Source organism: Apodemus sylvaticus, chromosome 1 (genome assembly GCF_947179515.1).
Source record: "Apodemus sylvaticus chromosome 1, mApoSyl1.1, whole genome shotgun sequence".
Taxonomy (NCBI): domain Eukaryota; kingdom Metazoa; phylum Chordata; class Mammalia; order Rodentia; family Muridae; genus Apodemus; species Apodemus sylvaticus.
Window position 1 is genome coordinate 22151133 of NC_067472.1, and position 144179 is coordinate 22295311.

Genomic DNA, 144179 nt, shown 5'->3' on the forward strand with positions numbered 1-144179 from the left:
AGCCCCTTTGTTCTGTGGAGACTCCATGACTGAGCATATTAGAATGATAGGGTGCTGAGGAGAAAGTGGGTGGGCAGGTGTGGGAGCTCCCTGATAGAGAGAGGGGAGGGAGAGATGGGGTGTTTATGGAGGGGTAACTGAAAAGGGGATAACATTTGAAATGTGAATAAATAAAATAACTAATGAGAATTAAAACAAAAATAAAGTAAATTTAAAAATAAGATAAATAAATCCCATGTTTGGTTATCTTTGGAGCTTTTATAAAACATGTTTTAGTAAAAAAAATAGTTAACTATACAAAATATAAATATTTTAGTGAATTTTATTAATAAATTATGTTTTCTACTGAACATAATATTTGTGTAATGCATAGCATGTGTGAACATGTGTGTGTGTGTGTGTGTGTGTGTGGGTGGGTGGGTGTGTGATCATATTAATACAAATATGGATCCACATGTTAGCCCTAATACAGGGACTTTTTAGATACCAACCTGGGACTGGAGAGATGAATTACTAGTTAAGAGCACTGCCTGTACTTCTAAAACACACATGGTGGCTGAAATCTGATGCTCTCTTCTGTTATGTAGACATATATGCTATCAAAACATTTATATAGAAAAATAAACTAATAAAATAAGATAAAATTACCAGACATAAAAACAGCAGAAGTTAGACTAAGTGGCTTCATTTCAGATATATCAGATAACAAGAAGAGCACTGCGTGATGCCACTTTTCATTTAGTAACTTTTCATGCATTGGCAAGGAAACATAGAAACCAGAAATCAGAAGTTGATGTTTCCTGGATCTCCTATTTTTCTGGGGAGAGAAGAGAGGCACTTGAAGCATATATTTAGCAGCAGGAATGAAAAATGAGTGCTCAGGTTTAAGTTGAAAAAACTAAAAGGTGCTGCCAGAAGATCACCATCCTCACAGGGCCTTCCCTACTCTTTCCATTCCCTCAGGCAGACATCCTCTGACCAACCAAAGCAACACCATGCCTGCCAGAAGACAAGGTAGGTTGCAATCCTTTAGAACTTCCACTCTCTTGGTGCTCCAACATATACACTATTCCCAATTCTCATCTGTTTTGTATTACTATATCTCAGCTTTCAACTCAGGCAGAGATTCACTGTTAGACCAGAGGTCATATGGGCCACCAAAATAACAAGTAGGCCACTCAACCACAGACTTCCTACCTTTTCTCTGTCTCTCCCTGAAAAACTACCCCCAATCCCCTGCCTTTCTCACTGCCATGTACCAACCTCCAACTCAGTGGAAGAATGGTTGTTGGATCAGAGGCTATGCAGGCCCACAGAACTCCAGCTCAAAACTCTGGATGAGATGCCTTGCTCAAGCACAGAATACATAAGCCAGGAGAATAGAAAGAAATCACAAACCAAGAAACAATAGGTCAGAAGCTGGAAATAAACCAGATGCCCCTCAATAGAGGAATGGATACAGAAAATGTGGTTTATTAAAATAACGACTTCATGAAATTAGTAAGGAAATGGATGTAACTAAAAAATATCCTGAGTAAGGTAAACCAGACACAAAAGAACACACATGATTGATTCACTTATTGATAAGTGAATATTAGCCAAATGGCTCAGAATACACAACTCACGAAGTGAAGCCCAAGAAGAAGGAAGACCAAATTGTGGTTGCTTCGGTCCTACTCAGAAAAGAGAAGAAAATTATCACTGGGAGGTAGAGAGGAGGGGAGCTGGGAAGGAGAGAGAAAGGAGGGGGAAGGGGGACAATCTCAGATGTGAAAGGAAACAGGAAGAAGTACAGAGGGTCAGGAAATTGAATGGAGGTACACATCAGTAGGGGATGGGGAAACCACTAGAAAGTCCCAGATATCATGGACCCAAGAGGTTTCCAGGACCCGACAGGGATTACATAAGCCAAAATACCCGACAAAGGAGAGACAGAACCTGTAGGAATAGGGCAAACTACTTGTCTCAAAAAATGGTATTTCAGAATTGCTCCTGTCAAAAGGAAATGCAGGGACAAAGAGTGGAGCAGAGACTGAAGGAAAAGCCATCCAAAGACTGCCCCACCTAGATATCCATTCCATTTGCAGGCACTATTGCTGATACCAAGAAGCACTTAATGATGAAATCCTGCTATAGCTGTCTTCTGACCAATTCAGAATCAAATCAGATGCACACAGCCAAATATCAGACTGATATTGGGAACGCCAGTAGAGAAGTCAGGGGAAGAATTGAAGGAGCTGAAGAGGTTTGCAAATAGACCCCCTCACAAAGCTCTCAGGGACTAAACCACCAAGCAAAGAGTACACGTGGAGGAACCCATGCTCCATCTACATATGTAGGATAGCATAGAGTTGCCTTATCTGGCATCAATGGAAGGGGAGATGTTTGGTCCTATGGAGGCTTGATGACTCCGTGTAAGAAAATGCTATGACACTGAGACAGGAGTAGGTGAGTGGGTGGGGGAGTACTTTCATAGAAGCAGGGGAAAGAGGGGAGATAGGGGGTTTGTGGAAGAAAGACTGGAAAGGGGAATAGCATTTAAAATGAAAATAAATAAAGCAGCCAATTGAAAAAAGAAACAAAACAGGCAACCAACAAAGTAAAAAACAAAACAAAACAAAACAAAAAAAACAAAAACAAAACCCAGAAATCTGCTCCTAGACCCATAATCATCCCAAACCCAGATGCCTCTGTGACAAGTTAAAAAAAACAAACAACAACTGGGGCAATATGTCACCATTAGAGCCAGGTACTTTTATTACAGCAAACCCTGCATATTCCAACACAGTTGAAGCACAAGAAAATGAACTTAAAACTTTAGAGGGTTGATAGATGTCCTAACGGATGATATTAATAAATCCCTTAAAGAACTCAGAGAATACAAACAAAAAGGGGGAAATGAGTAAATCCATTGCAGAAAGATAAGTAAAAACAAACAGTTGGAAAAAAATGAATATAGGCCTTCTGAGTTCCATTTGTGCCACAGTGTTGACCCTGTGCCACAGTCCTCCATAGCCAAATCATACCCAGAGAAAGCTGGTCTCCCAGGCATACCGACACACCTAATATCACAGGTTAATAGCCTCACAGGAGGGACAAGCTCCATCAGAGACAGAAAGTCCACCAAACACCAGAGAGATGGTAAGGACAAGCACAAGAACATTAGCAACAGAAACCAAGGCAACACTGCAACGTCAGAACACTGTCCTTTCACCACAGCAAGCCCTGGATACACAACACACAGAAAAATCAAGATTTTATTTAAAGTCCCAGCTCATGAAGATGATAGAGGACTTTAAGAAGGACAGAAATTATTCCCTTAAAGAAATACATGAGAACACATGTAAACAGGTAGAAGCCCTTATAGAATTACAGGAAAGCACAACCAAATAGGAGAAGGAATTGAACAAAACCATCCAGGATCTATAAAAGGAGGAAGAAACAATAAAGAAATCACAGAGATCCAGGGATGGTTCACTATAAGGAAATCCATCCATGTAATCTACTACATAAACATATAGAAAGAAAAAACACATGATTACCTCATTATATGCTGCAAAAGCACTTGGCAAAATTCAATATAACTTCACGTTAAAAGTCTTGGAAAGATCAGGAATTCAAGTCCCATATCTAAACATAGTAAAAGCAACATACAGCAAACCAATAGCCAACATCAAACTAAATGGAGAGAACTTGAAGCAATCCCACTAAAATCAGGGACTAGACAAGGCAAACCTCTCTTTCCCTGCCTATTCAATATAGTACTTGAAGTTCTAAATACAACAATTCGACAACAAAAGGAGGTCAAAGGGATATGAACTGGAAAGGAAGAAGTCAGACTATCACTATTTGCAAATTATATGATATTATACTTAAGTGACTCCAAAAACTCCACCAGAGAAATCCTATATCTGATAAGCAACTTCAGCAAAGTGGCTGTTTATAAATTTAACTCAAATAAATCAGTAGTCTTCCTCTACTCAAAGGGTAAAGAGGCTGAGAAAGAAATTTGGGGAATGACACCCTTCACAATAGTCACAAATAATATTACATACTCTGGTGTGACTCTAACCAAGCAAGTGAAAGATCTGTATGACAAAAATTTCAAGCCTCTGAAGAAAGAAATTGAAGATCTCAGAAGATGGAAAGACCTCCCATGCTCATAGATTGGCAGGATTACTATAGTAAAAATGGCCATCTTGCTGAAAGTAATCTACAGATTCAATGCAATACTCACCAAAATTCCAACTCAATATTTCATAGAGCTAGAAAGAGCAATCTGCAAATTCACTTGGATTAACAAAAAACCCAGGATAGCAAAACTATTCTCCACAACAATGGATCTCCTGAGGGAAATCACCATCCCTGACCTTAAGCTCTATTACAGAACAATAGTGATAAAAACTGTTTGGTATTGGTACAGAGACAGGCAGGAAGATCAGTGAATTAGAAGTGAAGACCATAAATGAACCCACACACCTACAGTCACTTGATATTTGACAAAGGAGCTAAAAATATCCAGTGGAAAAAAGACATTTTTAACAAATGGTGCTGGATCAACTGGAGGTCAGCATGCAGAAAAATGCAAATTGACCCATTCTTAAGCTCAAGTCCAAATGGATCAAGGACCTACACATAAAACCAGATACACTGAAGCTTATAGAGGAGAAAGTGGGGAAGAACCTTGAACAAATGGGCATAGGGAAATTTTTCCTGAATAGAACACCAATGGCTTGTGCTCTAAGAACAAGAATTGACAAATAGGCTGTTATAAAACTGCAAAGCTGAGGGCATGCCAACAGTGGGGCACCTGGGACAGAATTCTTCCCACTACCATTTGTACCAGGGGGCAAGGAGACTCCACAACTTTCTGTGCACATCCAGCCAGGAAAGAGTGATCTCTCAGCAGCACTTTCACTTCTGAGCACCTAGGTAAGATCTCCACCTTCTCTTTGGAGGAGAACAGATAGAAGCACACAGGGAATATGAACAGTGGAAGAGCTGAGATGGAAGTCTTCCTGCCACCATTAATTTACATCAGGGGGCCAAGCAACTCCACAGCTTTCTGTGAACATCCAACCAGGACAGAGGTCTTCAGGCTGCCATTTGCACCAGGGAGCCAGGCAGCTCCACAGACTTCTATGCATAGAACCTGACAGAAGAGAATTGGTCTCCCACGAGTATGGACATAGGCTTACAGACCCACAGGAAGGACAAGCTCCAGCCAGAGACATCAAGACCAACTAGCACCAGAAATAACCAGATGGAGAAAAGCAAGCATAAGAACCCTACCAACAGAAACCAAGGCTACTTGGCAACATCAGAACCAAGTTCCTCCAACACAGCAAGTCCCAGATACCCCACCACCCAGGAGAAACCAGAGTTGGATTTAAAATCGTCTCTCATGATGCTGATAGAGTGCTTCAAGTATGACTTAATAACTCCCTTAAAGATATACAGGAGATCATCGGTCAACAGGTAAAAGCCCTTAAAGAGGAAATGCAAAAATCCCTTAAAGAACTACAGGAAAGCAAAAACAATCAAGTGAAGGAACTGAAAAAAAAATCTAGGATCTAAGAGTGGAAGTAGAAATAATAAAGAAATCATAGACATCTTTGGAGATAGAAAGCCTTGGAAAGAATCCAGGAGTCATAGATGCAAGCATCAACAATGGACTAGAAGAGATAGAAGAAAGAACCTCAGAGGTTGAAGATACCATAGAAAATATTGGCACAACAGTCAAAGAAAATGCAAAATTCATAAAGCATGCAACTCAAAACATCCAGGAAATCCAGGACAAAATGAGAAAACCAAACATAAGGATTATAGGTATAGAAAAGAGTGAAGATTTCCAACTTAAAGGGCCAGTAAATGTCTTCAACAAAATTATAGAAGAAAACTTCTCAAACTTAAAGAAAGAGATGCTTATGAACATACAATAAGCCTACAGAACTAAAAATAGATTAGACAAGAAAAGAAAATCCTACTATCACACAATAATTAAAACATCAAATACACGAAATAGAAAAAGAGTATTAAAAACAGTAAGGAGAAAAAGGTCAAGTAATATATAAAGGCAGGCTATCAGAATTACGCCAGACTTCTCACTAGAGACAATGAAGCCTAGAAGATCCTAGGCAGATCTCATACAGACCCTAAGAGAACACAAATGTCAGCCCAGATTTCTATGCCCAGCAAAACTCTCAATCACCATAGATGGAGAAACCAAGATATTTCATGATAAAACCAAATTTACACAATATCTGTCCACAAATCCAGCCCTACAAAGGATAATAAATGGAAACCACCAACACAAGGTGGGAAACTACACCCTAGAAAAAGCAAGAAAGTAATCTTCTTCTAACAAACCCAAAAGAAGATACCCATGCAAACATAAAAATAACATCAAAAATAATAGGAAGCAGAAGTCACTTAATATCTCTTAACATCAATGGACTCAATTCCCTAATAAAAAGACATAGACTAACAGAAATACTTTAAAAACCTTCAATTCTATCAGAAAGTGTTTGTAATTCCTCAATTAATTTAGTAAATTTTTATGTCTGTTTTACGTCCATTTTCATGATAATCTTCAATTTAACATGTTTTCTATATGTTTCTTCTATTTTATCAGAAATGATTTCCATGTAAATCGCTGATTTTATCACAAAATGTTTTTAATTCCACATTCAATTAATTTAGAAATGTTTTTATATCTACCATTTAATCTGTCTAAACTTCCATGAAATAGTCAATTTTAAGATGTTTGTCCAGATATTTCTTGAACATTATCAGAAATATTTTCCATGTAAATCTTCAATTTTACCTGAAAATGTTTACAGTTCCACTTTCAATCAACTTAGAATTAATTATACCTACCATTTTATCTGTATAATTTCCATAATAAACTTCAATTTTTTGTTTATGTATTTATTTATTTTCTATATTCTTTGTTTACATTCCAAATGCTTTCCCTGTTCTTGGTTCTCCCTTCCCCATATATCCCATAAGCCCTCATCTCTCCACCCATTCCCCAATCACCCCTTCCCATTTCTCTGTCCTGATAATCTTCTACAATGCTAGATCAAGCCTTTCCAGGACCAGGGCCCTCTCCTTCCTTCTTCTTGGGAATCATTTGATATGCTAATTGTGTCTTTAATATTCAGAGCTTCTGGGCTAATTAATATCCACTTATCAGTGATTGCATTCCATGTGTATTCTTTTGTGAATAGGTTTCCTCACTTAGGATGATATTTTCCAGTTCCAACCATTTGCCTAAAATTTTCATGAATTCATTGTTTTTGATTGCTGACTAGTATTCCATTGTGTAAATATACCACATTTTCTGTATCCATTCCTCCATTGAGGGACATCTGGGTTCTTTTGAGCTTCTGGCTATTATAAATAAGGCTGCTATGAACATAGTGGAGCATGTGTCCTTATTGCATGCCAGGGAATCCTCTGGGTATATGCCCAGGAGTGGTATAGCAGGGTACTCCAGAAGTGTTATGCCCAGTTTTATGAGGAAATTCCAGATTGATTTTCAGAGTGCTTGTACCATCTTGCTATCCCACCAGCAGTGGAGAAATGTCTACAAGATAGATAAACACTTAGCCAGACTAACCAAAGGGCACAGAAGCAGTATCCAGATTAACAAAATTAGAAATGAAAAGGGAGATATAACAACAGAAACTGAGGAAATTCAAAAAATCATCAGATCCTACTTTAAAAAAACCTATATTCAATACAACTGGAGAATCTGGAGGAAATGAACAATTTCTTAGACAGATACCAAACATGAAAATTAAATCAGAATCAAATAGATCATCTAAACAGTCCCATAACCCCTAAAGAAAGAAAAGGGGTCATAGAAAGTCTCCCAACCAAAAAAAGCATGGGACCAGATGGTTTTAGTGCAGATTTTACCAGACCTTCAAAGAAGACCTAATACCAATACTCTTCAAACTATTCCACAAAGAAATAAACAGAAGGAACACTACCTAACTCGTTCTACAAAGCTACAATGATGCTGATACCAAAACCAAACAAAGATCCAACAAAGAAAGAGAACTTCAGGCCAATTTCCCTTATGAATATTGATGTAAAAATACTAAATAAATTTCTTGCCAACCAAATCCAAGAACATATCAAAACGATCATCCACCATGATCAAGTAGGCTTCATTCCAGGGATGCAGGAATGGTTCAATATATGGAAATCCATCAATGCAATCCACTACATAAACAAACTCAAAGAAAAAAACACATGGTCATTTCATTAGATACTGAAATACATTTGACAAAATTCAGCATCCTTTCCTGCTAAAAGTCTTGGAAAGAACAGGAATTCAAGGCCCATACCTAAACATAGTTAAAGGAATATACAGCAAACCAGTCGCCAACATCAAACTAAATGGAGAGAAACTTGAAGCAATCCCACTAAAATCAGGGATATATCTCCATATCTTTTCAATATAATACTTGCAGTTCTAGCTAGAGCAATTAGACAACAAAACGAGATCAGAGGGATACAAATTTGAAAGGAAGAGGTCAAACTATCACTATTTGCAGATGATATTATAGTCTATTTAAGTGACCCAAAAAACTTCACCAGAGAACTCCTACAGCTGATAAACAACTTCAGCAGAGTGGCTGGTTATAAAATCAACTCAAGCAAATCAGAAGCCTTCCTTTACTCAAAGGATAAGCAGACTGAGAAAGAAGTTAGGGAAATGATACCCTTTAGAATAGCCACAAACAATATAAAGTATTTTGGTGTGACTCTAACCAAACAAATGAAAGATCTGTATAACAAAAACTTCAGGTCTCTGAAGAAGAAAATCAAAGAAGACCTCAGAAAATGGAAAAATCTTCCATGCTCTTGGATTGGCAAGATTAATATAGTTATAATGGCCATCTTGCCAAAAGCAATCTACAGATTCAATGCAATCCCCATCAAAATCCCAACTCAGTTCTTCATAGAGTTCGAAAGAGCAATTCTCAAATTCATCTGGAATAACAAAAAACTGAGGATAGCTAAATCTATTCTCAACAATAAAAGACCTTCTGTGGGAATCAGTATCCCAGACCTCAAGTAATACTATAGAGCAATAGTGTTAAAAACTGAGTGGTATTGGTACCGTGACAGGCAAGTGGACCAATGGAATAGGATTGAAGACCCAGAAATGAACACACACACTTATGATCACTTAAGCCTCGACAAAGGAATGGAAAACATCCAGTGGAAAGAAGAGCCATTTCAACAAATGGTGCTGGTTCAATTGGAGGTCAGCATGCAAAAGACTGTGAATTGATCCATTCTTATCTCCTAGTACTAAGCTCAACTCCAAGTGTATCAAGGACCTCCACATAAAATCAGACACACTGAAACTAATAGAAAAGAAACTGGGGAAGACCCTTGAGGACATGGGCCCAGGGGAAAAGTTCCAGAACAGAGAACACCAATAGCTTATGCTCTAGAATCAAGAATTAACAAATTGGATCATAAAATTATAAAGTTTCTGTAAGGAAAAGGACACTGTCAAAAGGACAAAACAGCAACCAACAAAATGGGAAAAGATCTTCACCAACCCTACATCCAACAGAGGGCTAATATCCAATATATACAAAGAACTCAAGCAGTTAGACCTCAGAGAACCAAATTACCCTATTAAAAAATGGGGCACAGAGCTAAACAAAGAATTTTCACCTGAAGAAATTCGGATGGCTGAAAAGCACCTTAAGAAATGTTCAAATCATTAGTCATTAGAGAAATGCAAATCAAAACAACCCTGAGATTTCACCTCAAAGCAGTCAGAATGGCTAAGGTTAAAAACTCAGGAGACAGCAGATGTTGGGGAGGATGTGGATAATCTTCAATTTTAACATTTTTTTCTATGTATTTCAATTTTATCAGAAATATTTTCCATGTAAATCTACAACTTTTTGAGAAAATGTTTATAATTCCACTTTAAATCAACTTAGAAATACTTTTATGCCTACCATCATTATATATATATATATATATATATATATATATATATAAATAACCTTTAATTTTAATATTTTTCTACATTTTTCTACAATTTTATCAGAAATATTTTCCACATTATACTTCAATTCTATTATAAAATGTTTCTATTTCATTTTTCATTTAATTTAGCAATGTTTTTATGTCTATCACTTTACTCTTTAATTTTTATGAAAATTATCAATTTTAATGTGTTTTCCTATATATCTCTTCTATTTTATCAGAAATATTTTCCACAAAAATCTTCAATTTTATCATAATATAGTTTACTTACTTTTTCAACAAAAGACCATGCTTTTCCAAAAAAGCTGCAAAGCTTCTGTAAGGCAAAGGACAATGTTAATAGGACAAAACAACAACCAACAGATTGTGAAAAGATTTTTAACAATCCTATATCTGATTGAGGGCTAATATCCAATGTATACAAAGGACTCCAGAAGTTAGACTCCAGAGAGTCAAATAACCCTATTAAAAATGAGATAAAGAGCTAAACAGGGAATTCTCAACTGAGGAAACCCAAATGCTTCTGAAGCACCTAAAGAAATGTTCAGCATCCTTAGTTTTCAGGGAAATGTAAATCAAAACAACCTTGAGATTCCACTTCACACCAGTCAGAATGGCTAAGATCAAAAACTCAGAGAACAGATGCCTGTGAAGATGTGGAGAAAGAGGAACACTTCTCCATTGCTGGTGGGATTGCAAACTGATAAAAAACACTCTGGAAATCAATTTGGCGGATCCTCAGAAATTTAGACATAATACTACCCGAGGACCCAGATATACCACTCCTGGGCATGTAGGCAGAAGATGCTACAACATGTGATAAAGACACATACTCCAGTATGATCACAGCAGTCTCATTTATAATAGCCAGAAGCTGGAAAGAATCCAGATGTCCTTAATCTGAGGAATGGATATAGAAATTGTAGTACATATACACAGTAGAGTACTATTCAGCTATTAAAAACAATGAATTCATAAAATTCTTAGGCAAATGCATGGAAAAAGAAAGTGTCATCCTAAGTGAGGTAACCCAATCACAAAAGAACATACATTGCATGCACTCACTGCTAAGTGGATGTTAGCCCAAAAGCTCAAAATAAACAAACTACAATTCACAGACCACAGGAAGCTCAAGAAGAAGGAAGGCTGATGTGGGGTTGCTTTGGTTCCTCCGAGAAAGGGAACATAATACTCACAGGAGCAACTATGGAGACAAAGTGTGGGGCAGTTACTGAAGAAAAGGGCACCCAGAGACTGCCCTACCTGGAGATTCATCCAATAAACAGTCACCAAACCCTGACACTGTTATGGACATAAATAAGTGCATACCAAAAGGAGCCTGTTATGGTTGTCTCTGAAGGGGTCCTGCCAATGCTTTGCAGATATAGATGCAGATGCTAGCAGCCAACCATTGGACTGAGTGTGGGGTCCCCAATAGAGGAGTTGGAGGAGGGATTGGAGGAGCTGAAGGGGTTTGCAGCCCCATGGGAAGACCAACAATGTTGGCCACCCAGATGCTCAGGGCTCCCAGGGACTAAACAATCAACCAAGGGATGCACATGTTTCCAGCCAAAGGCGTGACAGAGGAATGCATTGTCAGGTATCATTGGGTGGAGAGGTCATTGGTCCTATGAAAGCTCAATAGATGCCCCAGCATAGGAAAATCAAGGAGATGTTGGTGGGAGTGGGCCAGGTGGAGGGGCATATATTTGGAGGTAGTGGTTGTGAGGAGGGGTTGGGGTTTTCAGGGAGTGGGGAAACCAGGAAAGGTTTCAGCATTTGAAATGTAAATGAAGAATATATTCAATTAAAAAAAGAAAAGAAAAAGAAAAAAAGAAAAGGAAAAGAAAGGAAAAAAGAAGAGTAGAGAAGAGAAGAGAAGAAAAGGAAAAGGAAAGGAAAGGAAAGAAAAGAAAAGAAATGAAATGAAAAGAAAAGAAATGAAATGAAATGAAAGCAGGGAAAAGTGAAGAACACTTGGGAACAGGGGAAAATTCCTGGACCAGAATACCAATAGCTTATGCTTTAAGATCATGAATTGACAATTGGGACCTCAGAAAATTACAAAGCTTCTTTAAGGCAAAGAACACTGTCAATTTGACAAAACAGCAACCAACATACTTGGAACAGATCTTTACCAACCCTACATTAGATAGGGGGCTAACATTCAATATATACAAAGAACTCAAGAAGTTAGACTCCAGAGAACAAAAAAGCTCTATTTAAAAATGGGGTACAGAGCTAAGCAAAGAATTCTCAACTGAAAAATATAAAATGGCTGAGAAGCACCTAAAAATGTTAAACATCCAAAGTGATCAGAGAAATTCAAATAAAAACAACCCTGAGATTCCACTTCACCACAGTTAGAATGGCTAAGATCAAAAACTCAGGGAACAGCATGTGCTGGTGAGAATGTGGAGAAAGAGGAACACTCCTCCACTGATGGTAGGATTGCAAGCTGGTAAAACGACTCTGGAAATCAGTTTGGCAGTTCCTCAGAAAACTGAATGTATTACTACCTGAGGACTCAGCTATACCTCTCCTGGGCATATACCCAGAAGATTCTCCTACATGTAATAAGGACACCTGCTCCATTATGTTCATAGCAGCCTTATTCATAATAGCCAGAAGCTGGAAAGAGCCCAGATGTTCCTCAACAGAGGAATGGATACAGAAAATGTGGTACATTTTCACAATGGAACAGTACTCAGCTATTAAAAACAGTGCATTCATGAAATTCTGAGGCGAATGGATAGAACTAGAAAATATCATTCTGAATGAGGTAACCCAATCACAAAATAAAACATATGGTTTGTACTCACTAATAAGTGGATATTAGACCAGAAGCCTGGAATACTAAAGATACAATATGCAGTCCAAATGAAGTTCAAGAAGATGGAAGAACAAAGTATAGATACTTTGGTCCTTCTTAGAAGGAGGAACAAAATACCCATGGGAGGAGATACAGAGACAAAGTGTGGAGCAGAGACTGAAGGAAAGACCTTCCTGAGACTGTCCCACCTGGGGATCCATCCCATATAGAGAGTCACCAAACCCAGACACTGTTGTGTATGCCAACAATTGCTTGCTGACAGAAGCCTGATATAGCTGTCTCCTGAGAGGCTCTACCAGTACCTAACAAATACAGAAGTGATTGCTCTAAGCCAAACATTGAACTGAGCACAAGGTCTCCAATGGAGGAGCTAGAGAAGGACTGAAGAGCCTTCTAGCCCCATAGGAGGAATAACAGCTCCCATGAACTAAACTACCAACCAAAGAGTACACATAGAGGGACCGATGGCTCCAGCTGCATATTTTTCAGAGGATGGCCTTGTTGGACACCAAAGGGAGGAAAGGTCCTTGGTCCTGAGAATGTTCCATGCCCAAGTATAGTGCCAGCACAGGGAAGCTGGAGTGGGGAGATGGGGGAAAGGATAGGGAGTATTCAGAAAGGAAACCAGGAAAGAGGATTACATTTGAAATGTAAATAAAGGAAATATAATAAAAAAAAAGAAATCCAGAAAAAATGCTATCCTAATCAATATTAAAAACGAAAAAAAAAAAGGTTTTGTTGTTGTTGAAAGAAACCTTGGGTACTACCCCCAATCTACATACCTATTCTTCCCTGTGATGTGTCTTAATTATCTTTCTCTATAGAGTGCTTCTGGTCATTACTCATCTGTTTCAAATACAAATACTACTGATAACTATAATTAACACTCAGTAATAGAGCTTCCTACTATCCTTCCCTTCATCTTCATTTTATGTGTTGAGGAAGGGGAAAATAGTGTGTTCAATACTAGGTGCATGTTTGAAAAAAAGTCATATCCATATAGAGGTTAGAAGTAAAGCTTGGGTGCTGTTTCTCAAGAAACAGCTATCTCTTTTCTGAGATAGTTTATCTCCTTGGCATAGCAATTAAGCTAGTATTGGTGATCAGGAAGCTCAAGGAATCTTCCGGTGTCTGCCCCTTAAGCCCTGGTATAACATCCAATATGTATTCTACTATGCCCAGACTTTGAGACATACACTCCAGATGAAATTTGGGTTTTCAGGGTTGAATGACAAGGACAACATGGGGTGCCAAGGCTTTCTTCCTAGTATTCCTACTTTAAATTCTCTGTTCTCGTTATATGGAACAGCATGATATATTGAGAAACTATAGTGTTTTGTTTCTAGCCTGAATTACAGTGAAACTCCAAGTAATTGTACATCAATTAAAAGATCTTATTATTTAAAACATACAGGAGATAAATTACCATGAATTATAATAATAACATGGTGCTTCAACTAAACCACAGTAACAGCTCAAACTTTGATACACATAGCCACTAGGGTTGGGAACAGAGTTACACAGAATAGGGAAATATGGATATATGTGTACAGTGATGCCAGAAACTACAAAATGTAATATTGGTATTTCTTGAATCTTGTGTTATTTGGGAGTTACTTGAAGAAAGAAAGGAACACACATCAGGAGCTAGGCAATTTGATCTCCTTATAGAGGAATGAAGCAGAGCTAATAAGATGGTAGCACAGAGGCAGTTCCTTGAATACTGGAGTTGCATCGATGTCCTTTGGGTGAACCAGAGACTTTAGCTTAAACTTCTGTAAAATTGTGGACAGGAATAAAAATAGCTCCATGTGGGCCTGGCCCTCTCCTACACACATCTGTTTTCCTGGGTAGGAAATGTCAAAGAAGATAATTATTCCTTGTACATAAATGTTAGCCTGACATTAACTGTACTGGTGCAAATACAAGGGAATAATGGGTATGTGGTCAGACATATGGATGGGAGAAGGGACAACTTTTAGACAAATAGACAAAGAGGGTCATATTTCCAACTCACATATGGCATTAAGGAATATATGCTTCAAAAATACATGTCATCTAGATGTGTTTGCTCACACCTGTGTTCAAAGCACCGGAAAGGTTGTGGAGTTGGATTATTAATGTTTAGTAAAGATCGTAAGTCTAAGAAACAGACTTTTGTTTCTAGGTAGCACATATATTGCATATATGCATCCAATATCCATTACTAATAACCTAAATTTGGAAGGGGTACCCTGAGGACACTGCAAAGAATAATGGCATGTCTACAATATCTTCATCTTCCCAAGGCTATTTGGAAATTTCTGAACAGAGACATGTCCTGTTCCATGGTTTAGGCAGTTCTGTGAAATGATACGCAGTTTTCTTTGGATATTTTTTGTGACCTATGCCATTTGAGGAAGCTAGACATCTTTTATATGAATGCTGCACTGCTTTGTTCAAAATGTGATGTATGAAAGAGCAAGGTATGACCTTCTTCCCAAAAACCCTCTGGCCCTAGGATACATGATGATCTTGCATCCATTAGTCCAACTGCATTAACATGAAATATTCACTCATCTATGTCCCAAACATACTTCAAGCCACCTGGTGCCTTTCTGTGTCTTTGAATACATAGCTGCATAGTTGAATTAAGCCTGAAGGTTAGTAAGAGCAAAGAGATGAATTTAAATTATGAATAAATCTCTATTTTCATGGGTAATGAGTAAAGTATAAGTGAATTTTTGTTTGTAGGATGGTATCTTTGGTATCTATGTGATGTACCTAAAGGAAGGAAACAAATTCCCTTCACTCTAGGTTTCTCAGTTTCTGAACAATGGATGAAAAAGTAAATGTCTCATTTTCATAGTCAGACAGAGAGGGTGCTCCTCATAAAGGAGAGTGCATGGACAATTCAAGTTATGTGCCTGATCATGCACAAACTGCAAATCTATCAGCCTCTGTGGAGTCACTTTGTAAATCCCCACAGATCTGCATGCCACTGAAACCATGGTAATACATTTCTATTACCTGCTGAGAAAGGCATGAAATAGTCATTTTCCTTAAAGTTTCCATTCCCATCTAGAAAGTGGCCAGGGTCAAATATCTCTAGGTTGGGGAATTCCTTGCTTTCCTTCAGCACTGATGAGAGTGATGTTATTACTTTTGTCCCCTGCAATGATACACAGAAGAGTAACAAACAAGCAAGTTACAAAGAAATCATGGCATGTAAGGAAAATGGGAAATGACATAATTCAATCTTCTGCTCCATGGATATGATTAAGTATAAAGAATATCAGAAACATTTCTGACCACCAGAGCCTGGGAAGAGTGTGAGGATAGTGACAGTGATGTTATTAAAATGCCTTTAGTCTAACTTTAGGTTAGGACTTGATTACTGAATTCATCATCTGTAGGAGAATTTTAATCCAGCAACATGGTTTCTCTGGCAAGAGATCATGTACAAACACCTTCTAGGTCTGTGTGATCTAGCTGGAATACAGATATACCTTTAATCCGACAGAATGGAAGCAAGTAATCTTCTAGTTTAAGGTCAGTATTATATAGAGCAAGTCTCTGGTAAAGAAAATCTTAAGACCAGGCATGGTGGTACATGCCTTTAATACAAGTAATCAGGAGACAGAAGCATACAGATCTCTGAGTTCTAATCTGTCAGTTTGGTTGAGTCAGTGAGTTGAAAGACAGTACAGTGGAGGGGAGTTGGTGGTAGATCTTTTTGTGGAGTTCAGGAAAGTTTTTACAGGGTCAGATTTACAGAGAGAGGTTAAAGACAGAACAAGTTAAACACAGGTAAAGTCACAATGAGTCAGAGAATATGAAAGAGCCAGATTGGAACAGATTGCCAGAGTTAGTTTGAGGCCAAGCAGAGCAGATCAGTGAGAATCTGAGAGGATTCAGATTAAATCAGTCATCTTGAAGAGAAGTTTGGGTCAGAAGAACTGAGTTGAAACAGCCAGTTAGAGTTCAAAAAGAGATAAAAAGGGTGAGCTTATTCTAAAGTAAGCCTAGATGACAATTATATCAAGTGAATAAAAATTATGCTTACAAAGATCATTATCAAAATCATTAACCATCACAACCAAGCAGGTTTAATTCCTGAGATGCTGGGATGGCTGTACCCATAAGCTGATAATACTTCTTCTCATGTACATGACGAAAAAAAATTATACTCAATAATGTCACTCATTTCAACGATATAAATGCTACACGTTTTGTCTTACTTGAGAGCCTTAGCTTAAATCATTTGTTGTTGTTGTTGTTGTTGTTGTTTTGTGTGTGTGTGTGTGTGTGTGTGTGTGTGTTTGACTTATGGTATATGTGGAAGTAAGGTAGCTAAATGAAGAGCATTGTCAGTGGAGGATACATAGAGGTAGTATAATAGAGGTGAAATGAAAGTAGAAAGGGTAACAATACTGGGTGCAGGATTCAAGTGGGTAGTGAAGTGATATGAATGGGAAAGTGGACAGCAATACAAAGGCTTAAACAAAATTCAAAGAACATAAGATGTTATGTGGAAACTTGTGTAGGATTCTTACACAAGTATTTCATAGTTCAAGCAAAAATAGATAATAAATGGGGATAATAGAACATGTGTGGTATCAAAGAAGAGCTAGAATAAGAATATACTAGAAGTGAAAGGTTTATGCATGCATAAAAAATAAGGGGACAGAAGAAGTAAGGGGTAATGTTCAATAATATCCCCAATTCTCAGGGATCATCATGAAAGAGTGGGCAGAAAGAATGTAAGAATCAAAGGGAAAGTACTGTGAAATGGTGTTCTCTAGATATGATATAGCGGTTACATACTTCAACTCACAACTTTACACAAGGTCAAAACAAAATTAAAGCAACCATAATTTTTATCATGGATCATAGATGGGCTCTTGAGAATCTAATCCTAAAGGGTAATATATTTTAGGTGTGTGGAAATCTGTAGGTTACCCATACTCCAATGTGAGTGAACCACATCTATGTGCTTTGAGGCAATGCTATCTAGACTCAGTGAGTTACATAAATAAATGTAAGATGTGAAACTGGGAAGGAGAAGTGATTGGGGTGTCCTGAAAAGTAGTTGAAAGTGAGCAGTGAGAATTTAATATAATCAAGGTACATTGTACACATGAATGAATTTTTTAAATTTAAAATCTACAAAGAACAAAACTTCTTAAAATATAACACACAAGTCATGAACAATGTTTGTCCAAGCAAACCTAAATGTCTGCATCTGCTTATAATGCTTATAATGTGTATACTCACTGATGAAAGTATAATAAATCAATATATAGAATCATAAAAAGATGAATGCAGAAAATACAAATCTGAAAAGAACGTGCATGTTTTCATGATCAACTTCATATCAAAGTAAAAGGCCAGGGAAATGTTTCTAATCTGATCAATAATTCTTTCCAAATCCTATTAAGATCTCAGTGTTGACAAGCAAATTTTAAAGTTACAATCCCTTGTATATCATACTAAGTGAGATAACCCAGACTCAAAAGGTGAATCATGGTATGCACTCACTAATAAGTGGATATTAACCTAGAAAACTGGAATACCCAAAACATAATCCACACATCAAATGAGGTACAAGAAGAAAGGAGGAGTGGCCCCTGGTTCTGGAAAGACTCAGTGAAACAGTATTCAGCAAAACCAGAACGGGGAAGTGGGAAGGGGTGGGTGGGAGGACAGGGGAAGAGAAGGGGGTTTGCGGGACTTTTGGGGAGTGGGGGGGCTAGAAAAGGGGAAATCATTTGAAATGTAAATAAATTATATCGAATAAAAAAAAATTCAAAAAAAAAAAAAAAAGAAAGAAATGAAACAAGTTGGTGCCCATTGCAATCAGTTCTGTTCAGTTCTATCCTGGAATTATTCAAGTCATAAAATGACATTAAGAACACAGAATTTGGAAAGTGTATACAAAAACACTAATCCAGAAAATACCTCGAAAGTCCACATACATTTTAGAGGCAAATCTTTACCAGGAAGCGTAGAGTCCAGCTCATACATTCTAACAGCAGGTTCCCTGGAAGGAGAGATGGGTATAGGATCGGTGGCAAGAGAAAACATATGGAGAGACACAAAAACACGTGGCTTCTGGTTCAAGTCTCCATCTTTAATGTCTCTCTCCCAAGATACAAAGGCAGGCCAAGCCCTTCCCCTGAAGGCTGGAAAAGGGTTCTTCTTGTTCTTCAATAAAGCGTGAGGTCAGGTTGCTGGCTGCTATTCTTGAGAGCAGTGGGCAGGGGGAGGTCACAATTCCTCCGTTTTTATTAATTTTAAGAAAAACCAGTGGATAAATATATTCGTCAAAAGACGATGGGCATTGACCAGTGAAGGAAAGCATTGGTCTCGACCCCCTTAAATATCAATTGACGTCCTTTTCAAGGGAGGGGAAATAGACTACCTTATTATTTTAAAGGACAGTCTCTCAACATTGACCCCTATGCAGCCAGGCTTACTTTCAGGGAAACTCAGAAGCAGGACATTTCCTTTTTCCGTTGCAGTGCCTCACCTCGCACTTCATAACTGGTGCCTATGTTTCTTTAATTAACAAACATGCATAGATCTGAGTTCTATGCAGCTCCATTTGTGGAGATTCACTGGTAAAGTAAATGTCTTATGAATATGAGCTGGCTGGCTTTTATAGCAGCCCACCTTCGAGTCCTGGAAGCCATTGCTATAGCAGCCTACCTTCGAGTGATGTATCTGAAAGATATCTGTTTGAAACACAAAATAAGAGATTAAAAGGGAAAACTGTTTGAACTGTTTCTCTGGAAGGCCCATGGTATTTAATTTGGTTGTAAATTAGTAGCTCAGGAATAAAACCTGGCTTGCAAATTAATGGCTAGAGGAAAAGCAGCCTACATTCCCAATATGGGAGAAGCAGCTTTAAGATCATTATTGAATTAGTCATACTTAGAGCTGATTCAGGGTCTCTATTTACCTACCATATCAATCTTTTTGGCAGCCATCGGACTCCATCTTCTTTTTGAAAGAAAATATAAATAGAACATCTTCTCCATATAAAAACAGGGTCTGGACCATTCCATGTATTAGTTAAAGTGTCCCGCCATTTAACCATGACATAAGAATTAGAAGTGGCAAGTTGCCAATGGGCTTTGGGTAATCTAAAAGGGTATACTTTCCACCTTCTTTGTTTTAAAAGGTCAATTTTTAAGAGTGTGATGTGCACACTCAACAATTCTTTGACCCGTTGGGTTATCAGAAACTCTAGTTTTATGTGTAAAACCAAATTCTTTACAAAATGAAATAAAGTTATTGCCAGTTTAGTCTGGCCCTATTGTCTGTAATGATTTTGGGTAATCCCATGGTATAAAAAGCGTGTGAACAATGATTGATTACATTTAGATGCTTTTCCCAAATGTAGAGAAGGGAAAAGAAATCTTGAACAGGTATCAATGCAAATGTATAAATTTTAATTTTTTAATTTTTCATAGTGAGTTACAATCATTTGTCAAAAATGATTGGGCATAAGGCCACGTGGATCAACCCCTAAATGGGGAGCTGGAGATTAGGAAAGGCAGTTAGGGCATTGTTTTACAATAGTGAAAACAAAGTTCCTGATGGCATATTAAAATTTAACATGTCATAGGTTTCCAATAAAAGGACAAATTCTGCAATATACAAGCTAAGTGTAAAAGGATTAAAAGTATTATTTATAGGTTGAAAAACATTTAATACCATTGTCAGCTCTGCTAACTGAGCTGAGCCCAAGTGTTTCTATAACCACCTGTTGATTATAAATAAGATATCTAGCTCTTCCTTCAGAAGAGCCATCTATGAAAATCAAAAGAGTACTATTATGCAGAGGCTGTAAAGATCATATTAGGAAATACAACCTCATACATATCTAAAAAACATTATTAATCTATCTTGAGGACAATAGCCATGCCAATAAGTGAATTCTTCCATCTCATCTAGGCACCGGCATACCTAGTGATAGAATGCCATATATATTTAGCAATGATTTCCTTGGCATCCAAATTTTAAAAATTTCTTAAAAATAAATATGCCTTAAAAATATATATGCATAATTTAAATTATATGCATGGGGATATCATTTCCCCTCTCTTTTCCTTTTTTAAGAAGATATTGTTTTGTTTTTAAAAAATGTTTTATATTACCACGTCTGTGAGGATAATAAAGAATCAAATTGTCAAAGATATCTCAAATGAATAACCCTTATTTATTAAATGGCCAGTTCCAATGTTTGTTCCAATTCAAGTTGGAACACCAAGCATATACCATAACATAGGCAATAACTATGTAATTATAGAAAATAAACATAGCATTCTCAGTTGCCTTTTGCTAGAGCAGTTGCAATTAGAATGCTCAAAAATGAATCATAGTTATATGCACATATTTTGATTTTCTAAATTAAAAACGAGTATCATTTATCTGTAAAAGTTAGTTAAGTCCTCTAGAATCAACACAATTCTGTGGTAGAAGTAGAAATTGAGGATATCAAGAACAAATCTTTATAATTTGATGTGCAAAAAATATAAAATTATTTTTTAAGTCATTACCCTTTTGATGATATAAATAATAAATATGCTTGTACATCCGAATGTTTCTATATAGCCTGTTTGGGATACAAATTTTATGTGCCCTACCCCAAGGGGTCATGTCCAGGCACCTTTTTAAAGATTTAATTATAAATAAGTATATTGTAGTTGTCTTCAGACACGCCAGAAGAAGGTGTTAGATCTCACCACAGGTGGTTGTGAGCCACCATGTGGTTGCTGGGATTCGAGTTCTCATGCTATATGAATGAGGGCCTAGCCTTTAGCGGCTGAGCCATCTCTCCAGGCTTATAAGCATAAAATACAAGAGTCCAGTTCTCAGCACCCATAGCTGTCTCTCCAGCCTTTGGGTTAGCTTTTAAATATCTAAAGGATATTTAGAGAACATATCCTTTGAAATTTGAATTATATTTGTATAAACAACTGTAAAAATTAAGAATTAGCAGTATTAAAAATCAATTTTTAAGCAATTGTAAACCATGGGATATACATATATATATATATATATATATATATATATATATATACTATTATTAAAAGATTGATTTTTTAACATCTTAAAAATAGCTGCTATAGCACCCAAGTGCTAAAGCAGGGAAAACTTAAAGGAATAAACATGTGATCTAATTATATAAACTTTATTCCCATAGTTGATATAATCTTTATGGGATGTATGCATAGAAATATAAAGCAAATTGTATCAACTTATTTTTTGGATAACAATTATTAATTTTGCCTAAAAAGGCTCTCCATATAATAGATCAACCATTAATAATAATTAGTTTGATTGCTGCTCAAAGTAAAGAACAGATGTTTTATTAGCCTCTTAAAACATTTTTTTTTAAATATCTCTATAACATTTTAACAACATATCAATATCTTTATTGAAGGATGTAGAAAACTTTATTTCAAAAGCAAAAATGTGATTCTATATTAATGTTACTCTTGTCAAGGAATGGCAATGAACATATATTATAAACAGCTAATTACAGCAGTGTTTATCTGTAAAATTATCTATCTTTTGTCAGTTGACTTATATCTGCCTTGAAAACAGAGGTTTAAGTTTTCCTGTGGCAGAAATGTCTTAGCCTATTAACTTATTTTAATAACCTTTAAAAATTATGTATTTAAAAATAAAATACCCATAAGAAAAGGCCTGTTTCTCTATAAACATTTTTATAAACAAATATTTTATTTATTTATTTATTTATTTATTTTTAATATAGAATAGTTTATTCAGGGTGTGGAGAAGGGAGTTAAGGGGGTAGTAGAGGCAGAGAGAGACAGAGAGAAGGAGAGAGTAGAGAAGCAGAGGCTGGGCATGACCATGTGGAGAGAGGGGGGAGGGGAGGAGAGCCCAAGAGGGGGTGACAGAGAAGCAGAGACTGAGAGAATAAGAGATGCAAGCAACAAATATTTTTATAAAACAAAAGAAATTTCTATAAATAAAATATATTAAAAAATCTAAGATCCCAGCTTCCTGTACTGAAGCAGAGACAAAAAACTCCTCACATAAGGCAAGGCTATATTTGAATTGTATTTTGAATCATATCTGTATGAATCCGCCAAAATATTTTCTTGGCCAGAATCTAAGCCAGTTCTAAGTCAGCTCATCCACCTGCAGAGGCAGAAAACCTAGGCCTGGGAGCACACCTGGTGAGAGAGCACTGAGGCAGAAGAGACAGCCCCCCCTCTGCCCCCACCCACTGGAAGGCAGGAGTGAGGAGGGCACACATCTGCGCCATGCTGGTCAGAAGCAGCAGGTTAGCAGCATGCCCAAGCCTAGCATTGAAACGGATCCAGACATCAGGCCACCATACTCTCTCCCTCTAAGCATTTGAGCTCCCTCCAAGCCCCGGCAGCACATGGCTCCCCCTCCCCCTCCCCCCATCAAAGCCGAGTAACTGTGATGCTCACGCTTTGCCTCCAGATGCTCACCCTGGCCACCTGCCCTTGGCCTGCGGATTTCCAGGCTCCCTTCAGCTGGGGCCGCCATCAGCTTGCACCCCACACTGTGCTGTGCCAAATCAAAGAGACCCGGGTCCACATGTCAGGGACTCAGCTCCGGCCACTTCCCTGCTCATTCGAGTGAAAGCTCAAACTTAGCGGGTTGCCACGTGTTCTAAATGGCTGTGACTCCAAGCCATCAGCCAAAACCAGCCTCTATATGTATAACTCCATAGTCAAGACATAAAACTTTATACCATTAAGACCAATTAAAAACAAGAACAAAGCGATTACACAAATCTTATAAGTTAAACCAAAGTTTTCCCAAACTGGAGGCTAGTGGCCCTTTAAGAAAAAAAAAAAAAGTTGAGCATGCTGAGCACGGTTTTAAATTAGCCTGCGGCCTGCTCAAGAGGCTCCAGAAGACGAAATTTTCATTGATTTTATTTTTTCAACATGAAACAAACAAACAGTCATTCACACAAAACATGGACAAATAAACATACACGTGGACAATCGGTGCACCAAAGACATAGAAATTGAAGCGCATTGCATTGCAGTGTAATTAAATCCATTTTCCTTCTCTTCCTCTTCCTTCATGTTTTTAGAAATTTTTTGTTTGTTTTTTGTTTTTTACTCTTTTTATTTTGTTTTATATAATTTATGCCCTATTTCTCTTGCTTGATGTAGTTCTTATACTGTGGACAAATGCCTAACTAAATTAATTCCTTGTTCCATATCATTGTCACACCCTAGCTGATCTTAGTGCCGGGCCTGCACTAAATCAGTTTAGCCTGTATCTGTATGCACTCCTTTAGCAACAGCCATTAGAAATAAATGACATTGTTAGCGCTAAATTAATATCCTGTTGCTTACCATGCTGGATACATAAACTTTTTTTTCCTTTTTCCATGGAGCTCCAATCAGACAGCATACCTCATTCTGACTCTCCATTTCCAGTTATAATCCATGTTGGGTGCTATATGTAGAGTCCAGCTCATACATTCTAACACCAGGTTCCCTGGAAGGAGAGATGGGTATAGGAACAGGGGCAAGAGAAAACACATGGAGAGACACAAAAACACATGGCTTCTGGTTCAAGTCTCCATCTTTAATGCCTCTCTCCCAAGATACAAAGGCAGGCCAAGCCCCTCCCCTGAAGGCTGAAAAATGGGTTCTTCTTGTTCTTCAATGAGGCGCGCGAGGTCAGGTTGCTGGCTGCTATTCTTGAGAGCAGTGGGCAGGGGGAGGTCACAAGGAAGTATCAAAATTCACATGCTTTGTTAAAATCAAATAAAATGGGAGAACCAATTGTTTTCATAGTCCAGGTTATAAGAAGGTCATAGGAACTAGAAAAAAACATAGTAAGAAAACATTGTTATTTAAGAACACTCTAAGAGACTATTTCTAAGTTACAATGCTAGAATGAATACATCAAAAAAGAAAACAAAACAAAGCACAAAAATTAAGAGTCTGAGCTTAGTTTTGAATTGAAGGACTCAGCATGCAGGCTTTCTCTAGTTAACTCCAGATTTAGTTTCAAAATTATAGACATTCCAGAAAAGTGTGCTGGAAAATTGATAAAATGTTGCAACCTCTACACAGAAATACCTAATGTTTGCCAATCACTATTAGGAAGGCTGGACAATGTAAGAGTGTCACTATCATGTCCCTGTATGCTATAGAGCTGGCCTCCCCATCGTGAAGCATCATAAACCACCTGTAGCATAATGTGACTCAAAGGACTGGAGGACAGAACACAGAGGTAAAACAGAGGGGGAAAAGCTTACCTTGGGTATTAGGTAGTTCCTGAACTTAATGTCACAGGTCACTGCATGTGGCAGGTTGGTAGGGAGAAGGTCAATGAATCTCTGGACGTCATGATTCATGGCGTTTGTGTAGGACATGCAGCTCCTGTCCTGCATGCAAGTGCTGCAATGTTTGCTGATCATATGATGAATCTCTTCCTGGACTTTAGCTGGTTGGTTATAGTAAAAAGCAGGGAAATGGGAAAGAAGTAAAATGCTTATCACACTACCTGCTGCACAAAAATGTGCCTCAATAGCACTATAAATGCATTTTATATCCAGGAGTACATTAAGACATGCAAAGATGCTACCTGTAGATTCATACCACTATCTTACAAAATAACTGCTGTGATAAATCAGTATGTGCTTGTTATAATAGCAAATAAAATAGGATTAAATACATATTTCACATAGCATAACAACACAATTAACCATCATGTCACAGTCTGCTGGAAGACAACCTAGAAATAAAACATTAAATTGTTGTAAAAATAAAATCTTTTCTTAAAAATCTTCTGTGTGTCTGTGTGTGTGTGTGTGTGTGTGTGTGTGTAGAATTTGATGAGTATGGTGCTCAAAACAGGCCAAGTCCAAAGCTAACATTTGCTTCTGAAATATAACAATATTTGTAAGGAAAAAATGTTCCCTATATACCCATGTGCATTAAATATCTATTATTTTATCTTAGGAAAAATGAAAATGTGAATTACAGTTACATGTATATCCTAAAAGATATCTAAATATAGATCAGACACACACACACACACACACACACACACACACACACACACACACACACACTTCTTGTTACTTCATTATCAATGTGCTAGATCTCAGGGTATAGTTATTCAAGTTTTCATTGTAAAATTCATTGAAGGTATATGTTATTTTGACTAATGTGTTTTCTATTTAGCCTGTAATCTTACATTTCATGAGTTATAATTCCTTCTAAGTATTTTAATTCATAGATCTTAGAATAAAATCTCAGTTAAGGTGGGCTTCACACCACATATTACTTTTCATTTGTCCCTCAGTCTCTGTTCATGAATGCAGTATTAACATCGTAAAACCAGAATTTGGAGCTTTATAGGTCTTGAGTTCAGAAACCTATCCTATAATTTAATCCTCCTATGTGTATTGTTCAGATTCTTAGAGCCCATGACTTCCTTGACTCTGCTTCAGAGAAATAGATAAAAAATATTCTCAAGTGTTTTATGAAGAAAGTCAAGAGTTGATACAACACTGGGGTCCAGGCCTACATTTTTGCTTAACAGTCTCAGGGCAATTATTTACATGTAACTCAGAGGGCTCCCTAAAGGATCATATGCTTGTATACAGTCCTAGTATTCTGATATTCCATGACTGTTTCTTGGGTTAAGGGTTTAATTCTCTTCACTCTGTAGAATACTTGTAACTTTCTATTATGATGATAACATGTAGATATTTTTATAGCTGCTAACTTATCTAAAAGATAGATCTTGCCACTGAAATGCATTAGCAAATTGGAGAAAAGTGCTCTTATCCTCACAATTCTAGGACTGGAACATAATCACTCTTCCCCTTCCATCCCTATAGACTGTACTTTCTCTGTCAACTACTTGGTTTTTTTATTGGATATTTTATATATTTACATTTTAAATGTTACCCTCTTTCCCAATCCCCCCCTCTGGAAAGCACATAATCCCACCTCCCTGCCCATGCTTCAGTGAGGGTGCTCCCAATCACACACCCACTCCAACTCCCAATCCTGGCATTCTCCTACACTATGGCTTTGAACCTTCACAGGACTAAGAGCCTCTCCTCCCATTGATTCCTGACAAGTCTATCCTCTACTACATATACTGCTAGAGCCATGCATCCCTCCACATGTACTCTTTGGTCGGCTTAGTACCTGGGAGCTCTGGGGGTCTGGTTGGTTGATATTGTTGTTCTTCCTATGGGTTGAAAACCCCTTGAGCTCCTTCAGTCTTTTCTCTAACTCCTCCATTGATGAACCTATGCTCACTCCAATGGTTGGCTGTGAGCATATACAGACTATCTTTTGTTTTGTTTTGTTTTTTTGCTTTGTTTTGTTTTTGGATTTGGTTTTTTTCTGTGGCAGGGTTTCTTTGTATAGCCCTGGCTGTCCTGGAACTCACTCTATACAGAGTATCTTACACATATTTTTAAAAGAGTAATTCTATAGGAGAGTTTGAGGTCATGGATGGTGATTCCCTCAGAAGTTGTTGTTTTTGTTTTTGTTTTTGTTTTATTGTTGAGAATTGTTTTTGCTATCTTGAGTTTTTTGTTATTCCAGATGAATTTGAGAATTGCTCTTTCTCTGTTATAAATTGAGTTGGAATTTTGCATATCCATGAGCATGGAAGATCTTTCCATCTTCTGAAGGAGAGGCAATTCAGAGATGGCTCATCCTTAAGATCTGTCCCATCTGCAGAAAACAAACCCAGACACTATAGCTGGTGCTGAGAATTGTTCCCACACAGGAGTCTTGTATGCAGATACTCACAGCCAACCATCAAACTAAGCCTAGGGACTCCAATAAAAGAGCAAGGGAAAGGAGTGAAGGAGCTTAAGAGCATTGCAACCCCATAGGAAGAACAATATCAACTAAGAGAACTCATCAGAGTTCCCAGTGACTGAACCACCCAAAAAGAATACATAGATGGCTCCAGCTACATATGCAGCAGAGGATTGCCTTATCTAACATCAATCTGAGGGGAAACTCTTGGTCCTGTGGAAGCTTGTTGCCCCAGATACAGTTATTATAGAAGGGGGATGCAAGAGTGGGTGTGTGGGTGGGGGATTACCCTCTTAGAAGCAAAGCAGAGAGAGGATAGAATGAGAGGTTTGCAGAGGGGAGACAGGAAAGAAGGGCAAAAAGGATATTTGAAATGTCAATAAATAAAATAACCAATTGATAAAAAATAAATAAAAATTATTCTGTCTTCTTCCATGGGGAAAACTCAGTCACCGTAGGACTGTAGGTGTTGCTACTTTGTTTCCAACCCAATTCCCCAGTAAAAGAAAGCTCAAGTCAATCAGTTAACAAAACAAGCTACAAGCCTAGATTGGGCGACCTCCCACTACACTACTCTGTTTCCATCTATATTATCCCATATACCTTATGGTTTCTTCAGGCCACTCTCCCTCTGCCGCCTGTCCACCTCTCTCATAGACCCTTCCCCTCCTGTTTATTTCCCTTGCTCCTTCCCTCAACTCTCAGCTTCTCCCACTTCCTCCTGCCCAATCATTGGCTCAAGCCTTTATTTGAAAAGTTAAGGTGGGAGGGAAGGTTAACAAGGCAACTCCTCATCTGCAGCCCCTCTGAGGAGTGGAATTAGCATTAAAATACAAGCCCAGGGCTATCCACAACAGTAGGAAGGGGGCCCAGGTAATAAGAAGCTCCTTTTATAACCTTATATTGATTACTTACTGATTCCAACTGAGTTTCATGCTGAGACTGTAGAAATACAGCTTACATGTGTTGGGGTTTTGTCTAAACTCCAACCCACACCTACCTGGCAATAGCCAGGTATGCACCGCCCCAGAGATCTGGCCCACTATAAGAGGGGCTACTTGCTCCTCCTCTCTCTTTTTGTTCTCTGCTCTCCCACACTCTCTCACCTTTCTGCCCCTGGGGCTCTTCCCCCTCCACATGGTCATGGCTGGCCTCCTCTCTCTCTCTCTCTCTCTCTCTCTCTCTCTCTCTCTCTCTCTCTCTCTCTCTCTCTTTCTCTGTCTCTCTTTCTCCCACTAACTCCCATCCCCTATTCTGAATAAACTCTATTCTATACCATGTCTGTGTGTGTGTGGTCCCTCAGGGGCAGAGGTGCCCAGGCAAAGGCCCTCCTGGACACCTTCCCCCATGCCCCCTAGCCACACTCACCTAACCCCATATACTCCCCGCTTTTAAGCCCTTTCATCCTGGTGCTTTAAGTCCTTCACTTGGTGCGTTTGGCCGGGAATGAGAAACACCATGGGATATTAAGCCTCTTCCACCAATGGGTAAGTCTTACACCCCCACTGGTCAAGCAATAGTCTCTGCACTTCCCGCGTTTCCCCGCAGGACTGCCGCTGTTCTGTCCCCCCTTCCTGGAGGAACTCATAGGCAGTGGTGGCAATGCCCTGCGTGGTGAGTGCCACTGGGCTCGGCTATCTAATTCACCCCTTATTGTCTTATTGCTAGGATACAAAACAAGTTAAACCACAGCCTCACAGAGGTCGCGCGCGTGCGGGCGCACATCACTGCTGGATAGCAGCATTTATTCTACTGGTTCCCCTTGTTTCCCGTGCTGGCTTGGCTGCCCTTAGGGCTCATGGCGCGCTGGCCACAGTTGCGGTTGCTCCCAGGTGCCTCACGCAACTGATACTTTCCTGTTCTCCACCGCCAAGCCCTGGCCTTGGCTGCGGTTGCCAGAGCGGCTGCCGAAGCCCATGCCAGACCCCCTCCCTCACCAGAACTGCTGCCGAAGCCGCTGCCGCCTCTGCCACCGCTTCTGTGCCAGCTCCGCCCCTCCTGCGCAGTTGCTAAGATATGAAACAAGCTACTTCCCAGCCACTGCAGGCTACCTAACTTCCGACTTCCACTGCTGACAGGAAGTTCCACCCTGCGCATGCGCGATCACTAACTTTCCCTGCTACAGCTTTTCTCGCTGACAGTCTGTACCATCAGAACCACCGCAGGTTCTAGTAGCACAACTGTTACCCATGGTGTGGTCTCTCCAGACTCTCAGAATCCGGCTGTGCTCCATCCCTGCCGAGCGATGCTGCCTCCCCACTGCAGCAAGCCTGCACTCCTTTCCTGTTGCTGCGCCCCACCCCCCCACCACCATACTGTCCTGCTCTGCTGGCTACAGCGCAGATTTCTAGGGCCTTTACCTGCAAAAGCCTAGCCACAGCCCACTCCCAGCTCCACACTGGCTGCTAGGATGCTCCATCAATTCTACTACCCGATTCTCTCACAGCTCTATGGCTTCTCCCTACCACCCTGTCTTCCCTCTTCTTCACTGCACGGTCTCCTTCCCACCACTCTCAACGTCCTCTACTGTTAATACAGCAGGCCATGACTGGTCTTCCAGCCACGCACAGGCAGGAGAAACAAGGTTGGGGAACCGGGTCCCACAGCCAAGTGGTCCACACTGGCTTCCACAAGTATGTATGCTACCTGTCAGGTTCTTCCCTCTACCAGATTAGAAATTTAAATAAACATTAACCACAATAGTAAATAACCCTTAGCTTTCAAATGAAGTCTGGCCAACCTCTTTTGGAATGAAGGGTTTTCTCTCATGCCTAGCCCACACTCCTGCTTAGGACTTCTAGACCCACCCTCGAGTGTATCCTAATCCGGAAGTGATCCTGAGTATCCCTTTGGCTTTTACAGCTGTCCTCGAAAATCCTGGTCCAGGTGGGACACTTCCTCCGGCTTTTAAAGCTCCGGCTTTTCTAAACTCGGCTCCTAAGGGTCCTCACGATGGTCTGGGCTCTTTGGTTTAGCTTCCTTTCCGTTGTTTCTGCACTCTTCAGGATGCTAAGTTTGCAGAACAACTCCCTCCCCTACCCAGTGGGTGCTACTTGTCTTCAACTGTATACTTTTAAATTTAACAGTCTGGTAAACGATAAAGAATCTAAACCTCACCTATTCTGTGTTCCCACACCCTTAACTCGTTTTCTCCTATAGCCTGCATGCTCAAGTTGATGTTAACAAGCCTAAATCTGCCTAGACAAACTCATTTTCTGTCACCACAATTTTATCCATTGCTGCCAGCTTTCTTACTCTGATCCTAGCATCTTTACTAACCAAGGCAATATACTTTCCTCTACCTATGCAACCTGTCAAAGCCACTTAAGATTTCCATTCCTAGTCTCTTTTTAACTATTGCTCTCCTATCTTGCACTCAATCTTGTCAGAAGTTTGTTAGTAGATTTAAGACAGACAGAATTCCCAAAGGCCTGACAGCTTCTCCCAGGAGGTCTCAGAAGAAAGATGGACACCGCCACAGGATGCTGCCTGAAAGAGTGCAGTGGAAAAAACCGGATACCTTGAGTCAAATGACTTAGCTAAACAAAAGTAAGCCATTTCTCATGTCATGGGTATCCATTCCACAGAGAAAAAGCCGTACATCTTCTGTGCTTGAAAGCCAGACTGACAGCCAAAGCCTCCATGGAGACCAGAGACCACAAAGAACTGCTGGCTACTGGAATCTGTCATTCTTTAATAATATAACTGCTAAGTTATTGTTTATTCCTCAGATTTCTGACTACATTGACAGCTAGACAGTTATCTCCTTACCTAAACTCTGGTTCCATTGAATGCTTCATATTTCCTCTTCTTGCTCTGTCACTGTCCCAACCTTCAATTCTATTCCTTCTGATCCACAAAGGCTCATCTTAAAGTCTGTTCATGTGGTTAACTCATGTTAAATCTACTGCTCATGGACCAAGTAGTCTCCATCCAGATAAGTACATCTGCCCAATTTCCCACTTTACTACCTTTCCAAAGGGTGGGATTCCTCTGGGTTTCAATTGTACATCTTAAGAAAATTTTCCTTTCTCCCAAATGTACTTAGTCTTATTCCCTAACTATACTAATGTGTTCCAACATCTTGTTAAATCCAGGCCCTTGCCATATCCAGGACAGCTCTGGAGAAGCAACCTTCATATGCTCTAATCTCCTCTCAGCTTCTCCAAACGCAGACAGCTTCTACTGGACCTGTTCTCCTGACCTATCTTCAAATGGCTCTACAAACCCTGGACAGCAAAGAAGTAGCCAGTCCTCCTGAGACTGGACAATCACCCCCCATACCCCTTTCTCTAGGTTCCCCAGAGACACGCCGCCCCAATGTCAGCATGAAGCAGCCAGATCTCAACAACGACCCTATTCCTGCTTCGCCGTATTCACCATCACTTCTTTTCTTTTTTCTTTTTCTTTTATTAATTAACCAAACATTGGGGAATGTTGGGGTTTTGTCTAAGCTCCACCCCACACCTACCTGGCAATAGCCAGGTATGCCCCGCCTCAGATATCTGGCCCACTATAAGAGGGGCTACCTGCTCCTCCTCTCTCTTTTTGCTCTCTGCTTTCCCACACTCTCTCACCTCTCTGCCCCTGGGGCTCTTCCCCCCTCCACGTGGTCATGGCCGGCCTCCACTCGCTCACTCTCTCTATTCTCTCTCTCTCTCTCTCTCTCTCTCTCTCTCTCTCTCTCTCTCTCTCTCTCTCTGTACCTCTCTCTCTACCACTAACTCCCATCCCCTATTCTGAATAAACTCTATTCTATACCATGTCTGTGTGTGTGTGGTCCCTCAGGGGCAGAGGTGCCCAGGCAAGGGCCCGCCTGGACACCTTCCCCCACACCGCCTAGCCACACTCACCTAACCCTGTATACTCCCCCCTTTTAAGCCCTTTCATCCTGGTGCTGAAAGTCCTTTCAACATGTTCATCTAGCATCTATTTTACAGTGTCATTTCACTGCCCTATTTTTCCTCATGCCTCATTACACCATTGTATTTCAGTATTTTTGTGAACCCCTCTTGGTGGTTTGTCTTTTTCCTTTTCTCCTACCTTTTAATTACTAATTCTCATTCATGTTTATGCTAGAGTCACTTCTATGTGTATTATGCACAAGTGAATGGTGAATTTAATATATGTTGAAACATTGATTGTATTTAAAAGGAACTTTCAGGTTGACACATTTAGATGCTCTCCAGGAGGAACACACACACCTGAAGAGGAAACAGAGGTGACCACCTCTGCTTTGGAAAAAATTAAAACAGTTCTCATGAGTGCTGTATTTATTCTGGGGCCAATAATATAAGAACAAAGTCTGTACCACTTTGTTATTTTTTTGATGCTATCTCCAGATGTTCTCTTAATGAAAGCATTAAAACTGCATATGTACCAAGTATGCATATGTAATATTTGAAGCTATCTGATCACATAAGTGTCATAGGAAAACTTTTGTTTTGGGCAGTAATACATTGTATCTTAACTGTTAAGTGAACAAATATCCATAAACATAATAAATAATTTAATAAGTACTGTAAATATGAAAAAATAAAAGTATATTTTTACAATAATGTTATTTTTAAAAGAAAAGGCTGTTGGTACAAGTAGAAAAAGGGGGTTCAATAGGAATTGCATGGAAATGGACTTTTGAAATAATGACATTCCCTTTTCTACAACTTCTGCCTACATAGAAATAACTTTCTAATGAATTGACTTATTTTCACTCCTTCTTAGATTGAACCTTAACTCAGACAGGCCAGGAAATACTAGGACTCATGCTTATGCTCCAGTGAGGTAAGTTTTTGCCTCTGTACATCAGAATTAGATTTATCAGGGGAAAAAGGAAGTGCAAGAATTTGCCTGCTCTAAAAACGTAACTTGGGAACTAAATATACAGGTAAAACAAGCCAAAGAAGGCTGGCCATAACTGTCACAGATTATCTCCCAAGGAACCAAGACATTGATCAGCATGTGTTCGCTTTTCCTACATCTACAGTTCCTTCATTCCATTCATTCACCCTAATCTCTATGACCAGTAGCATAGAAGGTTAAGGACATCGTCTGTACAATATCATACAGGACACTAATAATGCCTTCCTAGATTCCTATGAGAATTCTGTGGTTCACCTTATCTGTCCTTATCTGTGACTTCTGGATACTTCATCAGGAGCAAGAGGCCATATCTCAAAGTGCTAGTTGTCTCTGTCCCAGCAAAAAACAATATCAGCCACAGTGATTGATAAGTTTTCAAGTGTAAATTCTGAGTGATGATTGTGACTTTCCTAAGAATTGTGTGATGAAACATCTGAAAAATTGTTTACTAGCACCTATGATAACAATGACTATACAATATCATATCATTTTCTTTTGCTGCCAAAAAAGAACTTGAAAGCATAGTTCTAGAAGAAATTAACACAGAAAGAACTGCATAGACTGATACAGAGGATCTAAATTTCATTTCTACACACGCATTTTTTTTTTTTGGCTTGGATTCATGGATACTCTGCACCTAATGTGTACAATGCAGGACTTTCATATCTTAAAAGATGAAAACAAGTTTTTTTTTTATCATTCATTAGAAACAAAGGTCTGTATGCTAAATACAGTGAGAAAAAAATCAAAGGCATTTGACTAACAATTGGGCGTTCTCTACTTTACTATGACTGGACTAAAGTCAAGTCTGGTTACACTAGAGTTAAATAAACCTGTTCTTTCTTTAAGAGATTCATACTAGACTTGAATCAAAATATATACATTGTGTTAGACATTACAAGCTTATATTTCAAACTTGTTATTCATTTCTTTGTCCAAAATTTTCATGGACTCAACATTGCTCCAGTCTTACAATAAGGTTGAATATGTAAAAATGATAAAATATAAATATCTACACAGGAAAAATATGATGATGTCTAATTGTGTACATGAAGGAAATTCCCAGGAATAAAGAAAATTCTTTTTAAAACAGAAAAAAACAAGATACTTCTCAAAATACCTGCAGTAAAACCAATGTTACACACTACCAGTAATTAAGGAAATTGCACAATAAGAAAATGACATGTTAAATAATAAAAATCCCATTTAAGAATAAACTAAAAGAGTTTCTTTTATGAATGAGGGTGTCCTTGCATTTGGAGCATAGATGTTCAGAATTGAGAGTTCTTCTTGGTGGATTTTTCCCTTGACCAGTAAGAAGTGTCCTTCCATGTCTCTTTTGATGACTTGGGGTTGAAAGTCAATTTTATCTGATATTAGAATGGCTACTCTGGCTTATTTTCTAAAATCATTTCCTTGCAAGTTTCTTGTCCAGCCTTTTACTCTGAGGTAGTGTTTGTCCTGGTCATATACCCAGAGGATTCCCTGGCATGCAATAAGGACACATGCTCCACTATGTTCATAGCAGCCTTATTTATAATAGCCAGAAGCTGGAAAGAACCCAGATGCCCCTCCATGGAAGAATGGATTCAGAAAATGTGATATATTTACACAATGAAATACTACTCAGCAATTAAAAACAACGAATTTATGAAATTCTTGGGCAAATGGTTGGATCTGGAAATATCATACTAAGTGAAGTAACCCAATCACAAAAGAACACACATGAAATGCAGTCAATGATAAGTGGATATTAGCTCACTGGGATATGTCTGAATACCCAAGACATAATTCACAGATCAAATCATTCCCAAGAAGAAGGAAGGAGAGGGCCCTGGTCCTGGAAAGGCTCGATGCACATTGTAGGGGATTACCAAGACAGAGAAGTAGGAGAGGTTGATTGGAGAACAGGTGAAGGGAAGAGGGCTTGTGGGACTTATGGGGGACAGCGGAACCGGAAAGGGAAACCCATTTGGAATGTAAACAAAGAATATAGAAAATAATACTAATAAAAAGGAGCTGATTACTTAAAAAAAATAAACTAAAACATAAACACAAAATAACATATTTTTATATTAAGTCCCTTTTATTTTTGAAAATGTTTAATACACAAAATGAAAATTATAAATTGAATGCTTTGTTTGCACAATATTTTAAATACATCATAAATGAAAATCACACAATGGGGTGGATTTGGAGAAACAGTGAAAGACAGAGAAAACAATGCTTATTGGATACAATAGCTTGCACTCTATGACATGATTGGTGTCAGTTTCCATCTCTCCTGCCCTTTGTATTGTCTTTTTCCTCAGTTATATGGCTTTTTAATATGAATATTGTACAGAGCCATATTGGGGCAGTCATGCACATGGTCAGAGCTTGACTTTGGTCAAGGTTAACTTCTCCCAGATAGCCAGGATCCTGATCCACCTAGGGTGGAGTGCTCAAAGTAAAGGTTAAGTTCATTGTTCCTCCAGGTCTAGGAATTCCTGAATTAAGCAGGTGACCCACCCAGCTGCCGGAGCAGTCAAGACGAGAACCTCCAAGAGAAGCTAGACAACTTCCACCGGAACTCAGCCCAGAGTCTGGGGGGAAGGGTTTACCCAAACTGTTAAAAGGTCTGGCGACATTAAAGTTTCGGGCTTTGATCAGTGAATATTGTCTTAGCCATACTTCTTTTCGCCCCTTCCCTTCCCTATTTATCCCTCAGCTTCTGTTCCAGAAACCCACTTCATAATAGCTGCAGGCAGCTATGGAACCCAACAGAGTGGCTCCCGGACGCGGGGCTGGCTGGATTCCAGAAGATTACCTGAGGTGACCCTGTCTTGGCGAAGCTTCACGGAAAACGGAAAAACGAAAAGATAGTATGCTGCATGGTAAGTTATAGGATACGGACTAAGTGAGGCAGTATGGACCCAGTGCTGTACTCGCTTAGGGGGTAGACAGTGGAATATGGGGAAGGAATTTGGTAGGCATTTGTCCAAAGCTCGTAAGAGCTGATTTAGGTGAAAAAGAAAGGGGTTTTAAAAATAGGCATATGTCCACAGCCTCTAAGAGCTGTTTAAAGAGGAAAATGGATGCAATTGCTTAACAAGCGCGCTTATCTTTCTGTGTATCTTTCTGTGTTTGTCCCGGTGCACCGACTGTTTGTCTATGTGTATGTTTATGTCCTCTCTGTGTTTTTGTGTGAATGACTGTTTCATGTTAAAAAGAAAAATTGGTAAGGATTTCATCTGCTGGCAACCTCTTGAGCCAGCTGCAGTTTGTGTGGGGACTGATTTAAAGCCGCGCCACAGCAGCGCAGCTCACTCACCCAAAAGGCAAGCATGGCTGGGGAAAAAGCCGCTTTTAAAAGCCCAGAAGCCTCAAGATTTGGGAAAACTTTTGTTTGGCTTGTGAAATTCATGTAGTCACTTTATACTTGTTTCTAATTGGTTTTAATGGTATAAGGCTTTACATTTCTTGACTAAAGAGTTATAAATTAATTGGTTATTATGTAAAAGGTATAGTGTTATTAAGAAAAGGTTAGTTTAAAACTGGTGATTCGGTGTTGGAGCCATCTCAACTAGCTACACGTGGCCTAACGCAACTCATGCTTTGTTCTTGTTTATAATTGGATTTAAAGGTATATTTTCCATGTCTTGACTATAGAGTATTGGCTTAAGTCACTGGACATGATTTAAAAGGTATAATGTTATTAACAAAAAGTTAGGTTAAAGCTGGTAGTTTAGGGTAGTCGCCATTTTTAAACAACACGTGGCATGACGCAATCCAGGAAATACAAGCCTTTAAGATGCTCCTAAATTGGCATGGTGTTTCATGTGAATCTTGGCCTGGAGATTGGACTCAATGAAGATTAAGATTTAAAATAATGTCTCTTTAATAAGTTACACTGTCATACACTTGAACATAAGAACTGGCAGACAAACCTTGTGCTGTAAATATGTGTTTGCCATTGCTTTTAAAGAAAATAGATTGTTTAAAATTGGGATTTGCTTCCAAAATTGCAATTGTGCTCTAATATTGCAAGAAAACATTGAGTTACAATAAAAATCAGTGTGTCATTGGCTGCAGTTTTCAGTTTGCAGGCTCATAATTCTTAACATTTTGTAATTAAGATAATTTTGAGAGTGATACAGCTATGGGTTTTAGAGGCCCATTGCCACTTTTCCACAAGTTTATAGGCTACAATGGTAGGAGCAAAATTTAACCCTCCAAGATTAAAAAGGGGATCTCTGTGGAAATGTATTTGATATCAAGTAGGTTCCTTTGACCATGGAATTACAGGTTTCTTTTGTTTAATCCTCAAAACGTCCTTGCAGGACTGGTAGGTTTGGGTCTGGTCTTAGATAAAAGGCTCAGATCTAGTCCTTGCCAAGGACTAAAGGTGGATCCTAGGGCAGATAAAAAAATTTACATTTGAGTTAATGCAAAGCTTAGAGCTGCCTCAGGGGAAGCTAGTGAGGAAGCTTTGAGAAATTGTTTCTGCCTTACAGGCCCCACCTAGGGAGTGTTTGGCTTTAAAAAAAAGTTTTGTCTCTGTTTCAATACTAGAAGTTAGGATCTTAAAATTTTCAGTGTATAATGTTCATGGAATGTTTGTTACAGGCCCTTGCTCCTAACTATGGACTTTTAGAAATTTTTAGGTAAATGACTTTCAAAGGTTGTTAGGATATATTAATTGGCTTTACCTTATATTTACCTCATTTTAAGCTTGCCACAGAAGGTCTTAAAGCTCTGTTTTCAAGGTAGGAAACGTTTGTTCCTTGCTTCAAGCAGCAATCAAATTTATTATTAATGGTTGATCTATTACATGGCAAGCATTTTTAGGCAAAATTAATAATTGTTATCCAAAAGATAATTTGTACTATCAGATCACATGTTTATTCCTTTAAGTTTCTCCCTGCTTCAACACAGATACCTGAATTGGGTGCTATAGCAGCTATTTTTAAGATGTTAAAAGTCAAGCTTTTAATAATAGTAGATATATATATATATACTTCATGGTTTATAGTTGCTTAAAATTGGTCCATTTTTAATACTGCTAATTCTTAATTTTTACAGTTTATGCAAATGTGATTCAAATTTCTAAGAACAAAGGATATGTTCTCTAAATGACTGTCCTTTAGGTATTTGAAATAATTTTATATTTTGTGCACATCAAATTATAAAGATTTGTTCTTGATGTCCTCAATTTCTACCTCTACCACGTAATGGTGTTAATCCTAGAGGACTTAGTTATTACAGATAAATGATACTCATATTTATAATTTAGAAGATTAAAAAATATGTGCATGTGACTAATGATTCATTTTTAGGCTTTCTAGTTGCAACTGCTCTAACAGAAAAAGCAACTAAAAATGCTATGTTTATTTTCTATAATTACATAGTTATTGCCTATGTTATGGTGTATACTTTGTGTTCCAACTTAAATTAATAAAACAATATCTTCTTGGAAGAGAGAAGAGAGGGGAAATTGTGTCCCTGTACATATCATTTAAATTATGCTTGCATGGTTTTAAGAAAATTTTAAAATTTGGATGCCAAGAAACTTCTTGCTAAATGTATATGACATCTTGTAATTAGGCATATTGATGTCTAGGTGAAATGAAGAAATTCACTTATTGACATATGCCATGATCCTGATTTAATATTGGGGAAGAAGGCATGTCCCCTATGTTTTTTCCACAGAATGCTGCAGAAGATATGCTGACTGTGTGCTTGCTGAATGCCCAGACCATGGTAACATAAGAGCTATATTGGGTATATGTTCTTGACTTACCTTAATTGTCAAATGTCCCAGGTTAGATAAATTGCCTAGCTTCAAGATTTTAGACTTTGTGGGACACGACATGGAGACTGTTAAGCTAACTTAGGAAAAAATTAATCTAAAGAAGAGTTAAAATGACTCTTCTCCTTATTGTGTTCAGCTGACTCAACCATAGACTGGTCTAGAAATAATTCCAATATTGAAGATTCCAATTTTGAAGATGGCTAACAATCTTCAGCCAGCTGTGTTAATTTAACATATAGTCTCCACTTTTCCTGAGAAGTAACAGCATATCTCTTGATACACAAGGCTACCTCTCCCACCCCAGAGGCCAAGCTTTGGGTCCGTAAAGTTGTTAATTTGCAACTGAATTGGATACTTCTGGGACAAGTTAATCCTATTCCACCTTTAACTCTTGACCTTGTTTGTTAAACAGACTGGCTGTCTCCACCCAGGCTCACCTGGATGGAGAGATTGCATGTCTCTTAAAGACACTTGCAGACCCCCCTGGCTTCAAAACTTACACAAGTGGATCTCCAAAGACGGAGCCACATAGAACTCAGATCTATGTGTGTTTGTTTATGAACAAACATGGGTACCAGTGAGATGTGCGAGGCAAAGCACCGGCAAAGCAGCACATGGGGAGGTGAATTTCTGCTTCTGAGTCCCCAGGAAGTACACCTAATTGCATAGGGGTTAACATCGAGAGGCTGTCCTTAAAATAATAAGGGAGCCTATTACCCCTCCTCTGAAAAAGACGTTATACAATAGTTAAGAGGAATTAAGGTCAATGCTTCCCCTCCTGGTTAAGGCCCGCCTTCTTATGAAGGATATTTATCCACTTGTTTTCTACCTCCTTGTTTTCAAATTAATAAAAAAAAGGGAGGAAATGTACAGAGCCATATTGGGGCAGTCAGGCACATGGTCAGAGTTTGATTTTGGTCAAGGTTAACTTCTCCCAGATAGCCAGGATCCTGATCCACCTAGGGTGGAGTGCTCAAAGTAAAGGTTAAGTTCATTGTTCCTCCAGGTCTAGGAATTCCTGAATTAAGCAGGTGACCCACCCAGCTGCCGGAGCAGTCAAGACGAGAACCTCCAAGAGAAGCTAGACAACTTCCACCGGAACTCAGCCCAGAGTCTGGGGGGAAGGGTTTACCCAAACTGTTAAAAGGTCTGGCAGCATTAAAATTTCGGGCTTTGATCAGTGAATATTGTCTTAGCCATACTTCTTTTCGCCCCTTCCCTTCCCTTTATCCCTCAGCTTCTGTTCCAGAAACCCACTTCATAATAGCTGCAGGCAGCTATGGAACCCAACAGAATATAAATGTAAATGTGTTCTAATTATCTAAGTCCCCTTATGTGTTTCTGAATCTACCTTGTATACTCATACATGCAATAAATATTCAAGTTTGTTTTCAAACAACTAAGACTTTACATATCTCTGGCAAATATTTAAGTATTCAGTGAATGGGGAAATAGTTGAAAAATCAAATAAATGAGTATATATAAATGCTTTATCTGCTTCACTTAATCAGGTAATAATCAATAAAGTCCCAAGGAATTGTAACATCCAGTGATTCTTGATGTTCTTTTATTTTCTTCATAATGTAGTTTTCAATATAATAAATATATTCAGCTATTTTCTTATGACTTCCTGGACAATAATCAATGAGAACAGGGAAACTGTGCTCCATTTTATGTATAGTAATTTCCTATGCTAGTAGAAGAACTGAGGTAAAACATCTAGCCCATATGACCAAAGTTCATAAAAAATCTTCCACATTCAAGAATAAGTTAATTTTGGCCTATAAACTTGAAATATCATATGATATAAATTATACTAATTCATACTTTTTAAATGCTAGCTGAAGTGAAGATAGTAGTGTAGGTGATTTACTGCAGAAAACTAGTATCTACAAACATAGTTCCCATCAGCCAACCTCTGACATGGAATGAGAACATAGAAGTGAGTGGGCCGTTACAGATGTCTTGACAACAAAAACACACCTTCCTTGACTTGTCCCCAGTCCATAAAGACTATATATGCAGAGAGCAGGAGATACTAACTCAGAACAGGAAAAGATGGTGAAGATATTTGTTGTCCACAAACCATAAAACCATTAATATTGTCATTTCTTCCTGTTCCCTTGGCAGAGAGGAACCAAAATAAAGTGGCAAACATTTGAATGATTTCAATGCTTCCTAAATATTTATCCCAAATTTTCTTTAGCAGACTATTTTCAGTCTAAACTAAGATATTTCAGTCAAATACTGGACTGAAGGTGGTCTTAATTGTTGACAGTACAATTACTGATGAGTAGTGCAAGAATGTTGGATGAGTGACTAGATATCTTTCTCAAAATGGATGAATTAATTTATAGAAAAAGTTCCCCTTTTTTCTATAAGTTCCCATCATAAAGACAATGATTAAAACAACAACAGCAAACAAACAAACAAAACAAAGTAAAACAAAAATAATCAGACAAGGAGCTAAGCACCCTGAATAATCTTGGCATTTGACCTTTATTTTTCTTCTTGTTTATCAAAGGACTAAAACATCCCTTCCATGTGTCCTTTACACAATACTCCAGGCAGAGCATGTAGGCAGCGTACCATCACTTCTCTATTAGGCTACATAGAAGTTGATCTGTGAGAAAGAATGAGCATAAGTTTCTTCTCAGGAGGAAAGGAATTTTCTTTACCTGTATTTAGGGAGTGCTCACAAGCTTGGTGTTCTCATTGAGTTTTTCTGTCAAGCCAAGGAAATCCTGATCGTTATAATAAAAGCAATTCTGAAAAATAATTAAGCAGATGACATTGCAAAGAGCACAGCAAGGATGAAGTTGAAATCACGGGGTGAGGCTGAAAAATCGAAACAATTGTAAAATGTTATTAAAATATATGAAGATGGTACTTTATCCTTGTTAATGGGTAAAGTTCCTTTAGAAATTTGAAGCAGTATTTTATCTACAAACTCCTCTAACAGCTAAATTTTCAGAATATATGGAAACAGCAATAACTTTTATTTGTAATATGAATTAACTTCACTCAAGTATAATTTTTAGTCATTTCTTCACTTTATTTTGATGAAAGAAGTTAAAAAATTTGTTCTTCAGAATTAAAGCAGATAACCTGACACTTCTGTGACAGTTATTTTCTGGATAAGTAACATTCACAATGACAGCAAATTTAGATCTCTTCATCCATTAAGACAAAAGAGTGGCTACAGAGAGAAATGGTTTACACAACAGAAGATAGATCTATAATATACTCAGAGAAAATTGAGATAGTGTTAATGAAAACAGTTCACGTTTAGTTAAACAAATCACTTTGTTAAGTTTGATTGTGTGTTTTGCAGACTAATGCTGTCATGTGCAATTTCTTAAAACATACTAATCACAACAAAAAGAAATTATGATAATTTTTCAAATCATGATAAAGTTCAACTACATGCAGCTAAGGAATGAAAAATATACTTTGATTCATAAGTACCCAGGACTATGAAAATAAGTGTTCAAGAAACCTTGACACATCAGCAAAGTTGGGGAGACCAACGAACTTTAACAAAATGAAAACAAATATCATCTGGTTTGGGATTCATAAAGGTAGATAATATCACTGCCACCGTTATCAATACCAAGTATACTCTGATAAACTGATCAGCAGTAAATAAGATATGTTTATGCTAAGGATGCAACTCATTAAAAAATACTACAAGTAGAGCTTTTCTACTCTTACCTATATGAAATGTCAAAACACAAAGTTTTGCTCACCGTTGGTTTTCCTCAGTTCCTCCACAAGGCACTGGGCTTCCTCTTGAGCAGGGTCTTCAATGTTCTTTTTCCCCATGCCCAAATTCTGAAGGGTCATGAGTGTAAAGTGTCTTATTTCTTACCATCTATTTCCATGTCTAAAAACAATTCCTAAACAAATAGGAAAGGAAACCACAACGTGATCCCAGAAGGAGAAAGGGTATCTATAAAGACACAACAATTGGCAGGCAGAGTCTGAGCCCCAGGATCAAATCTGGCCTTTTCTTTCTTTCTTTTTCTTCACTGTCAGTGCTGCCCAGCTCACAAATGAGCATGCACACTCACTTACCAAATCCTTTATTTTCAACTAGTGGGAACTTTCCTCTTTCAGAAAACTGCTGCCCATGATCAATCAAGACTTCATTCACTGCTTCATACACATTGAACACCACAGTGGGCTTCATGCCAAAGTAGAGTAAACACAGGGCCATAGACTTTTGAGAACTGAAAATTGGAAAGCAAAACAATGGGTAATTGTCACTTGTCAGTGGGTACAATGTACCCTGTGATGACCCAGGCAGTTGATATTTAGATTACAGTGAATTGTCACATCAAAATATTCAGCAGGTCTCTTGATTCTGTTTCAGTAAGTAACTGAGGCAAGAGTTTTCCAGATGCTTTCTGGAGACAAATTGCTCATGAGGAAAATACCTCATTCCATGGGCAGTCACCAAACCCTGACACTGTTACTGATGCTATTTTGGGCCTGCTGACAGGAACCTAGCATGGGTGTCCTCTAAGATGCTCTATGAGCAGCTGACTGAGAAAAATGTTGATACTTACAGCCAAGCATTGGGCTGTAGGAAGAGTAAAGAAAAGTAGGGGAAGGATTAAAGGAACTGAAGGGTATGGCCACTTCATAGGAAGACCAACAGTGTCAACAAACCTGGGCCCCTGGGAGTTCCCAGAGACTACAGCACAAACTAAATAGCACGTATAGGCTGGTCCAAGGCTCCTGACATATATATAGCAGAGGAATAACTTGACTGACCTCAGTGGGAGAGGATATGCCTAATCTTATAGAGATTTGATACTCCAGGGAGGGGGAAGACTGAGGGGCACCCTCTCTGAAACAAAGGGGAAAGAGAATCAGGAAGAACTATGAAAGGCAGAATGATAGGCAACATTTGGTCATGATTGAATAGCAGTAGTAGTAGTAGTAGTAGTAGTAGTAATGATAACAACAACAACAGTAATAATAATAATAATACTCAACATCGGTACTCTCTTTTTTATCACTTGATACCTGGACAATCTAATTCCATGTTCAGTCAATACTAAAATAAATATCAGTGCACAAATGACTGTTTCAGAAACACCTGTAAAGCTTTTCCTATGCAACTTAGCCCCAGGAAGAAGAGTGGAATCCATAATGAGGAACCCAGTTTGATTCTATCATTACTACAAATGTGAGGAGAGGGTACCACTGAAGCTGCACACAGAAGGGCATCTGCTAAGCAAACAATTTCTTAATGTGCACCAGTCACAGAATAAAATTCGATGTGAATAAAATTAAATATGTTTAGTTCTATTAATTCCTATAGTACTCTGCAACTATAGATATTTTCTGTTAATAAATTACACTTGTTCAGGAAACAGCAATACTGAATGCTAATGTCAATAAAAACTTATCTCTAAAGTGCTACCTGACCTGGTGGATGATCTGATGTACGCTTTTACACAGACTTTTAGCATAATAATAATAATAATAATAATAATAATAATAATAAATTTAAAAAGTGGAATCAAGCTGGTGTAGCCATCCTAATATCAAATAAAATCAACTTTCAACCTAAAGTAATAAAAAGAAATAAGGAAGAACACTCCATACTCATTGAAAGAAAATCTACCAAGATGACCTCATAATTCTGAACATATATTCTCCAAATACAAGAGCACCAACATTCACAAAAGAAACCTTGATAAAGCTAAAAGCACATATTGCACCACACAGAATAATAGTGGGAGACTTCAATACCCCACTCTCATCAATGGACAGATCAAGGAAACACAAACTAAACAGAGAAATAGTGAAACTAACAGAAGTTATGAACCAAATCGATTTAAAAGATATCTATAGAACATTTTATCCTAAAACCAAAGAATATACCTTCTTCTCAGCACTTCATGGTACCTTTCCCAAAATTTACCATATACTCGATCTCAAAACAGACATCAGCAGATATAAGAAGATTGAAATAATTCTGTGCACCATATCAGATCACCACGGACTAAGACTGGTCTTCAATAACAACAAAAACAACAGAAAGCCCACATATATATGGAAAATGAACCACACTCTACTCAACGATAAGTTTATCAAGGAATAAAGAAAGAAAGAAAATAGAGACTTTTTTAGAATTTAATGAAAACAAAGGCACAACATACCCAAACATATGGGACATAATGAAAGATGTGCAAATAGGAAAACCCATAGCTCTGAATGCCTCCAAAAAGAAACTGGAAAGAACATACACTAACAGCTTCACAACACAGCTGAAGGCTCTAGAATAAAAAGATGCAAATACACCCAAGAGGAGTAGACAGCAAGAAATACTTAAACTCAGGTACAAAATCAACCAAGTAGAAACAAAAAGAACTATAAAAAGAATCAACCAAACCAGCAGCTGGCTCTTTGAAAAAAAAAAAAAAACAAGATAGATAAACTCTTAGCCAAACTAACCAGAGGTCATAGTGACAGTATCCAAATCAACAAAACCAGAAGTGAAAAGAGAGAAATCACAAGCACTGAAGAAATAAATAAAAAAAAAAATCATCAGATCCTACTACAAATGCCTATACTCAGCAAAAGTGAAAACGCTATGAAATGAACAATTTTCTAGAAAGATACCAGATACCAAAATTAAATCAGGATCAGATAAATGAAATAACAATCCCATAACCCCTAAAGAAAGAGAAGCAATCATTAGTAGTTTCCCAACCAAAAAATGTCCAGGACCAGATGGGTTCAATGCAGAGTTCTATCAGATCATCAAAGAATACTTAACACCAATACTCATCAAATTATTGCACAGAATAGAAACAGAAAGAACACTACCCAACTCATTTTATGAAACCATAATTACTCTGATAGCTAAAACACACAAAGACCCAACAAAGAAAGAGAACTTAAGACCAATTTCCATTAGGAATATCGATGCAAAAATACCCAATAAAATCCTTGCCAACCGAATACAAGAATGCATTAAATCAATCATCCACCATGATCAAACAGGCTTTATCGTAGGGATGTAGTGATCATTCAATATATGGACACCCATCAGTGTAATCCACTATATAAACAAACTCAAAGGAAAAAAAACACATGATCATTTCATTAGAGGCTGAGAAAGCATTTGGGAAAATCCAATACCTCTTCATGTTAAAAGTCTTGGAAGGATCAGGAATTCAAGGCCCATATCTAAACACAGTAAAAGCAACATACAGCAACCTAGTAGTGAACATCAAACTAAATGGAGAGAAACTTGAAGCAATACCACAGAAATCATGGCTGTCCACTCTCTCCTTACCTGTTCAATATATACTTGAAGTCTGAACCAGAGCAATTAGACAACAAAAGGAAGTCAAAGGGATTCAAATTGAAAAGGATGAAGTCATTTTTTCCAGGTGATATGATAGAATACTTAAGTGACCCCAAAATTCCACCAGAGAACTCCTAAACCTGATAAACAACTTCAGCAAAGTGGCTGGATACAGAATTAACTCAATCAAATCAGCAGCCTTCCTATACTCAAAGGATAAAGAGGCTGAGAAAGAAATTACAAAAATGATACCCTTCACAATAGTCAAAAATAATATAAAATACCTTGGTGTGACTCTAACCAATCAACTGAAAGATCTGTATGACAAGAACTTCAAGTCTCTGAAGAACAAAATCGAAGATCTCAGAAAATGGAAAAATATCCCATGCTCCTGGATTGGCAGGGTTAATATAGTAAAAAAAATGGGCATCTTGCCTAAAACAAACTACAGATTCAATCCAATCACCATCAAAATTCCAACACAATTCTTCATAGTTAGATAGAAACATTTCCAAATTTATCTGGAAAAACAAAAACTCAGGATAATGAAAACTATTCTCAACAACAATAGAACTTCTTGTGGAATCACCATCCCTGACCTCAAGCACTACTACTACAGAGCAATAATGATAAAAACTGTATGGTATTGGTACAGAGACAGGCATGAAAATCAATTGAATTGAATTGAATTGAATTGAATTGAATTGAATTGAATTGAATTGAATTGAATTGAATTGAATTGAATTGAATTGAATTGAATTGAATTGAATTGAAGACTCAAAAATGAACCCACACACCTGTGGTTACTTGATCTTTGACAAAGGAGCTAAAACCATCCAGTGGAAAGAAGACAGCATTTTCTACAAATGGTGCTTGGTCAACTGGCAGTCAACATGTAGAAGGATGCAAACTGATTCAGCTTATCTCCATGACCAAAGCTCAAGTCCAAGTTCATAAAGGACCTCCCCGTAAAACCAGATACACTGAATCTGATAGAAGAGAAAGTGGGGAAGAAAAACGAGCACGTGGGCACAGGGAAAATTTTCCTGAACAGAACACAAATAGCATATGCTCTAAGGTCAAGAATTGATAAGTGGGACCTCATAAAATTGCAAAGTTTCAGTAAGACAAAGGACATTGTCAGTAGGACAAAATGGCCACCAACAGATTTTGAAAAGATAATTTCCAATACCACATCTGATAGAAGGCTAATATCAAATATATACAAAGAACTCAAGAAGTTAGAGTCCAAGGAACCAAATAACCCTATTAAAAATGGGGTACAGAGCTAAACAAAGAATTCTCAACTGAGGAATACCTGATGGCTGAGAAACACCTAAAGAAATGTTCAACATCCTTAATCATCAGGGAAATGCAAATCCAAACAGCCCTGAGATTCCAACTCACACCAGTCAGAATGGCCAAGATCAAAAACTCAGGGGACAATAAATGCTGGAGAGGATGTGGGGAAAGAGGAACTCCATTCCTGGTGACATTGCAAGCTGATAAAAGCACTCTGGAAATCAGTTTAGCAGTTCCTCAAAAAATTGGACATTGAACTACCGATGACCCAGCAATACCACTCCTGGGCATATACCCAGAAGATGCTCCAACATGTAACAATGACATGTGTTCCACTATATTTATAGCAGCATTGATTATAATAGCCAGAAGATGGAAAGAACCCAGATGTCCCTCAACAGAAGAATGGATACAATAAATGTGCTACATTTACAACATGGAGTACTACTCAGCTATTAAAAAGCAATGAACTCATGAAATTCTTAGGCAAATGGGTGGAGCTGGACAATATCCTCCTGAGTGAGGTAACCCAATCACACACACACAAAAAAAAAAAACCCACACATGTTGTGCACTTGCTTAAAAGTGGATTTTAGCACAAAGACTCGGAACACACAAGATACAACTCACAGAACACATGAAGTTGAAGAAGAAGGAAGACCAAAGTGTGCATATTTTGATTTTTATTGGAAAGTGGATCAAAATACCCATGGCTCACAGCCAACCAATAGCATGAACATAAGGGCCCCAATGAAGCAGCTAAAGAAAGGACCCAAGGAGCTGAAGAGGTTGGAAGTTCTGCAGGAGGAGCTCCTAGGGACTAGTCTACCAACCAAGGAGTACACATGGAGGGACCCATGGCTCCAGCTACATAAGTAGCAGAAGACGACCATATCAGATTTCAATGAGAGGATAGATGGGTTCTATAAAAGCTAGATTCCCCCAGAATAGGGGAAGAAATAAAGAAAGAAATTAAAGACTTTTTAGAACACAATGAAAATGAAAACACAACATACCCAAATCTATGGGACACAATGAAAGCAGTGCTAAGAGGAAAACTCATAGCCCTGAGTGCCTCCAAAAAGAAAATGGAGAGAGCATACATTACCAGCTTAATGACACACCTGAAAGCCCTGGAACAAAAATAAGCGATTTCACCCAGGAGGAGTAGAAGGCAGGAAATCATCAAACTCAGGGCCGAAATCAATCAAGTAGAAACAAAGAGAACCATACAAAAAATCAACAAAACCAGGAGCTGGTTCTTTGAGAAAATCAACAAGATAGATAAACCCTTAGCCAGACTGACCAAAGAGCACAGAGAAAGTATCCAAATTAACAAACATAGAAATGAAAAGGGAGATATAACAACGGAAACTGAGGAAATCCAAAAAATGATCAGATCCTACTACAAGAGCCTGTACTCAACACAACTGGAGAATCTGGAGGAAATGGACAATTTCCTTGACAGATACCAAATACCAAAATTAAATCAGGACCAACTAGACCATCTAAACAGTCCCATAAAGCCTAAAGAAATAGAAGGAGTCATAGAAAGTCTTCCAACCAAAAAAAACACAGGACCAGATGGTTTCAGTGCAGAATTCTACCAGACCTTCAAAGAAGAGTTAACACCAATACTCTTCAAACTATTCCACAAAATAGAAACAGAAGGAACACTACCCAATTCCTTCTACAAAGCCACAATTACGCTGATACCAAAGCCACACAAAGATCCAACAAAGAAAGAGAACTTCAGACCAATTTCCCTTATGAACATCGATGCAAAAATACTCAATAAAATTCTTGCCAACCGAATCCAAGAACACATCAAAACGATCATCCACCATGATCAAGTAGGCTTTATCCCGGAAATGCAGGGTTGGTTCAATATACAGAAATCCATCAATACAATCCACTACATAAACAAACTCAAAGAACAAAACCACATGGTCATTTCATTGGATGCTGAAAAAGCATTTGATAAAATTCAGCATCCTTTCATGCTTAAAGTCTTGGAGAGAACAGGAATTCAAGGCCCATACCTAAACATAGTAAAAGCAATATACAGCAAACCGGTAGCCAGCATCAAACTAAATGGAGAGAAACTTGAAGCAATCCCACTGAAATCAGGGACCAGACAAGGCTGCCCCCTTTCTCCTTATCTTTTCAATATTGTACTTGAGGTACTAGCTCGGGCAATTCGACAACATAAGGAGGTCAAAGGGATACAAATAGGAAAGGAAGAAGTCAAACTATCATTATTTGCAGACGACATGATCGTCTACCTAAGTGACCCAAAAAACTCCACTAGAGAGCTCCTACAGCTGATAAACAACTTCAGCAAAGTGGCAGGTTATAAAATCAACTCCAGCAAATCAGTGGCCTTCCTATACTCAAAGGATAAGCAGGCTGAGAAAGAAATTAGGGAAATGACCCCCTTCACAATAGCCACAAACAGTATAAAGTATCTTGGGGTGACTCTTACCAAACATGTGAAAGATCTGTATGACAAGAACTTCAAGACTCCGAAGAAGGAAATGGAAGAAGACCTCAAAAAATGGGAAAACCTCCCATGCTCATGGATCGGTAGAATCAATATAGTTAAAATGGCCATTTTGCCAAAAGCAATATACAGATTCAATGCAATACCCATCAAAATCCCAACTCAATTCTTCACAGAGTTAGAAAGAGCAATTATCAAATTCATCTGGAACAACAAAAAACCCAGGATAGCTAAAACTATTCTCAGCAACAAAAGAAAATCTGGGGGGATCAGTATCCCTGACCTCAAGCAACACTACAGAGCAACAGTGTTAAAAACTGCATGGTATTGGTACAGTGACAGGCAGGAGGATCAATGGAACAGGATTGAAGATCCAGAAATGAACCTACACACCTATGGCCACTTGATCCTCGACAAAGAGGCTGAAAACATCCAATGGAAAAAAAGATAGCCTTTTCAACAAATGGTGCTGGTTCAACTGGAGGTCAGCATGCAGAAGAATGCGAATTGATCCATCCTTGTCTCCTCGTACTAAGCTCAAATCCAAATGGATCAAGGACCTCCACATAAAGCCAGACACTCTGAAGCTAATAGAAAAGAAACTGGGGAAGACCCTTGAGGACATCGGTACAGGGAGAAAGTTTCTGAACAGAACACCAATAGCGTATGCTCTAAGAGCAAGATTTGACAAATGGGACCTCATAAGGTTACAGAGTTTCTGTAAGGCAAAGGACACCATCAAGAGGACAGATCGGCAACCAACAAATTGGGAAAAGATCTTCACCAATCCTACATCAGATAGAGGGCTAATATCCAATATATATAAAGAACTCAAGAAGTTAGACTCCAGAAAACCAAACAACCCTATTAAAAAATGGGGTACAGAGTTAAACAAAGAATTCTCACCCGAAGAACTTCGGATGGCGGAGAAGCATCTTAAAAAATGCTCAACTTCATTAGTCATTAGGGAAATGCAAATCAAAACAACCCTAAGATTTCATCTTACACCAGTCACAATGGCTAAGATTAAAAATTCAGGAGACAGCAGGTGTTGGAGAGGGTGTGATGAAAGAGGAACACTCCTCCACTGCTGGTGGGGTTGCAAATTGGTACAACCACTCTGGAAAGCAGTCTGGCGGTTCCTCCGAAAACTGGGCACCTTACTTCCAGAAGATCCTGCTATACCACTCCTGGGCATATACCCAGAAGACTCCCCACCATGTAATAAGGATACATGCTCTACTATGTTCATAGCAGCCCTATTTGTAATTGCCAGATGCTGGAAAGAACCCAGGTATCCCTCAACAGAAGAGTGGATGCAAAAAATGTGGTATATCTACACAATGGAGTACTATTCAGCCATTAGAAACAATGAATTCATGAAATTCTTAGGCAAATGGATGGAGCTAGAGAACATCATACTAAGTGAGGTAACCCAGACTCAAAAGGTGAATCATGGTATGCACTCACTAATAAGTGGTTATTAACCTAGAAAACTGGAATACCCAAAACATAATCCACACATCAAATGAGATACAAGAAGAAAGGAGGAGTGGCCCCTGGTTCTGGAAAGACTCAGTGAAACAGTATTCGGCAAAACCAGAACGGGGAAGTGGGAAGGGGTGGGAGGAAGGACAGGGGAAGAGAAGGGGGCTTACGGGACTTTCGGGGAGGGGGGGCTAGAAAAGGGGAAATCATTTGAAATGTAAATAAATTATATCGAATAAAAAAAATTAAAAAAAAAGAATATGCCTACATCCACACCTTAAGAAGATACTTTCTCAATTGAAGTTACCTCTTTCCAAATGACTCTACCTTGTATCAAGTTGACACAAACTTTATCATCATAGTTCTATAATTGATAAGAATAAAACATGACTATATAATAAATAAGGAAGGTTGAATACAGAACAGTTTCTGTGTCTTTAATAAATCGTAGGTGCTTGGAGATGTTAGAAATCATAGCATAAAATGACCAGACTGTTCAGAATGGAATGTGATAACACAGACATTATAAAAATTCAAATACTAATGAAATGATATGTTTCTTTCTAATTATAATGGCAAAGCTCAAGAAAAAACCTTGATTTGTAGAGATGGCATCATAGTTATTCTAAATTGACTGAGCAGATATTGCCAAGCTCTCTTAGCACAGAAAATTATCTTTTAAGACTATGTCTTAAAGTATTTCATAAATATATACAAGGTCTGTGGATTTCATAAAATGCTCACATCAGTTTTATTCTGATTTCCTCTACTTTCTTTGTTTAAGCCAAAATTATTCCCCCTGGGTATTAAAAGCTGAAACTTGGAGATTCTGTCTGTTGTCTAGGCAGACAGAGACTATGGGTAGTAGAAGCAGGGTTTGAATCTTTATCTTGCCCTTTCCCACCTTATAAACATTCAATACTATCCCATTCCCCAATCTTTACTGACTTTGTACTGTTATTTCTTGCTTAGTTCTATTCAAAATAAACATGAATTTAGTTAATAATTACATCATCAATTTTGATATAGAAGTCAGAAATGTTTGATCTTAATGATATTTCAAATCTAGTTAATAATTAGATCAGCATTTTCTGACATGCAGGTTAGAAAAGTTCTATTTTAATGATCTTTAGACCTTTGGTAACCCAAAGTCATCTTGCCCTGTTATCTTGTGTAAGGTAAGCAGAATTTGTTCCCTGATACATGTTGACCTAAAAATCCCAAAGAAGCAAAGTTCCATTTATTGACCATAGGCTAGACTAAAAAGCATAAAATTTATATTGGAATTTATATTGGAAATTGGTAAACTCTTAAGTTAGTGAGATCCTAATGGCTTCAATGCCCAGGGTACTAGCTAAGGACAGAGCCTATGGAATAAAGACATATGGCCTAACCTGTTGAATTTCCCACCGGAATCATTGTTTATAGCTGACAAAAACCTTGAGCTACACATCACCCTCAGAAGTATCAGTACATAAGGAGCATGACTTTGGTCCTTTCTCTTTACCAAACTGGTCTAGAACTGGTCTGAGCTATGGGTTCCAGATGGGATACAACATAGAGCACTGGTTTTCAAAGGCCTTCCTGCACCATCTTTCTTCCACTATCAGGAAGCACAATAGAGTAAGCAGGTAACAAGATGTAACATAAAAGATTGCTTTTATAGAGTAGCCAGGTGGTGGTGGCACATGCCTTTAATCCCAGCACTTGGGAGGCAGAGGCAGGTGGACCTCTGAGTTTGAGGTCATCCTGGTCTACAGAGTGAGTTCCAGGACAGCCAGGGCTACACAGAGAAACCCCGTCTTGAAAAACAACAACAAAAAAGTGAGCCCTAATACTTTTATAGAGTACCCACAAGGAATACTGCTCAGACATTGGTTGAAACCAATAGAAAGTCTATTAGCCATCTGGTAACTACATTTGGTTGGTATGGATTCAACTGTAGTGCTGAGCCTTTCTCCTAATGAGCTTTTAAGCCAAAAAGCATATTCTGTGTTGACATACTTCAGTTTACAAGAATGATTACCTAGGAGGAGAATTGCAGATGCCAATAGGCAAGGTTAATACACTCAGAAACTTAACCAGGACAGGAAGTTGATTACTAAAGTCTTTGGGAATTTTTGTTTTTGTGTTTTGTTTTGTTTTGTTTTCATTTTGGAAGAAAGTATAGTCTGTGCTCTGAGTTTTATGTCCTAAATGTAATTTCCACAATGAAGTCAGTTTTCTGAAGCTGAGGGGACTTGCATTGAACAAACAGACCAATTCTATTTTCACACAAACAAATATAAAGGGCCTTCATGCCAGCTTCCCCCATACCCTCTCTTGCTCGATTCCAAAGGATAGTAACGGCATGCTCCTCTAGTGCATCCATTATTACCATCCTATCTTTAAAGACAATGACACCAACACCTGAAGTCTCAAATCCAATGCCTTATGGCAAATAGTTGGCACTAATGTTTCTCAATTTGGTAGACAAAGTATGTCTCTGTTACAATAGATACACACTCATATTGTATACGGGCTACAGCCTAAACAAGGAAAAGCTCAAAAAGGTTAATTCACTGTATGCTCTCCACTGCTGCAATTGTGAACATTTCATAAGAGATAAAAATTAATACCTGTTTTCTGAGATAGCATCAAATTGATTTGCAAAGAGGTTGTATAAGTTTTCACTCCCATCAGCAATGGAGCAGGGTTCTCCATGCTACACAACTTCACCAGCATGTGCTGTCACTTGATTTTTTTGGTCATTTTGACCTATTCAAGATGGAATTTCAGAGTTTTTTTTATTTGAATTTCATTGATAAGTAAGGACTTTGAACATTTCTTCAAGTGCTCCTCAGAAAATTGAGATTTCTTTGTTTAGTTCTGTACCCCATTTTGAAATTGAATTATTTGGCTTGTTGATGTCTATTTGAGTTGTTTATAATTTTGGATATTAGCCTTATGTCAGATGTAGAGTTTGCTAAGATCCTTTCCCAATCTGCAGGCTTTGATTTTGTATTACTGATAATGTCCTTTGACCTACAGAAGCTTTGGAGTATCATGAGGTCCCATTTATTAATTGTTGATCTTAAAATTTGAACCATGGGTGTTCATTTGGTTAGTTTGGCTAAAAATTTGTCTATCTTGTTGATTTTCTCAAAGAACCAACTTCATTCAATGATCCTGCCTTCAACAGCTCTCAATTAAAAATCTTCTATACATACTGGAAAATTCCCACCATACAGAGATTCCACACAACTCTCAGGGCCAAGCAACAGTAGAAAATATATCAGACCCTAAAAGCCCAACTACTAAAACAAAGGACAACCACCTACCCCCATAATTTACAGTTAATAATAGCTCTGACTACACTAAATATATTTAACATCTTAAAACCTCCAAACATCCTCCTATCTACCTCTACTGACATACACCAAAATTAACACGCCCTACCCTAGTATGAGGTCATGATCATTTGAATGGAATTTTGTAGGGACCATACCCTCTCCTTATAATTAGAAATGGTTCACTTATGTTTTTCCACAGGACCAGCCTAAGTCTATCTGGGTTCCTGACAGAAATGTCTGACACCATCCCACAAACCCAGAAGATGGGCCACATCTCTTTGGAAGATAAAGGATAAAGGAGGAGGAGGAGGAGGAGGAGGAGGAGGAGGAGGAGGAGGAGGAGGAGGAGGAGGAGGAGGAGGAGGAGGAAGAGGAAGCACCAAACCCAGGGGAGCAATAGGATCTCTTGGAAGGATATCCATGAAGTGGTGACTGATGCCCAGGCCATGTTTGCCCCACAATCTCCCCTCTTCTCTATTCTCTTGGCTGTGTTTACAATTCTTCATATTAACTCTGCTATTGCCCAGCCTCCCCCTCACCTTTGCAACACCTACCACTAGAGATTCTTTGCTAGGGAAACCTACAATGGATACAATCAATTAACAGCAAGGCGGCATTGCCCACTTGAAGAATGCTGGATCAGGATTGAGATCCTCCTACACAGGGATTTCATCTCCACTACCCCAACCTGTGGAATGGCAAAACAGTGCCAGGAAGCTTGATAAGGTTGCATGGATTTGAGACCTGAAGATCTGATGGGCACACATCTGAGACTTAGACAACTTCCTGTTCCATGCCAGCTTTCCAACCTGTAACACATGCCACACTCTCAAAATAAGAAAATTTCGCTGGGAGCCAAACTGACTTTACTTTCTATTTAGAGTTCATTTTAAAGATAGACTTAGGTTTTGACTTCTCAGCTACAGACCTTGGAGAGATTGGGTGGTGAATGGACACTGTGCCCTCCCAGAAGAAGAAAACATCTTACAGCTGCCAGAGATTCACCTTGGCAGAATGCCCAGGCTATGTGGAAAATTCCACTTGCCTTACTTCTTCTCTGCCTGTATAAGTTCCCTGAGAAAATACAGTGTTGGGGGGCCTTGAACAAAGTTGATCTTGGCCTTCTTCTTCACGTCTCCTGTCTCTATTTCTCTGCCCTTCTTTTCTAGGGTCCCCTGTCAAAAACCCCCGCAGGCTGGGGCAACTGGCACCTGATGTGAGGCCCCTTCCTGAGTAAGGATCACAGAGAACATCTTCTTAAAGGAGCAGCTGCTCATCCTTAGGAACTCCCAACTAATCAGGTCATGGTTGATCACCACAGAAGTGCTTGTCTGTGGGAGATCCAGGGTAACTGATTACCACAGAAACACCTGACTGTGGGATATCCAGGATAAGTCAGATATTACAATATGGAACAAATATTAAGTAAAGCAGGAGGCTTTTCTTTATGGTCTCGAGGAGACCCCCAAGGTGCAAGGAATAAGAGTTAAAAAGGAAGATCTTCGCAAATGTTTTATTTTTATATAAAATAAAATAAAAAGACTAAAAAACAAAAAACAACAAAAATAAAAAAGATGCTTGAAAGATTTTAGCTCAAGTATATTTCTGCTATGCATGGCTTTTGGAAGTGAAAGTGATGGGTATGCAAATAGAAGGTCTGTACATGTTGAAGAGGGATTGAGAAAGTTAGAAAAGCAGGATGCTTGGGGAGTAACTATCAGTAGCTGCCACTGTACCTCCTCTCCCCTCTCTGGCAGAATTCTCAGAAAAAGAAGGAGATAAAGAGTTAGGTCTTAAACAAGGTGGGAGGGGGGAGAGGGAGAGAGAGAGACAGAGAGACACAGAAAGAGAGACAGAGAGACAGAGAAAGAGTAGGTTTCAGAAAAGCAGTTGTTCTGTGTCTGGGACATTGTATCAAAAGAGGGAAACCAGTTATAGGCTATTTCAGGTGTCTCCTGGGAATGAAAGGAAAGCAGGAGACATCCTGCTTCCTCTCTGGATCCTACTAGAGATATCCCTAGTCCTGGTTAGGATATCTGGATCTCTTTGGGATTGTTGTTCTATGTTTCATGTTTAAAAAAAATTGGTTAAGCTGGGCAGTGGTGGTGCATGCCTTTAATCCCAGCACTTGGGAGGCAGAGACAGGCAGATTTCTGAGTTCGAGGCCAGCCTAGTCTACAAAGTGAGTTCCAGGACAGCCAGGGCTACACAAAGAAACCCTGTCTCAAAAAAAACAAAAACAAAAACAAAAAAAAAATTGTTAAAACTTTATCTGCTGGCTGTCCATGGTTTGATTAGTTTAACTTGTTTAAAAGGCAGTCTCAGTTTGCTCAAGAGAAACTGATAAGTTACCCTGCACTGTGGCTGGGAGTCAAGTGTATCTGGAGCAGTCCTACTAGGGGCTGGCTATCTACACAAGCCTCTCTTAAAGGGGCCAACAGCTTTTCAGCATCTTTGGTAAGAGAGCTGATGGCTGTTTTTTCCTAGAAAAATTTCTGTGATTGTGTTTATTGGGTTCAACAAATGACAAAGTACTTTTCTCTTTAAATTACAGTTAAAAATGTAAGAAACTTTTGTCTGGTTTAAACAAGTACATGTTTATAACAATTTCACTTTTGTTCCTGACTGGTTTTTAAGATATAAATACGTTCGGCATGTCTTGGTTATAGAGTATTGACTTATTTTAAAAATTTATAACATTGGTAATAGAAAGTTAGCCTAAAATTGGTAACTCAGGGTTGGAGTCATTCTAAAGAACAGGTAACATGAGCCAACCCAGAAAAACAGGTCTTTAAAGATACTTTTAAATTGAGATAATATTTATGTATTTCTTATCCTAGAAACTAGACTTATAAAAGATAAAATTTAAAACAATGTCTCTTTACTGATGCATTAAAAGTTACATTGTAAAAATTCATTCTACATAGTAAGAATTGGCAGTCAAAACTTGTATGTGAAAGTAATAATCTTAATATTAATTTTAAAGTAAATAGATTATTTAAAACTAAGTTTTATTCTTCAAGATTATGGGCATGGGGCGGCAGCAGCTGGTCCAGCGGAAGGGCCACCACCAGTGGAACCAAGGCGACAGGGTCCAGGCAGGCCACTACCACTGACCATCACTCACCAGCCAGGCTGTAAGCATTGGCGGAGTTACAGCACTTTTCACAGCACTGAAGCCACATCAGAACTCTGCCTCCCGCCAGTCAGTTACAATAGGTTCTCCACCATCTTGTCTCTCAGATGCCAGAGAGATCTGACAGCCCGAGTTATGTAGATATAGCCCAAGGCCAACATCGCAGGGGTCTAAGCCCCTCAGGCATTAGACTTCACCCAGGCCCTGTGCTGTCTGGTGGGCCATCTGTGTGCCAGCCCGGCCAGGATGTTGTTAGTCTGACGGTCTGTCCCCTCACTTGCAGGGGGTGCACATGCTGCCATCTTGGCTACCTGACAGAACCAGTAAGCAGGCATAGCCCAAGGCAAACATTGCTCAAGCCTAGGACTGTCAGGTTTTTTCCTGGACTCAGGGCCTGAGTAGCTAGGCTAGCTGTGTGTGTACCAACCCGGTTGGAAGATTGCTCAGTTAGAGTAACACCAAGATATTTTCTGTTATTTGTGGCAATTGTGAATGGTGTCTTTTCCCTAATTTCTTTCTCAGCCATTAATCCTTTGATTAGGGGATTAATCCTCAGTAGAGGAAGGCTACTGATTTGTTTGAGTTAGTTTTATATCCAGGTACTTTGCTGAAGTTTTATGGAGGAATTCTTAGGGTCACTTATGTATACTATCCTATCATCAGAAATAACAATATTTTGACTTCTTCCTTTCCAATTTGTATCCATTTGACCTCCTTTAGTTGACTAATTGCTCTGGGCAAGTCTTTGAGTACTATATTGAATAGATAGGGAGAGAGTGAGCAGCCTTGTCTAATCCTTGGTTTTAGTGGGAATACTTCACATTTCTCTCCTTTTAGTTTGATGTTCACTTTTGGTTTGTCGTGTTTGTTTTTTTTTTGTTTTGTTTTTTTTTTTTTTTGGTTTTTCGAGAAAGGGTTTCTCTGTGTAGTCCTGGCAGTCCTGGAACTCACTCTGTAAACCAGGCAGGCCTTGAACTCAGAAATCTACCTGCCTCTGCTTCCCAAGTGCTGGGATTAAAGGCATGTGCTAGTTAAGAAGTTGCTTGCAGACAGTTATGGCAGCAACAGCAGCAGCAGCAGCAATGGCGGCTGGTCCAGAGGAAGGGCCATCAGCAGTGGAACCAAGGTGACAGGGTCCAGGCAGGCCTTGTGCCCACTACCACTGGACCATCGCTGGCCAGCCAAGCTGCAAGCAGCGGCGGATTTACAGCACCTTTCACCACACAGAAGCCACATCAGAACTCTGCCTCCTGCCTGTCAGTTATGAGAGACTCGCCTCCATCTTCGTTCTCAGATGCCAGAGAGATCAGACAGCCTAAGGTACACAAACATAACCCGAGGCCAACATCGCGGGGGTCTAAGCCTGACGGGCGTTGGCCTGCACCCAGGCCCTGGGCTGTTTGGGAGGCTATCTGTGTGCCAACCTGGCCAGAAAGTTGTTAGTCCAGCAGACTCTCCCAGCACTTTCAGGGAGCATGCGCAAGCTGCCATACTGGCCACCTGACAGAACCAGTTAACACTCATAGCCCTAGGGTAACTTTGCTCAGGCCTTGGCCTGCCAGGCTTTTGCCTAGACTCAGGGCATGAGCAGCTAGGCTAGCCTTGTGTGCACCAACCCGGTTGGGAGATCGGCTGCCCAGCACAGTGATCAGCACTCGGAAAAGGTGCTGTAGCATACACCATCAGCACTCACTGAAGGAGCAAACAGGCACCATCTGGTTCACAGACACAATCTGGGGCAAGGCATACTAGGGCTCCAAGGGCACCAAAGAGGAGGACAGTACATCAGCAATCTGTGACAGGGGAAACCCAGCCATCCATTGTTGCGGAAATAGCCACAGAACCCCACAGGAGGCTCAAAAACCAGCCAGAGACAAGACCAACTAATGCCAGAGAACAAGATGGCAAAGGGCAATCGCAGGAATGCTACTAACAGAAATCTAGGCAATATGGCAGCATCTGAACCAAACTCTCCAACATCAGCAAATCCTGGTTACGCCAACACACCAGCAAAACAAGATTTGGATTTAAAATCACTGGTCATGATGCTGCTAGAAGAACACAAAAAGGACATAAATGAATCTCTTAAAGAAATACAGGGGAACGTGAATAAGCTAGAAACCCGTATAATGGAAACACAAAAATCACTTAAAGAAATTCAGGAGAATAAGGCTCAAAAGATAGAAGCCAATAAAGAAGAAACACACAAACACACACACACACACACACACACACACACACACACACACAAACCTTAAAGAAATGCAGGAGAACTTGAGTCAACAGGCAGAAGTCATGAAAGAGGAAACACAAAAATCTCTTAAAGAACTAAAGAAAAGCACAAACAAGCAAGTGAAGGAACTGAGCAAAACCATCCTGGATCTAAAAACAGAAGTAGAAACAACTAAGAAATCACAAAGGGAGACAACTTTGGAGATAGAAAGCCTTGAGAAGAAATCAGGGGACATAGATGCAAATATCAACAACAGAATACAAGTGATGGAAGAAAAAAATCTCAGATGCCGAATATACCATAGAAACCATTGACTCAACAGTCAAAGAAAATGCAAAATGCAAAAAGCTTGTATCCCAGAACATCCAGGAAATCCAGGACACAATGAGAGGACCAAATCTAAGGATTATAAGTATAGATGAGAGTGAAGATTTACAACTGAAAGGGCCAGCAAATATCTTCAACAAAATTATGGAAGAAAACTTTCCCAACTTAAAGAGAAAGAGATGCCCATGAATATACAAGAAGCCTACAGAACTCCAAACAGACTGGGCCTGAGCAGAAATACCTCCCGTCACATAATAATCAAAACCCCAAATACACTAAACAAAGAAAGAATATTAAAGGCAGTAAGAGAAAAAGGTCAAGTAACATATAAAGGAAGACCTATCAGAATCACGCCAGACTTCTCACCAGAGGTCATGAAAGCTAGAAGTCCTGGGCAGATCTCATGCAGATTTTAAGAGAACACAAATGTCAGCCAAGACTACTATACCCAGCAAAACCCTCAATCACCATAGATGGAGAAACCAAGATATTCCATGACAAAACCAAATTTATACAATATCTTTCCACAAACCCAGCTCTACAAAGAATAATAGGAGGAAAACTCCAACACAAGGAGGGAAACTATAATGTGGAAAAAGCAAGATAGTTACCTTCTTTCATCAAACCTAAAAGAAGATAACCACTCAAATATAAAAATAACATCAAAAATGACAGGAAGTAATAATCACTACTCCTTAATATCTCTTAACATCAATGAACTCAATTCCCCAATAAAAAGACATAGACTAACAGACTGGATAAGGAAACAGGACCCTACATTTTGCTGAATAGAGGAGACACACCTCAGTGTCAAAGACAAAAACTACCTTAAAGTAAAAGGCTGAAAGACAATTTTACAAGCCAATGGTCTCAGGAAACAAGCCGGAGTAGCCATTCTAATATCAGATAAAATTGACTTTCAACCTAAAGTCATCAAAAGAGACACTGAGGGACACTTCTTGCTGGTCAAAGGAAAAATCCACCAAGAAGAACTTTCAATTATGAACATCTAAGCGCCAAATGCAAGGGCACCCTCATTCATAAAAGAAACTTTACTAAAGCTCAAAGCACACATTGCACCAATCACAATAATTATGGGTGACTTTAACACTCCACTCTCCTCAATGGACTAATCAGGAAAACAGAAACTAAACATGGACACAGTAAAACTAATGGAAGCTTTGGACCATTTGGATCTGACTGATATTTACAGAACATTTCACCATAAAGCAAAAGAATACACCTTTTTCTCAGCACCTCATGGTACCTTCTCCAAAATCGACCGTATAATTGCTGACAAGACAGACCTCAACAAATATAAGAACATCGAACTAATCCCATGCCTCCTATCAGAGCACTATAGAGTAAGTGTGGTTTTCAATACCAACAAAAACAACAGAAAGCCCACATACACATGGAGGCTGAACAATACTCAATGACACCTTGGCCAAAGAAGAAATAAAGAAAGAAATCAGAGACTTTTTAGAATTTAATGACTCTTCTGTAACTCTCAGTGGTGCATGGATGTCCAAGATACTTAGAACCCTGACATTCTAGCCTTATCACAAAACTAGGACCCCTGAACTAGCTCCTGCTTTTCCACCTCTCAGACTGAGTTTTACCACCCCTGGAGCACTGTCTCCAAGCCTCCCCAAATTCCAGAACCCACCCAGTGGACATGGTGTGGGATAAGTTCAATCAAATTCCCTACATATCACCTATTGAGTCGAATGTGGACCCACACCAATTTTTTAATCTGCTTTCCTTAACAAAATACAGGTGAATGTCTCCAGGAGGTCTCCACATATGGCAGTTATAGATATTGGAGCTACAGATATTAATTCACCTGCCAAGGCAGCACCATTCTCAAGGTTAAAACTCTTTTTCAGCTTTCCATCAGCAACTTATGGGATGAATGTTGGTGACAGAGTCATGGGTAAATTCTACCTTACTGGCAATGCCAAATACCACACTCTCAACAATTGACCCGACATCTAGACAAAAACTAAACAGAGAAATAATGAAACCAAGAGAAATTATGAGTAAAATTGACCTAACAGACAGTTGTAGAATATTTCACTCAAACAGAAGAATATACCTTTTTCTATGTACCTCATGTATCCTTCTCCAAAGTTGACAAGAGAGTTGGTCACAAAGCAAGCCTTAATACATACAAGAAAAGTAAAATAACACCTTGTATCTTATCAGAACACCATGGATAAAATCTTCAACAACAACAGAGACACCAGGAAGCCTATAAAAACAGAAATTGCCCAACTCTCAATATAATGATCTTTGGTTCAGGAGGGGAGGGAGGAAGGAAGAAGGGAAGGAGGGAGGAAAGAAAGAAACAAAAAGGAAACAAAGAAATTGAAGACTTTATAGAATTTAATGAAAATTAAGACAATGCATATTCAAATTTATGGAGCAAAATGAAAGCAGTCCAAAGAGGAATGTGCATAGCACTAAGTGCCTCTGAAAATAAATTAGAAATGTTCTTATACTAGCAATTTGAAAGTACACCTGAAAGCTGTAGAAAAAAAGAAGCAAGCATAACAAGGAGGAGTGAAATGCAGGAAATGCTCAACGAGGAATGAAATCATCAGTTAGAATAGTTGTACCTCAAAGCCCATTACTGTCACTCCTGGGCATAGCCAAAAGATGCTCCACCATACCACAAAGACATTTGCTCAACTATGTAATAGCACCTTTATTTATAATGGCCAGAAATTGGAAACACTCTAGATGTCTCTCAGCTGAAGAATGGAAAAAAGACAATGTGGTACATCTATACAAGGAAATACTTTCAGAAATGAAAAACCAAGATATCATAAGCAGGACATGGGTCCCATCACATCTCTATTAGTTCACGTGTAATTTGAGCTGTGATAAAGAATGTTCATAGGTTTGCTTTCAGGAGGAAAGGGAGTGCTCAGAATCTTGACATTCTCATTGAGTTTCTTCATCAAGATAAGAAAATCCTGATCTTTATAATCAAACGATTCTGGAAAATAATGGAGCAGATGACATTGCATGGAACACAGCCCAGGATGAAGGTGGGATCACAGGGTGAGCCTGAAAAATGGGAAACAATTGTAAATGTTATTAAAATATACCAAGAGGGCACTTTATCCTTGTTAATGTGTACAGTACATTAGAAATTTTAATTAGTATTTTATCTACAAAGTCCTCTAATAATGAAATATTTAATATATATGGAAACAGCAATAACTTTTACTTTTAACATGAATTAATTTCACTCAAATATGATTTTTTCATCCTCTTTCCACTTTATTTTGCAGAGAGAGCTTAAAGAAAAGTTCTTCAGAATTTAAGCAGATAACCTGAGTCTTCTCTGACAGGTATTTCCTGGATGAGAAGCATACACAATGACAAGCAAATTAAGATCTGCTCACCCTCTAAGACAAAAAAGTGTCTGCAGAGAGAAATGGTTTACAGAACAGAAGACAGAACTATAATAAACTTAGAGAAAGATGAGATAGTCTTAATGAAAACAGTTCAACTTTAATTAAACAAGTCTTTTGGTTAAGTTAATTTGTATGGGTACTGGTTCAACTTGTGGTCAGCATTTAGAGGAATGCAAATTGATCCATTCTCTTCTCCTTGTACATAGCTCAATTCCAAGTGGATCAAAACCTTCACATGAAAGGAGATATATGATAACTAATAGTAGAGAACGTGGGGAAGAGCCCCAAATACATGGCCACAGGGGAAATTTCCTGAACAAAACATCAATGGCTTATTCTCCAAGATCAAAAATTGAAATATGAGACTTCATAAAATTGCAAAACTTCTGTAAGGCAAAGGATATTGTCGTTAGGACAAAATGGCAAACAACAGATTGGAAAAATATGTTTACCAATTCTATATCTGATAGAGGGCTAATATCCAATATATAAAAAGAACTCAAAAAATTAGATTCCAAGCAATCAAATAACCCTATTAAAAATGGGGTACCAAGATAAATGTATATTAGCCCAAAATCTCGGAATACCTGAGACACAAATCACAGATCACATGAAGTTCTAGAAGAACAAAGAACAAAGTTTGGGTGATCTGGTACTCCTGAGAAGGGAGAACAAAAATACTCAAAGGAGAAAATATGTAAATAGCATGTAGAGAAGAGACCGGAGAAAAGGCCATCCAGAGACTGTACCACCTGGAAATTCATCCCATATAGAGTCAGCAAACCCTGACACTATAACAGATGCTAAGAAATGCTTGCTGAAAGGAGCTTGATATGGGTGTCTCCTGAGAGGCCCAGCCAGAGCCTTATAAATACAGAGGCAGATGCTCACAGCTGAGCATTGGACTGATCACAGGGTCCTCAATGGAGAATTTAGAGAAAAGACTAAAGGATCTGAGGGGATTTTCAACCCCAATGGAAGAGTTAGATAAAGGAGTAAAGGAGCTGAAAGGGTTTGCAACCTCATAGGAAGAACAATATCAACCAACAAGACCCCCAGAGCTCCTAAGGGCTAAGCCATCAACCAAGGAGTACACACGGATCTAGCTGTATATGTAGCAGAGGATTGCCTTTCAGGCATCAAGAGGAGGAGAAATCCTCCTCAATCTTACAAAGGCTCAATAGATGCCCCATTGTAGGGGAATCAAAGGGAGGGAGGTGGAAGGGGATGGATGGGTGGAGAAACACCATCATAGGAGCAGGGGCAGAGGGGATAGGATAGGGGATATCCCAGGAGTGGACAAACTGGGAAAGGGGATAACATTTGAAATGTAAATAAAGAATATATCCAATGAAATAATTTTTAAAAAATATTACATCAAAGACATTTATGATATTTCTGTATCCACAAAACACAAAAATCTAAATTCCTTCTGAGAAAATGTATGTATACTGAATTTTTATAAACAATATCTGGCACTCTAAAAAAGAACACACTGGGATTTGCATTTACAGATAAGTATATATTAGCCCCAAATCTCGGAATACTCAAGATGCAATTAGCAGATGACATGAAGCTCAAGAAGAAGGAAGACAAAAGTGTAGGTAGTTCAGTTATTCTTAAAAAGGGAAACAAAATATTCATGGAAGCAAATTTGGACATAAAGTGTAGAGAAGAGACTGAAAGAAAGGCCATCCAGAGACTGCCCCATCTGGGGATCCATCCCATATACAGTCACCAAATTCAGACACTATTGTGGATGATAAGAAGTCCATGCTGACAGGAAACTGATATAGCTGTCTCCTGAGTGGCTCTGCCAGAACTGGACATATACAGAAGTGGATGCTCACAGTCAATCATTGAACTGATCACAGGGTCCCAAGTGGAGGAATTAGAGAAAAGACTGAAGGAGCTGAAGGGATTTTTAACCCCACAGGAAGAACAATATCAACCAACCAGAGATCCCAGGGTCTAAACTATCAACAAGAAGTAGACATGGAGGGACCCATTGCTCCAGCTGAATATAAGGTAGAGGATGGCTTTGTTGGGCATCAATGGTAGAAGGGGCTCTTGGTCCTGTGAAAGCTCAATACCCCAGTATTGGTGAATGCCAGAGCTGGGAGGTGGGAATGGGTAGGTGGGTGGGGACACACCCTCATAGAGACAGGAGGATAGGATAGGGGTGGAAATCAGGAAAGGGAATAACATATGTAATGTAAATAAATAAAATATCCAAAAAATGAATAAAATGTTTGTATGTTTTTTAGATTAATGCTATCATGTGTAATTTCTTAAAACATACAAATCATATAAAAATCAGAATAATTTTTCAAATCATGATAAAGTTCTATTACACACAGCTAAGGAATGAAAAAATATACTTTGATTTCTAAGTACCCAGGACTATGAAAATGAATGTTTAAGACATCTTGACATCAGTGAAATTGTGGAGACCAAAGTAGTTCAACAAAATGAAAACAAGTATCATCTGGTTTGGGATCCATAAACAAAGCATGGATAATGTCACTGTGACCATTATCAATAGCAATTATTCTCATAAAAATAATAGCAATAAATAAGGTATGTTTATGCTAAGGATATAACTCTTTAGAAAATTAAAATAAAACCTGTGTTCATGATATCTGATTCAAAAGCAACTTAAAAACATTTCTGAAAGAATAGTACCAGTAGATCCTTTGTACTCTAACCTTTAACAGAATGGAAAAGTTAGAGCCTGTGTACTCCAACCTATAAAAGAATAGAAAAGTCAAACACAAAGCTTTGGTCACCATTGGTTTTCCTCAGTTCCTCCAGGAGTCATGAACATGGTCTTCAATGTTCCTTTTCCCCACGCCCAATTTCCACAGAGTCATGAATGTAAAGTGTCTCATTTCTTTCCATCTATTTCCATGGCTAAAAGCAATTCCTAAACAAATACGAACGGAAATTACAATGTGATCCCAGAAAGCGAAAGGCCATCTGCAAAAATGCAACCATAGAGAAGCCCAATCTGAGCCCCAGGGTCAGGTCTGGCATTTGTTTTCTTTATTTTTCTTCATTGTGAATGCTACCCATCTCACAAATGAACATGCACACTCACTTACCAAATCCATTATTAAAATTTTCAACTACTGGGAAGCTTCCTCTTTCAGAAAACTCCTCCCCATGATCAATTAAGGCTTCTTTCACTGCTTCATACCCATGCAACACCACAGTGGGCTTCATGCCAAAGTAGAGAGTGAACACAGGGCCATAGACTTTTGAGAACTGAAAATTGGAAAACAAAGCAATGGGTTATTGTCACTTGTCAGTGGGTACAAAGTACCCTGTGATGATCCAGGCAGTTGATATTTAGATTACAGTGAATTGTTACATCAAGATATTCATCAGGTCTCTTGATCCTATTTCAATAACCAAGGCAAGAGTTTTCCAGATTCTTTCTGGGCATGAATCACTCATGAGTAAAATACCCCTATTCTATGGGCACTCACCAAACCCTGGCACTGTTACTGATGCTTTGTTGTGCCTATAGACATGAACCTAGCACGGTTGTCCTCTGAGAGGCTGTATGATCAGCTTACTGAGAAAAATGCAGATACTTAAAGCCAAGCATTGGACTGTAGGAAGAGTAAAGAAATAATAATAATTCTGTAACTGATAAGAATAAAACATTACTATATAATGAACAAGGAAGGTTGAATAAAGAGCAGTTGTTGTGACTTTAATAAATCATAAGTTGTTAGGGATGTTATAAATCCTAGTATATAATGTCCAGACTGTTCAGAAAGGAATGTGATAAGACAGACATGTAAAACTTCAGATATTAATGGAATGATATGTGTTATTCTAATTAGAATGGCAAAACTTAAGCAAAGTCTTGATTGATAGAGATGGGATCAAAGATATTCTAAAGAGACTAATCAGATACTACTAAGCTCTCTTAGCTCAGAAAGTTGTCTTTTATGATTATGTTATACAACATTTTATAAATCATATAAAAGTTCTGTGGATTTTCTTAAAATGTTCACAGCAGGATTTATTCTGATTCCCACTCCTTTCTTTATTTAAGCCAAAATTATTCCCACTGGGTATTAAAAGCTGAGCCTTGGAGAATTTGTCCTTCATGTATGTAGACAGAGATTATAGGTAGTAGAACCAGCATTTTGAGTCCTCATCTTGCAGTTTTTTCCTCCATATATATATTCAGTCCTATCATACCCACCAATATTTACTGTGTATGGTATTTCAATAACAACCTTATTTAGTCCTACTCAAAACAAACATGAGTTTAAATAATAATTACATCATCATTTTTGACATAGAGGTCAGAAATTTTTATCTTAATAATTCAAATCTAGTTAATAATTAGATCATCATTTTCTTACATGGAGGTCAGAAATGTTCTATTTTAATAATCTTTAGGCTTTTAGTGACCTAAAGCCATCTTAGACTGTTATCTTGAGTAATGTAAGCAGAATTTGTTGCCTGGCCCATGTTGACACAAAATCCCAAAGAAACAAAGTTCCATTTACTGAACATAGGCTAGACTAAAAAGCATAAAAGTTTATATTGGACTTTATATTGGAAAGTGATAAACTGTTAAATTGGTGAAATAATAATGGCTTCAATGCCCAGGGTACTAGCTGAGGACAGAGCCTATGGAATAAAGGCATATGGTCTAACCTGTTATATTTCCTACCAGCATCATTGTGGGTGGCTGATAAAAATCTTGAGCTATACCTCAGAAATATCAGTCATAAGCAGCATGATTTTGGTATTTCCTCTTTACTGAACTGGTCTCAGAACTGGACTAAGCTATGCATTCAGGATGGGATACAACATATAGCATTGGCTTTCAAAGGACTACCTGTACCATCTTTCCCCCAACACCAGGAAGAACAATAGTGAGTAAGCTGGTAACAAGATATAACATAAAAGATTACTTTTATAGGGTACCCACAAGGAAGACTGTTCAGACATTGGTTGAAGCCAATAGAAAGTCTGTTATCCAGCTGGTAACTACATTGGTTATTCTGGATTTTCCTGCAGAGCTGAGCCTTTCTCATGATGAGCTTTTACGCACAAAAATCATGTTCTGTGTTGACATACTGGTAACTACATTGGCTGTTCTGAATTCCATTGTAGTGCTGAGCCTTTCTCATGGTGAGATTTTAAGCACAAAATCATATTCTGTGTTGACATACTTCAGTTAAAAAATGATTAACTTGAAGCAACAATGCAAAAGCAAAAATTGCAAAAACAAAAATGTGAGGTTTATACATTTAGAGACATTCTTAGAACTAGACTTTGATTAAAAGCTCTTTTGGGGGGATTTGTCTTTTGGTTTTGAGGTTTGGTTTTTTTTTAGGTTTGTTTTGTTTTGTTTTGTTTGCATTTTGGTAGATACTATTTTCTATGCTCTGAGTTCTATGTCCTAAATGGTACTTCAATAAAGAAGTCAATTGTGTTAAGTTGTGGGGATCTCTTTTGAACAGACATATTCTATTTGCACACACACAAACATACAGGTGCTTCAGGCCAGTTTCATCCACAACCCCTTTCTCAACTCCAAAGAATAACAACATGCTCCTCTTGTGCATCCATTATTACCATCATAGCTTTACAAACAATGACAACTCTTGAAGAATCAAATCCAATGCATTATGGCAAATTGATATCCCCCATGTTTTTTGATTTGGTAGACAAAAGTATGTTTTTGTTATAAAAGGTACATACTTATATTTTATATGAGCTACAGTCAAAATAAGTAAAAATTCAAAAACGTTGATTCACCATGTGCTCTCTACACTGTTATCATCGACAATCCTTAACAGATAAAAACCTGATAATGGTTCTGCCTTCAATAGCTCTCAATTCAAATCCTTCTATACATCATGAGAAATTCTCACCATGCAGGGATTCCCCAAAACCTCAGGAACAAAGAAGAGTAGACAAAATACACCAGACCCCCAAAAAGGTCAACTTCTAAAACAAAAGACAACCATCTTCCCCCATAATGTACAATTACTAATAGCTCTGACTACACTAAACATTTTTAACATATAAAATAAATCCAAACATCCTCCTTTCTACCTCCATTGACACACACCAAAATTACCCCTTCCTACCCTAGTATGAATTTGGTAGGGACCAGACCCTCTCTGGGTTACTGCCAAATATGTCTAGCACCACCCAAACCAACCAAAAAGATGAGCCACCTCTCTCTTCAAGGTCAAGGACACAGGAGAAAAAGGAGGAGGAGGAGGCAGAGGAAGCACCAAACTCAAAGGAACAAGGACAGCTCTTGGAAGGATATCCATGACCTTGTGACAGCTGCCCAGGCAATGATTCCTCCACAATATTCTCTCTGCTCTATTCTCTTGGCATTTTGTCATTCTTGATACTCACTCTGCTACTGTACAGGCTCCCCATAGCTTTCACAACACCTATCATGTCCAGTGGACACAAAAAATATATGAATGCAGGATTGCCCACTTGAACGATGCTGGATCAGGATTGAGATCACTTATACCTGGATTTTATCTCCACTCCACCCAGCCTTGAGGACAGTAAAACCAGGCCAGAAAGCTTGGTAATGTAGAGTGGATTTGAGACTGGAAGACTTGATTGACTTATACCTGAGACTTTAGCAACTCCCCATTCCCTGACAGATTTCTAACCTAGAACACATACCACATTCACCATATAAAAAAAATGTAACCTGTGGTCTTGTAGGCCCAGAACAGATTTCTCCATTCTAATGAGATACCTAGAGACCCTTAGAGTTTAGCCAATAAGATCTCCTTCCCAGATATTCCTTCCTGTAAAAAGTATTTAATCTTGGATACACCTTAAGAAGTTGTATGGTATGCATCTAATTTTTTCAATACACAGTAGGTAAACAATTTAGAACTATAGACTGTCTCTTTTACCAAGATCTACTGTGGGGAGCAATGAAGAAGGCATTCAACTATTGCACCACAGCTTAATTCTCCTCTAGAAGGCTTCTCTGAACTCCCAGCCACAACCACCACCAACCTAAGGACAATAACCTCTAAAACAAGCCAGAGCAACTCTTTCCCCCAGCCGACACTAGACACGATTGTTCAGTTTGTAAGCTCCAACTCGATTCTTGGTTCTTTGTCAACTCTCAGTGATGCATGGATGTCCAAGTGTCTGAGAACCCCTCCACCATGGCCTCATTGCAGGCCTAGGGCCACTGAACCAACTCTAGCTTTCCCTCCTCTCAGAATGAGATTTCCTACCCCTGGAGCAGTGTCTCCAAGCTTCCCTGAAGCCCAGAACCCACCCAGTGGTGGTGGTATGCAATAAGCACAATCAAACTCCCCTCATTTCACATCTTGAGTCAAATGTGGACCAACACTATCCCTTTAATCTGCTTTCCTTACCAAAACACAGGTGAATGTCTCCAGGAGGTCACCACATATGGTGGTTACAGATACTGTAGCTACATTGAATTCACCAGCCAAGGCAGCATATGGTCAATGTTAAAACTCATTTTCAGCTTTCCATCAGTAACTCATGGGGTAAATATTGGTGAACCAGTGTCATGGGTAAACTCTAGCTTAATGGCAATGCCAAATACCCCACTCTCACCACTTGACAGGTCATCCAGACAAAAACTAAGTGGATAAATAATGAAACTAACAGAAATTATGAATAAAATGGACCTAACAGACATCTATATTATATCTCACCCAAACACAAAAGAATGTGCCTTCTTCTCTGAACCTCATGGATCCTTATCCAAAGTTGACAAGATAGTTGGTCACAATGCAAGCCTTAATAGATACAGGAAAAGTAAAATAACACCTTGTATCTTATCAGATAACCATGGCTAAAATTTTCAACAAAAACAGAAATACCAGGAAGCCTACACACTCATGGAAATTGAACAACTCTCAACTCAATGATCTTTGGTTTGGGGGAAGAAAGAAGGAGAGAAATTAAGGACTTTCTAGAATTCAATGAAAATCAAGACACTACATACTCAAATTTGAACAGTGGTGTCTACACTGGCACTGGAGCGAAGGGGAGCTCTGGCCTGTTTTAGAGGTTATTGTCCTTAGTAGTCATGGCTAGGAGTACAGAGAAGCATTCTAGAGGAGAATTAAGCTGTGGCTCAACAATTGAATGCCTTCTACATTGCTCCCCACAGTGGATCTTCATGAAAGAAACAGCCCATGGTTCTAAACTATGGTATTGAATGTTCATGGCAGAAACTAGATGCATACCATAAGATATAAACTTCTCAGGGTATATCCAAGATTAAATACCTACTGCAGGAAGGAATATCTGGGAAGGGAAGCTCATTGGCTAAGCTCTGAAAGTCCTTAGGTACTTCACTAACATGGAGAAGACTCTTCTGGGCCTACATGACAACAGGTCACATTTTCTTATGTGGTGAGTATGGCAGTGTTCCAGGGTGGAAATCAGGCAGGGAATAGGGAGTTGACTAATTCTCAGGCATGTGCCGATCAAGTCTTCAGGTCTCAAATCCACTCTACCTTACCGGACTTCTTGTCATGGTTTTAATGTCCCCCAGGCTGGGTGCAGTGGAGATGAAATCTAGGTGTAAGGAGACCTCAATCCTGATCCAGCATCATTCAACTGGGCAATCCTGCAATTCTATAAATTTGTTGTGTCCAGGCAGGAGGATCAATGGAACAGGATTGACGATCCAGAAATGAACCCACACACCTATGGCCACTTGATCCTCGATAAAGAGGCTGAAAACATCCAATGGAAAAAAGATAGCCTTTTCAACAAATGGTGCTGGTTCAACTGGAGGTCAGCATGCAGAAGAATGCGAATTGATCCATCCTTGTCTCCTTGTACTAAGCTCAAATCCAAATGGATCAAGGACCTCCACATAAAGCCAGACACTCTGAAGCTAATAGAAAAGAAATTGGGGAAGACCCTTGAGGACATTGGTACAGGGAGAAAGTTTCTGAACAGAACACCAATAGCGTATGCTCTAAGAGCAAGAATTGACAAATGGGACCTCATAAAATTACAAAGTTTCTGTAAGGCAAAGGACACCATCAAGAGGACAAATCGGCAACCAACAAATTGGGAAAAGATCTTCACCAATCCTACATCAGATAGAGGGCTAATATCCAATATATATAAAGAACTCAAGAAGTTAGACTCCAGAAAACCAAACAACCCTATTAAAAAATGGGGTACAGAGTTAAACAAAGAATTCTCACCTGAAGAACTTCGGATGGCGGAGAAACATCTTAAAAAATGCTCAACTTCATTAGTCATTAGGGAAATGCAAATCAAAACAACCCTAAGATTTCATCTTACACCAGTCAGAATGGCTAAGATTAAAAATTCAGGAGACAGCAGGTGTTGGAGAGGGTGTGGAGAAAGAGGAACACTCTTCCACTGCTGGTGGGGTTGCAAATTGGTACAACCACTCTGGAAATCAGTCTGGCGGTTCCTCCGAAAACTGGGTACCTTACTTCCAGAAGATCCTGCTATACCACTCCTGGGCATATACCCAGAAGACTCCCCACCATGTAATGAGGATACATGGTCTACTATGTTCATAGCAGCCCTATTTGTAATTGCCAGATGCTGGAAAGAACCCAGGTCTCCTTCAACAGAAGAGTGGATGCAAAAAATGTGGTATATCTACACAATGGAGTACTATTCAGCCATTAGAAACAATGAATTTATGAAATTCTTAGGCAAATGGATGGAGCTAGAGAATATCATACTAAGTGAGATAACCCAGACTCAAAAGGTGAATCATGGTATGCACTCACTAATAAGTGGATATTAACCTAGAAAACTGGAATACCCAAAACATAATCCACACATCAAATGAGGTACAAGAAGAAAGGAGGAGTGGCCCCTGGTTCTGGAAAGACTCAGTGAAACAGTATTCAGCAAAACCAGAACGGGGAAGTGGGAAGGGGTGGGTGGGAGGACAGGGGAAGAGAAGGGGGTTTGCGGAACTTTCGGGGAGTGGGGGGGCTAGAAAAGGGGAAATCATTTGAAATGTAAATAAATTATATCGAATAAAAAAAAAGAATATAGAAAAAAAATTTGTTGTGTCCATTGAATGCTTCCCTAGTGAAGAATCTTTGGTGGTTGTGAAGGCTAGGATGAGGCTGCACAATAGCAGAGTGAGTAGAATAATGAGTGAGTAGTACAAAAATAGCCAAGAGAATAGAGGAGAGGTATGATTGTGGAGGATATGTGCCCAGGATATGGCCTGGGCAGTCGTCACCAGGTCATGGATATCCTTCCAAGAGATCTTGTTATTCCTCTAGGTTTGGCTCTTTCTCTGCCTCCTTTTCCTCCTCTGTTGTATTCCTTAGCTGCCTGCAGCTATTACAAACTGGGTTTCTGGAACAGAAGCTGAGGGATGGATGGGGAAGGGGTGAAAAGAATGAGGGCCAAGGCAATAGTTCACTGATCAAGGCCCGAAACTTTAATGGCGCCAGACCTTTTAACAGTTTGGGCAAACACTTCCCTCCAGACTCCGGGGCTGAGTTCCGGTGGAAGTTGTCTAGCTTCACTTGGAGGTCCTTGTCTTGACTGCTCCAGCAGCTGGGTGGGTCACCTGCTTAATTCGGGAATTCCTAGACCTGGAGGAGCAATGAACTTAACCTTCACTGAGCTTCTCCACCCTAGGATAAAAATTCCTGCTTTAACCTACTTCCCTGTTATTGCTAATGGAAGATTCCTGCCTGAAGCCAGGGATTGTCCTTGACCAATGTCAAACTCAAACCATGTCCATGACTGTCCCAATATGACTCTGTACACTCCTCCTCCATTGTCCTTGATCTTCCAGAGAGAGGTGGCCCATCTGTTTGTTTGGTATTGATGGTGTTAGACAGTTCTAGTAGGAACCCAGATAGGCTTAGGCTGATCCTGTGGAAAAACATAAGTGAACCACTTCTAGTTGTAAGGAGAGGGTCTGCTCCCTATCAAATTTCAACCAAAATATGATACTCTCATACTAGATTAGGAGGAGTTAATTTTGGTGTGCATCAATGGAGGTAGAAAGGAGGATGTTTGGAGGTTTTGTATATGTTAAAAATGTTTAGTGTAGTCAAAGCTATTAGTAATTGTACATTTTGGGGCTAGATGGATGTCTTTTGTTTTAGAAGTTAGGCTTTTAGTGTCTGGTGTATTTTTCTGCTTTTCTTTGTCCCTGAGATTTGTGAAGAATCCCTGTACAGTGGGAATTCCCAGTATATGTAGAAGGTTTTGAATTGAGAGCTATTGAAGGAAGGACTATTATCAGTTTTTTATCTGATTAGGAAAGCCCATGATGGCAGCAATGGAGAGCAAATGGTGAATTAACCTTTTTGACTTTTTACTTGTTTAGGCTGTAGCCCATATAAAATATGAGTATGTATCTGTTGTAACAAAAACATACTTATGTATAACAATATGAGAAACATAGGAGACAACAATTCGCCATAAGACATTGGATTTGAGTGTTCAGGAGATGTTGTCATTGTTTGTAAAGCTATGATGGTAATAATGGATGCACAAGAGGATCATGTTTTTATTATCCTTTGTTGTTGAGCAAGGAGGCTGTGGGGGAAGCTGGAATGAAGCCTGTTTATATATGCCTTTGTGCAAATAGAATTGTTCTCTTTGTTCAATGGAGGTTCCCACAGTGTATCACAACTGACTTCACTATGGAAGTACCATCTAGGACATAAAATTCAAAGCACAGACAATACCATCAGCCAAACCAAAAACAATGCTAAAAACAAACAAACAAACATAAAAACAAAAACAAAAACAAAAACAAAAACATAAACCCAAAACTCCAAAGAGAACTTAGTAATAAATGTCCAGTTCTAGGAAATTCTCTAAATGTATTAACTTTGCATTTTGGATTCTGGAGATCTGCTTCTATCTAATAATTCTTGTTAACTGAAGTATGTCAACACAGAATATGATTTTTTTGCACTTAAAAGCTCATCATGAGAAAGGCTCAGCGCTACACTGAAATCCAATGTAGTTACCAGCTGGCTAATAGACTTTTTATTGACCTCAACCAATGCCTGAGCAGTCTTCATTGTGGGTAACTTATAAAATTATTCTTTTATGTTACATCTTGTAACCTGATTACACTCTATTGTGCTTCCTGATGTTGGGGGAAAGATGATATGGACAACCCTTTGAAAACCTATGCTATATGTTATATCCCATCATGAACCCATAGCTTAGACCAGTTGTGAGACCAGTTTGGTAAAAGGGAAATACCAAAGTCATGCTGTTTATGTACTGATACTCTGAGAATGATGTTTAGCTAAAGATTTTTATCAGCTAACCACAATAATTCTGGTGAGAAATATAACAGGTTAGGGCATAAGTCTTTATTCCATAGACTCTGTCCCCAGCTAATACCATGGACATTGAAGCCATTAGGATCTCACCAATTTAACAGTTTACCAATTTACAATATAAAGTCCAATATAAATTCTTATGCTTTTAATCTAGCCTATGCTCAGTAAATGAAACTTTGTTTCTTTGGAATTTTATGTTAATATGGGTCAGGTAGCAAATTGGGCTTACCTTACACAAGATAACAGGGCAAGATGACTTTTGGTCACCAAAGATCTAAATATTAAAATAGAACTTTTCTGAACTCCATGTCAGAAAATGATGATCTAATTATTCACAAGATTTAGAATATCATTAAGATCAAATTTCTCTAAACTCTATATCAAAAATGATGATGTAATTGTTTACTAAACTAATGTTTGTTTTGAATAGGACTAAATAAGGTTGATATAGAATCATGGTACACAGTCATTAAGGTTGGTTGATGATAGTACTGAATGTCTATGTGGAGGAAAAAAGTGTAAGATAAGGACTCAAACCCTGGTTCTAATATCCATACTCTCTGTCTGCCTAGACAAAGGACAGAATCTCCAAGACTCAGCTTTTAATCCCCAGTGGGAATAATTGTTGCTTGGATGAAGAGAGTAGAGGGAATCAGAATAAAATCTGATGTGAGCATTTTATGACAATCTGCACAACTTGAATATGATTTATGAAATACTGCATGACATTGTCTTAAAAGACAATTTTTGATATAAGAGAGCTTAGAAATATCTATTTAGTCAATTTAGGGTAACTATGATACCATCTCTAAAAATTAAGACTTCGCTTGAGCTTTGCCATTATAGTGAGAATTGCACATATCATTCCATTATTATTTGAATTTTTATAATGTCTCTGTTATTATATTCCATTCTGAAGAGTCTGGTCATTTTATACTATGATTTTTTTTCCTTTCTTTAAAAAAGATTTTTTTATTTTGTATTATTTTTATGTTGATTGGATTTTCTTTATTTACACATCTGTTATTTTTCTCTTTTATTGGGTATATTCTTCATTTACATTTCAAATGTTGTCCCCTTTCCTGATGCCCACCCAAAAGTCTCATAACCCATTTCCTCTCCCCTTGTTCCCCCATCAACATACTCCCTCTTCCCTGTCCCAGCATTCCCCCACACTGCAGCATAGAGCCTTTCCAGGACCAAGGGCCTCTCCTCCCTTTGCTGTCCAATAAGGCCATTCTCTACTGCCTATATGTATGGAGCCACGGGTAACTCCATGTGCACTCTCTGGTTAATGGTTTTGTCTCTGGGAGCTCTGAGAGTACTGGTTGGCTCAAATTGTTGGTCCTCCTATGGCACTGTAAAACCCTTCATCTCCTTGGACCCTTTCTCTAGCTCCCATATTGCAGACAATGTGCTCAGTTCAATGGCTATCTGAGAGTGTCCCCCTTTGCATTTGTCATGAATTAGCAGAGCCTTCCAGGTGACAGCTATACTCAGCTCTGGTCAGCAAGTCCTTGTGGGCATCAATAATAGTGTCTGGGTTTTCTAACTGTATATGGGATGGATCACTAGGTAGGGTAGTCTCTGGATGGCCCATCCCTCAGACTCTGCTCCACACTTTGTGTTTATATCTATTTCTGTGGGAATTTTGTTCCCCCTTCTAAGGACCAGAGTATCCATACTTTGTTATTCCTTCTTGAACATCATTTGATATGTAAATGGTGTCTTGTGTATTCCAAGCTTCTGGGCTGATATGCACTTATCAGTGAGTGTATACTATTTGTGTTCTTTTGTGATTGGGTTAACTCACTCAGGATGATATTTTCTAAATCCATCCATTTGTCTAAGAATTTCATGAATTCATTGTTTTTAATTGCTGAGTAGTATTCCATTGTGCAAATATACCATATTTTCTGTATCCATTCCTCCGTTGAGTAATGTCTTGGTTCTTTCCAGCTTCTGGCTATTATAAATAGGGCTGCAGTGAACATGGTGGAGCATGTGTCCTTATTACATGGTGGAGAATCCTCTGGTTATATGCCCAGGAGAGGTATAACAGAGGCCTTTGGTAGTATTATGCTCAGTTTTCTGAGGAACCACCAAACTAATATCCAGAGTAGTTGTACCAGCTCACAATCTCAACAGCAGTGGAGGAGTGTTAATATACTATTATATCTAACATCTCCAAAATGAAACTACCCTGTATTCATCCTTTCTTATTTATTATGTAGAAATGCTTTATTCTTATCAATTACAAAATGATGATGATGATGATGCTTATGTCTACTTAACACAAGATAGAGTCAATTGTAAAGTGAAAACTTCAATTGAAAACATATTGCCCTATGAACTGGCTGTAGGAATATTCTTAATTAGGGATTGATTGAAGAGTGCCCAACTTATGATCAGTGAGGGCATTCATGGAATAGTGGTCCTGGGTTATAGGAGAAAGCAGCATGAGCAAGCCATGGAAACAAATCAGTAAGTGGCACCCCTCCATGATCTCTGCAGCAAATCCTGCTTCATAAGCCCTGCCCTGCTTGATTTCCTATTTTAGCTTCTTCCAATGAAGAACCATGATGTGGAATTGTAAACCAATTAAAACCTTTCCTCCGCAATTTGCTTTTTGTTGTGATATTTCATCACAGCAATAGTAACTGATAAACAACTTCAGCAAAGTGGCAGGTTATAAAATCAACTCAAGCAAATCAGAACTTCAAATAAGAAAGAAATTTTAAGTAACAGAAGAAGAATCTAGGCTGATGTGGCATCTTACTGTCCACATCAGCAGTCTGCCAACCACAACTTCAAATTTAGATTCAACACATAAAAATCTGTTTGCAATAGCTTTCCCATGCAACATGTGTCTTGTTTGCCAGAAAATTTCCAGACAAATCACATGTGCAAGCTGTCAGAACTGTGACACTTTGAAGTAAGTTTTTCTGTAAACTTACAGATAAAGAGACTGAGGTTGAAAGAATCTCAATTCCATTTTAGTTTCCCATGGGTAAAAATTAAACACTCAGATTTGAAACTGTTCTCAGTAGATCTCTGATACTTGGGCAATGAACTGGTGTCAAGAACTGTTTGCCACTTCTCTGAAGCAGAGAAGAAAGAAAGAAAGAAAACTCTGCATGGCAGGCATAGAGAAGGTGGGTTAAGATCTGTGGTCAGATTTCCTGGACTGATGAGGCATGAAATAAGAGAAGGAATATTTGAGGCTCATAGTGAGAAGCTGAAGATTCTATTGTATTTACTTTAGTGGAAGAAACAGGGAGTTTTGGATGGGAACAGATGTCTTTTTTTTAAGATGTATTTATTTATTTTATGTAAGTACACTGTAGCTGTCTTCACACACTTCAGAAGACAGTGTTAGATCTCATTATGGATGGTTGTGAGTCACCATGTGGTTGGTGGGATTTGAACTCAGAACCTTTGAAGAGCAGTCAGTTCTCTTAACCACTGAGCCATGTCTCCAGGGAAAGATGTCTTATGTATATATTTCAGTAATTGTTTCTGTTAGCTGTGGCAAAGTTTCCCTTGGTTTTTTTTTTTAGTCTGAAAGACTAAGAAAATCAAACTCCACCTCAAGGCTGGCATGGTATTGAACTGCAGCCTTCCCAACTTTAAATCTTGACTTTGCATCTTTTCTTCTGCCTTTTCTGTAATCATGCTCACTCTGCCCTCAGAGGCTGTTTGACATCAAGCTAGCAGACCAGTACAAACCAGTCCCCGGGGTCCACACTGAAACAAATACTCCTATGAATATGGACTTCATAGGACTCCTATGAAGTCCTATGAAGGACTTTGCTTCAGGATTCTGATGAGCTCTTCTCACGGGGTCACTCAGTCACCCTATGATAAATATTGGAAAACTACCATTTGAAAACTCTCCCTTGGAAGCTCCCAGGAATCAATGTGGGTGACCTTAGGTGAAATGCCCAGCAGTGGGGATATAGAAATTGAAGAGACCACCTCCAGGATACAGGCAGGACCCCCAGTGTAGGGATAGGGACACGAGCCCACCTTCAAATTTTTCGACTCAGAATTGGTCCTATCTAAAAAAAAAATGCAGGGAGATACAGCCAAGAGGCAGGGGCCAGGAATGGCAGAACAGCTGGGTCCATCCAGGCTTGCACTGCACTCAGGGGCTGGGTGGCTCCACTGATTCTACCAGGGGAGTATCGCTCTGAAGGGGGTGAGTTGGCTCAAGGCTTTGGAGGTCAGACCACTGCCATCTTCTCTCCTGTGACTGAGCAGATAGGTACAGTGAGTAGGCAGGGACCAGTGGTGGCAGAACAGCTGGGTCCATCTGGACTACACCTGCACCCAGGGGCTGGGCAGCTCCAAGGTCCTTTGTGCACCAATCTTGCTAGGGGAAAACTGCTCTGCAGGGAATGATTTGACTTCAATCATTGGAGGTCAGGCTTCCATCATCTCCTCTCTGAAGACTGAGTGGATAGGTTCAGCCAGAAGCACAGGAAACCCAGGAGCAACAGAGCATCTGGGACAGAGTCAGTCTGGGCTCCACTTGCACCCAGGAGCTGGGCAGCACCACAGCACTCTGTGCCAGGGGACAGCAGGTCACCCAGGTGTGCTGAGACAGATTTGCAGGCCCACAGGATGGACAAGCAGCAGTCAGAGACAGCAAGACCACCTAACACCAGAGATAACCAAAGATAACCAGATGGCAAAAGGCAAATGGAGGACTATTACCAACAGAAATCAAGGCAACATGGCATCATCTGAAACCAATTATCCCACAACAGAAAGTCATGGATAAGGTTTGGATTTAAAATCACAGCTCATAATGCTGACAGAGGGCTTCAAGAAGGACATAAATAAATCTTCTGTCATAAAAGCTATAACACTTGGGAAGACGTCTGCTCTCCCAAAATGCCACCTGAAGCTCTGCTGTACTCTTCACTGGCTAGTGGGCCTCTCTTCAGTCCAGCCTGACCCAACTCAGTACAAAGCAACATGTAGTACCCCAGATGGCACTGCGGAGACAGAGGTGGAGCTAACTGCAATAAAGAGGCAGAAGCGACTTCCACCCACTGCTCACACTCATTCCCCTTTATAGAAACTCTAGCACCTGGCCAGGCCAAAGATACCTGTGAAAAGGATTAAGTACACTGGATGTAAAATTAACTCAAATAACTCAGTATCTTTCCTTTATACAAATGATAAGTGGGCTGAGAAATTAGAAGGAAAAACCTTTCACAATAGTCACAAATAATATAAAATATCTTGGGATAACTCTAACCAAGCAAATGAAAATTCTGTAATACAAGAACCTCAAGGCTCTCAAGGCAGAAACTGAAGATCTCAGAAAATGGCCATATTTTTGACTGGAACCATGTGTACCCCTTGGTTGATAGTTCAGTCCCTGGGAGATTTGGGGCATCTGGGAGGCTAAAGTCTTCCCATGGGGCTCTAAACCCCTTCAGCTCCCCCAGACCAAACTCCAGATCCTCCATTGAGGACCCCAGGCCCAGTCCAATAGTTGGTTGCTAGTTTCTGCCTCTGTATTTGTAGGGCTCTGGCAGGGCCTCTCCCGAGGCAACCATGTCATGCTCCTTTTGGTATATGCTTCTTGTCCTAGTGTCTGAATTTGGTAAATGTGTATAGAATGAATCCCCAAGTAGGGCAATCTCTAGGTGGCCTTTACTTCAGTCCCTGCTCCACACATTGCCTCCCTTATTGCTCCTGTGAGTATTATGTTCCCATTCTCAGAGGAGCCAAAGCACCCTCACTCAAGTCCTCCTTCTTGAGCTTCCTGTGCTGACTGAATTGTAACTTGTTTATTTTGAAATTTTGGACTAGCATCCGCTTATTAGTGAGTGCATACCATGTGTTTTCTTTTGTGACTGGGTTACCTCGAACAGGATGACACTTTCTAGTTCCATTCATTTGCCTAAGAATTTCATGAATTCATTGTTTTTAATAGTGGAATAGTACTCCAACTGTATATATATATACCACAGTTTCTGTATCCATTCCTCTGTTGAGGGATATCTGGGTTCTTTCCAGCTTCTGGCTATTATAAATAAGGCAACTATGAACATAGTGGAGCATGTGTCCTTATTACATGTAGGGGGCTAAAAATGAGGCATCAAGTAGGGAGAAAAGAAAGAGATTAGGGAGGGAATATGAAGAGAACTAATTAAAATTAAGGGCCATTTGAAGGATGATATGGAATTAAAATAGAGTAGAAACTTCTTTAATATGCATGAAACATATTAGAAGATGAACTAAATAAAATCTCCAAGTTATGGGGAGGCAGAGACCCAACTGTATATCTCTTGTCACCAAATGAAACTTTCAGTACCAGGGCTAGGGTACATCTAGTTGAGTTCGTAGCCAAAGAAGTCCCAGGGGAATTTCCAAACAAACCAGGTAAGAGCCAGAAGTGAGCCGGGCACTCTGGGAGGCAGAGGCAGGTGGATTTCTTAGTTCGAGGCCAGCCTGGTCTACAGAGTGAGTTCAAGGACAGCCAGGGCTATACAGACATACCCTGTCTTGAAAAAAAATCCAAAAAAAAAAAAAAAGAGCCAGAAGTGATAGAGAACAGCAAGGAAAAAGGCTGAATGAAATCAATATAACCAAGGGACATAGGAACTCTGAGAGTGGCACAGTATGCACAGGTCTATACTAAGTCCTTTGGAGATATATCATAAAGTTTAGTGTTCTGATGGATTCCGCAGCGTGAAAATTAGTGGGTCTCTGCTTCTTGGGCCTTCCATTTGGGCTCATTTCCTTTGTTTGTTTTGGTCAATTCTGATGTTTTACTTTTTGTTGTATCTAACTATATTTTATTTGAGTATATTTTATTTTATTTTTGTTATTCCTTAGAAGACTCTTTGTGTTCTAATGAGAGTCAAAAAGGAAGTGCATCTGTGTGTTGAGGGAGGTGAAGAGGAATAGGGAAGAGTAGAAGGAGGAGAAACCATAATCATGATATAGTATGTGAGAAAAAATAATTTTCAATAAAAGGAAAAAACAGCAGATTAGATTATAATACTTTGTTATACCAATATTCATTGTTAGGCTAAATATAATCACAAAATATTCATAATAATAAACATTATTGATTATCATGAAAATAAATTATGATTACCTTCCATTAGCACATTTTGAAATATGGATGCATTTTTATTTGTTTGTAATTTTCCTTATTTGAGTTAGAATTATACTTAATATGCTTAACTGAGAAATGGGAGAAACAAACATGGAGGTCTGAACTGCATTTTAATTTATAAACTTATCAGAAATCAGTTGCTCTTGAGAATTCTGGTGTAGTCTCAATGAGAATAATTTATGTGACTCGGTGATCTTCCTGAAGGGTCTCACACTTCAGTTTATGAGTCTACAAGGAGAGCAGATTCATGAAACTGTGAATCTGTGTCTTCGGTGAAAGTTTTTACTCCATTTTGATGGATACTTGGAAAGCATTTTTTATTAAGGTAGCAAAATATGGAGCACTATTAACTCTTTGTGTCTAGAAATTGACCTTAATGTTTACATTCATGGAAAAAAAAGCAGAGAAGGGGAACAGAGAAGGAGAATTCAGGAATCAAAGGTCGCCAGTCTCCCCTTTCCTAACTATTTATTGCTTATTTTCTGTTAACCATTGATGTCCCAGGTAAAAGGTTTCTTAAACATCACCACACTTTTATTTAAGAATTCAGCTTATCTAAAAAATAAGTAATTATTTATTTATTTAAATAATTGGGAATTAATGGGAATAGGAAGGAAACATCAGCAAGATAAGCATGTGATATATAACTCCATTCTCTGCTTAAGCCTTTATTACTGTTAAACGGTTATCTTTACTGGTCTATAAATATAGATCCATAACTTCTTTGTATTAATGCATGTGTGTTCATCTAACATTATTTTTCAATATAATCTTTTTCTGTTATTTTTTCTTGCCTTTCTATTCTAAGCCTTTATTACTGCTAAATGGTTATCTTTACTGGTCTATAAATATAGATCCATAACTTCTTTGTATTAATGCATGTGTGTTCATCTAACATTATTTTTCAATATAATCTTCTCTGTTATTTTTTCTTGAACATCATATCTTGCTTTAGGAAATTTGAGAAGCTTTACTGCTATTTCCTCATATATTAAAATATTAATTTTGATCACATTTGTACTTTTTGTGTAAGAGATACTGGGCACAGGAGTGAATGCAGCTTTCATTTATGCTGAACCACCAGATCCGTTTTAAAGTACACTATAAAAGAAAACATCATTAGATAGAATAGAAAAAAAAAGTCCAACAGAATGTTAAGGAAATGGCCTTATAGTGTGATATAATTACTTATCTACATTTTTGGCATGAATGGAAACATACCACTAGATAGTCTAAATATTTTGAATACTTCTCAGTGTATACACTATCTCGATCATAGTAAATTCTAGGCTTTCAACTTTTGCTCTAGTAAGGTAAGTTTTCTTTCCTTCACCCAATGGCAGACCTGAAGGTAGTTAACAGACAACAGTCCAGATTACTTTACATAGATCATTGGTTTTCAAAATGTCAGAAATCCACAGAATATGACATTTAATGTTATTTATTCACTTGTTGAGACTAGTTTGCTTCTGACAGCTTTCACTGTCTTGGATTCAAAGAATAAATTGATCATCTATGTGTTACTCCAGTTGTGGCAAGACAGCCACTAGGAAGGATTGCCTCTTTTCATTTATAGACATAATAATATAGTACAGTCCAAAAAAATTGACACTATTACAGGTTTAGGACAGCTTGGTTCTGCCAAAACAAAATAGACTAATCCTTAATATTCCTGTATCTCTAAGGTCTGTCAATGATCCTAGCCAGAAGACTGAAGACTAATGCTCCAACGTTTTGAAGTAAGGGATTGTCTAGGTGATCAGCAGTCTCTATAAATTGGCTAAGTATTAGGTTTCCTATATATTTTCAGTTAATATTAATCATTCTAGGATTTCTGACAGGGTTGAAAGACTTATATTCTCACACCCAACCTGGGCTACTTACTTTGAGAGAATAGATTTGAGAGGATGGATGATTTGCAGGTGGGTTACAATATAAAGCCAGGACATCAGCCAGGTGTAGAATGATAAGTCATTTAATTTAGGATAGATGACAATGTTCTGTCATAATGATAAAATTGATGATTGGGTTTTAGGTTTATCTATACATTACTAACTATAAAATGGTAGTAGCTGTGCTCTATATTGAGAAAAAGGTTTTGGTTTTTATTAGAACAGAAAAGCAGAAGTGTTGAGGATAGGCCTGGTGTTGTTCTTGTGAACCGATCTGCTAATGAATAAAGGAGCCAATCACTGGGCAAGTAGGCAGGATTTCTGGATTGGACAGAAGAAGAGAGGAAGTGGGAGAGAGGGTCTTCCTTTTGGAACCAGGACAGCAGAGGGGTTTCCTAGTGTAATGGCAGATTCTTGTGATCCAGTGGGATCAGATTGTAATAAGGCTTACAGGATTAGATTTTAGTTATCATGCCCAGATATTGAGTTACTGTCATGTTGTTTTTCCTTCATGCAGAGGCTTGTCTATGTTCAAGACAGAGAGTTATACCAGCCAAGCATGAGTTTGCCTGAGGTGCTCCACAATGGCCATGGGGGATTTGAAGCACGGGGTTAGTATGGTAGCAACCTGCCACTGAGAACCTAGTGAGCTGAGTGGAGATGGCCATCACCTAGGTTATCCCTCCAGGAGATAAAAACTGGGTCAAACATTGATCTCCAATGCATTTCCTGCCAGGTCACTGAGGAAAAGAGTTAGAGGCATAGGCACTGGAACTTGCCAGTTCTACTTTTTAATTAGTTCACACAACACCACCCTAAAGTTAGAGTCAACAAACTAAGGACAGGAGACCATAAGATTTTAGCTGATCTACAGACATTTAAGAAACTTTTAAAAATGCAAGGGTGTGTATCCACAGGGCAATATATACTGGACATACCTGCCAAAGTATCCCCCCCCCCAGGAAACCCAGACACTGAGCAGCATTTGATTGCTTTTCCTACAGCCAGAGTCCATTTATCTAAGTCATGCTTTTCATTACAGTCAGTAGCACAGAAGATGAAGGTCTGAGACTGTTTTAAGAATAACAATATGAAGGATACTGATACCATCTTTCCAGAATCTTACAAGACCACTGTGTTTCACCAACTATGCCCTCACCTGTGACATGTGGGTATTTCAGCAGGAGTAGGAGAGCATACCTTGGCGTTGTGCTTGTTGCATCTGTTCCTGCACCAAAGAGATCATTGATAGTGCTTGCCAGATTTTCAAGTGAAAACTTGTTTGTTTGATGTGGTTTGCCTATAAATAATTTGGTACAACAATCTGTTAAGTTATTTTCCAGTACATCTTATTACAATAAATCTACAGTTGTACATTTGTATATTTGTACAAGTTATACAGCTGAATATTTGATGTTAAAATTGTAAAATTTAAGGAGAAACTACAAAACTTACATTTCAAATAGCTATTCTAATTGTATAGAAATTCACTGAGTTATATAGATTTTGGGTCAATTTTTAACATGATATAATTATTAATTTACAAGGTTACTTTATAATAAACCTTTCAATTTTTTAAGTTTTATGGTTTTGCTAGCAAAGATCCCAGAATGTAAAGTAGAGCAGAAATTAAAATAGCATTTCAGAGACTATGGCCCAAATTTTTATTATTTTTCAATTTCACCTTAAATTCTTCCTAGCCTGACTCTTCCATTGATGTGATTATTTGCATATAAGTATGCATACTTTTGTTGTTTTGATGCCTGGAAAAATTTTGTTCATTACCTATTTTCTCCTATTAAATTCATATGAAGAAGAATACGAACAGCTAGGTCTGTTCTATGTTCTTTGGATATTCAGATTCATACATAAAAATTACTTGTTCTTTCACTATGGTGAAGAACAGGTTAAAGTATGTGACTAGAACTCCCTGGAACTTCTCTGCTAAACTAAGTCAGGTCTGTAATAAGATTCTTTACCCATGAGTTAAATAAATACATTCTTTATTAGTGCATTAATAACTAAGATTTTCTCTCATTTTTGGAAAGTAACATATTGTTCGTGCACAACACCTTTCTTACCTATCAATTCTTTGATTAGTTTTAGGTAATTTATCTCAACTACTGTGAAAATGACAGAAAGAAAGAAACATGCATCTGCAAATGTGCTTTCACATGTTAATATTTTTTAGATAGAAGCTTGAAAGTAAATTACTTGTGTCCTAGGATAAACGTGTAAAAAGATTCTAGAGGACGTCTGAAATTGTTCTCCATGATAACTATGATAATTGATATTTCCATCAACATTGTATCAGTATTTATTACATTACATTATGACCAGTAGTTTTGTTTTGTTTTTTAACTACCAGAATTACTATGGTAGCATTAAATCTCATTGTAATACCAATTGTACTTTCCTGGTGAAAACATTTTTGCATAATTGTGTTGAATTTATAATTCCAAGTCTAAAATTCTAAAACTATGTGAGAACTTTGATGAAAGAAATACAAAAATATATGTAAATGCCACAGTGATCATTATTGAGTGTGGTACATTTTTTCATAGTGATAAGATGCTTTCCAACTAGAAGAAATTGGAAGTGATAGTGTTTTGTAGATACATAAAATACCACCATAAAATAAATGAAACAGTTACTGACCTGAAGTACCACATAAACATATTGGGCTGACTTTCTGAACTATGATCTTACAAAAATACAAATTTAAATGATATGGATGAGACAAAGTGGCCAGTCAAAATAAATCAAAGTTACAACAAAATCAAAGAAATCAGACACCTGGATTTTAAATGTTGCTATACTTGCAGGAGTGAAGAACCCATGGTGTTAAACCTCTAGCAAAGGATAATCAAGATCGATGGAGCAGAATCAATGTGCACAACCAACACCAAACATTATAGTTAACTGATGTTTACTGAGTCCCAAGAAAATTAAATTGAAAATTGTCCTTTGAATAAACTACACAAGCCAACATGGTCCATGCTGCCAGGAAAACCAATTTTTACCAATCCTTAACCACTTCTGATGAAAACTAACTTGAGGTAATATGGAAAGCCTTGCTCTTTGATACACCAACTCTTTTTTCGCCACATACCTCTCCTTACACCATTCAATCCTTCAGAAAATAACTTCCCTATCTACCATTTTAAAATAAACAATATGTTTAGATCAAGTTTAATCCACTAGATGTTCAGGAAATCTGGCTACACAGTATGTGCATTTATAGTGCCAATATTCACAATTCCTTGATAGTGGTTACATTTTACTTGATTAGAATTTTTTCCCATCTTACGTACTATTTGGTATGTTTTCTTCTCAACTACAATGAAGTAAATGTGCTCAGGTAAACAAGTTCCCTTTATGTTTTCAATATCTGTATGATGCATTCTAACACATAACATATACTAACCTGTTTTTCACATGATAGTGACTTAAGTCATTTCTGACAATCATTTCAGTGTTCAACAAAGCACAAAATTCTTGAACAATAAAATCATATTAACATTTTACCTGTTTTGTTTAATCAGGTAATAATAAAGTCATGAAGATTTGTGACACCCAATGATTCCTGGTGATCTTTTATTTATAGTGCCAATGTAGACCGCCTGTGGCTACATGTGAACTGGGTTGCCTGCAAGAGAATTTTGAGGTTAAGGCAAGAGAGATGTGAGTCAAGGCGGTGTAATCCGGTCAAGACTGACTTTAATATTTTTAATGACATGTTATATAGTCTTGGGGGAATCAGCCACCCCTCCCAGAAGCCGGTCACATCAAAGGCAGGGCTGTGAGTCTTCTTTGGCTCCAGATCTCAGCGGGTCGCCTGACTTCAGACTGGCGAGGTCTCTGTTGGGTGTCAGGTGAAGCTGCCTTAAGGCAATGTTGGTAGTTAAGGTGACGCACCTTATTGTTCCCAGGAACAAAGGCCGGAGGTAGCCCATCGGAAGAGTTGGGGGTTGCCAGCCAGCTTAATGTTGTGGGGGAAGAGACAATTCCCCCTTAATTATTTATTTTTAACCACTCAGTGGATACAAGTAAGTTCATCCAATGGATGACGGGCTTTTAACCAGTGAGTGAAAGCAGAGGCCCAACCCCCTTAAATGTTAAGGACATCTTTTTCAGGGGGGGGGGGGGAATAGACTGCCTTTTTAATTCAAGGACGGTTTTTCAATATCAACCCCCGTGCAGCTGGGCGTACTTTTCGGGGAAATTCGGAGACAGGATTTTTTTCCTTTTCCCCTGCAGTGCCTCGCCTCGCACCTCAACTGATGCCCATGTTTGTTATATTAACAAACATGCATAGTTCCGAATACTATGCAGCCTCCTTTCTGAGGGATCCACTGGGAGAGTAAATGCTCTGCTGATAAGCGCTGGCTGGCTATAATAACCACCCATCCTCAACCTGGGAGCCATTGCTGAAGGAGTTTATCTTCTGAGTGTTATCTGCTTGAAATATAAAAGGAGATTAAGAGAAAAACCTGTTTGGTTAGTATCGTAAAGCCCAAAACGTTTAGTTTAATTGAAATTCAGTGTCCTCAGGCCAGAAGCCTGGCTTGCAACTTAATTTGCAAGAACACAAAGGAACTTTACTTTCCCAAGTAAGTGGGAAGTGGCTTGGAAATAGCCTTTTGAATTAATTATACTTACCAACAGTTTAGGGGGTGTTTACCTGTCTTACCAATCTCTCTGGTAGCCAACGCGCACCGTCTTGTCTTCTTCCTGAGAGAAAATGCAGATGGACCCCCTCCCCCAGATTAAAACAAGGTCCGGGCCCTTCCATGTATTATTTAAAGGGTCCCGCCACTTAACCATGGCGTAGGAATTGGAAGTAGCTGGGTGCCAGTGTCGGTCTGCTGCAGACTGACCTTTAGCATCTGTTTGGAGAAATTTTAAAACAAATAAAACAAAGGCAAGATGTGATTTAGGGGACCTAGGAGGATATAGATTCCCCTTCTTAGTTTTAAGAAGCCAGTTTTTAAGGGTGTGGTGAGCACACTCCACGATTCCTTGCCCCATTGGATTATAAGGAATTCCAGTTTTAAGTTTTATATTAAATTCCTTGCAAAATGAGATAAAGTTCTTACCAGTGTAGGCTGGTTCATTGTCTGTCTTAATGACTTTGGGTAATCCCATGGTATTAAAGGCTTGTAAACAATGATCAATTACATTTTTAGAGGCTTCTCCCATATGCAGGGAGGCAAAAATGAGTACCGAGCACGTATCAATGCAAACATGTATAAATTTTAATTTCCCAAATTCTGCATAGTGAGTTACATCCATTTGCCAAATTTGATTGGGCATAAGACCACGTGGATTAACTCCTAAATGGGGCACTGGTGCTAAAGTGAGACAATTAGGGCATTGTTTTACAATCATTCTTGCTTGCTCCTTAGTGATCTTATGACGGAGTCTCAACGTATGACTAGAAAGATGAAATTTATCATGATCACGTTTTGCCAATTCCACGGGTGTAAGTGCCAAAGCTTGACCTATAAGCGCTTTGTCAATGCACTCATTACCCTGAGCCAGAGGTCCAGGAAGGCCTGAGTGGGCTCAGATGTGACCGATATAAAAGGGATTTTTCCTAGCAAGAATGTTACTTTGCAATTGTGAAAACAAGGATCCAGCTGGCGTATTAAAATTAAACGTGCCACAGGTTTCTAATTGTGGTATAGAAAATGCAACATAAGCACTGTCAGTAAAAAGATTAAATGTACTATTTACAGATTGAAAGACACACAACACCGCTATTAGTTCTGGTAACTGAGCAGACAGCCCAGGAGTCTCTACGACCACCTGCTGATTATTAATACGACATCCGGCTCTTCCTTTGGACGAGTCGTCTGTGAAAATTAAGAGGGCATTATGCAACGGCTGTAAAGATGTCATTTTAGGAAATACAACCTCATGCATATTTAAAAACTTTATCAATTTGTCTTGAGGATAATGGTTATCTATACTCCCTTCAAAGCCTATTTGAGCTAGCAACCAATCTGTGCTATGCTGTTTTAACCAATCATCCTGATTTACACTGTAAGGTTGTATAATAACATCTGGTTCTTTGCCAAAATAAGTTAGCACCTGCTTTCTACCAAGCGTGATTACTTGGGCCACCGCCTCAAAATATGGCAAAATATTACGCCTTGAAGACACCCTCAAATGAATCCACATCAGAGAAGCCTTTTGCCATAATAAACCTGTAAGCGAGTGAGTCGTATTAAGAATTAGCAGATGCAAAGGTAAAGAATAATCTATATGGGTAACAAATTGATTTTCAATAGCTTTCTCCACTGTCTGTAAAGCCAAAAGTCCTTCTGAAGTTAATAACCTAGGAGATGTCGGGTCAGCGTTCCCTTTTAGAATATCAAATAAAGGTTGCAATTCTCCTGTTGTAAGCTTTAAATACGGCCGAAGCCAGTTAATGTCACCCAATAACTTCTGAAAATCATTTAAGGTTTTCAAATTGTCCCTGTGGATAATTATCTTCTGGGAAAAAATTGCCTGGTCTGTAAGTTTAAAACCCAGATAATTATACGGCTCCTGGGTCTGAACTTTCTCTGGTGCTATTTGCAATCCTTTAGCGACTAGAGCCTGCTGTAAATCTTTAAAACACAAAAGCAAGGTCTGAGGATTTTTTCCTGCAATTAGAAAATCATCTGTGAAATGGATAAAGTAAATATCTGGCCATTTCTGTCTTACAGGCTGAATAGCCTGTGCTACAAATTTCTGGCACAAAGCTGGGCTATTAGCCATGCCCTGAGGAAGCACTGTCCACTGATATCTCTTCATAGGTTCTATGAAGCTAATAGAAGGAACGCTGAACGCGAATCTTTTGCAATCCTCACGGTGCAATGGAATAGTAAAGAAACAATCTTTTAAATCTATGACTATTTTATGAAACCCTTTCGGGATAGCCACGGGGGATGGAAGACCGGCTTGCAAAGTTCCCATGGGCAACATTGTTTCATTTACTTTTCTTAAATCCTGTAACAATCTCCATTTGCCAGATTTTTTTTTTAATAACAAATATTGGCGTGTTCCATGGAGATAAAGACTCTATTAAATGTCCCGCCTTCAATTGTTCCTGTACTAGCAAAGGCTTCCAATTTCTCCTTAGATAAAGACCACTGATCAACCCACACAGGATTATCACTAAGCCATTGAATTTTGTCGGCGTGGGATGCAGGCAAGATAGTGGCCATTACCGAAAATGCCCCAGACTTCTAGAGTTAGGGTTTGGCTGGGGTTTTTTAAACTTTCTAGTGCCTTGCTCTTCATTCCCAAACCCCTGAGCAGGTAAGGATTCTGGCTCTCTTTTTTGCTTAGAGGCGATTTCATTTGGACTGCACAAGATTAAATTCATCTGTGATAGGAGGTCTCTACCCCGAAGGGTAGTAGGCAAGTTTTGCATAACAAAAGGCCGAATTTGCCCTGAATTTCCCTCTGTATCTTTCCAAGTTAGAAGTCTTGCACTCTGTTTAGGATTATTGGCATATCCGATGCCTTGGAGATGCGTAAGTGTCTCTGTCAGTGGCCAGCTACACGGCCAATCCTGTCCTTTAATAATTGTAACATCAGCTCCCGTATCTATTAATCCTTCAAAACTCCTTCAATAGTCAATTTAAGGTTAGGTCTTTTATTGGTGATAGATTGAACCCAATACACTCCGGAGGAGCCAAAGCCCTCCTTTCCCCTTTTATCTTATTAATGAATTATATCAAATTAATGAATTTGGAAGGCAGTGGATGTAAAGGAACCAAAACGATCTGAGCAATTCTTTGATTAGCAAGTATAGTTATGACACCATGAGGGGAAGCAGCCATAATTTTTATTTCTCCCTCATAGTCACTGTCTATGACACCTGGATAAATCTGCAGTCCCTTCACAGTAGAACTGCTTCATACTAACAATAATCCCCAAGTTCCTTCAGGTAATGGTCCAAAAACTCCCGTAGGCAGGACCTGAACGCCCATTTCTGGGGCTAATACGGCATGGAATATACAGCAGAGGTCCAATCCTGTGCTTCCTGGTGTAGCTCTGGCGAGTTCAAAGATAGATTTCCTTGGCTCGGCAGCAGCTGCGTTGCCCCACAGACTGTCTGTCCTGGATGAATCGGGGCCTGGGGCTGGCCCCTCCTCCCGTTTCCCGACATGGGTCTGCCTTGAATATTAGTTTTGGACTTGCATCCCTTCACCCAATGATTTCCTTTTCTACACTTAGGGCATGTTCCTGGTGAACAACCTGATCTTTTATTTATAGTGCCAATATTCACAATTCCTTGATAGTGGTTACATTTTACTTGATTAGAATTTTTTCCCATCTTACGTACTATTTGGTATGTTTTCTTCTCAATTACAATGAAGTAAATGTGCTCAGGTAAACAAGTTCCCTTTATGTCTTCAATATCTGTATGATGCATTCTAACACATAACATATACTAACCTATTTTTCACATGATAGTGACTTAAGTCATCTCTGACAATCATTTCAGTGTTCAACAAAGCACAAAATTCTTGAACAATAAAATCATATTAACATTTTACCTGTTTTGTTTAATCAGGTAATAATAAAGTCATGAGGGTTTGTGACACCCAATGATTCCTGGTGATCTTTTATTTTCGCCAACACATAACTTTTTATACAATTAAGCTTTTTTTTTTTTTTTTTTTTTTTTTTTTTTTTTTTTTTTTTACTATTTTGTGATGACATCCAGGACAATAGTCAATTAGTGAAGGAAAATTATTGCAGACCTATCAAATCAGACCAACAATTTATTTTGTTAAGGTGTGTGGTTTTTTAAAATTTTACTTATGTGTGTGTATGAATGTTTGTATCTGTCTCTGTGTGCTATTTTCTGTGTTTGTGTGTCTCTCTGTGTGTCTATACATACAAATGCATCCATAAGATATATCAATGGGTGCCTTTGAAGGCCAGATGTTTCAGATCCTCTGAAGCTAGTGGTTGTGCCACCTGACCTGGGTCCTGAAAATTGGACTCAGGTCTTTCGGAATGTAAAACATGCCCTTAACACATAACAGACCCTGACTGTAGGCATAATATATTGTGTACTATGTAAAATGCATTCTTCTATCATGGAAATGCTGATGACCCTAGCCCAATCTCTGACACAGCATTATAGTGCTTATGTTTAGAATCTCTTGTATGAGGTTTATGTAAAAAGGTTCAACATTTATTCTCTGCCTTCTTCATGAAAGCGTAAAGGCCAATAACTAGGCAGTAGAAATAATAGGGCAGGATTTCTTCCTGGCAGGGGATAAGGAAGAGAAAGATAGGAGGAGAGGATTCAGCATGAGGAAGGAATCCAGAAAGACATAAAAGCAATATAAATCAGAAGTCCAGAGAGTTAGACCAATCCAAAAATGCAAATGCTTAGGGATTTTGCTGCTAGGCAGCCAGATTAAGTAAGAGAATTAGGACAGAATTAAAATGCCTAGATATTGTGTTTTAACTTGGAAGTTATCTAGGTCCCTCTGTGTCATTATTATGGAACTAGCTAAGATAAAGAAAAACAGCTTCTGTATTAATTTACAATATACACAAATATTAATATTCATTATACATCCACCAAAGAACCTTTTTAAATGACAACTGTGAAGAAATACACATATCTAAAATATATAGAATATCTAATGTGTGTTTATGGATTCAGAGATGAATAAAAATTGTGTACAACATAAACAAATGTGTTTCATTTCATGCATGGAGTAATGTAATGCTCTGTGATAGTAGAAAGAATTGAGTGAAAAATTCCTGACTCATACCTCAAAGATCATAAGTTTCCACTTTAATGAATCCCTTTTAGTATAAAGCATATTTATGACAATTCATTAGAGGCTTATGGCATCTCTTTCCAGCAAGTTTGAAATATGATATGATGTAAATTATTGGCTTTTACAGTTTTCAGTTGACAGCAGAAGAGTTAGGTGACTTGATTTACATCAAAAAGGTATATTTAACTCCTGTAAACCAGGCTCAGCATAGAGTAAATATTCAGAAGTGGGTGGGGCTCCTAAGGGTATTTAGGCAAATGTATAAATGTACAGGTTTCTCTGATTAGACAGTTATTATGCAGAGTTCAGAAGATGGGCAATTCAGCCTAGCACAATAATGTAAGGATATTTGTGGTTGACACAGCATTGACCTACTCTACCTATCATCTGACCTATTTCTACCTGTCTCATCACTAGGATTCTGGCTAAAATATCAAACTACTGAAAATACTCAGGGATTCCTGGCAGAATTCATTACCACTAATATTCTTTCCCTAAACTAATATATTCCTGACTAGAAATATGATAAGCATGACTTAGTAGTTTAAAGAGAACAAGAATGTGGCATAGAAGAATGACCTGTGAGTGACTGGGCATACTTATAGATGTAAATGCTGTACTTTATACCAACAGTTCTATGTACACTAATGGGAAGATCAATGAAATGGAAGCTAGAAGGATTGATCCATCCTAGCCTTTGTCCTTTAGTTTTTTTTATTGGCATATCAAAGGACTGAGGACTCCATTCCAGATATTCTTTCCATAATACACTGGTCAGAATCAAGCTGTCTTGTCACCTCAATTTTTATCTATATTGGATTTGATCTGTTACAATAAAGCACCACATGTGTTTTCACAAAAGAATAAAAAATCATGGCTTCACCCACAACCATGGAGAGCTCAAAATCTTGACATTCTCATTTATTTTTTCCATAAGTATAGGAAAATCCTTATCCTTATAATCAAAACTAATCTGGAAAATAATGGAGCAGATGATATTGCATGGAGCACAGCTTACGATGAAGATGGGATCACGGGGAGAGCCTGAAAATTGAGAAAACAATTATTAAAATGCCATTAACAGGAGATATGTTGCTTCTGATAACAGGTAAAAATTCTCTAGGCATTTTAAACCATATATTGCCTACAATATATTGCCTAACAGTTAAACATTTGCTACATATACAATGGACTATCACTTTGATCCTAAACTTGAGGTGGATTTCTGAAGAAAACCAAGATTTATAGGTTTAGAAACATTTTTCAAAACCATCAAATTTCTATGCTGATATAATGCTTAAAATTTGGCACCACATTTATGTGTATGGTATTAAGGGTTTAAAACTCATGAGGAGCATATTTGTTATAAAACCTCAACAGTTTTAGCTGTCTTCTTTACTGAAAGAAAACAAAAAAATATAATAAGAAAATTTTAGATATTCAGTGCAGAATTTTAACTTACTGTAATGTCTATATACTATAGGATACTCAGAATGAAATAGAAGAGTGTATGCCTGAAAGTTCTATATTCACAATCAGTAAATCATAAAACCAACTATTGATCAAAAGAAAGAGGAAAATGAAATACTGCCAATGAGTTTACATATAAGAGGTAAAAACATGATGAGAATTCCTCATTGTTACACAAGAATATTATGCAACCTCTAGAATAGCAAGTTCTCTATGGGTTTGTTAATATTACAAAATAAAATGAAAATTCTTATCTTACATAATATTCTAGGATGAGAAAACAACATGACGGAAGTTATAGAGACTTCCCTTTTCTTATTTTATCATTGAAAGCAATGCATATTGTTGAGTGTCATGTCTTTCATGCACAATTTGGGGCCATAAGCTAAAGTTTCACAGAGCTGTGAGCAAACATTACAAGACTTCAGGGAGGAACTACAGATCACAAGATGCTAGAATATAAGATAGCCCAGATGTATAAATTTTTAGCTAATGGTACCCAAATTATAGAAAAGAGAAGGAATTCTATTAGGTCTTTATCTCAGTTGTGGGTGTACTGAGAGGTAAACAGAAGGATAACATCAGACACCCGAGATCCTAGAAAAAGATATTGGGAAAAATGGAGAATCAGCTTCAAAGCTGCATAGTTAGGGGGATCAGACACACTTTTCTTACTTCCATGACTGCCATGAATGCTAGTGGTGCACTCATATATCTGCAGGTAAGGATTTATACAAAGAAAATAAAAGTAAACCCATCTTTTTAAGTATAACAATGCTGGGCAAGAAGAGAATAGAAAAGATGGAAAGGGAATGTTCAGAAAGGTGATAGTATGTGGGCATGTTCACAGCACATAGCACATAAAATGTCTTTATAAAACCAACACTACATACATTATTAGAAAAAAATGGTTCCTTTAAAAGAACTATATAATAAGTATATTCAATCACACTCTACACAACATGTCCAGGGAAAACTGAGATTTATAGGTTTGTAAACATTTTCTAGAATCACCATTATTAAATTACTTTGCTGATATAGTGCTAAAAATTGTGCATCACATTTATGTGTATGATCTATACCCCAAATACAAGGGCACCTGCATTTGTAATGGAAACCTTACTAAAGTTTAAAGCATACATTACGCCACACACAATAACTGTGGGGGATTTAAACACCCCACTCTCTCCAATGGACAGATCAGGGAAACTATACACAGCTGATGATGGAAAGGTTTCAAAACCCTATTCATACAAACTTCACACACACAGAGACACACAGACGTGCACACAAACACACACACACACACACACATATACACACACACACAGTTGATAGACAGGAAAACAAAAGTCCCAACCAAACCATTCGTAAACACATAGTTGACTGATGGGAGAATCAATGTTCCATACACGCCATAATATACATTATTCTTTCTTCCACAGCTTATATAGCCCATCAAAATCTTTCACACGGTATACAATTATAATGTGATTGCATGTTAGTTTTCTTCTAGTGAATGATTATGTAGAAACCGCATGTTCCCCATATTTTTACAATAAATAACATTACATAGCACAGGTAAAGTAAACAAATTATTCTAAAAATAACCCACATACATTCATAAGCAAGGAATTTCTACACATTAACAAAGTATAAGCAAGCGAGATAGTTTTCTCAACCTATTTCTCTTACTGGCATGCAGCAATTTGCTGTTACAAAGAAAGAAGTAATTACAATATTATTTAACTTTAAAGACAATATTGTAAAAATCTTTTTAATTAGTATGTTCTTTATGTACATTTCAAGTGATTTCCCCTTTCCCGGTCTCCTCCTACCCCCAAAAGTACAATACACCATCTCCCCTCCACCTGTTCCCTAATTAACCCTCTCCCCCTTCCATAGACTGGTATTCCCCTACACTGGTACATAGAGCCTTTCCAGGACCAGGGGCCTATCCTCCCTTTGATGTGCAACAAGGCCATCCTCTGCTGCTTAAGCCTCTGGAGCCTTGGGTAGCATCATATGTACTATCTGGTTGATGTTTATGTCCATGGGAGATCTGGCAATACTGGGTGGCACATATCTTTGTTCCTCTTATTGTGCTGCAAAACCCTTCAGTTCCTAGGGTCCTTTCTCTAGCACCCCCATTGGGGAACCTGTGCTTAGTCCAATGACTGGCTGAGAGTGTCCCCCTCTGTATTTGTCATGCACTAGCAAAGCCTCCCAGGGGACAGATATATCCAGCTCCAGTCAGCAAGCACTTGTGGGCATCCAAAACAGTGTCTGGGCTTTGTAACTGTATATGGGATGGATCACTAGGTGGGGTAGTCTCTGGATGGCCTTTCTCTCAGATTCTGCATCTCCTTCTTTGGGTATTTTGTTCCCCCTTCTAAGAAGGACCAGAGTATCCATGTATTCTTCCTTCTTCTTAGGTATCATTTGATATGTAAATTGTGTCTTGGGTATTCCAAGCTTCTGGGCTAATATCCACTTATCAGTGAGTGGATAACATGTGTGTTTTTTTTTTGTGAATGCATTACCTCACTTAGGATGACATTTTCCAGTTCCACCCATTTGCCTAAAAATTGCATGAATTCATTGTTTTTAATAGCTGAGTAGTATTCCTTTGCATACATATACCACATTTCTGTATCCATTGCTCCGCTGAGGAACAACTGGGATCTTTTGGCTTCTGGCTATTATAAATAGGGCTGCTATGAACACAGTGGAGCACATGACCTTAATACATGCTATGGAATCTTCTAGGTATATTCCCAGGAGTGGTATAACAGGGACCTCCGGTAGTATCATGCTCAGTTTTCTAAGGAACCACCAGACTGATTTCCACAGTGGTTGTACCACCTTGCAATCTTACGAGCAATAGAGGAGTCTTCCTCTTTCTCCATATCCTTGTCAGCACCTGCTATCTCCTGAGTTCTTGATCTTAGCCATTGTGACAGGTGTGAGGTGAAATCTCAGGGTTGTTTTGTATTTGCATTTTCCTGATGACTAAGGATGTCAAAAAATTTTTTATATGCTTCTCAGCCATTTGGTATTCCTCAGGTGAAAATTCTTTGGTTAGCTCTGTACCCCATTTTTAATAGGGTTATTTGGCTTTCTGGAGTCTAACTTGTTGAGATCTTTTGCCAATTTGTTAGTTGCCATTTTGCCCTTTTAATAGTGTCCTTTTCCTTACAGAAAATGTAATATTTTGAGGTCCCATTTGTCAATTCTTGATCTTAGAGCATAAGCTATTGGTGTTCGGTTCAGGAAACTTCCCCCTGTGCCCATGTGCTCAAGGTTCTTCCTCAGTTTCTTTTCTATTAGTTTAAGTGTGTCTGATTTTATGTGGAGGTCCTTCATACACTTGGACTTGCGCTTAGTACAAGGAGATAAGAATGAATTGAAGCCAGGCAGTGGTGGTGCATGCCTGTAATCCCTGCACTGCACGCTAGGAGGCAGAGGCAGGTGGATTCCTGAGTTCGAGGCCAACCTGGTCTACAGAGAGTTCCAGGACAATCAGGGCTATACATTGTGTCCATGTGGATGTCCCCACCTACAACCCACATGAGCTCTAAACTCTCTGGGGCTTCCATTCTCTTGAGGGTTACATGCATCTTTTCTGACCCAGAACCAACAGTACTCTGCTGTATATGTGTTGGAGGTCTTATATCAGCTGCTGTATGCTGCCTGTTGGTGGTCCAGTGTTTGAGAAATCTCTGGGGTCCAGATTAATTGAGACTACTGGTCCTCCTACAGGGTTGCCCTCCTCTTCAGCTTCTTTCAGCCTTTCCCTAATTCAGCAACTGAGATCAACAGCTTCTGTCCATTGGTTGGGTGCAAATATGTGCATCAGACTCTTTCAGCTACTTGTTGAGTCTTCTGTAGTGTGATCATGCTAGGTCCATTTTTGTGAACCCTCCATAGCCTCAGTAATAGTGTCAACTGTCTACCACCCTTCTTTGATTCCTATCTGCAAGTTTCTTCCAGGGAAGGGGTCTTGTTACCAGTCAATTGCCTCTTACCAAACTCAGCAGATGTTTATTGAAACACCACCTGATTCTAAGGTCCTACCTGCGTCATTATTTCTCTACTATACATCTCATGCACTTTTTAGTTAATATTTGTTCATTCTTGTTTGTTTTGTTGGGAATAGAATGTCTGACTCTCAGTTAAATTTTCCACTGAAATAAGAGGTGAAAATGTTACTAATAATGTCACTAATAATATTCATAGAATGAAAAGATTTTTGTTATATAGTTTACAAACTACTAGATGTGTGGTTTATAGCTTTCCTCCTAAGTGAATCTTCCTTGGATGGCCTTTTGTTGACATTAATTTCAGTACAGTGACCAGACCCCTTATAGATATTTCTGGGAAATGTGGGGTTTGCTTTATGCTATTCCCATTTGAAAATCTCATTCCCTATTTATTTTTATTATAGTCTCTTTCTCATCTTTCCTACATCAACTCACAGAAAGGAAAATATAGCTTCCTTAGAAACTGGTCCCAACAACAACAACAACAAAAAAAAAGGTTCACCAGAAGTATAAGAGAATTCAATGAATATCTTGCTTTTGAAATAAATTGCCTTTGTGATAACATACCTGAAAACTATTTTAGCAAATTCAGAATTCTTGCACATTGAGAAATAACTTGTTTGTGAAGAATATGTAATCACAGATAAAATTTCATTTTCATATGAAAGTACATGCTATCTTTGCTGCCAGATAAAAAGAAACAATTGTATAGAGAGGTACTAGAGAAGAGGGAAGAATAAAAGATAGATTAAATATGAGTGATTTAAGACTATATTTATTATGAGAATATGCTCTTTAGATTATAAAATTTGAGAGATTCCATGCTATGACATTTTAGTTTTGAATGCAAGAAAACTTGTAGCTTAACTCAGTCTAAGCACAACAGTTTGATAATTTAGAAAGGGGAGAATTGATAAAAATCCCTGAGTCTAAAGTGCAATGACTTGTAGTTCTGATATCCAAAAGTAAGGGACTACAAGTTTCTGAGCTCCAGAACAGAAGTCCTGAGTTTACCATTCGATGATTTATTTTCCTCCATTTTTATGGGCCTTCAGTATAGCTGATAGATACATGCTCAGCTGATAGATATTTAATGTTTCAAATGCTATCGTGCTCCTGATACATCTTGACTGTGCTACTCAGAAATGATGCTCTCCATCCTTCTTTATCCATATTTAACTAAACACACCCACAAACACACACATAAACACATGCACATACATGTGCATGCGTGTGTCTTAATTTTTATATATGTGTATGGATAGACAGATGAGAAATAGATGATATATAGATAGATGATAGATAGATAGATAGATAGATAGATAGATAGATAGATAGATAGATAGATAGAGATAGATAGATAGATAGATAGGGAGGCAGTCTATATATGCTACTAGTAAACTAACTATACGTTCTGTATTGCTCTCACTTTCATGTTGTTCAGTGTCATTGTTTTAAAACATTTTCCTACTCATAATGTAAAACAGCTAATCATGAATTATGAAACAAGGGAAAAAAATCAACCAAAGTGCTTGGGATTGGGGGAAAGTCATTCAGACAACTGTAAAGTACTCAGTGAAATTTTCCAACTACTTAGAATGTAATTAGAAGAAGCATGTTATGTCTAAATGTTATGATGTAGAATAAATGCTTTAGGACAGGAAGTTTACAGTCATTTATAGAAATTTATTAGAAAGAGGACAAGATAGATGTAAAAAAAAAAAAAAGAAAGAAAGAAAGAAACCCTGTCTTGAAAAAAGCCAAATTTAAAAAAAAAAAAAAAACAGAAAAAAAAAGAGAAGAATGAATTGATTTGTATTCTTCTGTATTTCTGTATGCTGACCTCCAGTTGAACCAGCACCATTTGTTGAAAAGGCTATCTTTTTTCAACCTGATGGTTGTAGCTTCTTTGTCAAAGATTAAGTGACCATATTGCATGGGTTCATTTCTGGGTCTTCAACTATATTCCATTGATCTACCTGCCTGTCCCTGTACCAATACCGTGCAGTTTTTAACACTATTGCTCTGTAGTACTGCTTGAGTTCTGGAATACTGATTGCACTAGAAGTTCTTTTACTGTTGAGAATAGTTTTAGCTATCCTGGGTTTTTTGTTATTCCAGATAAATTTGAGAACTGCTCTTTCCCCCCTTTTTATTTTATTTTATTTTATTTTATTTTATTTTATTTTATTTTTTATTTTATTTTATTTTATTTTATTTTCTATGTTCTTTGTTTACATTCCAAATTATTTTCCCTTTCCCGGTTCCACCTCCACATAAGTTCCATAAGCCCTTGTCCCTCTGCCCTTTCTCCAATCAACCCCCTCCTTCTTCTTTGTCCTGGTATTCCCCTACAATGCTGGATCAAGCATTTCCAGGACTAGGGACCTCTCCTTCCTTCTTCTTGGGAATCATTTGATATGTGAATTGTGTCTTGGGTATTCAGAACTTCTGGGCTAATATCCACTTTTCAGTGATTGCATTCCATGTGTGTTCTTTTGTGATTAGGTTACCTCAATTAGGATGATATTTTCCAGTTCCAACAATTTACCTAAGAACTTCATGAATTCATTGTTCTTAATTGCTGAGTAGTATTCCATTGTGTAAATGTACCACATTTTCTGTATCCATTCCTCCATTGAGGGACATCTATCTGGGTTCTTTCCAGCTTCTGGATATTACAAATAAGGCTGCTGTGAACATAGTGGATCATGTGTCCTTATATCATGCAGGGGAATCCTCTGGGTATATGCCCAGAAGTGGTATAGCAGGGTCCTCCAGAAGTGTCATGCCTAGTTTTCGGAGGAACCACCAAGACTGATTTCCAGAGTGGTTGTACCAACTTGCATTCCCACAAGTAGTGGAGGAGTGTTCCTCTTTCTCCACATCCTTGCCAACATCTGTTGTCTCCTGAGTTTTTAATCTTAGCCATTCTGTCTGGTGTGAGGTGAAATCTCCGGGTTGTTTTGATTTGCATTTCCCTAATCATTAATGAAGCTGAACAATTCTTAAGGTGCTTCTCAGCCATTTGAAGTACTTCAGGTGAAAACTCTTTGTTTAGCTCAGTACCCCATTTTTAATAGGGTTATTTGGCTCTCTGGAGTCTAACTGATTGAGTTCTTTGTATATATTGTATATTCGCCCTCTGTCAGAGGAAGGGTTGGTAAAGATATTTTCCCGATTTGTTGGTTGTCGATTTGTCCTTTTTTACAGTGTTCTTTGCCTTACAGAAACTTTGTAATTTTATGAGGTCCCATTTGCCAATTCTTGATATTAGAGTATAAGCTATTGGTGTTCTGTTGAGGAACTTTTCCCCTGTGCCCATATTCTCAAGGGCTTTCCCCAGTTTCTTTTCTATTAGTTTCAGTGTGTCTGGTTTTATGTGGAGGTCCTTGATCCCCTTGGAGTTGAGGTTAGTACCAGTAGATAAGAATGGATAAATTTGCATTCTTCTGCATGCTAACCTCCAGTTGAGCCAGCACCATTTGTTGAAAAGGCTACCTTTTTCCAACTGGATGGTTTTAGGACCTTTGTCAAAGATCAAGTGACCATAGGTGTGTGTGTTCATTTCTGGGTCCTCAATCCTGTTCCATTGATCTACCTGCCTGTCACTGTACCTATTTTTCACACTATTGCTCTGTAGTACTGCTTGAGGTCCAGGATAGTGATTCCCCCTGAATTGAACTGAAGTTCTTTTACTGTTGATAATAGTTTTAGCTATCCTGGGTTTTTTGTTATTCCAGATGAATTTGAGAATCACTCTTTCTAACTCTATGAAGAACTGAGTTGGGATTTTGATGGGGATTGCATTGAATCTGTAGATTGCTTTAGGCAAGATGGCCATTTTAACTATATTAATGCTGCCAATCCACGAGCATGGGAGATCTTTCCATTGCCCCAGGTCTTCTCTGATTCCCTTCTTCAGAGACCTGAAGTTCTTGTCATATAGATCTTTCACTTGTTTGGTTAGAGTCACACCAAGATACTTTATATTGTTTGTGGCTATTGTGAAGGGTGTCATTTCCCTAATTTCTTTCTCAGCCTGCTTATCCTTGAGTATAGGAAGGCTACTGATTTTCTTGAGCTGATTGTATATCTGGCCACTTTGCTGAATTTGTTTTTCAGCTGTAGGAGTTCTCTGGTGGAGTTTTTTGGGTCTCTTATGTATTCTATCATAACATCTGCAAATAGTGATAGTTTGACCTCTTCCTTTCCAATTTTTATCCCTTTTATCTCTATATGTTGTCTAACTGCTCTAGCTAGAATTTCAAGTACTATATTGAAAAGATATGGGGAGAGGAGGCAGTCTTTTCTATTCCCTAATTTTAGTAGAATTTTTTCAAGTTTCTCTCCATTTAGTTTGATGCTCACTACCAGTTTGCTGTATATTGCTTTTACTATGTTTAGGTATAGGTCTTGAGTTCCCGTTTTTTCCAAGACTTTTAACAGGAAAGGATACTGAATTTTGTCAAATGCTTTTTTAGCATTAATAAAATAACCATGTGTTTTTTTCTTTGAGTTTGTTTATGTAGTGGATTACATTGATGGATTTCTGTATATTGAACCATCCCTGCATCCCTGGGATGAAAATACTTGATTATGGTCAGTGATCATTTTGATGTGTTCTTGGATTCAGTGGGCAAGAATTTTATTTAGTATTTTTGCATCAATATTCATAAAAGAAATTGGTCTGAAATTCTCTTTCTTTGTTGGATCTTTGTGTGGTTTTGGTATCAGCATAATGTGACTTCGTAGAATGAGTTGGGTAGTGTTCCTTCTGTTTCTATTTTGTGGAATAGTTGAAGAGTATTGATGTTATGTCTTCTTTGAAGGTCTGATAGAATTCTGCACTAAAATTATCTGGTCCTGTGCTTTTCTGTGTTGGGAGACTTTCAATGGCTGCTTCTGTTTCTTTGGGATTATGGGTCCATTTAGGTGGCCTGTCTGATCCACAATAACAAATGAAAATTCATATCCTCAATTATGAAATGAAAACCATGAACCATATCATTTTTACACAGAACTGTAAATATGAACCTAGAAAATTATATTTAGTCCTCAATGAATGTATGGAGTTCAAGAAAATGAAAATAAATATCCTCTCTCATCTTTATCAACAGCATTTACTCTCTGATGAAATGATGCATTACAAGGAAACTACATTTGTGCTAATGGAAATGCATAGTTCTACAACTCAGCAGAAGATTAATATGAAACCTATATCATTATTTCTGATTAAAACAATGAAAATGTTTTAGATAGAACATTATCAACATGACTTAAGCATGCATATCTAAACTAATGCAAATGTATGAATTTGTATTTACCTATGGTTTTCCTCAGTTCCTCAACAAGACACTGTGCTTCCTCTTGAACAGGGTCCTCAGTATTCCTTTTCCCCATGCCCAAATTCTGCAGTCATGAGTGTGAATCATCTTATCTCTTTCCATCTGTTTCTATTGCTAAAAACAATGCCTAAAGAAATGAGAAGATCAAGATGGACACATGGAAGAGGTGAATTTTATACCTTCCAACAGGATAAGATTATGCATGCTGACTGACAAAGGACCTATGATTTGAACACTGCCTGGGGCAGGGTCTCTGTTTGTATGTGTCTATCTTTGCCATCAGTTAGCAAGACAGAAGCAGAATCTTCTGATGAATGCTGAAAGCTTGACTTATTTTTTGCATTACTTGTGTTATTGCATGGCCATTGGTATTTAGCTCACTTAGGTATCAGTGAGTTCTCTAGAGTCCAGTATCAAATAGATAACCTCTGTAAAGACATGATTTAAAGATGTTAAAAAGTATACCTGACTAATTGAATAGAGTGTTACCTACTATTGACCTTCAACCACAACTAATGGGGAAAGATAAAAAATATTCACAAATTTTCCTTTTTGGGTGGACTTTATATTTTATTTAAAAATTTATTGAATGAGAGCTCCAGTTCCAATCCATGGTTCAGCTGCATTCCTGGAGGCCTGAAAGCACTAGGGATAAGCACAAACTGTGCCTTCCATGTAATATATGCTCATCACCCATGAGCTATTCCCTGTCCCCTAACCTCTGTCTTCTGACCCACAGCTCTGTATGCATTTCTGGAGGCCTGGAGGCACCACAGATAACCTGGTAGGAACTTGCCCTAGCCTGCTTGTCTACAAGATTAAACTGCACCCTGTCCCCTGTGCTTCATTTTCCTCTGTACCTTCATTCTCTGAGAATGCAAGCACCAGCGAAAACCAGGTAAAAATTATGCCCCCAAATTCCTTGTAGAACACGTCCCTCTAAATCACACCAAAGAGTCCTAAACTGCACCTGGTCTCCTGTGCTCCCTTTCTCAGCTCACATCTCTGCTTGCATTCCTGGAGACCTGTCTGTACTTGGGATAATCACATGGCTAAATGGCAGCTTAAGAACACAATCAACAAAAGCTTGGGCAATATAGCAGCACCAGAGTTAGATGTCCTACTCCAGCAAGCCCTGGATATCCTAACACAGTTAAAGCACAAGAAAATGACCTTAAATCTAGTGTTGTAAAGATGATAGAGACCTTCAAAGAGGAAATGAATAAATCTATTAAAGAAGTATAGGAAAATATCATTAAGCAGGTGAAGGAAAATGAATAAAACTGTTCAAGACCTGAAAATAGAAATAAAAGCACAAAGTCAATGAATAAACAAATTAAAAGTAAACTAAACAACAACAAAAAACAACAGCATCTACCTCTGAATATGTCAGGCTCTGGTGGAGCCTCTCAGGAGACAGGTATATCACACTCTTGGCAGCATACACTTCTTGGCATCCACAATACTGTCTGCAGAGACTATATATGGGATAGATCCCCAAGTGGGTCAGTCTCTGCATAGCCTGTCCTTCAGTCTTTGCTCCACACTTTGTCTCCATATTTCCTCCCATGAGTATTTTGTTCCCCCTTCTAAGAAGGACTGAAGCATCCATACTTTGGTCTTTCTTCTTCTTGAGCTTCTTGTGGTCTGTGAATAGTATCTTGAGTATTCCAAGCTTTTGGGTTAATATTCACTTATTAGTGAGTGCATATTCTGTGTGTTCTTTAGGGACTGTATTACCTCACTCAGGATTTTATTTTCTTGTTCCATCCATCTGCCCCAACATAAAGAATAAGATGCCTATAAACTACAAGAAGCTTACAGAATACCAGTTAGATTGGAACAGAAAAGAAAATACTTCTGGGACTAGCTAGAAACCTAGTAAAATAGAAACTCCCAGGAATCTATGAGGGCGATCCTAGCCAAAACTACACAAAATACAGTATATAGAACCTGAAATAGCCACATGCTATGACCAGGCAAGACTTCCAGTGGAGGGGCATGGACACCAACCCAGCCACAAAAACCTTCAAGTCACAATTTGTCATGTCTACAAAATGTACAGAAGTAAAACTGGAGCAAAATTTGAGAGAATGACCAAATATGGCCTGGCCCATCTTGAGATCCATGCTATGAGAGAGCACACCCCGGCACTATTAATAATATTCTGCTACACTTGCAAACAGAAGACTAGCATAAATGTCATCTGATAGGCTTCACCAAGCAGCTGATAGAAACAATTGGAAACTCACAGCCAACAATAAGCAAGCCTAAGAGAATCTGTACAAAGAGTGGGAGGAAGGATGGAAGGAGACAGAGAAGTTGAGGACCCCATTAGAAAACCTACAAAATCAAATAACCTGGGTGAAAAGTGGCTCACAGAGACTAAATCGCAAACCAGAGAGCACGCCTGGAACGGACCTATGACCTTACTACATATGTAAGAATTGTGCATTTTTGTCTTCATTAGGACACCTAACAGGAGAAGCAGGAGAATGTCTTTGACTTGGCTGCCTGTCTTTGGATACATTTCCCCTAAACTAGCCTCAATAGGAAAAGATGTTCCTAGACTACTGGAACTTGACATGCCAAAGCTGATTGATACCCAGGCACAAACTTCACTTCTAGGAGGAAATAGGGATAGTAGGTTAAGTTGGAATGGGGAACAAATTGGAGGAGAGAGGGGAAGCTTCAGTCAGGAAATAAGTAACTAATTTAATTAATGAAATAAATGCAATGACCTAAATTACTTCAAAATGAAACCTTGCTCATTACTCAATTCCTGAGAAGAGCCAGCTGTAAAGGAATAAGGTATACAATATTTGGCAAGCAGTACTACTTTATGATTATTTATAACTTTAATACCTCTAGTACTGCATTTTCATTTAAAACAACTTCTAATTTATCTTCCTTATCAAGTCATTAGAGGAGCATAAAGAATACTTACATTGGTTAAAGATTGACTAGTGTTCTTCACATCTCTCTGAAGGAAATTACCAATAATTGGGAGAGGAGTGGGGGTAGGAGGGAGCTTCCCTCTCCCAGAGCTCTCTCTATAGTGTAAGGAGAATGAGAAAGGAGAGAGTGAGCACCAGGAACACAACCAGATCCATTGAGCTCCTCTTTCATGACACAGCTGTGATCAGACAGCACGGAGCTTTTATTTATTTATTTATTTATTTATTTATTTATTTATTTATTTATTTATTTATTTATTTTTGGCACAATGATGCTCCACTTTGAGCATCATTGGCTAATCACTTAGAAATCTTTAATCTCTCTCTCTCTCTCTCTCTCTCTCTCTCTCTCTCTCTCTCTCTCTCTCTCTCTCTCTCCCTCTCACTCAAGTAAACTTTGTCCCTCTGATAGAGATTTTAAAAAAGGGTTTATTTTCCCTTGACCTTACAGGGTGTCCATTTGAATTTCTAGTTAACAGTAAATAATGGTTTCTAAGTACTGCTAATAAACAAACATGTTTCTAATGTGCAGTTATTCTTCAGAAGTAATAAATTAATTTCAGGATTCAAGAAAACTCCTCAACCTTTACATTTTTGGGTTAATAGCCAGTCTTATGTCATACATAACATGAATATTTGCATACTTTATGAAATATGCTTATTTTTTAACAAAGTCATATTATATAACATGGGTTGTCTGAAAACTGAAAATTCTTTTGTTGTATTTCCCCAATAGGTAGAAATATATTTATGCATTACAATCATCATGCATACTGAAAATATTTATTTTCTATATTCAGCATTCTAACATATTTTGTTCAATGATGCATGCTTCATAGGTGCTTATTTTACTCTTGACCAATATAAAACTGAGACAAAAAACCCATACATATCAGTCATCTATCTTTACTTAACCATGAAAGGCCAGATTTCTTTTTCTAAAGGTGGCAAAACAAAAAGAACTGCCAGTATCTAATAGCTCATAACTGGAAGAATTTAAAATCCACTGTGACTATCTAATAAGCATGCTTACTACCCTTACTTTCCAATAGATTCTTAAAGAAAAGTATTAGAACTCTCCACTTTCAACTGATGCAAATATGAAACTGCCTAAGCACAGTTTATACAGAGAAAACAACAATGATACCAGCTAGAAGTCCCCCAAAAGCAGCATCAACTGGGTACCTAGTGTTCAAATACCTGAGGCTAAGGGGGGACATTTCTAACTTAAACTACATCAATTGCATTTTGTGCCCTTCTCTGCACAATAGCATTCGGAATGATTATACCCACAATTTCTTGACTATGTACTATATTACTATTTGATGATAACAACTGTCACTAAGAGTGAACATGAACCTAGTTAATAATTATATCATTGTTTTAACTTAGAAGTCAAAAAAGTTTGCTTGTTTTGTAAGGTTCCGAACTTCAATGACCCAATGTCATGGTTATACTCATTATTCACAGCAGAGAAAGAAGCAAGAAGAAATTTGTTGTTTTCAGATCATTATTGCCCTAAGATCCCCCCAAAACAGGCTTCTATGAATCAATCTCAGATATCTTTTTGTGCCTAGAGTGATATTTGTCCTGGTGCAATTTCACTCAAATATAAGTTATTTTCCTGCTTTGGATCATCTTTTTCTTTATAAAGTATAAGAATTATTATAAGAATTATAGGGCTAGAGAGATGGCTCAGCAGTTAAGAGCACTGAGTGCTCTTCCAGAGGCCCTGAGTTCAAATCCCAGCAACCACATGGTGGCTCACAACCATCTGTAATGCAATCGGACACTCCCTTCTGGTGTGTCTGAAGACAGCAACAGTTTACTCATGCAAGTGATAAATAAATCAAAGCTTTTTTAAAAAGGGATTATATAGCAGTTAAAGAGAGATGGACCCCTGAGCTCAACTAGCCTACATTTTTCTTTGATTTTAAAGAAGGAGCTGTTGAAGATGCATGGGGTATCAGCAATCACTGTAACTCTATCAAAAATGAATGATCTCTTGTAGAATCTAACATAACTGTCTTCTGAGAGGTTCCACCAAGCCGCCAATGGAAACAGATACAGAGAACTACAGCCAAACACTAAATAGAGCTTGGAAAGTCTTGTGAAAGTGTTGGGGAAAGGATTGGAAGAGCCCAAGAGGATAGGGACTCCAACAAAATCAACTAACCTGGAACCTTGGAGATTCCCAGAGACTAAACCACCAACCAAAGAGCAAGCATGGGCTGATCATACTTCTACTGCCACTCATATGCATCTTGGCTTTCATGTAGTTCCCCCAACAACTAGAGAAGAGGCTGTTCCTGAACCTGTTCCCTGTCTGTGGATCCCATACCCTAATTGGGCTGCCTTGTTTGATCTCAGTGGGTGAGGTTGTGCCTAGTCCTGTAGTAATTTGATATGCTATGGTGAGTTGATCCCCTAGCAGGGGCTTGCTTCCTCTTCTCAAGAGAAGAGAAGAGAAGAGAAGAGAAGAGAAGAGAAGAGAAGAGAAGAGAAGAGAAGAGAAGAGAACAGAAGAGAAGAGAAGAGAAGAGAAGAGAAGAGAAGAGAAGAGAAGAGAAGAGAAGAGAAGAGGGAATGAAGTAAGGAGCTCTGTAAGGAGGAACTGAAAGAAGAGGAGAGGATGATATTGGGATTAAAATAAAGAAATAAATTAATCAATGAAAAAAGGAATAAAAAGAAAGTATTTTTTCTGGAGCCAAACATGATGGACCATAGCAGAGAAAACTGAAATCATGTTTCCTTCAATAGCTTGTTCCAATGTGGTAACAATCTCATTAAGAATTGTAATATCATAGTATTATAGTAAAAGGAAAAAGAAAGCCACAAATCAAGACATTAGTCAAATTTATCACTGGATGCATTAAGTAAAGTAGACACAAAAGGAAGAGAAATCTCTGGCATATGCATCAGATGCTTCTTGACATTCTTAGTATTTTGGTTGGTAGAAACTAGGGTTCTATTTATATACCCATAAACATACACTAATAGACATAAAGAAGATAGGTCACATCAGAGCTTGGAGCAAGTGCAAATAAGGGGATAAGATGGACTAAGGTCATTAGTTTCTAGATTTGCAATGTTCTAACATCTTCACTACATTAAAGTTCCTTCTTTCTTAAAATGAACAAATATTCATTAAACAATCCTGAACTCAATATTATTATTTCTTAAATTAGACAACATAAAGTTTTTCCTGTACCAAATATGTAGAGTGAGATAAATATGTATATACATAAACCAGAGCTATTTTTATTATACAAAAAGATTAGAAAATAAGGGAGAAAAGAGAGTTTTAATCCCATGTGATAATTTCAGGCCAGCTGAGAGGGGCTCATCAGTAGGAATGGGGTAAGGGGGCATCTGCAACCTGAACATGGCACTTGTTACAAAGAATGTCATGTGGTTTATTTCCATACTCTGAGAAGAATAGAGGTTACCAAGTGGGTTTGTGTCTGACCAGTAAGGACCAGAAGCACAAGAGAGGTTCTTGCTCACTTCCTTTAAGTCACACAGGCAAGACATGTATAACATAACCAGAGGACACCTTCCCCCAAAATGACAGTGCATACTTGGATTCAAGACTGTGAGGTAATTCATAAGGCATATTTTATGGGAATATTGTTTCATGGAAGTATGATTCCTAAGAAGAACCTTCTAGAGAAGTATATATTTTTTATATAGTGGGCTCTAACACCTAGTATTAACAAAAAGTTATACTGACAGCAGTTATCTTTCTTAAACCTATAGAGAAATGTAAATTCAACATATGAAGAATGAAAAGAAGAAGGAAGAGTAGAAGGAATGCAAAGACTTGAATGGATATTTTATACGAATACATGAATTGCATGTTTTCTTCTTTGAGTTAATACTTTTATCAGTTTATTAATCTGTGCTACAGTGATTGGTAGTTGCTGTGATACATTGAGTTTTCAAAGAGTGATGAATAAAGTTCCTCAGTGATCATAGTCCCACAAACAAAATATTTGAATATATATTCTGAGACCAAGTTTAAGAGCTAAGGAAATCATGTGAGAATCTGTAAGGCCTGAACTTAGTATAATAAAAATAATTATAAAGGCTTCAATAAAAACAGTAAGAATTGGTGTTTGTCTTTGCCACATCTACTTCCATGTGGTTAGTCATGAACAGCAGATACATTTGGAAGAAGAGGGATGTCAGTGCCTTGTACTCTAAACCAGTACTGTGCCATCTGTGCTAACACTCCATTGCCTCATTCCCTTTGCATGTCTGCATATTGACATTCTGGTATCACATTAACTTGTCACACAAGAATTGACATCACCACCTTCCCCCATCCCTTGTAACCTGACAGGAGAAAGTTAGACTGAACCCGTTTGGTAGAGCTAGCACAGAATCTTGCTTTGGTCTGAGTGTTTGCTACAATTCACTAAGACATAACAGACAAGGATAAATGTGCCCTGTGCCTACATCAGAGCCTTCAGACAGCCTGTAGAAATGGCAAAAAATCAATTGGAAACATGTGTAGCCATGGAAAAGACATGCCTTGCATTCTTGGCAGCTTCATAAGTACTTGTAGTTACAAAAACCACAATATGTCTAAACTATGCCTTGATATACAGAGACTCTACACAAGACTTTCCAAACCATTCAGCCCCCAAAACCAGAAAGCACAATTTATTACAACTATCATTTCTGGGGGAAGAAATAGCAGTTGGCAACAGCTGTTTTATTAAAGCTTTGCAGTGATCCCTTCATGGTTATTATGCCAAAATCTACAAAGAATCCTATAGTGCCTGGACACAAGCTGTGGGTTATAGAAAAGGTGTATAGGACTACTGCACACCAGAAGACAGTCCCCACCTTTGCATATACACTCTCAGGTCATGCTAAAGCACACACTACTTGTAGATTTAGATAATCTTGTGCTAGTGCCATCCTCTACTAGTAAAATAGCAAAGGCACACAGTAAAGGTGTCCACAAGTATGGGAATAAGTTATGTACCATGGAATTCTATGATAGCATGTGATGAAAGTCTTCAGGAAAATGCTAATCAAAACCACAGAGAGATAACAACTCCTCATAGTACTGTTGTCTATTACATAAAAGAAAATGACAATCAAGTGCCAGTGAGGTTATGGAAAATGAGGATACACTATTAACGTAATGATAATTAGCACTGTCAAAATGGAAAACAGATTGGAACAACCTCAAAAATTAAAACAAGAGCTACTTTAATGGTCAGTGTAAGACCCCCCAAAAACAAGGGTGCCCCAGCACCCCACACCTCAGAAGGCGACACCCCAATCACTCGCAAGAAACAGTCTCAATACAATAACATGAGGATTTCTTTATTCCAGAATTCTGGGTTCCACAGCTGTACACCACACAGGGTTAGAGGACTGTGGACCATGAGTGCTGAATTGTCACAGCTTTTATAAGTTTACAACAAAACCCATGAATCACAAACCAAACATTTCTTGCATGGAGAGCCCACGAAATGTGAGCCAATCGATTTGTACCACTCCATAGTTTTTAGGCCAATCAGTTTAAATTATTGGAGCCCATGCTCAGTGGACCAATTAGTTTCCTATTTTCTTGAATGTCTATAGCTGTGTAAACTCCTGGATAGGGTTAATGGGGTAAGCAGCTTACAGAAGCAAGATAAGCTTAGCTCATTTCCAGTTACTTTATGGGGCCAGGATCGCCTATTCAAGGCCTTTTTGCTAGCTCTAAACAAAGGGCAGGATCTGGAATGTGACCTTTTATCTAGTTTCTAACAAAGAGCACAAAGAGCAGTCTCTGGAATATGAAGTGTTTGGGGCTCCTTAGAAGGCTGGAGTTAGGCTGTATTGTTTATTCTTTCATTCCCCACTTCTTCTCTTGTTAGGAGTTCTAATCTTACAACTAGGAGACTTAAAGGTTAGCCTCCTCTTGGCTCAGAAGGCTCTCTTACAGTTATCTAAGTGTTATGATCTGGACTGCACTCACTCATTCTCCCAAAAAAAGCAATAAACCTATTAATTATGCAAGGCCCAACTGTAAGCAACAGGAGCAAAATTACTGAGGGTCTCATCAAAACAGAAAGCAGGGTGGTCGAGGGTGCAAGATAAGGGCCTTTCCACCGAGTCTCAAGATTTCCTGCGTGGTGGCATCTAACGTAGACCGAATCTCCAAATTGGAAGCAACATGGGACTTGCAAGTCTCTTCCTCCTGAGTAGGCCTCCGGGAGCTGCTTCCACACTCGCTGCCTCACCCACTCGGGCACCATGAGCCTAGAGAACAAAGGCTTGAAGAGCACAAAGGGTAGGAGAGCTAGCTAATCATTAACACCAGTCTCTGTGGTCAATTTGGTGAGGGTTTCTTTCATCAGGGTTTCAGCAACACATCCTGAAGTCTTCTTATACAGATCCAGTCACCTATCTGGAAGCAGTGAGGAGTCTTCGGCATGTCTGGAGCATTTAAGGCAAATCTCATATTGTGGGACACCTCTTGGGAGGGCCCAGTGAACACCAAAGGAGTTGGGGTATCAAAGAAGATCTCTAGGGGGACTCAGGTTAAAATGGTAGGGGCTCTTCAGAAACAAGGGGAGAGGCACCACCCAGCCTGAACCAGTCTCCAAGGTCAATTTAGTTAAGGTCTCTCATGGGGTTTTGATTATTTTCTCTACCTGCCTTGAGCCCTGGGGACAGTACATCCAATAATGTTTCCAATTAGTCCCCATATCTGTGTCAATTTATGACTGACCTTAGAAACAAAAACAGAGCCATTATCTGATCCAATTACCTTGGGCACTCGGAAACTCGGGAAATTTTCTTCTAACCTTGGCAGCTGTTTCCTGCTTCAACCCATCTAGATAAAAGTATCTATAAATGCTGGAAGAAATTTTCTAACCATATTCTCCTGCCTTAGCTTTTATAAAATCTCTTAGTATATTCTAGGCTGTTCTCTTCTAGGTTTTTTGCCCTTTACTCTTTACTGCATAAGCTTTTACTTGCTGGCATATCTTACACTGTTCTATTATCTCTCTAGCCTAAATCCTGAGTCATAAATGTATACATTTGGTCCCTTAGCTGCCAGGACAAGGTTTTTAATCCCCTAAATGAGTCTATCTGTACATTTGGCCTTAGTGAGTCTTTGGCTTACTTTCTGGGGAGTATAGTTCTCCCTTCTTGTGTGCACCTTCTCTTGGTAATAGTTGGTAGGGTAGTTAGCAATCTCAGTCCTTTTTTAAGAGAGGCTGTTTCTTAATTTTGTTCCATTTCCCAGTGGCTGTTTCTTACAGACCCATAAACAGTATAGGCTCCTGCATATCCATTCCTGGAGCCACTTGCTCTGCCGGGTTATTGCCCATTGAGTCTTTTTCCTTTGGATGTCCTGGGCAGTGAATATTCACAGTGGCTGGCTTCATTAGGACATCTAAGAGGTCCAAGATTTCCTGTTGGTTTCATCTGATGTGAGCAGTCCTCTTGGCATATATCCCTGTGGACATGGGATGTGGCAAAGGCATACCTGTTATCCATGTGGATGTTGATTTTCTTGCTGGTTCCGAGTTCCAAGGTCTTGGTGAGGGCAACGAGCTCCACTTTCTCCATTAACATGCCAGGGGGTAAAGATTCTTCTACCCAGATGACATTTGTGTCGTCCACCATAGCAGCACCTGCTTATCTCTGTCCATCATGGAGAAAACTGATCCTGTCTGTGGCGACTTTCAGCAGGGGTCAGTCTCTTTTTTGGGGCCAGTTAGCTGCATCCCATTGGGCAGGAAGCATATCTGCCCCCTCACTATTTTGGAGAGTATGTCTTACTCCAACAGAGAGTAGGAACAGTCTAGGGTGACCCTAAATGAATGGGCTACCCATCACATCCCTAGATCCACTGTTCTTTAGGTAGTCCATGAATACATTTTGGTGCCAGTGGCTTCTTGGACCCAAGATCTTTTCTTGGAAACAGCACCATTGGCTTGGAAGACAGAGTGTTGAGACCCTGTGTCCACCAAGAACTGAGAGGGTTTCTCTTTCACTCCCACAGTTATCCTGGGTTGGGGGAGGTGGTCAGAAAACCCATCTCCCCTAGTCGCTGTCTTCACCCAGGGCTAACACCTGGGTTTGCCATTTGGGGACATTTTCCCCAAGACCTGGGAATTCCTGCTCCTGGCTTCTATTTCTTAGGGCACACTCTGGCTCAGTGGCCTCTCTCCTTATAGTATGTACACTGGTCGTTTTCTGTCTCCCTTTTCTGCTTTTTGTAACTATTATAGCCAGGATTCTCTGTAGCTTCCTTCTCTGTCATTTTTTTTCTTTCTTTGTCTCCATTTCTTCTCCTCCTCTGTCTCCCTGTCTCAGGAAACTGTACTAAATCTCTCTAAAGACTTTCTCAATAACCTACACTAAATCCTTCTACAGACCTTCTCAGCAACCTGCACCAAATCCCTCTAGCCTCTGAAGCTTTTTCCTGATATCTCTACTAGCCCCATCTATAAAAGCCATTGTCATAATATAATAGCTTTATATTCCTTGCCCTTGGATTCGTAGCATGTATATTGACAGAATGCCTCTATGAACTCTAGAAAAGCTGCAGGTGACTCATCTTGTCCCTGCTTAACCTTACATACCTTGATCAAATTTGTGGGCTGCCATGCCCTCCAGACCTGCCAATGGAGTCTGGTGTTGGTCTTTCAGGTGCCTCTTACCTTTTGTCTGAGAGGGTATTTTTTTTTTGGCTTCCTGTATTACAAATAAAACAGTCTCAAAGAGATTAATTAGTCTCTTGGGAAATATACCTTTAGTGAGAGAGCTACCATGGTATCAGGATAGGTGGTCTCAGGTCCTCTCCTACTCCACTCTCTGGTCCTCTCTAAATATCAGTTGAGCATAATTATTACCATTATGTAAATTATGAACTATAAGATAGACGTAACACCTAGTTTATCATCCCTGTCAATTAAACAGAACCCTTTCATCTGTCTTATCTTAAAAGACTGTCAGAATTAACACTTAGGAATTAACATTGTAAGAATTGACTCATGTCTTGGCTTTAAATTTTATGTCACCTGAAAATCATTTATTTAAATCTACATTAGCTTTCTCAAGATTAAACAGCTTGGGCTGTCTGTGAGACTAACAGTCTTCAACCTCATCAGAAATCTAAGAGTGACCAATATTAACTGAAAATATATAGAAAGCTTTACATGGCTTTTAAGACATAAACATCATATTTCATGGATTTTGACATTTTTGAAAACCAACTATCTATGTAAAGTAATGTGGACTGTTGTCTGCTAAACTATCTTCAGCTTTTTCTGATTAAAACATAGAAAACACCCTAACAATAAACTCAGAGCCTTATATTTCTATTAGCCCTAAATTCATAGGCTTAAACATCTCAGATCAGTAATAATAACAAAGAACTGGGTGGAAATCCTGTACTTTCAAATTTTTAGTATTTATACCAATGAAAACCTTGATTTTGTATCAAAATAAACCCTGTGTCAAATAAGAACTTATGCCTTGAACTTAATAACAATTATAAAGATTTTAGTATCACAAAGACAGATTTTTTCACTTAATATTTTAGAATCTAGTCTTCTGGTGGTCTCCCTTATTTTGACCTCTCTCCCAGAGGAACAATATAACCACAAAGTTTAACATCACATTGATCATAACAATTTAAACAAGTTAAAATAAAAGAAATAAACCATTTGTACCAACTTAATGTACCAGAATACTCGCACCTGCCGCATTGAGCATTTTGTCAAGACTTATTTTCCCCACCAGGGAGTGTCAGAGTCCAAGTATTTTGTCTCTCCTTTTGTTCTAAGTTGGCACACTTGAGTCACATGACCTGCTTTTGGCGCCACAGAGTTGCTGTAAATCAGTCTAAAGTCCAAATAATATAGTCCATCTAAGTCCAAGAACACAAAGCACGATACAAAACAACACCACATAGACAGCCTGACCCTGCCACTGTCCAGCCTCTAGATTCAAGAACACAGAGCAAGGAAAATCACACAATTTTCCCCTAGAGGGGCCCAGTTTCAGACACCAGGAGTACCTGCACACAGTACAGGAACCAGACAAACCAGATTTCAGCAAAACATGGTTTCCACCATTACTGACTTGCTGTTTACAGATGGAAGAGAGCCTTGTTTAGCTCTCTCCAGGGTCTAAAGAGACAAGGCCCTCATAGTCTCGACTCTAGCAGCTGCCAGTCAAATGCACCACACCAGACAGGCTTTCTGAGCCCCAGAAGCTTGCAAGCAAAACCGAAATTTTCAGAAAGGCTTATAGTCTCAGACATTGACACACAGCGATACAGACAGAAAACAAACCACGCACCCGTCTAGTGGTCAAACTGTAGACAAAGAAACGCAAAACTGACAAGTATTTGCCTCCACTGAGACAGACAGAACCAGATTAGAAAACCAGATGGCTGGGAGGGTGTGTAAGTTTGCCAGTTCAGTAGAACTACCGTGTCCTCTCTGAAAGTCAGATGGGAATCTTCCAGGGTCCCTGGAGTTCCCCCAACCCCCCCTGGAATGTCTCCCAGGCACACAGCTTGTGATCTACAGAGCACGTCTACTCACCACAGTTCTCTGGCTCTTCACAAACCGAGAAAACAATTGCCCACCGAAAACGTGCATCTCCTCAGATACAGATTCAGAAAACAGAGCAGTACGGACGCTCAGAACACAGACACCAGCTGGCACAAACATATTCCAGAGGGGATCCCCTTTACCTCCAAGTTGGTTCTCATGTATGAAGGAAAGTCGCACTTCCCAGCCCAATGCACCAAGAAAATGTAAGACACCCAGCACCCCACGCCTCGGAAGGCGACACCCAAATCGCTTGCAAGAAACAGTCTCGATACAATAACATGAGGATTTCTTTATTCCAGAATTCTGGGTTCCACAGCTGTACACCACACAGGATTAGAGGACTGTGGACCACAAGTGCTGAATTGTCACAGCTTTTATAAGTTTACAACAAAGCCCGCGAATCACAAACCAATCATTTCTTGCATGGAGAGCCCGCGAAATGTGAGCCAATTGATTTGTACCACTCCATAGTTTTTAGGCCAATCAGTTTAAATTATTGGAGCCCACGCTCAGTGGACCAATTAGTTTCCTATTTCCTTGAATGTCTATAGCTGTTTGAACTCCTGGATAGGGTTAATGGGGTAAGCAGTTTACAGAAGCAAGATAAGCTTAGCTCATTTCCAGTTACCTTATGGGGCCAGGATCACCTATTCAAGGCCTTGTTGCTAGCTCTAAACAAAGGGTCTGGAATGTGACCTTTTATCTAGTTTCTAACAAAGAGCACAAAGAGTGGTCTCTGGAATATGAAGTGTTTGGGGCTCCTTAGAAGGCTGGAGTTAGGCTGTATTTTCTATTCTTTCAATCAGCAATACAAATTCTGTTGCAACCACAGAGAACAACATCAGTGTATGGAAGAAACTTTCCATATTTTTTAAAAGTTGATATTAATAGAAATTTAGAGTAAATGGGTAGTTAGTTGGATTTTAAAAGGATAGACAGGAGGGGCTGAGGGAAAAGTTGATAAATTATCAATGGATAAGAGGTCATCATGTGTTTGAGGTCAAATGTGCTGTATAGTTATATAAACAGAAGAAACAGTTTAAGTGGTCCACTGTAAATAAATGCTAAATGTTTAAGATGGATATTTTAATTTGTTTTATTTACATGTGTGTGTGTGTGTGTGTGTGTGTGTGTGTGTGTTTCCTTGCTTCTCCATATGCTCACCATATGCATGCAGTGCCTACAGAGGCCATAAAAAGGTATGGGATTCTGTGGAATTAGTATTATAGAGAGTTATGAGCAGACATGCAAGTGCTGAGAACCAAATCCAGGTCCTTTACAAGAGCTCTTAACTGCTGAGTCTTCTCCAAAGCTAATTTTTTTTTATACATCAGCATTCGATCTGCAGACACCAAACCCAGACACTATGGCTGATGCCAAGCATATAGTGACAAGAGCCTGCTATGGCTGTCCCCTGAGAGGCTCTGCAAGAGCCTGAACAATACAGATGCAGATGCACATAGCCAAACATCAGATTGAGTGTTGGGACTTCAATGGAGGAGTTAGGGGAAGAATTGAAGGAGCTCAAGGGGTTTGCAACCCTATAGGAAGAACAATATCGATCAACCAGTCCCCCCAAAAAAACTCCCAGGGACTAAACTACCAACCAACAGTACACATGGAGAGACCCATGGCTCCAGATGGATACATAACAGAAGACTGCCATATCTGGCATCAAAGTGTTGGAGCCCTTATGATTTGTGGAGGCTCCATGACTCAGCATAGTGGAATGATAGGTTGCTGAAGAAAAAGTGGGTGGGCAGGTGTGAGAGCTCCCTTATAGAGACAGGGGAGGGGGAGAAAGGGTGTTTATGGTGGGGAAACTGAGAAGGGGGATAACATTTGAAATGTGAATAAATAAAATAATATTTTAAAAATACAGTAAATTTAAAAATAAGATAATTATATCCCATATTTGGTTATCTTGGGGGCTTTTATAAAACATGTTTTAGTAAAAGAATGATTAACTATACAAAATATAAATATTTTGAGTGAATTCTATTAAAAATCATGTTTTCTACTGAACATAATTTATTATAATGTATAGCATGTGTGAACATGTGTGTGTCTGTGTGATCACATTTATACAAGTAGGGATCTGAATGTTAGCCCTAATGTAGGAATTTTTAAATACCAAACAGGGGGCTGGAGAGTTGACTTAATAGTTAAGGAACTGGCTGTGCTTCTAGAACACACATGTTGGCTGAAATCTGATGCCCTCTTCTGGTGTGTAGACATACATGCTATCAAAATATTTATATAGAAAAATACCCTAATAAAATAAGATAAAAACACTAAACATAAAAACAACAAAATTCAGACTGTGTGGCTTTGTTTCATGTATGAGATAACAAGAAGGACACATGAGTGATGCCACTTTTCATTTAGTAACTTTCTGTGCAATGACAAGGAAACATAGCAACCAGAAATCAAAAGTTGATGTTTCCTGGATCTCCTATTTTTCTGGGAAGAGAAACGAGGCACTAAGAGCATATAGCTAGCAGCAGGAATGCAAAATAAGTGCTTAGGTTTAAGTTAAAAAAAATAAAACGAAGAGAGAGGGGGGATCTGGGAAGGAGAGAGAAAAGCAAGAAGAAAGGGGGGTCAAGATCAGATGTGAGAGGAGACAGGGAGAAGTACAGTTGGTCATAAAATTGAACAGAGGTATGTAGTAGTGGGAGATGGGGTGCTGGGAGTAACCACTAGAAGTCCAAGATACCAGGGACCCAAGAAGTTCTCAGGACCCCAAATGGATGGCATAAGCCAAAATATCCAACAATTGGGAGAGAGAACCTGTAGAGATCATATCCCATGGATAAAAACAGTGCCCCTATTTCTATCCACTGAGGGATGGGGTGACATATTCATCTCAAAAATTTTAATCCAGAATAACTCCTGTCAGAAGGAAATGTGGGGACAAAAATAGGAACAAAGACTGAAGGAAAAGCCATCCAGAGTTTTCCCCACATAGAGATCCATTACATTTGCAGACACCATTTGCATTCCATTTGCAGACATTGCTGATACCTAGAAGCACTTGCTGATAGGAACCTGCTATAGCTGTCTCCTGACCGATACAGAATCAAATGGGATGTACACAGCCAAACATCAGACTGATCTTGGGAACTCCAATGGAGGAGTTAGGGGAAGGACAGAAGGTGCTGAGGAGGATTGCAACTAGAACCCCCACCAAAGTGCCCATGAACTAAACCACCAATCAAAGAGTACACATGGAGGCATCCAATCTCCAGCTGCATATATATCATAGTATAGAGCTGCCTTATCTGTCATCAATAGGAGGGGAGAAGCTTGGTCCTGTGGAGTCTTGATGACTCAATGTAGGAAAATGCTAGGACACTGAGGCAGGAGTGGGTGAGTGGGTGGAGGAGTACCCCCCATAGAAACAGGGAGAAGAGGAAGAATAGGGGATTTGTGAAGGAGAAACTTAAAGGGGAATAACATTTAAAATGAAAATAAATAAAACAGCCAATTAACAAAAGAAACAAAGCAGGCAACCAACGAAGACAAACAAAAACAAAAACAAAAATACAGAAATCTGCTCCTAGAACCATATTCATCCCAAACCCCTGTACAGAGCCATATTGGGGAGTCATGTCACGTGGTAGGAACTTGACATTGGCCAAGGACAAGGTCTTGGGCAGGAAATCTGACATTAGGACATAATAGGGAAGTAGGTACTGCTCCACCTAGGGTAGAAGTCTCAAAGTGAAGGTGAAGTTCATTGCGCCTCCAGATCTATGAATTCCTTAATTAAGCAGGTGACCCACCCAGATGCCTGAGCAGTGGAGCCAACACCCAGTGAACCACGAGACGACTTCCCCAGAACTCAGCCCAGGGTCTGGGGGAAAGGGCTTACCCAAACTGTTAAAAGGTCTGACTGACATTAAAGTTGGGGTTTCGATCGGTAAAATATTGTCCTAGCCTCTTTCTTCTTGCCCCTTTCCTCAGCTTCTGTTCCAGGAACACAGTTCATAGTAGCTTCAGGCAGCTACGGAATACAAGAGTTGGTGCCCAGACGCAAGGCTGGACATGAGAAGATTTCCTGAGGTGACCATGTCTTGGCGAAGCTTTGCAGAAAATGGAAAAAGATGGTATCCTACATGGTGAGCAACTATAGGTGCTAGAGGATATGCATTAAGTGAGGCAGTGTGGACCCAGCGCTGAACTCCTTGCTTAGGGGGCAGACAGTGGAAAATGGGGCAGGAACTTGATAGGCATTTGCCCACAGCTTTTAAGAGCTGATTTGGGTAAAAAAAGAAAAGAGTTTAAAAATAGGCATATGTCCACAGCCTCCAAGAGCTGCTTTAAGAGGAAAATGGATGTAATTGCTTAACAAGCGTGCTTCCCTTTCTGTGTATCATTATTTGTCCTCAGTGCGCACTGTGTGTCTACATGTATGTTTGTGTCCTCTTTGTGTCTTTGTGTGAGTGACTGTTTATTTGTTTCATGTTAAAAAGAAAAATTGGTAAGGATTTCATCTGCTGGTGACCTATCTCTTAATCTAGCTGCAGTTCATACAGTGGGGACTGATTTAAAGCTGCACAAAAGTGCAGTTCACTCACCCAAGAGGCAAACATGGCTGGGGGAAAAGCCACTTTTTTAAAAGGCCACCAGCCTCAAGATTTGGGAAAACTTTGGCTTAACTTATGAAATTTGTGTAATCACTTTATTCTTGTTTCTAATTGGTCTTAATGCTATAAGGTTTTAAATATCTTGACTATAGAGTTATAAATTAATTGTTTATGATTAAAAGGTATAGTGTTATTAAGAAAAGGTTAGTTTAAAACTGGTGACTCAGTGTTGGAGCTGTCTTAACTAGCTACACGTGGCCTAATGCAACTCATGCTTTGTTCTTGTTTATAATTGGTCTTAAAGCTATGAGTTTATTTTGTATGTCTTGACTATATAGAGTATTGGCTTATAAGTCATTGGACATGATTTAAAAGGTATAATGTTATTACCAAAAGTTAGATTAAAACTGGTAGTTTAGGGTAGTAGCCATTTTAAACAACATGTAGCATGACGCAACCCAGGAAATACAGGCCTCTAATATACTCCTAAATTGGCATAGTGTTTTGTGTGAATCTTGGCCTGGAGATTGGACTTATAAAGATTAAGACTTAAAATAATGCCTCTTTCATAAGTTATACTGCCATACATTTGAACATAAGAACTGGCAGACAAACCTTGTGCTGTAAAAATAATGTGTTTGCCATTGATTTTAAAGAAAATAGATTGTTTAAAATTGGCATTTGCTTCCAAAGTTATAGTTATGCTCCTGCCAGTGTGCCATTGGCTGCAAACTGCAGTCTGGTTAAAAGCTCACGGTTCCTAACATATTTTGTAATTAAGATAATTTTAATAGTGATACAGCAGTGCCATTATAGGCCTATAGTCACTTTTCCACAAGTTTATTGGCTACAATGGTAGAAACAAAATTTAACTCTCCAAGATTAAAAAGGAGATCTCAGTGGAAATGTATTTGATATCAAACAGGCTCCTTTGACTACTATGAAACAACGAGTAGAATTTTTCTGGGAAGCCTGAAATTACAGGTTCCTTTTATTCAATCCTCACTAAATGTCCTTGCAGGACAAGTGGGTTTGGGTCTGGTCTTAGATAAAAGGCTCAGATTAGAAGATATTTACATTTGAGTTAGTGCAAAGCTCAGAGCTTCCTCAGTGGAAGCTTGTGAGGAACTGTTTTTGCCTTGCAGGCCCTACCTATGGAGTTTTTGGCTAAAGGAACATTCTTGACAGACTTATCCAGGTGTGATTTAAAATACAGTTCAAATCTATGAAAGGTTAATAAGGCTATGTAGAACTTATAAAGGCATTAAAATTTGGCCTGTCTACTCCATACAAAATTATTATAGATTTAAAGGGTTGTTTTATGCTTTACATTCTGATAATTATAAAAGCATTTGCTTCTAACTTTAAAGAAACAATAAAGCAATTTCATTAAGTTTTTGCCTCAAGGAATGGCTAATATCCTTACCTTATGTGAAAAAAAAATGTTTTGTCTCTGTTTCAATACAAGAAGCTAGGATCTTAGATTTTTCCATATATAATGTTCGTGAAATGTTTGTTACAGGCCTTTGCTCCTAACTATGGGCTTTAAATTTTTTTAAGTAAATGATTTTCAAAGGTTGTTAAGATATATTAACTGGCTTTATCTTACATTAACTTCATCTTAAGCTTGCTACAGGAGGTCTTAAACCTCTGTTTTCAAGGTATAAAACATTTGTTCCTTGCTTCAATCAGCAATCAAATTAATTATTATTAATGGTTGATCTATTACATGGCAAGCCTTTTTAGGCAAAATTAATAGTTGTTATCCAAAAGATAATTTGTTACTATCAGATCACATGTTTATTCCTTTAAGTTTCTCCCTGTTTCAGCACAAATAACTGATTGGGTGCTATAGCAGCTATTTTTAAGATGTTAAAAATCAAGATTTTAATAATGGTATATATATATAGCTCATGGTTTACAGCTGCTTAAAATTGTTCCATTTTTAATACTGCTAATTCTTAATTTTTACAGTTGCTTATGCAAAAGGTAATTCAAATTTCAAAGGATATGTTCTCTAGATGACTGTCCTTTAGATATTTGAAAGCTAACCCAAAGGCTAGAGAGACAGCTACAATATACTTATACATAATTAATCTTTAAAAAGCTGCCTGGACAAGACCCCTTAAGGCAAGGCACATAAAATTTGTATCCCAGACAGGCTATATAGAAACAAATGGATGTACAAGCATATTATCATATCATCAAATGGGTAATGGCTTAAAAATTTTTTGTATTTTTGTGCACATCGATTTATAAAGATTTGTTCTTGATGTCCTCAATTTCTACCTCTAGCACATAATGGTGTTAATCCTAGAGGACTTAATTAATGGTTACAGATAAATGATACTCATATTTCTAATTTAGAAGATTAAAATATGTACATGTGACTAATGATTCATTTCTGGGCTTTTTAGTTGCAACTGCTCTAGCAAAAAGCAACTGGAAATGCAACGTTTATTTTCTATAATTACATAGTTATTGCCTATGTTATGGTATATGCTTGGTGTTCCAACTTGGATTGGAGAAAACAATGGAACTGGTCATTTAATGAATAAAGGTTATTCATTTGAGATGTCTTTGACAATTTGATTGTTATCATCAAAGATGAGGTAACAGAAAACATTTTTTAAATACAAAACAATATCTTCTTAAAAGAGGAAAAGGGAGGAGAAAATTGTATCACTGTGCATATTATTTAAATTATGCTTGTATATTTTTAAGAAAATTTTAAAATTTGGATGCCAAGGATCTCCTTACTGAGTGTATATTACATCCTATAATTAGGCATACTGATGTGTAGGTGAAATGAAGGAATTCACTTATTGACATATGCCATGATCCTGATTTAATATTGGTGAAGAAGGCATGCCCCTTATGTTTTTTCTACAGAATGCTGCAGAAGCATGCTAGCTGCCAGAGTGATTGGTGTGGCATGCTGAAGATATGCTGACTGTGTGCTTGCTGAATGCCCAGACAATAATAACATAAGAGCTATATTGGGTATATGTTCTTGACTTGCTTTAATTGTCAAATATCCCAGGTTAGATAAATTGCCTTGCTTCAAGCTTTTAGACTTTGTGGGACAGAACATTGAAACTATTAAGCTAGCTTAGAAAAAATTAATCTAAAGAGAAGTTATAATGACTCTTCTCTTTCCTTTAATGTGATCAGCTGACTCAACCATAGACTGGTGTAGAAATAAATCCAATATTGGAGATTCCAATTATGAAGGTGGCTAACAATCTTCTTCAGCCAGCTGTGTTAATTTAAAATATAGTCTCCACTCTTCCTAAGAAGTAATAGCTTATCTCTTGATACACAAAACTACCTCCCCCAGAGGCCAGGCTTTGTGTCCTTTAAGTTGCTAATCCGTAACTGAATTGGATACTTCAGGGACATCGCAGACAAGTTAATCCTGTCCCACCTTTAACTCTTGACATTGTTTGTTAAGCAGACTGGCTATCTCTGGATGTCTGTTAAAGACACTTGCAGACTTCAAAACTTATACAAGTGGATCTCCAAAAACAGAGCCACATAGAACTCAGATCTATGTGTGTTTGTTTATGAGCAAACATGGGCACCAGCAGGAGGTGTGAGGCAAAGCACTGCAATGGAAAGATCATATTTTCTGGCTCTGAGTTCCCTGGAAGCACACCTGATTGCATAGGGGTTGATGTTGAGAGGCTGTCCTTAAAATAATAAGGGAGCCTATTACCCCTCCTCTGAAAAAGACGTTATACAATATGTAAGAGGAATTGAGGTCAATGCTTTCCCTCCTGGTTAAGGTCCGCCTTCTTATGAAGGATGTTTATCCACTTGTTTTCTACCTCATCATTTTCAAATTAATAAAAAGGGGAGGAAATGTACAGAGCCATATTGGGGAGTCATGCCATATAGAAGGACCTTGACATTGGCCAAAAACAAGGTCTTCAGGCAGGAAATCTGACGTTAGGGCATAATAGGGAAGTAGGTTACAGCAGGATCCTCCTCCACCTATGGTGGAAGGCTCAGAGTGAAGGTGAAGTTCATTGTTCCTCCAGATCTATGAATTCATGAATTAAGCAGGTGACCCACCCAGATGCCTGAGCAGTGGAGCCAACACCCAGCGAACCACCAGACGACTTCCCCAGAACTCAGCCTAGGGTCTGAGGGGAAGGGCTTGCCCAAACTGTTAAAAGGTCTGACTGACATTAAAGTTGGGGCCTCGATCAGTAAAATATCTTCCTGACCTCTTTCTTTTTGTCCCTTCCTCATACATCCCTCAGCTTCTGTTCCATGAACCCAGTTTGTAGTAGCTGCAGGCAGCTACGGAATACAAAAAACCCCAATGCCCAGGTTAAGAAAACAAACAACTACCAGGGCAGTATGTCACCATCAGAGCCAGTCATCATTACTATAGCAAACCCTTCATATTTCAACACAGCTGAAACACAAGAAAAATGACCTTAAAACTTTAGGGGGTTGATAGATGTCCTCAAAGAGGATATTAATAAATCCCTTAAAGAATTCAAAGAGAAGACAAACAAAAATAAAAGGAAGTGAGAAAGACAAGTAAAAACAAACAGTTGGAAAAAATGTATATAGGCCTTCTGGTTTCCATCTGTGCCACAGGGCTTACCCTGTACCATAGCTCTCCATAACCAAATTCTACCCAGAGAGAGCTGGCCTTCCAGGAGTACTGACATATGTGAGATCACAGGTTCACAACCTCATGGGAGGGACAAGCAACATCAGAGACAGCAAGTCCAACCACCATAGATAAAGTGATAACAAGGGCAAGCACAAGAATATTAGCAACAGAAATGAAGGCAACATGGCATCATGAGAACACAGTTCTCCTACCACAGCAAACTCTGGATACACAACACACAGGAAAAAAAGGATTCTATTTAAAATCACACCTCATAATGATGATAGAGGACTTTAAGAAGGACAAAAATTACTTCCTTGAGGAAATATAGGAGAACTCAGGTGAACAGGGAAGCACAACCCAACAGGTGAAGGAATTGAACAAAATCATCCAGGATCTAAAAATGAAGGTAGAAACAATAAAGAAACAACAGAGATGCAGGTTTGGTTCAATATAAGGAGATCCATCAATGTAATCCACTATATAAAGAAACAGAAAGAAAAAATTAACATGATCACCTCATTATATGCTACAAAAGCATTTGACAAAATTCAACACTGCTTTATGTTAAATGTCTTGGAAAGATCAGGAATCCAAGACCCATACCTAAACATAGTAAAGGCAATATACAGCAAACCAGTACCTAACATCAAACTAAATGGAGAGAAACTTGAAGCAATCCCAGTAAAACTGTGGACTAGAAAAGGCTGCCCCCTCTCTCCCTGCATATTCAATAGAGTGAAGTTCTAGCTAGTGTAATTAGACAACAAAAGGAGGTCAAAAGAATATAAATTGGAAAGGAAGTAGTCAAACTATCACTATTTGCAGCTGATATGATAGTATACTTAAGTGACCACAAAAACTCCACCAAAGAACTCCTACAGCTGATAAACAACTTCAGCAAAGTGGCTGGATATAAACTTAAACAAATCATTAGCCTTCCTCTATTCAAAGGATAAGCAGGCTGAGAAAGAAATTAGGGAATCCTAAAAATTTCATGAATTCATTGTTTTTAATAGTTGAGTAGTATCCCATTATGTAAATATACCACATTTTCTGTATACATTCCTCTGCTGAGGGACATCTGGGTTCTTTCCAGCTTCTGGCTATTATAAATAGAGCTGCTATGAACATAGTGGAGTATGTGTTCTTATTACATGCTGAGGAATCCTCTGGGTATATGCCTAGGAGTCCTCTGGTAGTATCATGCCCAGTTTTCTGAATTCATTAAATGCTTAGGCAAATGGGTGGAACTGGAAAATATCATCTTAATTGTGGTAACCCAATCACAAAAGAACCCACATGATATGCATTCACTGATAAGTGGATATTAGCCCAGAAGCTTGGAATAGCCAAGACACAATTCACATATCAAATGATGCCCAAGAATAATTAAGAACAAAGTATGAATATTCTGATCCTTCTTAGAAGTGGGAACAAAATTCCCACAGAGGAGATATAGAGACAAAGGTTTTAGGACAGTCTGAGGGAAAGACCATCAGAGACTACCCCACCTACTGATCCATCCCACATACAGTTACAAAACCCAGACACTATTATCAATGCCCACAAGTACTTGTTGACTGGAGCAGGATATAGCTGTTACCTGGGAGGCTCTGCTAGTGCATGACAAATACAAAAGGGGGACACGCTCAGCCAGCCATTGGACTGAGCACAGGGTCCCCAGTGGGGGAGCTAGAGAAAGGACCCAAGGAGCTAAAGGGGTTTGCAGCACCATAGGAGGAACAAAGATATAGCCACCCAGTACTCCCAGAGGTCCCTGATCATCAACCAGATAGTAAACATGATGTTACCCATAGCTCCAGAGGCATAGGCAGCAGAGGATGGCCTTGTTGGACATCAAAGTGAGGAGGGGCCCCCAGTCCTGGAGAGGCTTGATGGAGGAGTGTAGGGAAATAAAAAGACAGGGAAGTGGGAGGGGGTTGATTGTGGAATGGGGAAGGGGAGATGGCTTAAGGGACTTTCGGTGTTGGGGGAGAGGGGACCATGAAAGGGGAAATCATTTGAACTGTAAGTAAAGAATATATCTAATAAAAGAAAAGAAAAAATGAAATTAGGAAAGCAACACCCTTCACAATAGTCACAAACCATATCAAGTATCTTGGTGTGACTCTAACCAAAGAAGTGAAACATCTGTATGACAAGAACATCAAGTCTCTGAAAAAAAATTGAAGAAGACTTCAGAAGATGGAAAAGTCTCCCATACTCATGGATTGGCAGGATTAATATAGCAAAAATGGCCATCTTGCTAAAAAACAATATACATATTCAATGCAATTCCCATCAAAATTCCAACTCAATTCTTCATACACTTAGAAACAGCAACTCTCTAATTCATCTGGAATAACAAAAATCCCAGGATAGCTAAAGCTATTTTCAACAATAAAAGAACTTCTGGGGGAATCAGCATCCCGGACATCATCAATACTACAGATAAAAAACTGCATGGTATCAGTGCATTTACAGACAGGTAGATCAGTGGAATAGAATCAAAGATCCAGAAATGAACCCCCACACCTATGGTCACTTGATCTTTGACAAAGGAGCTAAACCATCCAGTGGAAAAAAAGATAGTCTTTTAAACAAATGGTGCTGGTTTAACTGTCAGTTAGCATGCAGAAGACTACAAATCGATCCATTCTTATCTCCTTGTACAAACCTCAAGTCCAAGTGGATCAAGTACCTCCACATAAACCTGATGCACTGAAACTAATAGAAGAGAAAGTGGGGGAAGAGCCTCGAGCACATGGGCACAGGGTAAATTTTCCTGAATAGAACATCAATAGCTTATGCTCTAAGATCAAGGATTGACACATGGGACCTCATAAAATTGTAAAGCTTCTGTACGACAAAGGAAACTGTCAATAGGACAAAATGGTAACCAGCAAATTGGGAAAAGATCTTTACCAACCCTATATCTTACACCGGGCTAATATCCAATATCTAAAAAGAACTCAAGAAGTTATACTCTAGAGAACCAAATGACCCTATTAAGAAACTGGGTACAGAGGTAAACAAAGAATTCTCAACTGAGGAATAAACACTGAATGCTTAGAGACACTTAAAGAATATTCAGCATTCTTAGTCATCAGGGAAACACAAATCAAAACAACCCTGAGATTCTACCCCACACAAGTCAGAATGGCTAAGATGAAAATCTCAGGTGACAGCAGATGCTGATGAGGATGTAGAGAAAATCCCTCCTCCGTTGCTGGTGGGATTTGAAAGCTGGTACAATCATTTTGCAAATCAGTATGGTGGTTCCTCAGAAAAATTGGACATAGTACTATCTGAGGATCCAGCTATACCACCTGGGCATTCACCCAAAAGACGCTCCAACATATAACAAAGACACATGCTCTACTATATTCATAGTAGCCTTATTTAAAATAGCTAGAAGCTTAAAACAACCCAGATGTCCCTTAACAGAGGAATGGATAGATTGAATGAGGTACATTTACACAGTAGAGTATTACTCAGCTATTGAAAACAATGACTTCATGAAATTTGCAGGCAAATGAATGCAACTCGAAAATATCATCCTGAGTGAGGTAACCCAATTACAAATGAACACACATGGTATGTACTCACTGGTACCGGGATATTAGGCAAAAAGTACGGAATACCCAATATACAACTCACAGACTATATGAATCTCTAGAAGAATGAAGACCAAAATGTGGATGCCTCAGTCCTTCTTTGAAGTATGAACAAAACACTCATAGGAGGTAGAGGGTGGAAGATTGGGAGATAGAGAGATGGGGGAGAGGAAAAGAGGACCTGATCAGGTATGCGAGAAGATATGGATGATATACAGAGGGTCAGAAAATTAAAGAGAGTTGTGTAGCAATGGGGGATGGGACACTGGGGGGTAACCACCAGAAAGTCCCAGATGTCAAGAAAGTAAGAGGTTCCCAGGAACAAATGGGGACCCCAATGGAGGGATTAGAGAAAGAACTGAAGAAGTTGAAAGAGTTTGCAACCCCATAGGAAGAACAACAATATCAACCAACTAGACCCTCCTTAGCCCCCAGGGATTAAACCACCAACCAAAGAGTACACATGGAGAGACCCATGGCTTCAGCTGCATATGTAACAGAGGATGGCCTTATCTGGCATCATTGGGAGAAGAGGCCCTTGGTCCTGTGAAGTCTGATGCCTCAATGTAGGGGAATGTCAGGGAAGTGAAGTAGAAGTGGGTGTTTGGGTGGTGGAGCATCCTCATAGAAGCTGGGGCGGGGTGGTGGGGATGGGATATGGAGTTTGTGGAGGGGAAACTGTGAAAGGGGATAACATTTGAAATGTAAATAAATAAAACATCCAATAAAAAATGAATGTAGAGAGTCCTGAGGCCTCTGGCAGTAGCCCTCAGACCTCTCGGCTTGCGGATCCAGATCAGCCTGGGTGGCAACACCACATCTCCAGGTCCTGCAAGAGGCAAGAGGGGCTTCCGGGTGGCCAGCAGGGAGAAGTCGGTGTGCTCCGGTGAATCCAGCGGGCCACAGCAGGGACCTTCAGGTGCCTGCTTTGGGATCTGAACAGCCTGGGCCACAGCACTCAGTCTCCAAGAAGTGCTGGAGACCTAGAGTGGACCCAGAGGCAGTCTGGGAGCTCACAGCACAGCTTGCTCCTGTGGCACAGAGCTTAGGTTCCAGTCCTGAGGCCTCTGGCGGGAGCCCTCAGACCTCTCTGCTTCCGGATCCAGATCAGCCTGGGCAGCAACACCACATCTCCAGGTCCTACAAGAGGCAAGAGGGGCTTTTTGGTGGCCAGTGGGGAGAAGTCGGTGTGCTCCGATGAATCCAGCAGGCCCCAGCGGGAGCCTTCAGGTGTCTGCTTCGGGATCTGAACAGCCTGGGCAACAGCACCCTGTCTCCAGGCAGTGCAGGAGGTAAGCTGTGCACCAGAAGCCACCTGGGAAGGGGCAGCTTGCACTGGTGAGTCCAGCATTGACAAGACCAACTAACACCAGTGAGAACTAGATGGCAAAAGGCAAACGCAGGAATATCACTAACAGAAATCAAGGCAATATGGCAACATTTGAACCCAATTCTCCTTTACCAGCATGTCCTGGATACCCCATCACACCAGTAAAACAAGATTTGGATTTAAAATCACTGGTCATGATGCTGATACAGGAACACATGAAGGACATACGTAAAGAAATTCAGGAGAAAATGGATCAAAAGTTAGAAGCCCTTGCAAGGGAAACACAAAAATCATTGAAAGAAATCCAGGAGAATACAAAAGCCAATAATGAGGAAACGCAAAAAACACTTAAAGAAATACAGGAGAACTTTGGTCAACAGGCTGAGGTCATGAAAGAGGAAACACAAAAATCTCTTAAAGAATTACAGGAAAGCACAAACAAGCAAGTTAAGGAGCTAAGCAAAACCATCCAGGATGTAAAATCAGAAGTAGAAACCACTAAGAAAACTCAAAGGGAGACAACTTTGAAGATAGAAAGCCTTAGGAAGAAATCAGGGGATGCAAATATCAACAACAGAATACAAGAGATAGAAAAAAGAATCTCAGATGCTGAAGATACCATAGAAACCATGGACTCAACAGTTAAAGAAAATGCAAAATGCAAAAAGCTTGTAAACCAAAATATCCAGGAAATCCAGGACACAATGAGAAGACCAAACCTAAGGATTATAGGCATGGATGAGAGTGAAGATTTACAACTTAAAGGACCAGCAAATATCTTCAATAAAATCATGGACGAAAACTTCCTTAACCTAAAGAGAGAGATGCCCATGAATATACAAGAAGCCTACAGAACTCCAAACAGACTGGACCAGAACAGAAATAATTCCCGTCACATAATAATCAAAACACCAAATGTACTAAACAAAGAAAGAATATTAAAGGCAGTAAGAGAAAAAGGCCAAGTAACGTATAAAGGAAGACCTATCAGAATCACAGCAGACTTTTCACCTGAGACTATGAAGGCTAGAAGATCCTGGGCAGATCTCATGCAGACTCTAAGAGAACACAAATGCCAGCCAAAACTACTATATCCAGCAAACCTCTCAATCACCATAGAGGGAGAAACTAAGATATTCCATGACGAAAACAAGTTTACCCAATATCTATCCACAAACCCAGCCCTACAAAGGATAATAGGAGGAAAACACCAATACAAGGAGGGAAACTTCACCCTGGAAAAAGCAAGATAGTAACCTTTCATCAAACCCAAAAGAAGTTAACCAATCAAATTTTGACAGGAAGTAACAATCACTATTCCTTAATATCTCTTAACATCAATGGACTCAATGCCCCAATAAAAAGACATCGACTAACTGACTAGATATGTAAACAGGACCCTACATTTTGCTGCTTACAGGAAACACACCTCAGGGTCAAAGACAAACACTACCTTAGAGTAAAAGGATGGAAGACAATTTTACAAGCAAATGGTCTCAGGAAACAAGCTGGAGTAGCCATTTTAATATCAGATAAAATTGACTTTCAACCCAAAGTCATCAAAAGAGACTCTGAGTGACACTTCTTGCTGGTCAAAGGAAAAATACAACAAGAGGAACTGTCAATCCTGAACATCTATGCTCCAAATGCAAGGGCACCCTCTTTCATAAAAGAAACTTTATTAAAGTTCAAAGCACACATTGCACCTAACACAATAATTGTGGGTGACTTCAATACTGCACTTTCCTCAATGGACGGATCAGGAAAACAGAAACTAAACAGGGACACAATGAAACTAATTGAAGCTTTGGACCAATTAGATTTAACAGATATATATAGAACATTCCATCCTAAAGCAAAAGAATATACCTTTTTCTCAGCACCTCATGGTACCTTCTCCAAAATTGACCATATAATTGGTCACAAGACAGACCTCAACAAATATAAGAAGATTGAACTAATCCCATGCCTCCTATCAGATCACTATGGAGTAAAAGTGGTCTTCAATAGCAACAAAAACAACAGAAAACCCACATACACGTGGAAACTGAACAATATTCTACTCAATGATTCCTTGGTCAAGGAAGAAATAAAGAAAGAAATTAAAGACTTTTTAGAACACAATGAAAATGAAGACACAACATACCCAAATCTATGGGACACAATGAAAGCAGTGCTAAGAGGAAACTCATAGACCTGAGTGCCTCCAAAACGAAAATGGAGAGAGCATACATTACCAGCTTATTGACACCTGAAAGCCCTGGAACAAAAAGAAGCTATTTCACCCAGGAGGAGTAGAAGGCAGGAAATCATCAAACTCAGGGCCGAAATCAATCAAGTAGAAACAAAGAGAACCATACAAAGAAACAACAAAACCAGGAGCTGGTTCTTTGAGAAAATCAACGTGATAGATAAACCCTTAGCCAGACTGACCAAAGGGCACAGAGAAAGTATCCAAATTAACAAACTTAGAAATGAAAAAGGAGATATAACAACGGAAACTGAGGAAATCCAAAAACTCATCAGATCCTATTACAAGAGCCTGTACTCAACACAACTGGAGAATCTGGAGGAAATGGACAATTTCCTTGACAGATACCAAATACCAAAATTGAATCAGGACCAAATATATCATCTAAACAATCCCATAATGCCTAAAGAAATAGAAGGAGTCATAGGAAGTCTTCCAACCAAAAAAAGCACAGGACCAGATGGTTTCAGTGCAGAATTCTATCAGACCTTCAAAGAAGAGTTAACACCAATACTCTTCAAACTATTCCACAAAATAGAAACAGAAGGAACACTACCAATTCCTTCTACGAAGCCACAATTACGCTGATACCAAAACCACACAAAGATCCAACAAAGAAACTTCAGACCAATTTCCCTTACGAACATCGATGCAAAAATACTCAATAAAATTCTTGCCAACCGAATCCAAGAACACATCAAAACGATCATCCACCATGATCAAGTAGGCTTTAGCCCGGGATTTGCAGGGTTGGTTCAATATATGGAAATCCATCAATGCAATCCACTACATAAACAAACTCAAAGAAAAAAAACCACATGGTCTTTTCATTGGATGCTGAAAAAGCATTTGACAAAATTCAGCATCCTTTCATGCTTAAAGTCTTGGAAAGAACAGGAACTCAAGGCCCATACCTAAACATAGTAAAAGCAATGTACAGCAAACAGGTAGCCAGCATCAAACTAAATGAAGAGAAACTTGAAGCAATCCCACTAAAATCAGGGACCAGACAAAGCTGCCCCCTTTCTCCTTATCTTTTCAATATTGTACTTGAGGTACTAGCTTGGGCAATTCGACAACATAAGGAGATCAAAGGGATACAAATTGGAAAGGAAGAAGTCAAACTATCATTATTTGCAGACGACATGATAGTCTACCTAAGTGACCCAAAAAAACTCCACTAGAGAACTCCTACAGCTGATAAACAACTTCAGCAAAGTAGCAGGTTATAAATTCAACTCAAGCAAATCAGTGGCTTTCCTATACTCAAAGGATAAGCAGGCTGAGAAAGAAATTAGGGAAATGACCCCCTTCACAATCGCCACAAACAGTATAAAGTATCTTGGGGTGACTCTTACCAAACATGTGAACGATCTGTACGACAAGAACTTCAAGACTCTGAAGAAGGAAATAGAAGAAGACCTCAAAAAAATGGGAAAACCTCCCATGTTCATGAATCGGTAGAATCAATATAGTTAAAATGGCCATTTTGCCAAAAGCAATCTACAGATTCAATGCAATACCCATCAAAATCCCAACTCAATTCTTCACAGAGTTAGAAAGAGCAATTATCAAATTCATCTGGAATAACAAAAAACGCAGGATAGCTAAAACTATTCTCAGAAACAAAAGAAATTCTGGGGGAATCAGTATCCCTGACCTCAAGTAATACTACAGAGCAATAGTGTTAAAAACTGCATGGTATTGGTATAGTGACAGGCAGGAGGATCAATGGAACAGGATTGAAGATCCAGAAATGAACCCACACACCTATGGCCACTTGATCCTCGACAAAGAGGCTGAAAACATCCAATGGAAAAAAGATAGCCTTTTCAACAAATGGTGCTGGTTCAACTGGAGGTCAGCATGCAGAAGAATGCGAATTGATCCATCCTTGTCTTCTTGTACTAAGCTCAAATCCAAATGGATCAAGGACCTCCACATAAAGCCAGACACTCTGAAGCTAATAGAAAAGAAACTGGGGAAGACCATTGAGGACATCGGTACAGGGAGAAAGTTTCTGAACACCAATAGCATATGCTCTAAGATCAAGAATTGACAAATGGGACCTCATAAAATTACAAAGTTTCTGTAAGGCAAAGGTCACCATCAAGAGGACAAATCAGCAACCAACAAATTGGGAAAAGATCTTCATGAATCCTACATCAGATAGAGGGCTAATATCCAATATATATAAAGAACTCAAGACGTTAGACTCCAGAAAACCAAACAACCCTATTAAAAAATGGGGTATAGAGTTAAACAAAGAATTCTCACCTTAAGAACTTCGGATGGCAGAGAAGCATCTTAAAAAATGCTCAACTTCATTAGTCATTAGGGAAATGCAAATCAAAACAACCCTGAGATTTCACCTTACACCAGTCAGAATGGCTAAGATTAAAAATTCAGGAGACAGCAGGTGTTGGAGAGGGTGTGGAGAAAGAGGAACACTCCTCCACTGCTGGTGGGGTTGCAAATTGATACAACCACTGTGGAAAGCAGTCTGGCAGTTCCTCCTAAAACTGGGTACCTCACTTCCAGAAGATCCTGCTATACCACTCCTGGGCATATACCCAGAGGATTCCCCACCATGTAATAAGGATACATGCTCTACTATGTTCATAGCAGCCCTATTTATAATTGCCAGATGCTGGAAAGAACCCAGGTATCCCTCAACAGAAGAGTGGATGTAAAAAAATGTGGTATATCTACACAATGGAGTACTATTCAGCCATTAGAAACAATGAATTCATGAAATTCTTAGGCAAATGGATGGAGCTAGAGAACATGATACTAAGTGAGGTAACCCTGACTCAAAAGGTGAATCATGGTATGCACTCACTAATAAGTGGATATTAACCTAGAAACCTGGAATACCCAAAACATAATCCACACATCAAATGAGGTACAAGAAGAAAGGAAGAGTGGTCCCTTGTTCTGGAAAGACTCAGTGAAGCAGTATTTGGCAAAACCAGAACAGGGAAGTGGGAAGGGGTGGGTGGGAGGACAGGGGGAGAGAAGGGGACTTGCAGGACTTTGGGGGAGTGGGGGGCTAGAAAAGGGGAAATCATTTGAAATGTAAATAAAAAATATATCAAATTAAAAAAAAGAAAGAAATGTCAGGAAAGTAAAATGAAAAAATGAATGTAGAGGTTCAAACATATAAATGAATGCAAAATTAATAAAGAAAACACACTGTGAAGATCCTCAAAATGGAAAATCCAGGTAAGGTACAAGAACTACATATGCAAGCATTATTATCAGAATACAAATGATGCAAGAGAAAATCTTAGTCATTGAGGATATGATACAAGAAATATATACAGGGGTCAAAGAAACTGCAAAACCTAAAAAAATTCTGACACAAAATATCCAGATAGTCTGAGAAGTTACAAAAATACTAAATCTAAGAATAATAAGAATAGAAGAAGGACAAGAATCCCAGCTCAAAAACTAGTGAAATATTTTTGACAAATTCATGGAAGAAAAAAATTTCTAACCTAATGAAGGACATGCCTATGAATGTATAAGATGTGTACAGTACACCAAATAGATTGGATCAAACAACAAAGTCCTCTCATCACATATAATAAAACCACAGAACACTGAGAACAAAGAAAGAATATTAAAATCTACAAGGGAGAAAAGAAAGTAAAATGTTAAAGTAGTGCTATTAGAATTACACTCAGTTTCTCTATGGAGACTTTAAAACTCAGAAGTGCCTGAGCAAATGGCTTGAAGATTCTAAGAAACCACAGATACCTTTCCAGACAACTATATTCAGAAAAATTTCAACCACTATAAAAGAAACAAGATATTCCATGATAAATTCAAATTTAAAAGAATATATATATATATATATATATATATATATATATATATATATATATATATATCCACAAATACAACCATACAGAAGATATAAGGGAGAAAACTCCAACTCAAATAGATTAACTACACAAATGATAACATGGGAAAAAATAATATCACACCAACAAAACATGAAGAAGGGAAATGCACACATGCTCTCTCTCACTTCTACATGTATACACACTCACACACACACACACACACACACACACACACACATTGCCAAGAGCAACAATAAAATAACAAATTTTACCAATAATTGATGGCTTATATCTCTCAGATCAATGAAATCATTTCCCCAATAAAATGACACAGATGAACAGAATAAATGCAAAAAATAGTCCCCATGGTTCTGTTGTATAAAAGAAACACACTTCAAAATAAAGAACAGATATTATCTCACAGTAAAGGCTTAGGAAAATATTTTACATGCAAATGTACCTTAGAAACAAACTGGTGTAGTCATTCTAATATTTAACAAAACAGGCTTCAAATAGTGTACAGAGCCATACTGGGGTATCATGCTACATGGTAGGAACTTGACATTGATCAAAGTGAACTTCTTCTCCCAGCCTTTGTTGAACAAGGACTCCTGTGCTATTCAGGATCCTGCTCCACCTGGGGTGCAGCACTCAGAGTGAAGGTGAAGTTCATTGTTCTTCCAGGGCTATGAATTCCTGACCTAAGCAGGTGACCCACCCAGCTGCCTGAGCAGTGGAGCCAACAGCCAACAAGCAGCCAGACCAGATCCCTGGAACACACCCTGGAGTTTGGGGGGAGGGACTTGCCCAAACTCTTAAATTGTCAGACCTCCATTAAACTCTGGGCCTTGATCAGCAATTGGGTTGTCCTGGCTTTCGTTCTTTTTGCCACTCCCCATCTATTCCCAGCTTCTCTTCTAGGGATCCAGTTTGCAGTACCTGCTGGAAGCTACAAAATAGAACTTAATCAAAGAGACAGAGAAGGACATTTTATACTCATAAAAGAAAAAAATCATCAAGATCATGTTTCAGTTCTTAATACACATACTCTGAATATAATGACGCCTATCTTTATAAAAGAAACATTACTAAAGTGTAAGCCACATACCAAATTGATAGAAGAAAACTTGGAATACCCTACTCTAGCAAATGGTCAGGTCATCCAGATAAAAATCTGACAGAGAATTACTGGAAACCACAGATTTTATAAACCAATATACCTAACATGCTTACAGAATAATTCACCCAAATAAAACAGAATACACCTTCTTCACAGCATCTTATTAAACTTTGAAAACATACTCAATCACAAAATGTCTCAACAGATACAAGAAAATTATATTACCCTATTTCATCCTATTAGTTCTCTATGAATTAAAGCTGTATTAAAGCTAAATTTTAACACTAGAAATACCAGAAAGAAGTCAAATTACTACCATTAGCAGATGACATGGTACTAAAGTAATATAGTAGTAGTAGTAGTAATAGCAATAACCATATTATTGATATAAAAACAGATATGTTGCTCAGTGGAATATAACTGAAGAAGCAGAGGTAAATACACACAACTATGGAGACCTAATTTTTAATAAAGAAGCCAGAAACAGACACAGTTAAAAAGGAATTATCTTCAACAAATAGTGCTGGTATAACTGAATGTATATATGTACAAGAATGCAAATATATCCATAGTGATTGCCCTGCATGAAACTCAAATCCAAGTAAATCAAAGATTTTAACACAAAACCCTATACACTAAATTGGATAGAAAAAAAATTAGAGAAGAGTCTTGGGCACATCAGCATAGGAACATACTTTCTAAACAGAACACCATTAATTTAGGCACTATGACCAATAATTAATAAATGAGATGCCACAAAACTGAAATGCTATTGTAAGTCAAATAACACCATCAAGAGAATAAAAAAGAAACATACAGTTATCTAAATACCCAAACTAATAAAGAACTAAAGAATCTAGAGATCACCAAACCAAATAATCTAATTTTAAAAAGTGGAACAGATCTAAACTGAGAATTCTGACAGAAGAATAGCAAATGTTTAAAGTAAAACACTGAAAGATATGTCCAATATCATAACTGTCACAAATCAAAAGAACTTTGAAATTCTAACTTACAACTGGCAGAATGGTTAATTTCAAAAACACTAGTGACAGCTAATGCTGACAAGGATGTGGAAGACAGGGAACTCTCCAAAATTGCTGGTGGGATTGGAAACTTGTACAGACACTGTAGAAATCAATATGGAAGTTTCTTGGAAAAATGGGACTCAATCTACCTTAAGGTCCCTCTATACCACTCCTGGGCATACAGCAAAAAATGTTCCATTGTACCATAAGGACACTTGCTCAACTAAGCTCATAGTAGCTTTTTTCAAAATAGTTATAAACTGGAAACAAATTAGATTTCCCTCTACTGAAGAATGGATAAAGAAAACATGTTACATGTTACATGACACTGTGAAGTATTACTCAGCTGTTAGAGAAAATGACATCATGACATTTGTTTCATAGATGAAACTAGAAAATAATCATCCTGAATGAGGAAACCCAGGCTCAGAAAGAGAATCATGGTATGTCTTCACTTATCTATAGATAATAATAGTTAACTAAAGGATAATCAAACTTTAATCCAGACTCCCAGAGATGCTAAATAATAAGGACAGTTCTGTGGTCAATGCATGGATCTTCACGGAAGAGCAAATAGAATAGATTTGCAAGTGGACTGTGGACATTTGGACATGGGAACAGGGGGAATCAAGTGGGAAAGAGGGAGAGAGTACAGGGAAAGACAATAGGAATCTTGTGCCATTAGGTGCCAATGTGGTAACCTGGTGCAATGGAAACCTTCCTGGAACTTAAAAGGGTAATCCTAGTGAGGAATGTTAGTAATGGAAGATACAGAGGCTCAACCAGCCATCTTCTATAAATAGGAAAGGCACCCAGTGGTTGAACACAGACACAAACATAACCATAAAACCTTTGGCCCAAACCTGTCCTGCCTGAAAATGTGCTGGAGTAATGGTGGCTCAGAGCCTATGGGAATGTCCTACAAATGACCTGTCTATGGAAGACCATGTCATGAGAGGAAGGCCATTACTGACACTGTCTGATGCTCAAGAACCAGAAGCAAACCTAGGGTAGAACCTAATACAACTGACCACCAGCACATCCCCCAAAAGAGTCAATTAAATAACCACTAATGATGTTTTAATGTACTTAGTCCATCTCTAAGTCCAATTATTTTCAGAGAGGCTTTCTCTGGTAACTGATGGGAGAAGATGGAGAGGCCCATAGTAAACACTAGAGGGAGCCCACAGACCATGTGTAAATGTGGGAGGAAGGACTGTAGTAGCCAGAGGCGTTGAAATCAATAGAACATAGTCTACAGAATCAACTAAGCAATCACAAATTGCATGAGTCTGCATTAGGTCCTTTGCATATATTATGTGGTTGTTTAGCTTAGTGTTTTGGGGATACTCCTAACAGTGGGTGTCTGGGTGTGGCTGAATCTTTTGTCTGCTCCTTGGAACCATTTTCTCCTCCTTGGTTGCCAAGTCCAATCTTGATGTGAGGGTTTATGCCTACTCTTATCATATTTTATTATGCAATAGTTGGTTGATATCCCCGGGAGGGCTGCTATTTTCTGAAGGGAAGTAGAGAAGCAATGAATCTAAGGGAGAAGGGTGGTAGAGGTACTTGAAGAACTGGAATGCGGAGAAGCTGCAGTCAGGATGTATTGTGTGAGAAAAGAATAAATAGGAAGAAAAAAACATTAAAAAGTTTTGGAATACCCTATGCCACAGGGCTCCATACCCAGGTGGTTCGGGGAGATATCTAGCCTCCCAGGAGTACAGACAAGTCTGGGAGAGCAG

At 38.6% G+C, this 144179-nt stretch overlaps 2 pseudogenes; both read right to left on the minus strand.

Moving 5' to 3' along the window:
- Positions 1-14530: 14530 nt before the first annotated feature.
- LOC127687603 (cytochrome P450 2C6-like) lies at positions 14531-109576 on the minus strand (annotated as a pseudogene).
- On the minus strand, positions 41146-54309 carry LOC127684399 (cytochrome P450 2C6-like; annotated as a pseudogene).
- Positions 109577-144179: the final 34603 nt, after the last annotated feature.